This window comes from Trachurus trachurus (genome assembly GCF_905171665.1).
Source record: "Trachurus trachurus genome assembly, chromosome: 20".
In the NCBI taxonomy this organism is placed as follows: Eukaryota; Metazoa; Chordata; class Actinopteri; order Carangiformes; family Carangidae; genus Trachurus; species Trachurus trachurus.
This window is the reverse complement of record NC_139911.1, coordinates 7478844-7611489: the sequence shown is the minus strand read 5'-3', so window position 1 is coordinate 7611489 and position 132646 is coordinate 7478844. Positions and strand designations below refer to the sequence as shown.

General features: G+C 43.0%; 1 protein-coding gene across 1 annotated transcript; it reads left to right on the top strand.

The window, feature by feature from the left end:
• Positions 1-21932: 21932 nt before the first annotated feature.
• mmp16a (matrix metallopeptidase 16a (membrane-inserted)) lies at positions 21933-93354 on the top strand (the record flags this gene model as incomplete). The annotated part of the gene is made up of 10 exons (XM_083995942.1): positions 21933-22453; positions 39010-39158; positions 41140-41262; positions 48001-48305; positions 67955-68116; positions 73144-73361; positions 83010-83148; positions 87714-87864; positions 88689-88804; positions 93020-93354. The coding sequence occupies exons 1-10, from the start codon at positions 22328-22330 to the stop codon at positions 93352-93354; spliced, it is 1824 nt and encodes a 607-aa protein (XP_083852068.1). The 5' UTR covers positions 21933-22327.
• Positions 93355-132646: the final 39292 nt, after the last annotated feature.

The following is a 132646-nucleotide window of genomic DNA, read 5'->3' as shown; positions in this document are numbered from 1 at the left end:
GCCTCTGCCTGATGAACATACGTACTTTTTGGTATTTCAGATTCAGATATGTTTCAAACGTTTTGTGTTTTGTCTTGTCCTCAAATATTTTGTCTTGTAAATAAGGTTGCGCCTCAATATATTTCCGAGTTTAAAGCAGAAGTAAGCGATCCGGTCATTTTGGCTAACTTCTTGTCAGCCGATGGAGTTAGCAGTCCCCGCCCTCGTCATGGATCTATTGGTCCTCGTCCCTACGTCACCACATTCACGCGCATCCCTTGGCTGCACACACAGCCCTTCATGCCGTTCTCTCTCCTCATTGGATAAAGGTTGTAGGATACAAGGAAATAAAATGAAAGTTTTCTCCTCGGCTTACAGCAGAGCAGAGTGACTGACAGACCCGTGTTTCGGACCAAACACTCTATATAAGTGATTGCCGTCGGAAGATATAACTATTTAAGACTCATATATTAACACAAATATTAAATAAAGGTTATAATAATACTGGGCATAGTGAGCTAGCTATAGTAGCTTTTTATAGCCAGGTGTTAATGTTGGTGTTTGACCTGTTGCCTTACAGTTATATGTGTTTTCAAGAAAGTTAACGAAATAAAGTAAAAAGTGTAAAGCAGTTAGATAGTGTTGCTTCAAATCAGCCACACAGACATTCAAACTACACTTCATTTTATCATACCTGCAGTTCAGGTAAGAAATCCAAATTTACATGTTTAGTAAAGCTGCACATGCATGTCGCTTCTACTGCAGCTTCTTGGTTCCTTTGAGTGACTGAATCCTCTCCTTCTTTCCTTCTTCCTTTTTCTTTTTTCTTTTTTTGACTGTGCTTAACAGTTTTCTTCACATATAAACAGCTCCAGTAGCTCAGCCCCCAGACTGTTGACACTATTACAGCGACTGCCCCAGACTGCCTCTCATGCAGCAGCAGCACAGTGTAAACCGTCTCCAGCGAAAGCTTGAAGTGGGTCAGGGGATATTTGGGGACAAGACAGAGCTCGGGGAGAGAAGAAGGGAGGATTCAGAGGGATTTGAAAAGCTGTTTGTTTCATCACCATTTGTTATTGAAGCAGAGGGGATTATGGTGCTGGGCTTGCATTTCTTTATCGCTGTTTTCAGCATCATGGAGCATAGATGCTTAGTATCACAAGGCGAATTAGGCCAAAAGGGCAAAAGCACATAAAGGCCATGGTAAGGCTGTGGAGGCATATTCTCCCCCGAGGCCCAGGGGAAGCCAGGATTTCCCTGTTTTACAGACTGTAGCTGTCATTTTAATAAAAAACACTCTGACTCTGTAAATATTCTCTGCTGCAGCTGCAGTACCTCCTCTGCCCCACTCTCATTTAGATTAACAGCCCCCCATCTATCTAACGTGTTAATGTGTGGTGTGACACTATGACGACCGTGAGCTATAAACGTCTCCTATAGACTAATGTCCCGTCTCAGAGGAGGGCAGGTCAAATGATTAACCAATCAGATGAAGCCTCCATCATGCCTCTGACATGTTAATAAACTCACTGACACTGAAATTACAGGGGATATATTGAATTCACATATATAAAAGCACAAATTTATAACCTGTTAGTCCATACAAATGTGTATGTTTGTATGTATGCTTATGTAGGCTATATTATTGATATATTTAATTTATGTTTAAATGTATACCCCCAGATATCCAGAAGAATGTGAACTTAATATAGATGACTTACATCAGCTCTGATACAGGGACACACGTCATATATCACATTTTTATATGGGTGCAGGGTGGTAAGTGTAGGGGTGGAAATATAGAGACATTTCTCCCCAATATGTATTCTGTTATTCCGGTGTTAAGATGAGGTTTTCAAAGTAAATTAATTACTTATTTCATCTGACTCCATTTAAAAACTTTACCATTAAATACTGGTTAAAAGTTAACTAATTAGAAATATTATAATTTCAAGAATTCAACTCTACTGTTAAGAGATCTGACATCAGTCTTAGTTCAGGGATGGCAGATATAGGTTAACAAACCACTTAGTAACCTGCTTAACATGGAAGAATAGCCCCGATGCCTGGGTTGAAGTATTCAGAGGTTTGAGAGAACGTGATACTCAATTTCGTCTGTCCAACTCAGAGGTTAAGGGTATGAAAAGTGCCCAGTGAAACTTACCATATAACAAAGATCTTTGGGATACAGTATTTAACTATTCCCTATCTTAGTTAGGGATAGCAGATATAAACTTAAACTATTCAGTGACCTTCTTAACATAGAAGAACAGCCCTGGCACCTCGGTTGAGATATTCAGAGGTTATCAACAGATTTTTAACTACTAGAATAAGAACCTCAATAAAGCAATATCAGAAATGAAGTGGTTAACGTTCCAGTTTATTATGATGCACAAAAAGAATAAACTATAGTCAATAATAACAACACTTAAGAAACGGATATTGCAACACACTCGATTTTTTGAGAGGTCTGGTAAGCAGATCAACTCAAACGTGAGGTCCTTGCTCTTTCCCTTAAACATCCAACCAGAACAAAGACACTTCTAAATCACATGTCAAATGGGAATGAGAAACAATTCACATATGGAGACCTTCGATCATCAGGGGGTCTTTTCACATGACAGTGAACTACTTAATCCTTTTTACCATCAAACATGCAACATTTCAAGGCAGAGTCCGGTAGACAGAGATGTTAAGGAGACACTTTAGAGTGATGAGCTACAGTCCCAAAATGATGAGGTTCGAACCTATAGGTGGTTGATTCATTAAGAAAACCAAAAGCAGGCATAATACACAAAGTGATTGCATCCAGCCTGAGGGAAACCTTCCATTGTTTCAGAGATGATGTTTCAGGGTGGGGGTCAGACTGTCTAAGAAAAACAAAAGGAAAGTGTGCAAAGTTTTTGTGTTTGTGCCAAGAACGGAGTTTGTGTTTGATACATGTAGTCTACTGTTACTTAAAGATGTAAACTGAGAGCGTATGATGTTCAAAACAGCTGCTCGGACTGTTCCTGTGAGAGGAATGAAAACACACTCAACTGTAATTGTTCCAAAATTCATTATTTTCACACAGAAACGAGCTTCATCATTATGTTGAAAAACAGGTTCGGGCTGGAAAATACAACAACAACTCGCAACTTAAATATTCAAGTGACTTCACTCACTCACTCTGGGATGTTATGTCACAGATGTGCTGCTGCTGACCTCAGTTTCTGCACACAGGTCAGGCTGTGACACGGCTCAGAGGCCGTTGACACCTCCATCCCTCACATACACTGCTGGAGATGAACACTACACCACATCACACACACACACACACACTGCATGTATGAAAATGCAGGAAAACCCAGCTGAGTAGGCGTGTACTGTCACAAAAACACACAAACACACACACACACACATATACAGGGTCATTCTTGCACTGGCGCTCCTCCACCGACTAAAACACACACACACACACACCCATTGAGCGAGAGGCCAGATGGAGTCACAGCGTGGGCTGTTGGCCTTTTAGACTCGCTGTTTCTTCTCCTTCACCAACCCTTTTTCTTCCCTTCCCGTTTACCCCCCTTTTCCTCTGCATCCTCTCCTCGCTTTCACCTCTTCCTCTCTTTCTCTCCGACCTTTTATTCAGTCTTTTTGTTTTTTAAACATTGTGTGATGACGGTGGTTCGATTGTGTTGAGCACACTGTTCACTTCACAGGCTTCTTCTGGAGTCCGACTCCAATCGAGCAGTGCAAGGTCAGGTGTAGTCACACTGTGAAAATCACAGTTATCTCGGGCCTGTAGTGATCAGAGTGCTACAAGTCAACTATTGGTGCGTTTAACTCTGCTTCACTGGCTTTTAGAGTCAAAACCGTTTCAATAAACTGTTTTTATCCTTTAGTTTGTGAATAGAAATCATCGAACGTGAGCTAGAATGAGGAAGCACACTTTCACTTTGGCTTAATCAAATCAGAAGCAAAAAGAAAAGAGGAAGAAATGCTTAGTCCTCCAGCCCATTGGGTTGTCTGTGCCGTAAATATTGATTACAGGTTAAAGGCAATTAGAATAATAAAGAAAAAGCCCTGCAGCCTCTGCCAAAACCTTCTTGGCTTTGGTGTGCCGTCTTTGCAAAAATAAGGATGGTGGAGGAAGCATGTGAGCAGGCCCTGGCTTTCTGATTTAAAGAGCTGGAGTGTCTTACCGAAATAAGCCCCTTAATACGTCTAACAGAGGATAATGCACATTATCCGCCATTGATCAGCAGCCTGAGCAAGGGAAACCTCTTGCCAATTCCCGAGAGCCGAACTTAAAAGGAAAACTCAAAATTAGACAAGGAAGTGTTTAAGTTAATCAGCCGCCCGAAAAACACTGAAGCTTTAATTAGTAAAAACGAGTGAAGCTGTTTATGGTCTCAGTCGGTCGTCTGTGTGCAGAAGAACCAGTGCCAGATAAAGACAAAGTCCAAGCAAACCAGTGGTTCTGATCTCCTTTTACAGCCCGACTACAACATCCTCCAACAGGCCTTTAAGTTGTCTTTCATTTAACAACAAAGTTTATATTTTACTTTTAACTAACTATTAATGCCTTATTTCTAAATCTTCTAACCACATATTCATCAGACGTCTTTGTGTGTGTGCATGTTCAGATGTCTCATACTGTTTGTATTGAAATAGGCCTAATTGTATTTGCATTTTTTCACATGCAAGCTGGTATAGGATCACTCCGGGAGGCATAGTTAGGGTTTTTTTCTTTTTTAACACAGTGCCAGTGATGATAACAAGTTAAAAAAGATGCAAGGAGACTTTCCATATGATGGTGGAACGGTGACCATGTCCCTGATGGCGTATCATGACATAATCTCTATGGAGGCCTCTCGACGGCAGGCTGCAGATGGCAGACACCCCAGGGTTCAGATTCAAAGCAAAGCATGGCGAGCAGTCCAGCTCTGTTTTATAATGTGCCATACAGCTCAGGGCGAAGTCTGTACCCCCACACACACACACACACGCACACGCACACACACACACACACACACATATACACTCTCCCCACACAGGCTCTGTGTCTAAATGTCATATAAAGTCTGATCAGGGGACAGTCTGAGGTTTCCAGAGGGTCCCAACTCCCATTTCTGCCTCTCAATGCAATCCATTTTCTGGTCAGCCTCCACACATTCCCACAGATCAGAGTGTGATCGACTCCAACATACACACACATACACACACATACACACACACAGTCTCTTTCTTTATCAATACAGCCATTCAATCAGCAGCACAGTGGGAGTGCTCTCTTTGCCATATGCTTCAAAACCCACACTGGCCTGAGCAAGGTCTGCACTAGATGAAACTTGGCTGCATTTGATTTTATTTTTTTAAAAATGGAAACTTCTTCTCTCTCCTCACAGCTGGCTCGGAGAAAAAAAAAAAAAAAAAAAAGTCATTGACCAGATTGAAATCAAGTACTCCCGACCTTGGGTGTAAATAACTGCTGCTTGTCAGTGACTAACACACATCCACCTCCAGTGAGAACCGTCCGACTCTGAGTGACTCTAATGTTATTTTTTCACACTCACACAGACCAAATGCAGCGTATATATACCGCACGACGACCCACTCTATATCCGTAAAGGTCCTTATACAGCCCCGACTCGGCTCTGCTTGTAAAAATAAATCTGTGTCCTGCTTGTCCATTCAGACCCAGCACAGGTAGGAATGTAAACTGGGCAACGGTTTCACCTTAAATAAACAAGGGGACCCCTGTGGCCCCTCCAGATCCCCCCCCTCCATCCCATCCCAACCCGAGATGGACTGATACACGACTGCTCTCAGACTGACAAGGGAGTGTTCAGCCCCGGGTGCACATGCTCCCCCACATGTGCGTATTTGCTTTCGTTAGCCAATGTATGTAAACATGTGCCAGTGTTACATGTGTGTCCTTCAGGTGGTTTACAAAACCTGTTTGTGTGTGTGAGAGCGGAGGAGGGGGAGGGGGTTATATCAGGGGTCATCATCATTAACCACACAGTTTGACATTTTGGGAAATGCACTCATTGGCTGTCTATCTGAGAGTTAACTGAGAGGACTTGTGTGTGCAGCCAAGCTACAGGCGTTAGCTTAGCTTGGTTTAGCGTACAGACTGGAAACAAGCGGAATTAGGCAGCCTTGCATTATTGTCCTTTGGAAATTTATCTCCAAACACCTTTTAAAGATCACTAATTACCACACTGTACATAGTGTATTGATTGCCCGCAGGCTAATCACTTGCTCCAGCTTCATACTTGAAGAGCACGGTACGTTACACAACCTCCCTGCCCCTACACACAACCTGTGCTGCTGCATGTCGGCAGAAATCAATGGAACACAAATGCAGCCTGCTCATGCACTGATTCACAAAGGCCACTCATTTTGTGGATGGGCTATGTTGTAGACTAATAATCTGTTAATTTATTCCGGTATGTGTACATCAAGAAAAAAATATTAACTCACAACATTTCAAACAAATAAATCTTGATTTCTATGTGCAACTAATACAAAAAAATATGTCTAGATGAAAAGGGGGTGAGGCTGTGCAAAGTACCCTATAGGAAAAACCTGGTTTGTAGACACTGGTGGTGGTCTGAAGAAGAGGAAAAGCTGGAGATCTGGTTGTGATGATGATAAACTTGGCACAGCTGGTTATGAAGACCGGAGGTGATGAGAAAGAGGAGGACGTTGTGACCCACCTGGATATGAAGACTGAAGGTGAGAGAGTTGGAGGAGAGTTGCAGCAATAGTACTGAAATGACAGCTCACCGTGGGGGAAAGGAATGGATTATACATTTTGATTGGCTGGTTTAGATTGTAGCGAAACCTAATTGGTTGCCAAACACCTGGAGTGAGCTGATCTGGAGGAGAATGGCTCATACCAAGCTTCGTATAATTGCCAGTTAACAAAATGAACACGATAAACTGATGTAAAATGAATCTTCCTCTCAAATGTAGAAAAACACAACATAGAAAGACACAACTTCTCTGTGTGTGCTCATGAGAAATCATCATGTCCAGCTAATACGTCTAATGCTGCTTTGTCATCAAAGCTACGACAACTTGTTTTGTCACAGTAATCCTGATTAGACACAAATCTTATCATGCAATCCAGTTTCTTACAGTATAAAGACGGTGGGGACGTCTTCATCCATTGCAGTTTTTCCTGTTGTCCTGAGGTTGTTCATTGTTAAGTGCTGGTTCAGGATGTAAAGCCTTATGTGTTTCCGCGATAATGTATCACTGTCATAATCAGTGTCGGGAACAAAATCCTGAATAGCCATGCATGTCCCCAGTTGGGAAAAGGATGAATGTGGGGTCATGTGTGTGTGTGTGTGTATGTGAGGAATGTGTGTATGTGTGTGTGATATAGGATATGGCCGAGAGTGCGGGGAGAAACAGAGGTGGCAGACCCACTTGTCTAAAATTGCTTCCAGCTGAAAGAAAAGAGGAAATACCATTCTGGGAGAGATCCTCTATGTCTGTGTTCAACATCGTTGCCGTTGTTCATGTCTGCAGAGTTTAAGTCGAAACACCTGCTCAAACAGGCCCTGTCAAGCTGAACAGTCAGTTTTCCTGTGGTCATTATTGAAGTTCGTCTTTCATACAGTAAGATTTCAGGGGGGGGAGAGAGAGATGTCATGTAACAGCCTGGGTTAACCCGCCGGAGCCGTTCGCACTCAGCTCAGCTCAGAACGGCACGAATGTTCTCGTGGGCAGTTTGAGGAAAAACCCACAAGGGTTTGTTTGTAATGAACATGTGCTGCAGTCGGAGTGTTAAAAACCTAAAACACCCTTTTCCAAGGCTACTCTGGCTATAGAGACGTGGGCATTCAACACTCTTACATAATCCACAACTGCCAATCCGCTTTCTAACTACTGCTGCTGCTGCTGCTGCTGCTGCACAGAAAAAGGCTTTAATATCCAGCCCCAGCTGCTCCAGTGACTGCATTAATACACAGCAATCACCTCGCGCAGACTATGGAGATTAATCGATGTTAGAAGACTGAGGTGAGGAGAAAAGTTGAATGACTCACAGCTTGTAAAACACACATTTAGTTTACACACACATGTACAGTAGGTTGGTTTACAGTAGTCAGTTTAGTTTTTGCCTTTTGCGTACATGAACCTTCAGAACAACAACTTTATCCACATTTACATTGAAATATCATGTATAATGTTGTTAAACTTTACAGTTATTCATACTTGTAAAATTGTTGAGACCTCAGACTTTGCATACGCTCTGAAGTGAGTTATGAAGTAATATGATAAAGACAACAGATCGTGGGTTTGCAACTAATTTACTTATTTGCACAGGTTTATGTATTCAAGTAGGAGTCAGGGATCAGTGCAGCTACAATATGATGAGATGAACAATGGGTAATGAATTAAAAATATAAAAAAAATAAAAATATATCTAATATATCCTGTATGGATATAACACTGACTGATATTGTCAGGCAAAAGCAAAAAATCAACAGTGATGGAAGAAGCACTATCACAGCAGAAAAATACATGCAACAAAATGTTTTCTTCAAATAATTATGAAGCAAAAAAAGATTCACATACTGCTTTTTGAGAAATGAAAAGGTTTTCCTTTTTTACTAGATGTGTGGAGATCAACACACAGTGAAATGTTTTGTATTTTTTTCTTGGGAGGAAATAAAACAAAAAGTAAAACAAACAGAAAAGAAAAGCTGTGTATAAAAATCCTTGCGCACATGAACATATTGTGTTAATTTACTCAGCTGGGCAGAGATGAATTGAATGGGCCTGATCCAAAATACAAATGCAATTCTGTGGTAAAACATATAGAAAGCAGCCGGAAAACACGTCCCACTGAACAGCTCCATATATGCCAAGAAAGGAAGAAAAAAAACACTGAAGAATTTCCTGAAAAGCGGTTTGTTGCTGATATAATCAAACACACATGTTGTTGCGTACCGCACCGAGCCAGATACCAAGTACAGCTGCACGTCTGTCGCACTAAACTGAAACCATCCGGGACAAATGTTCACTTTTTTCTTTCTTTCACTGATCACCGGACGGACTGTGACGCCTTGCGATCGCTCAGTGGAGGACAGAGTTCGCCCACCCACCTGGTCCGATGTCTGAATCTTCATCTGTGTACAGTGCAAACATGAGCTCATCATCATCACCGGCCATTTGGGCCCAGACGAGAGCACCAGATGGATAAAACAAGGACCTTTAAGTCTGTGCAGGAAGAAGAACATTTTCTTGTCAGTGAGATACGAGGCCGGATGTTTTGACACATCCAACTGCTTCGAACCAAATGTCCATTTATACAACCAGCCTCAGCGATTATAAAATATTCATTTCCCTCAGTGTTAGTCAAAGACAGGCTCAGGGGCAAGGTCAGTCTGATTCTTTACAAGGGCATGGAGGGTGGTTATAATTAACAGAATAATATGATGAATTAATCACAGTGAATGTGTGAAATGGCCTAAAAGCCTAATTTAAAGACTGGTGGTAATGATGTTGTCACAAATGCTAGAAAAAGACAAATGCATTTCATAATGTGATGTTGTCCTGTTTTTCTTTTTGCTGTGAGCTATTTATGAACACATCACTGAATATGTGTTATGTTATTATTACCCCTGTGCAGCCCAAGATTGAGCATCACTGAGATACATGTAGTAGTATAACATACCAACAACATGAAGGCTGTGGTCACTGATGAGCTGCACACAAGACATTTCTCAGTGGCCTAATGGTCACTCTGGCCTTGAACTGTCAATATCACCAGTGGAAAAAAAAAAGCAAGTAAGAATGAGTTGAAGGACCAATCAAATCCACTGATGATGTAATTTATTTACATTCAAGTCGCAACAAACTGAAGGTCAGAGGAAGAGAGGGAGATAAAACGAAAACCTCAATTGCCATGGATTAAGCTAAATACAGCAAAATTAGCACTGTTAACGTTAACGATGCTACAGCATTAAAGCAAACACGGGTATGACTACAGTAATGTAAGAAACACAGTCTGGGAAGACCAGATCAATATTGTTGTTTTTGCCATATACACATCATATCAATTACATCAGTGTTTTGTAATAAACATGTTCCGATTTATGTATTTTGTAATTTGCATAACTTTCCTCTCTAATTAACATAGTGGTTCAATGAACAGCTGGTATTTTTAGAGTTATATAAACAAATTGGGTTAACCTACAGTACATAATCAGAGCTATTGTCCTGGTTTGTCACTGACTAATGTGTGCTAGTTCTTGTAGGACCATCATGCTGCGGAGGAAATAAATGACACATACAGTACAGGTCAAATTAGTCTCTGTTGCCACGTTGCTGCAGATACAGCTCTTGTTGTGTGACTTTTAAATGGACTTCTAGCCCAATAACCTCAGAGTGACTTCCCGCTCGTCTCTGAATAGACGACACGACACTGTGGCCGATCCATCATGTGAAGAATGAGCAGCGTGAGGCAGTGGTATAACCTTGGGTGGCACAATTAACCTGGTGAGTCTGCAGTTATAAGCAGCTGACCTCTTGTTTGGACGTGTGAAACGCTGCTTTCACCAGAAGTAATGTGAATGGGGGGAGGAGAAGGAGGAGGAGGAGGGGGAGGAGAGGGGCTAGTATGGGGTGTGAGATGAGGAGGTGCTGACTGGTCAGTGGAAACCTCATCAGAGGTCTGTCAGACATAAGTCAGAGGCAGGACACGGTTGTTGACAGGAGGACCGCTATACATTCACTGCAGTCAACCCCCCACCCACCATCGACGTATACAGCTTACTTTGCCCTTGACAAACCAGCCACGAGACGCACGGAGGATTGTCAGCAGCCGGTTTTCATGCGGCACATGAGACCTCTCTATGAAAGAAACTCTGAAACTTGTACCATGAGACGATGCACACACACACACAAACACACACACACTGTAGCTGAATTGTAAACCGTCTCCGTTGACCTCCCTCTGAGACACAGAGTGGCATTTCCTACCCGGAGAGTGGCACGCTTGTTGAATCAAATTCTGCTCAATTACGTTCTCCTATAACTGCGCCGTGACCCTGGTGAAAATATACAGTACTGCGGGGCTCATAGGAGTGGAAGAAGATGGGGGACTCATTCTGAAAATTTCCAGCAGAGTGTCTGGGCCTGATAACACCCATAACCCCCCCTAGTGCGTCCTATTTTTCAAGGTTTCCCGGGGTTCGGACATAAAAACACCCTCCCAAGGCAAAGCAATCATACCGGCTTGATTTTTATGCCACAGTCTACTCTGACTCTATAAAATCCATGTGTCCTCTCATAACTGCTACACTGCTACATCGCTATACACAAGCAGCAGTGTATTAAGTTTTTTTTTTTTATTATTGATGATGATTAGGTGTTTTTCTTTTCCACTGGCCAGTCTCATGGCCTCTGCCTGCAGCAAATGACACAAGCAATAGGGGGTTAATGTCTTCTCGTAATGGTGTCTTCCGCCCCTCTGCATATTAAGATTAGGTTTATTATTATTGCTCTCACAGGTGCATTGTCATCGTAAAAGTTTCCCCCCGACGGCTGAGTACTAGGTTTCAGAGAGTTGTGGATGAGAACGAGAACAGTTTGCCTACAGGGAGGATAAAAATAATTGAAGAACAACCTGTTGTTTTATGATGCTCTTTGTAATTCTCTTTGTCCAAACTTGGATGACCCCCAGTTCTCACTAATACAACACCATCCACTGAATGCTTCATAGGAACTGGAGCTGGATAGTAGGCAGAAGTTTGGTGCATTGGATCTTATAATAATAGTCTCTTGGTGATGATCCCGTCAAAGAATTCACTGTACAACTTGTTTTTCGGGTAGTTTCAGAAAATCCACCTCTCAGGAAGAACATGCAACTTTTCCCAAAGGTTAACTTGAAGTGCAGCGATGCTGGATAGGAAGAACTGCAGCGTGAAAACTACTGGACAAATACATCCAATCTATCTTCGACAGTGGGTTTGGAAGTAAAAAGGGTTATTTCCACTGCATGATTAATCTGCCAATCAGTGACTTAAAGGAAATTCAACTCTTGTGTATCCCCCAAAAAACAGATGGTTTAACAATTTGGGGAAACTGACTTATTTGCTTTCTTGCACTTTCTTGAGTGTGTGATGAGAAGATTGATGTCACTCGTTTGGTTTAGCATCGAGTCTGACATATTTATGTTTGGGCCATGGATGAATAGTAACACAACGAGACTTGTTGCTGATCCATCCTCAGAGCCAGGCCAGTTGTTTCCGGTCTTCAATCATGCACTGGTTGTAGTTTCCATATTTACTTTGTTTTCCCTCAACCTCACTGACTACTTCTCCTTCTTCTACTTCTTTAGTAATGTCTTACATTTCCTGGGAATTTATAGGGAACTTCAACCTGATTCACCTGTAAAGTTGTTCGATAAATCTCTGCCAATATTGATGATTATGTTATTGTTTCACTGTTGATTACTGATCCCACATCCCACGGCTGTAATAGAAGACCAGAGACCAATGTTGAAAGTTTTATAATCTTGAATTATTGATATTATTGTTGAAAGTCAAGCTTCTTTCATTTTTCTTACTTTTATAGCCACTACCTTCACATCAAGTTCAAGTACATTAAGTTTTCTGTCCATGCGAGATGCTGTTGGATATACCGACATTGTTTTCTTTCAAGAGGCTCGAAGCAGAATTCAAACCCACACTTTTCATAAAACTAAGTACATGAGTAATAGCTGGGTCTGTGCTTACATCAGAAACATGAAACAAGATTTAAATCTGTTTTTGCTGCAGGGTTGGACTTACGTCTCCACACTTCAACAATCTACCTGATAAGAAATATGTCCACACCTCTGCAGACAACTTTAATATAAGCCCAGCTTGCTCTGTTACCTTGAAGAGTAGGAGCATTTCATTCATATTACATTATTTTTTGGGTAACAGGTCACAGCTAGCTGAAACTTCATGTATAGATATTTCTCCTCCTTTGGGTTGTGTAAGAAAATGTCAATCTCTCTGTCCTCCACTGTCGCTTATGTTTAGGTCAACACCGCATATAGAAGTGAATTGAAGTGAATAGTTTTTATACTGCATTATTGTTCATGTTAAGAGGACTTCTTTCAGTGACCGGTTTTTCTAAGAAGTACATTTTGCAGGGGAAATGTGCGGCGGCAACGTTTTTTTTATCCGCCCAAGAGCTGAGAGAGCTCTGTTCCTCTGAGGCCAGATGTTTGGCCTTGCTTTAGGCTGCATGTTGTGGATTGAGGAGAAGAAGCTGTAGGAGCCTGAGGAGTGCAGCTGATGCCTGTGTGCACAGTGTGAGCGAGGACATGTTTTCCAAAAAATGATCATGTAATACAGTCCAAGCCCTGCACTTCCTCCTCCCTGATGGGAGAATCCCTCCCTGGCCTGCGTTTGCTTTTAATTTCGAACACGCTGGAGCACATTTCATCTCCACAGTCCGCGACCTGCGCCGCAGCCGACGCACGGCTGGAGTTACTGAGCCAGGTGCCGCCCGGTTCAGAGGATAACGTGCATCATCATCATCTGCATGGCTGTCTCCTGCTGCGGGCAAACCACAAGCTTTAACAATAACAAGCTTTTCCCACTGAGCTGCACAGGAGATGCTCTGATTATACTGCATCACTGTGATTAGACCTGTTTACCAAATCACAAATGAATGCAAGAACAGAAGGTCCTGAACTTTATTACGGTTGGAAAAAGAGATGGAAGTGGCACCCCGAGTAGAAAGAAGACTTCATATCGATGTTAATATCCTCACACTAAGATATATACTGTATATATATATATATTTATCCTCACACTCCCAGAATTCATTCCCGCAGATGCAGTCATTCATTCATACTTTACAAATTATTCATATTTTTGCTACAAAGCCACACTTACACACATCTCTGTTACTCAAAAGAAAGTATAAAATAGTTTTGGTGCAGCTCTCATTTGCATATCTATAAGTCCAAAGTTCCTATTAAGAACAAATACACTAGGTCAGACTTTTGTTAATCCTATAATTACAGATATGACATATTTGCATTATGTATCACATCAAAAAGGAATCGGCGGTCAGGTGTAACCTCTGAGTCATAGTGTTCATTGATATTTTTCTCTGACTTTGCCCTGCAGTGGATTTTTCTGCGTGAAGTGGTGCAGAGCCGAAGCTTTCTTCACCTGCAACAGCTCCATCTGGGCCCTCAAATGACGAGTGGGTGGAGAGAGAGAGAGAGAGAGAGAGAGACAGAGAGCAGTGTGCAAAGTGACCAGAGCACCCCCACCCCACTCCAGATCTGTAACAGAGACAGATTGCAGTGGGAGGGACATGTCCCATTTCTGAGTGTGAGTAACACCGAAGCAGATGACAGCGTGATCTCAATCAGAGAAGAGGCTGTCGGGGACGGACAGATAGAGGAAGAGACAAGGGGCCAAAGATTCAAATTTAACACCACACACACACACACACACTAATACACACACTCATACGCATGCACATACACATTTTAAAAACAAACACAAACTTATCTGGTGGGATCTGTCTGTTGTGGTTTATTTGAGGATTACTTTGCTGCTCAGTCCAAAAATAACTTCCAAGTGCAATTTGAATTCTCCTCAATTGATGTACTATATGGAAATATTAGTGATTAGTGTTTTGCACATTTGTTTTCTGGACATATTTGTGCAATCAGTGTCTAAATATGAACAGGAGCCCATCAGTAACGATTTGACCCCCCTTCAGTTTGTCCAAATTAAAGACTTAATGACTTTATACAAACACACTGGCGTCCATTTGGTCTGCGGGGAACAGTATCGCATTGGGATTATGCAACTGGCTACCGACGCAGGAAAAACCATCAAAGACCCAATCAGAGCATCCAGCTCCACGTGGCTGTCCCAACACATGGATGATGATTAGCCACTGATTCCAGCAGCCACAGGTTTCCTGTCATAGCTTTAGATAAAGCTCTGAGAACCCATGTGCTGCATCTCATTACTCATTACTCTGGGTCTGATAGATAATAATGCAGATTTCAATGTGCAGCATTGATAGTGTGATAGTGATAGCGAACCGATGCCAGCAGCTGTTTGGCCTCGGCAGCAGGCCACACTGGATTCATTACAACAGACTGGGAGCAATTGAGCATTGTTACTGTCAAATATCACTGTTTGCTTTTGGAATGGGGATTAATGATGATGATGAACTCAGCAGGCCTCCACCAAGTGAACACACAGCAAAGTAAACACACACTGACAACACAGAGTGCATTGATACGAATGAAATGAGTTCTTGCACAAGAAACCAGAGAGAAAAACATCAGCATGAAAAAAAAAAACCCAACTAAGGATCTTTGTCAAACTGTCACCAACAAACATTAACAGTGATAATCCACAGGGTGTCTATCTTCTGTTTATTGTAGGAAACTATATGACAGTGCAAACTCTGCTTCTCCATTTGCATGCAGACGCTGCGTGTGTGTGTGTGTGTGTTCATCTCCTGGACACCTTCTGCAGCCGCGCCATATTCAATACATAGATAATGTAATATTGGCAAATATCTCCGGGTGTCTGCTTCAGACACGTCTGACCTTTCAGATGAATTCGTCTTATCATGAAAACGCTTTTAATAGATGCCACGGGCAGTTCGTCAGAGAGCCGCTGACCTCCACGACGCAAGTAAAGAATAGAGGTCTGCTCTCCCACCTGTGGTCAACAATCCTCACCAACCTGTCTGGGAGGTACATGATGAAAAAAACTGACAGTATGGTGTGAAATGTACTGTGTTAACACGTGGTTCAGTCTGACACTGTCGCCCGCTGTCATGCTGTTCATCCATCTCCCCTGAAATCTATCAGCAACCCTGGTGAAATCTTTCACCTGCTGAAATGTCATGTTAAAACATTACATCACACACTGAAACCTTGTACATTTATGTCTCATATATATGTGTGTGTGTATAAATGAGATATGATTTCAGATGCAATTGTCGTTATTTTCTCTCATGCAACATGGTGGAAAGAGATGTAATCATGCATAGTGCCTGAAAACTGAAAATCGAGGGGCCTCTGGTGAAATCCATGATCCACCTCCTCCTGAAACACAAAGCTGAAGGGAAACCAACCTGTGCTGAGGGGCGGTGGGCGGTGGGAGGAGGAGGAGGATGCTGCAGGATTGCTTTGGAAACACTTAACAACTGTTTTTCAACTTCTGCAGAGACACTGATGAACAAACAGAGACTATATAACTGAGAACATTAAATTTTGCAAGGCTAATGTCTCTACGATGAAAACCATCAGAGTGTGATGTGAGGTGATTAAATTGTGCAGGTTTCAGCTGACGGTGGTTTTTATGACACTGCAGCAGTTTTTTTATTGAATGAACATGCCATTCCCAAAATATGGAAAGTCTCTAGTATCATTCATGTAGCTTACAAAGCTCTTTTGTTTTAGTCTCAGATTTTAATTGTGTCCTGAAACACACTCTGATTAGACGGCTGTGTGACATTAACACCAACAGCCTGTGTATTTACCTTCTATTTTCCGTTTCCCTGCGGTTCTGTTTTGCATTTATTGTATGAACATGGTGTTCTCTATTGCTCTGTGCTTTATAATGTCTTTTTTAATTCTTTCTGGGCCTTTCTTTTTGCCTGCTCCTTTATTTCAATAGTCTACACTTCAATCAAGCTTTATGAGTTATAAAAATGTCCTCAGTGAGAGCAATAAAGTAGTTTTGAATACAGAGGTGTATGTATTGATATGCTGATGATGCTGTGCTGTTTCAGTCTGGTGAAGTGATAGAGGAGTTTAGATATCTAAATTTCTTTAAACTTTCTTTTCATTAGCCTATACTTTTCAGGTTGTTTCAACAATAAAAAAAGAACAAAACAGAGAATATAAGACAGGTTGACAAGGTTGACATAGGCCATACATTGGTGGAAAAGGAGTGTAGTGTGCATGAGTTACATGTATAGTCCACCCTGTCCCAGTATTTTGTATATTGCGCAGCCTGGCACAGCCCAATTTTTCCGTATATTGTATTTCATCAACAATGGTGATCCGGTCATTCCTTGATGGTAGATTTGCCTCCAGCCATTTCCGTGTAATGGCCTTTTTGCTCGAAGCCAAGTGCACTTTATAAAGATAGTTGTCCTGGACCATAAGTCCATAAGTCCAGGACCATAAGTCCAGAATATATATTTATAGGACTTTTGTTATACTTCACCATTGGAATTTGAGGAGGAGATATTTCCTTCTTTAGTTGATCTACTTCCCCCTTCAAGTGTCTCCCACTGAGGTTATTAACAGCTTCGTTATGGCATCAGTCGGCCTCGTTCCCACAAGCACAATGGTGAAAAAGAAACTGTTGGTCACACCGAGCCGCAGAGGGAGAGAGAGAGTTGGCCAACAGCGCCGATCGACCTACTTCCGATTTTTTTTTTTGTGTTGATGATCAGTTTCAGGTTTTTGGCCAGTGGGCGGCTGCATGGCACAAATGTTTACCCCACACAGGAAGGGTAAAAACATTTTAATGCAGAGACTCTGGATTTCAGAGCTGCTGTAATCACAGCCAATCACAGGGGAAAATCTCTCCAAAGCCCCAAAGCAGTGTGTGCATGTGTGTATATGTGTGTATATATGTGTGTGGGTTCTTCTATTGCTCTGATGTTGAAGTTTACAGTTTATTGTCCTATCAGATCAATCGGGGGGAAGTGCACAACGATTTCTGGGCTTTGCAGCGGCCATCTACAGAATAAAGTCAGTATAATGATGTGTGCTGGTGAATCAATATGTGTTAATCTAACTTGAATCATTTTGATGTTACAGTCAACACTTTTGATTTGGATGATAAGTAGAAACATTTAAAAAGCTTTTTAATGTGATTTCTTGTTCAAAACTGAACGTGTGAGCCAAGTGTAATCAGGTTTTCTCTCCGCACCGTGTAAATCCACATTATTATCAATCTTCTTATTTTGTTCTTTGGCTTAGTTTAACTGTTTGATGCCCTCAGTTCAGGCTGAACTGTCCTGCTGCAGCATGAAGGCCGAATCTCATGCAGACCAAATCATGCACAGATGTAGTAGCAACAAAACAAGTACTTTTTTCAGAATTAAAAAAAAAAATCTATTTCTCCCAGAGGAACTCCATCATATCAAGTTAATGTCCTGTCTTCCACATCATCTCACTGTCCTCTGCAGCCTCTCATTCGTATCTTTCTCTTGTCAACAGACCGATCAAAGCCACAGGTAGTTGTAGTTTTTCCCACACACCTGAATGTTTCTGTCTCGGTCCAGGAAACAGGAACAGGAACCTTGTTGTCTCTATAAAGTGAATCTGGTTTCGTGCTGCTGTGTGAAGCTGCCTGCACCACTGAGCTTATGTAAATATCTGGTCTGTTCTCCGCAATGGCAACGTGTGGGCTGTAATCAGGTTATTTTTATACCGAGCCGACTCATTTCTGCTGTTTATCTGAATGTCTGTGTCCAGCGTTTTTTAAAACGAGCCGGTGCCCAGCTCGGATGGCGCTCCGTGGCAGGGGGCTGGCATCACGGCTGCGGGTCAGCAGAGATCAGCTGCACTGCCTACGCTGCTCGCCGGACACAGGATGTCTCAGAGTGGATGGGAACTAAGCTGCTTTTTCTCTCATAACTTAATAACCAGACGTCTGATGACTAAAATCCTTTATCCAGTTATAAAATACATAGTTAAAAATAACCAAAACATAAAAAATATGTTAAAAATGGGGCTTAAAACTTGATAAAAACCAAATTTCCAAAGTCTCTGCCAGGCAACTGTATGCACATAAGGGCAATGATATCAGTATTGGGTCAATACACATACGTGTGAAAGCTTTAAAGATGCATTTAAAACAGAAATCAGGTCAAGGTCCAAGACAAATTATAACTGAAAAGGCTACATTTGTACTGCGGAGCAATAAATCCTTTTATCTCCAACGTGAGATACATTTACAGTCTGGAGCCTGACGTGAGAGAAGTAAACAAAAAGTCATACTGTTCATGGTTTGGAAGTGTTTCCATGTGAGAGAAAGCCACTCTGTCAGGGTGAAAAACTCCCTGAAATGATTCTGGGTTCAGACCCAAAGTGAAGTGGTCCAACTGTGAAAAAGGCTCTTGTTGGACTGGAGCAGTTACTGGAGTGGATTTTATTTGGCTGCAGCGGGCCACACGATAACACAGCAATCAATCTGAGACCTCGTTGAGAGAGCAGGGTTGTCACTGTGTTTCCAAACCCGACGCTCCCCGAAACCTTCATCTGGACGACGGAGAATGTGAACGTGGTGATCCCGCCCCAACCTCGGGCTGTCGGAGAGACAGACATACCATGATGTGAAATTTCACTCCCACAGAAGTGGAGGAAATGTCTGAGCAGATACAAACATTCGGAGGAAGTCTCTGTTTAAATTAGTGAGCAGTGCTCGGCTGCAGACCGCTGACCTTTCTTCATCATATCGTTTCTTTATTCCTCTGCTCGGAGGGAGAGAGAGAGGCAGAGAGAGGCAGACAGACAGACAGACGGGAGGCTTTGGATCCACGCTGCCAGGAGATCCAGGAGGTCTGACTGGGAGCAGATGCAGCAGTTATGAGACAGTCATGTTTGGAGAGGGGAGGCTTTGAGGATCCTGGCAGAGCTCTGTGGCTGGTGGGAGGACCAGTTGGAAAGGGCCAGAACCTCTCAAAAAAAGGTCATTCAGGATTATCGAGCGAGAGAGGAAATAAGAGGAGGAGAGGAAGAGAGCGCTGGAAAAGCAGAGAGGAAGCCAGGATGAGAAAATGGTTCAGTGGGCCAGCAAAACTTCGAAATGAGCACAATGAGAACAAAGAAAGGAAGTCAAACTTTCACACACTGGCCATATGACTGAAAAGCTGTATCACAGCAGAGTGCACTGACACAGTTTCAGCTGTGTTCACGTTCAGTTCAACCAAAAATGATGCAGATTTCACACAGGAACAGACACATGATGCATTTTAAACAAGATTAAATGAGCCAACGAACTAGCTTAAACATCTGTCTGCAGTGTCATCGTGCAATGTGTTGCTTTTTTACCATAAACTGCAACAGTGATGGGTGGAAATGTTCAAGAATTGATCAGGATTGATTGTGAAAACACAGATAGATCAATCCTCAGGTGATCCATTGGATGTGTGCTTAATGGGGTTTGTAGTGGCTGATGGATTTGTTGGACAGAATATGCTTCATGTTGTCCCTTCCAATGATCCTGTTTGGCTGATCAATAACATCCTCCCTCCTTCACACAGACACACACACACACACACACACACACACACACACACACACACACACACACACACACACACACACACACACACACACACACACACACACACACACACACACACACACACACACACACACACACACACACACACACACACACACACACACCTTAACTTCTCTGTCTCGGTCTCACATTGTTGCTTCAAGAATTAAAGGGATAGTTCAACATTTTGGCAAATTGGCCCATTGCCATAATCTCTATAGTTTTAGGATTAGGTTCGTTACTTTTAATTGAGGTAAATTTATGCAAAACCGCTGATGCACGTTCCCGTCAGGGGCAGTTTTTTAGCAAGCAGTCTCTGTGTTTACCTCTAAAACAACTCAGTCTCGTAACGTTTTGTTATCATCTCATAGCGTGGTGAATGTGCAGGTCACAACTTGTCCACCAGAGCATTTTCTAGTTGTTGGGTTGTCTATTTGAGGAAAACCAAGAAATCCCATTAGCCTCCGTAGCGTAGCTCTGAGCAACTCACGGCTCTGCTCCGCCGTTCTAAAAATAACTTGCACCAACAATTAAAGGTAACTAATATATTCCTAAAACTATAGGGATTATGCCAATGGGCCAATTTGCCAAAAATGTTGAACTATCCCTTTAAGGCAAATAAACCTGACTGAGACTGAAGAATGTAATATAACAGAACCATGTAGTTGTTATTTTAATATTAAAAGTTACAAGTGCATCCTTTAGTGTCGCCTATAGGAACATTTGTGTATTTGTATGTTTCCAGCCAATCATTATGACTTAAGTCAGTCACGAGATACACACAGTGAAGCCAACAGCACCAACATTTATGACACATGAGACAGCATGAGAGTATGCTTCATGTATGTAAAGATGACTGGACCTCTGGGGGATGAGACATCTTCCTGTAAAAGCCTCTGAGACCTTGATCACATCAGGTTGCCGACAGTAACCACAGTGACCGTCAAATGGCATCATCATCATCAACCTCATCATCATCATCATCATCATCATCAGCTATACTGGAAGCCAGGCTGAGTCTCAGCAGGATTACTCAGGGCTCTGGTGGGGGCCTGTCATCGCCCTCTAGTGGAGTAAAGGGTTTCATAAAACAAATACAGTAAATTACACCCACACACACACATACAGTGACACAACAGGCAGTTTTGCACAGGAGGAGAAAAAAAAAGTCAATACATTAAATATAAAAAAAGAAACATCCAATGTGACATAAAACGTATTTTTCAGTTGCATCCTCTCAAAGAGCTGAGTGACAAAGTGATGCTTCAATTAACTTCATTTTTATTCATTGATAAATATATATAATTATGAAAATAGCCCAGGTTAAGCTCTGTCGTTTTTAATTAACCTGAGTCTGCTTTTGAAAATAAAATGTCCACAGTCTACTTTTATTTACCAAGTTTTGACCATAACTTGTTTTTGTTTTTATTATGATGAAGGGAAAACTCTTCTCAGCCGGTTTGTCTGGTTTTACATGATAGACTGGTTTGACAGGATAAACTGGTTAAAAAGGAGGACAGACTGGTTCTCGATGACATACTGGTTTTACCGGACACACTGGTTTTATTGGAGAGAATTTGGAAAAAGGAGGTGGGGTGGGGGCGCTCGGGGCGCACATGCGCACTCGGTGGGAAAAACGATAGAAAACGGGCAGCTATGCCGCGCGCTGCAGAAATCGGGCTGGACGCGTCCGCTTGGAACAACGGCCGGTGCACCGGAGGACTGACCCGGGGTCTGCGGGACCGAGAGGCTGCTGACAGGCGTTAACAGCAGCTCCTTTTTTTTCTTCCTAACCCCGGGGGATAAGCTCCAGAAAACCGCGGAGAGAGCAGCCGACTCCGACTCCGCTCCATCTCCCGCTTCCCCCTCGTCCTCTCTCGCCTGCTTGAGAGACACCGACACAACCAGCGATGTTGCTGCTAAACGTGTAGGATTTATGCCCCGTCGTCCGCGAGAGAACCGACTGTAAATAAACGCGAACACAGAGAGAAAGAGAGAGAGAGAGAGAGAGAGAGAGAGAGACAGAAGGCGACAGCAGCGGGTCCACTATGGTTTTACCGGCGCTCCGCAACAGGAGATGTCTGCACAGCTGCTATGTGGGGACGCTGTGTTTGCAGTTGGTGCTGTGGATTTTATGTGCCGTGAACGGAGAGGAGCAGCCGTTCAGTGTGGAGGTAAGAACCGAGGGGGGAGAGCCGCCGGGGAGTGTGTGTTGACCACCAGAGACCAAGAGGTTTGAGTACCGGAGCCTCGATCCCGGGCCCGTCAGTCATTATTATTATTATCCCCAATGTCCAAATAAACACACATCTCTGACTCGGTGTAGCGTTTAGTGCGTGTTCAACAACAACAACAACAACAACAGCGTCTTTGTGAGATGCTCAGCTCAGTTGCATCCTCTTCTACCACTCCACTGCTGGAGATCATCTGAGCTCCTCTGACCTGTCATGTGTCAAAAACAACAGCTTCACCCCACACAATCATGCACACATTATCTTATTGTTTATGTATTATAATCACACGGTTTTCTTGAAGCACAATTGTCAACAACAACACAAATCTCGTGTTTTTAAGGGAATCTCCACTCCAGAGCATCCAGGATGAATCACTTGTGTTGTTATAATAAAAGCAGCACATGGTCAGAGGGGCCCAAGCAACAATGTAGGCACATGATGTATTCATAAAGATTTCTTATCCCCCTGCTTATTGCTATCAAAAGTGTGTTTTTTCCATTAAACCCAATGGAAAAGAATCCATGTTTATTCTTCTTGCCTTTGGTTCAAGTCTCTGCAGAACTAAAACAAACCTTGTTCCCTTGAGAAAATAGTTTTTTTTTTTAATTTTGTTATCAAGGGCACATCTGACTCTTTTACATAGAGTAGATTAAATCAGTGCTGTTTTGCCAAAGCTGAATGCATATCATGAAGCTGCACCCCACAGCCCCCCCTCGCTTGTCTCTCGCACTTGGCTGCGCACACACAAACACAGACGCCACACAGGGACATCCTGGCATATCTACTGACAGTCGTTCACGTCCTACATCCACGTCTCCACATGATTTGCAAACTTGGCGTGCTGCACTGTTCCCTTTGGAAGGCGAGAGGGGCAGCAGATTTAGTCCAGATGCTACAGGTTAGTCAGTTAAAATGTCTGAGCTCACATGACAGAAAGAGGAAGAGAGTCGGAAGAAAACACGGGGGAAAGTTGTTGTTTTATAGTCTCCTGGTGTGTCTTCGTTTTAAACTGGAACATGTAAGGTGACTGTTTTGTCCCTGAAAATAAGCAAGAGCAGCTTTATTTTTCTCCTCAGAAGCACCAAAATCGATGGCTGTTCAATAAGATCCAGCTTTGTTCTCTGGAGTAAGACACAATGCTCCATGTCAATAAAAGTGTAGCACTTGTATCATCATCACCGTTGTACTTTAAAACATATTGATTATTTCACTTTCCCTTCACTTGCATGTAATTATCCTCCTCCAGCTCCGCCGTCTCCTCTTTCTTCTCCAAGCTTTTCTCTGCTGCTCTCTTGATGTAATTACACTCACAGCGCTCTCGTCGATGCTGTTTCCTATTGTCAGCTTGTTACAGCTGTAGTAAGTCAATCTGAGTCTAAACTCGTTGTCTTTTCAATGAGACCTGCTATTTGCTGAGAACCTGCTATGGACTTAATGGGATGGGATGTTGGTGGCACCCTTCTGCTCAGTCATGTTAAGACACTTGTTAATGCATTTCCCTGCAAGGAAATGCAAGAGTTTTCACATGTGATCACTGTGACCCAGCTGTCTGTCGGGATCGTGTGTGTGTGTGTGCAGGATGTCGAAGCCTCCACATGTCAGTGGTCGTTTCTTTGCAGAAAGTGGCTTTTCACTGTAATGTGAGACTTTTATGACCCCTAATTAAACCATCGTGGTTGTCTTGAGTATACGGGAGGTTGAGGGCAGTTAAAGCTCCTGCAGAGTGTGTGACTAATGTTTACCCCCTGCTGCCCACAACTATTGAGCTCAAAACTTTGGAGGATTGGAGCGTGAAGTTGGCTTTAACTTGTTCTCCCATCGGAGCCAGAAGAGGGAGACTGTGGTGAAAACGAATCGTAGTGTAGTGCACACTGCACCGTATAACGCTGATCAGAGGTGGCTGAGGCAGATCTCAGGTCTGTACCGTCGACACTGTTGCTGCTGTGCATTTGTCCTGCTTCACAGTCCTGTCCAGTCCAGGCTGAGCTGTAGTTACAGAGCATGGTGCAGCCAGCAGGAGGACGACCAACGTCTCTGTATGTCTGCCACGTCGTAAACAGCTGCTGGTCTGGAAAACCTTTGGAGACTGGGCTGATTTCCTTGGAGCTGCTTACTGGACTTAACTGGACTGGAAATAACTGTGTGTATGTGTGTGTTTGTCCCTGTGCACTTACACTGCTGCAGTGAATAAAGGGTGATGAATGATGGAGAGAGAGATGAGTATTTCCTGTAGATTGCAGGTGTGAGGTGGGCGGTCATCATAAAACCTGCCAACTACCTATACTGGTCTTTTAGGAAACTTATCTGGTCCAGTGCATATTGATTTAGCATGAAATGCGAACGATTCATTATGACAGTGAAGTCCTGTTTTAATGCTTTCTCAGCAGCAGGGCCACAGAGTGTAGGTGGACTGTGCAGCTTTGGGGCAGGTTTTTATATAACAGAGTTATTAACAGAGAAGGAATCAGTGTAAAGACAGTTTTTTCTTGTGTGTATTTGACACTGTCAGCTATCAGGGTTTTTACAAACACACAGTGATGACATGGAACGTGAACTCTGAACTCTATAAGGTTTCAGTTCAAGGTAAATAAACATTTGCTGAGGCCAATGCATAGCTGGAACTTGGATTGACTTTACCCTATGTTGATTTACATCAGTCTGTCTCATACTTTGACTCCTGGGTGTCGTTTCTCCAGTAACAGAGCAATAACAACAACAGCAGCAGCAGCAGCAGCAGCACTGTGAAGGCAGAAGAGCCTCTTGTGCATGGCACTGTCTTGGTTACACTCAGTGTTTCACAGAGAGGCATCAGGTGCGGCGCTGCGCTCTGAATCACATTAGGTGTTTGAATCATGCCTCTGCTGTATGCTAACCAGAGACAAAGCACAGACGTAATCTACTGTGAGACAAAGAGAGTGCAGTGTACTCCCATCTGTTCACACATGCACCCTGTTTCAGACATCACCATGTGTTTCTGTCAATAAGGATGTTATTTTAAAATAAATGAAGCAACATGTTGTTTAGATCCAAACTGATGAAATGAAAACGAATCAAATCGTTTGCTTTTTGTTTTTTGCCAAGTTCGCCACAACAAATGACTGGAAACAGTGTCGAATCCTTGATCTGTAGAAGCTGGAAATAAGTGTGACTGTGATAGTTTGATTTGATGTGAGGTTGTGTGAAGCACTTAAACACAGTCGGTGTGTATTACCTGCCTGCAGTAGATTTGGATCTATTGTTTAGAGTTTAGAAAAGCAGCTGTGAGAACTGGCACTGGAGATAAAAGTACTGGATTGTGCACTTGTGCATTTATAGATGAGATAGTGTGGCATCTCCCTGCATGCAGTCATAGTATTGATTACTAAAATGATAATTTAATGATGTATGCTGGCACTGAAGTACCCGGAGGAATATAAATGCTTACACTGTGGTTTTGTTTTCACAACACGGCTTCAGGCAGCAGATCTCAGCTTATCTTACAGCACAAAGAGAGAAGCAGCTGCTCTGGCTCTGCTTTTACCTCAAAACTACATTTCCCAGCAGCTAATTTCTCCTGTATTTTTAAAGCCATATGTTAGTTTGTGTGCAAATGAAACAACGGTGATGTAACCTGTTCATTAGTGAGTGTTGGAGTTGTTGCTATGCTACTTTTTTTTCTTCTTCTTTTGGCTTCAAACTGGAGACACAGCCAGGTTAGCTCTTCCTCTGTTTCCACTCTTCATGCAAAACTAAGCTAATGTGACCTATTCCCTTTTTAATGACTCTGCACAGTTGAGGACAAACCAACAGAGCTCGCTGCATGAACATGAGTTTTCGTGTGTGTATTTATAAATGAGGAACATGCTGTCGTTAATACGCCGGGTTTAAGTTCTGCTTCCACTGTAACTACTGATGCTGCTTCAGCAACGAGCCAAAGCAAACTCGCTCTGCGCTGTTGTCGCTATGTGGAGAATGGTAAGCTTCATTCCTGTCACACCTCAGGTTACCAGTTGGCATGCTCAGCCTCTGAGTGGTGTGTGTGTGTGTGTGTGTGTGTGTGTGTGTGTGTGTGTGGGTGTGTGTGTCATATTTATCACGGGCCAGTGGCTTTGCTGCCCTCAGCTCTGTAGCTGCTGGTATCCACAGTCCTGTAGGTCACCAGACCAAAGTCAGGACTTTCATTTGTGCTGAAATTTAACTGCACCTAATTCAAAACTGTGTTTAATCAATCTGAAAGATCTGATTTGCTATTTTTGGTGATAAGCGCTCGCTGGCATGCTGTTTTCCTGCTGCTTTTCCCAGAAATGGCTTGGCAGTCAAACAGTGTACATGGGTGCTTTGGTGTGTTTTCACTTGAACTTTCTCTTAATGAAGTTTGAATGTTCCTTTCTTTGCCATGCCTTGCTTGTTATCAGCCCTGATATTAACTACTTAACTACTCCACACAATTGTCCAGAATAACCCCAAAGTAATAATGCATCACTTCCTTTGCAGCCCAGTGTTTTTCCCAGCGTTGCCTCCCAGACGTTCTTTCATATTAACATGGGAATATTATTCTTCTATTTTCCAAAAAATGCCACCCTCACCTACAACAAAACAGAATCTGTTGGTGTTTCTGTGCAGCCACAGTTCCTCCTACATATACACTTTGTATGTATGAGCTCACCCACTGTGTCTGAGTGCACGCAGGCGTATTTATGAGTGTGTTTATACTTTTTTTTTTGTGCTTCGGTCTCCTTTCTCACTGAGCAATCATATGGATCGCAAGAATCCAAACACACATTTGCACACACAGCTTTTCTTGACGTCATTTGGCTTTGGTAAGAGAGCAGATTTCTGAGCCACTGGGGTGTCTGTGTCAGTCTGTTCACCCAATCCTAGAGACATACAACAACACCCGCACTGACCTAAATGATTCATAATCTCACAAACACACACACACATACACACCTGAAGCCTCTTGTTTTTGTTCTGAATGCCTCTCTCTGATGTTTCTTTGTCTTCTCACAGCTTACCGAGCTGTTAAATCTTCAGTGTAACTGAAAACTGCAGCATTAGGTGATACCAGCAGAGGATCACATGTGAAGCTGTCAATTAAGCTGTCGACAGAAATATATATGTGTGTGTGTGTTTATTTTTACACGGCTCCTTTTTGTGAGTCATAGCAACTGTTACAATCTATAATTGCAATCTGTCTTCTACAGTGTAATCACATAGCAGCTCATGAATACGTGATCACAGTGCATCCCAAATTGAGACGGACTATAAACCATCAGCTGATGTCAGACGTCAGGATCCTGAGATTTCTTTTGTCGTTCTTCAACATCTCAAGTCATCAAAATGCGCAGGAGAAGCCCCACAGATTCTCCACTGTTTGGAGCAGCGTGCATCATCACGCCGTGACCTTTTTGGCTGACATTTTTGTGACCTTTTGTCCTAATGGGGCCACTGAAACGGTGAACATTGCATGCATAAAGCATTTCTATAGTGTGTGTGCATGTGTATGTGTGTGTGCGTGTGTCTGCAATCATCACGTTGCATCTGGGTCATGAGGTGCAGCTGATGGTTGTGTTGGTGGTGTTGTTGTTAAAAGTGGTGCAGAGTCTCATGCAAATGCAGAATTAACAGCATGAATTTAAAGTCCAGCAGTTTTAAAAGTGTGTGTGCAATGTGTGTGGGTTTTGTGGTTACTGGTGTGGGCAGGAGGGCTGTGGTTGCCTTGACGACCCTGGCACACTCGCCAGTGGTTCAGCGTGTAACCGATGAATAATTCAGGGTGGTCTGACGCCGCAGGCTTTCCCAAGAGGCCGGGATCATGTTCCCACAAGTCACTTGGACCGAGAGCTCCCAGCTGCCGGCTCCCAACTCTGCTACTGGTCAGATAGATCCACTTTAAACCCCCCGACACCTCGCGCCACCTCCCTTTCTGTTTCGTCTTGTAGTAAAAAAATACTGCATGGCCTGGATGAGTTAAAGTTTTCTTGAATAAATGCTCCATAACCACAGCACCCCCTGGAAATTAGATCTACGCTATTCTATTATTCGCTATTCTTGATAAATACCACAGCTGGAAAGATTAAAGTGTGATTTCTTCTTCAACTTGAAGTTTGTACTAATTAGTTGAGCTGTTATTTGTGGTAGAAAAAAGGACTTGGGGCAAGGTCGTCTTCTGCTGATTTTCTGCCCTGGCAGGGGGCTAATTGTATTCACTCAGCCTCCCTGGGTGCAAAGCAGTCACTGATTAGATGAGAAGAATGGAAGCAGCAGGATTTTCAGTGTCCGTGGCCAACGCTGACAGGAACTTGCCCATAGCAAAGGAGTCTGGTGGCATTGTGCAGCCTAGAGGCAAAATCTCTGTTCTGCCAGCGCTTAACCCATGACATTTATTATACCACCAAAATTAGCAGGTGTAAGTGTGTGTTCTTTAATTGGCCCATTGCCATAATCCCTATAGTTTTAGGAGTAGGTTCGTTATCTTTAATTGTCGGTGCAAGCTATTTTTAGAATGGCGGAGCAGAGCCGCAAGCTGCTCAGAGCTAATGGTATATCTTGGTTTCCCTCATCTAATTCATCAAATCCACAATCCAACAACTCCAAAACGCTCTGGTTGACAAGTTGTGACCTGCACATTCACCACGCTATGAGATAATAACAGAACGTCATGAGACAGAGTTGTTTTTGAGGCAAACTAAAACTTTAGGGATTATGGCAATGGGGCAGTTTGCCAAAATGTTGAACTGTCCCTTTAAGCTACTAATAAACCCCACATACTGTACATATGCCCACTCCTTTGGTTGTTGCTCCTGTATAATTGTTGGCGCTTCTGCATGAGAAGGTGACTGTGTTTTTAAAACTTATTCTGAGGTTGCACTCACTCCTTTGTTGTCTTTTTGAAGCAGGGTGCAGGTGCAGGTGGCAGCTCAGTCTACAGTGTCTATGAATGATAGATGCAGGAAATCAGCAAGTCCTAGCAGGTTTTTTGACCACTGGGAAAAGAGGCTGTAGAGTAAACACATCTGTGTAACTGGTGGCGAATGTCCTAGTGTGGCCACATCTGTTGAACTACTGTGAAACATCCTGGAGTTGAAATGAAAATTTGCAGTTTTGGCACGTGGATGAAACTCACTGTCGTCTGCTACCCATAGCCGATGGGTTTATTCTTTTATTCATTCTAAATGTATGTACAGTCCGTATGGATGACCCTGACCCCTCAGTGGGCCCTTTCCCCTCTGGTGTAAGTCACTTGGGTCACTGGTTTCATCAAAGCTCCTTTGACTTTGTCAGCAAAGGCTTTTTTAAAAAAGTTAACCTGCCCTGTCAACCCTCTGTCACCGCATGATCTGCAGGTCTGGTCCCTGTGACCTGACGGGGTTGAACTCCCCATCAGCCCATCAGCCGCCCGCCGCACACCGCCTGCGTGTTGCTATGCCGACAGGGTTTCCTGAGGCACGTCTCATCCATAATAGAGCGATTCCGCCGCCTCGCAGGTTGGCCTTTTGATGGCACTCATTGGCTAATTAGCCCGCCTTCTGCTCATCAGGTGGCAGGCCAGGCTGTCTGGTGGAGAGGTGGTTCGGGGACATGAACGCTGCCACTTCACCTCACTTCAGTGTTTGCGTGAGGCATCTGTCAGAAGACAAGATCTCTGAGTCACTCCAGCGTTCAGGCCTTTCTCGTTCCTCATGCGTAACGTCTAGGGATGACAACCTGGCTGGTTCTTTTATCAGTCATGGAAAGGAAAAAAAAGAAAACAGGAAGAGAAATAAGTGCATCATGGTCCAACAGATGCATGCACACACAAGCAAACACACACATCAAGGTTACAGTGCAGTAAGTTACATCTATGCTCATTACTGTAAGTGCAATAAAACCATTTTGAGTAAAAAGCTAATGAGACTAATTCATCAGAGCACCTGTTCAACAAGCACACATCTGAAGAAAATCAATATTCCCAGCTTCGCCTGCAGCCTCCATCCACTGCTGCTGTGTTTTAGCTGTAATGAGCTTGTTAGGCTAAAAGGAAATTGTTATGACCAAGCTAAAACTATAGCTGACTGTCTGTATTCGGACTGTTTAGCCTAATTAGTCTTGTATATTAAATTCTGGCAGCCCGCCCCCATCTTACCTGGACAACGATGAATCGCCATCAGCAGCAAAATAGACTGTACTTGCTTTATAAATTCACTCAGTCAGGGTTAAAAAGGGTTAATTCAGCTTATGTTCTGAATATCTGAATATATATATATATTTTTTCTTGCACAGTAATAACAAAGAACCGATAGGAAGAGCAGCACAGATAAAATCCTAATGGCATCCATCCATGGAGCTATCTGTTTGCTGATAGCACAGGCTGAATTTACGTTACTTTATCTTCGTTTGCTTCTGGTATTAGTTTGCGTTGGAGACTATTTTGTTCCTGAAAGGTCTTTAATGTAACTGGATAAGAGCCTCATGGGGAAAAAAAGAGGATATTATATTTTCTCTCTCACCTTCTTTTAGAGCAGATGTGAAGAACAACATTTAAAACCAGAAACTGTTTTTATTTTTCCTCAGTGTGACAAAGGTGAAAGACAAGTGCAGAGCTTACAGCTGAGGCATCAGAGGCATGAGAGAGATGATCCACTTCAAAGTGCAGGGAAATCAAGTGTGGAGAACTGAGAAACAGGCTCGGTGTATGTCAGACTTTTTGGTCAGCATGCCGGTGGACTCCTTATCTTTCAAGCTATTCTTGCAGGAAGTTCTTTGTATTTCTATAACGATACATCCACCACCTTGCTCACCAGTTGGCCTTGTTGGGGTGAGCAGTTTTGTTTTGTTTGGTTCATTACTTGGATCATTTGGTGCCACCCGCTGCTCGGCCTGCTCTTTGTTTTCTTTCTGTTGTTGAATTATTGAATTATTTCTTTTAGCTTTAAGTAAACCATTTGTTCTGTGAACAAAAGAAGCTTTTGTAAACAAGATGAAATGGATTTATGTTGCTTACCTCTGCTCCCCTGCTGGGTTGTAACACCACCTGAGAAGTGACTGGTTGTAGCTTCATATTAAAAGAGTATTAGAGTTATATCATATATCTTGTGCAAACAAATACATCCATTATACAGACGGACATGAATTTAATACTGACATACTTAAGTTTTTCTGTCAGAGTCTTTAGGTTCTTTCTAAGTAATTTCACTTTTTGCTGTAAGCCTGTGTGTTTTCAAAGAGCTGAAATGCACCAAAGCACCATTTCCTGCTTTGATCCAAGGAAAAGGACTACAGAGGTGAAAATACTACAAGTGACCTATAATGCAGCACTGTTTGAAGTATAGTTCTCAGCCTGTGTTGTTATCATTGCACAGACATGGAGTCCACATAGCAGCCGTATTGAGCGGCATCATCTTTGCTCACAACGAGCTCCCTCGTTATCCAGTGGAGGAGAGAAAGACAGAGAGAGATATAAAGAGAGAGAGAACTGTCTTATTGAATAAGGAGGCTGTCGAGCTGGAGCCTTTTGCTCCTCTCATCGGCAGGACACCAGGAACCATAGATCAGAAAGAAAGAGTGAATCGATGAAGATGAGAGGAGAGGAGCAGAGAGGGAGGATAAAGACAGAAAACAGAGGAAAGAAAAGAGCTTTGTCCTGACTCAGAGAAAAAAAAAAACATCTTTAGGATTCACTTCTCGGATTAAAAGAAGGTGGGTCACTGTGCTGGAAGCAGGGAAACTCACCTGAGCTGTCAACTGAGTGTCATAATCCAGACAGTGATAGTATCTGCTCAGCATGTGCTCAACTTCCTTCTGAAAAGTTGCACTATAGCACTGATGCTCAACTGTAACATGTAACCACTTCCCAGACATAATCTTTACACTTTGGCATCATGAGTCTCAAAAAGCTTTTGCAGTATTTTCATATTTGAGCCTTGAACTCTTTGAATCCAGTGTTGCAGCCTTGGTGTCTCTGACCGTGGAGTATTCAGATCCTCTGTGTGAGTGACGCACTAATGAAAGACACATATTAGAGGTAGTAATCATTACTATGACTGTATTTTATTCATTTATTTAATGAAATATGCAGCAGTAGTAATAATAATGATGAATGGCCATGACACAAGGCCACGGTGGATATTATAAAGGGCTCTGAAGCAGGTGGAGTAAGTGTGTTCAGGATGTGTTCATATCTCTCTTATCATTTCAACTACAGAAAAAAAAACTGTTGCTGCAGCAGGTGCATGATTCAAGAGTTTTGTTCTTAGCCTCTTTAATATTAATTTACAATAAACCAATCACAGTGCTGTCACCTGTTCCCCATAAAACCCAGGTATGATTGCCTCTTGGTGTATTGCCATAATGATTGCACAGTATTTCACACAGAGTTTGACTCTACTTTCCATGACTTGATCACATATTGTTGTGACCGACCAGTGAGCTCAGTCCTGACATAGCAGCTCTGTGCACTCTGAGGTCTGAACTTCAAGTTGCCTCACTATGTGTTGCAAGACCGTGAAGCTTTGACAGGAAAACAGATTTTTTAAATCTGCACAGAAACTGACAGACGGTCAGTCTGAGGACTGTGAAACTGATATATCATGTTCTCTCCTCCAGCAGATTCACCTCTTAGCCTTTTGTCTTTATTTTGGACAGGATAGGAGAAGAAGCCTCTTCATTACACCACCATAGTTAAGAAACTTAGTGGTCCTAAAACTGACCCCTGTGGAACCTCTCGAGTTATTTCAGAGTGTTTATATAGAAGTGATCCTGGAGTACTGTCAGAGAGATAAGAGGCGAAGCATTTAATTGCCCTTAAGGATATAATCATGTACAATGAGCACGGCTCAGTAATTATCTGTCTGCGATTCTATATCCACCTCTGCGTGAACCAAACTTTGACGTCAGTACCAGGATCAGCAGCCACATCCTGATTAATGATGCGATGCAGAAGAGACTCGGTCGTCGTGTTATGTGTGTGTGCGCGAGCATAAAAAAAAAGTTTCACTGAAATTACTGCCTGCTCTCTTCTCCAACAGTATATCCACTTTTTGTGCTGTCTTGCTGTTTTCCCTGCAGTGCTGTATATAAAAAAGCAGTGTGACAGCTCCACCCTCCATATCCTGCCTCCATCTCTGCTTTTTCGTCTCTTAGGGGGACACTGCGCAGCCCCTCACCGCCGTCCAATATCCTGTTAATATCTGAGTGACGGGAACATCTAACAACAGCCTCTGCTCCCTCTTTCTCTGATGGCTCCTGTTTATATCTGTAGCTCATAATGGCTGCGGTGTCTGGAAGCACAAACACATCACACGGCTTCACTTACTACTCGCTGCCTCCACCTCTTAATAAGGCCACCCCGTCGTCTTTTCTGTGCAGCATCTTATTTCCATAATGGTCTTGTAGCTTGTACTCATACGGGCAAACTGCATTTTAATGTACATCTTCTCCTCACAATACACATCACATTATGCTCCTGTGACAACCTGGCACTTCAATATATGCACAGTAACGTTCAAGCTGTAAATTCAAATTAGGTTGAATCAAATGGAAACTTTCCGTATGTCTGCAACATCTTAAGGCTGCAACTAATGAATATTTTCAATTTCATCCACTGGTTATTTTCTTGATCAATAGTTTGGATGTTATAATTTACCACAGTCAAAGGAGTTTTGTTCAGATGTCCAAAGTAGATGAGATGAGATGAAGCATCACATCCTCGCACCTGAGAAGCAGTGAACCAGTGAATGTTTGTGCTTTAAAAAAAAATGACCTGAACGATGAATCGATTATCAAAATAGCCGAGGTAATTTTCCTTTTCAGTTAATAGTTGTAGAGCAAATCTTTTCCCCGTGGGATGGAGAACAAATGAGTCTACACTCTGCAGTCTCCCTTCGACTTAGTGAATCTTGTGTTGAATTGAAATGTTTCTCTGCTGCTTTAAACACCACAGGGGGAAATAAACGGCCTCATTGCGTTTGGATTTCTGTTTGGCTAAATATGCAGTGCCACGTCTAAACTATACACTTTTTCATCAATATCTTTTTCTCGCTCTTCTTTTTTTTTCCCCCAGCAGGGAAATCACCGGGGTGGTGGTGGTGGTTGTGGTGGTTAGAGGACAGGGCCAAATGTGGTTATAATAAAAAAGCACCAGTGTCAACGAGGGGACATGAGAGAGGACAGATGATTGTAGGACCAGAAAAAGGAGAGTGGTGGACAAAAAGAGAAGATGCTGGAAGACGAAACCAAATGTGTGACACCAGCTGAGTGATTGGGCTTCTATTATGGAGCTGGTAAGGTTGTAAAGCATGGCTCTAAATGAGTTTGAATGTCTAATGTAAATGTTGCTTGACTTATCATCACATTTACAGATTTAGACGTTTAAACCTGAAAGTTTCCACGGATTAGAGGCGAGATTTGAATGTCTGTAATAAAAACTGCTCTAATGTTTGCTGCAGCGTTGCAAAGATTTAATATAGGATTGTGTGCAGGCCTCTCCCAGGCACCACACACACACACACACACACACACACACAAACACACACTTAGGCAGAGATTAACATGCACTCTCTCTGTTTTGTATGCTGGGACTTGTGACACTGTTTTAACAGCGGAGAGATCTGAAACTCGGAGCAGCTCAAAAATAACTCAGTGCAGAGCTGGCAGGGTGTAACCAAAGGTCAGTCAGTCATCAGAGCATTTCAAACCCAAATCACAGTTTGTACTTTCAGAAATTCACTGTCGAGTCGCACACACACACACAGGTTTCATCAGAAAACCAAGGCAGGCAGGCAGGCAGAGGAGACAGAGGAGACGGAGCACCCAGCTGAGAGAGATAAAACATTTAAGATGGTGCAGAAGGGAAAAGGTGGAAGATGACGCCCGAGCCTGCAGGGAGGTGTCAAGAAATGTCAATCATGACGCGTGCGTATAACGTTTTGACATCTGCCACGCTGTGAACGGGAGCTCGGACATGAAGTCATCGCTGCAGAGCGTGAACCTCTGTGCACGTGTCCACCTGCCTGTCATCCTCGGGGGGACAGGTGGGCAGAGCATCAAGGCTTCGACAGCGAACCAGTCAGAGCAGGTTAAACTGCAGAGAGACGGTCTGAGTCATGTACAGGTCCCTCAGCAGCAAAGACTGAGTCTAATACAAATAATCTCAACGATGCTGCTTTAGCTGATGACTTATTATTATTATCACGGCTGGCTGACTACAAGTGAAGGATTTTTACCTTTTTTTTTTTTACTTTCACATCTTCCTTTTGGATTTCATTATTCTAACATTGATTTATTTTGGAAACAGTTTGTTTTATGAGCCTTGTGATTTATTTATACTTTATGAGGCTGTTCCCTTGAAAGAACTGTTTAATTTACTCACCAGAAAAACGGAGCTGGAGACAAAAGCTCTAAAATAACATTCAGTTTGTGGTAGTTGTGCCGAGTTTGTATTCAGATATACATTGTTTTGCTAACTGAAATCTAATTATTCATTTTGATCAAAACTATTGAGGAAGTTGTTTGTTCCCATGGAAAATATTTATTCGACAGACATGATGTCAGTTTTTTGTTGATCTCTTGTTATGAAACTGTGAATTTCTTTACACTGAACTGACTGATATTCACTCAGTGTCCCAATGATACACTGCAGTATCACAATTTTCATCCGTCTATTGGCTATATCATAGGGTTGCTGGAGCCAATCCCATCTGACATATGGACGAACATGTAGAGACAAACAACCGGACACACTCACATTCACACCTATGGGTGATTTAGAGTCACCAATAAACCTAATGCACATGTGTTAAGAGTGGGAGGAGAACCTGGAGAGAACCCACACAGAAAAAAAAGGAAAGGAAGAAAAGCACCAGGGGGTCGAACCCATAACTTTCGGACTACCCACTCCCTGTTCAACTGCATCACCTGTTTTGAATACTTTGTAGTGGCACTAATGTTGTAAAAATTGTGATTTTTTTTTTTTTTTTTCATGATAGGGAACATAAATACTGTCCTATGCATCAAACCGGTCATAAATGGAGAAGTGCACATATATTTTGTAGAAACTTTCCCTTTAACACAAGCAGACAGGACCTCCTCACTGGCATTGCCCATCTAGACTGCACCTGCTCCGTCTCTGCTTTAGCCTCCACTTTCATCCCATAGATGAGCTAACAAGGTTGAACATATGAAATGCCTCAGAGAAAAAATAAACAAACTGAAAAAGAAAAAATATTGAGCTGACCAAAGGTACTCAAAACCACAAAAATACACCTTCGGAGGGATATCAAAAGTTCAAATAAAACTCTGAAAAAGTGTACAACATGGGGCCTTTAACTGATATTTCAGAAATGAATTCCTCAAAAATAAAAAAATAAAAAGCTACCGTGCTGTATTTTATTACTGGCTTCTGTTCAGCCCTCACTTTCTGTTTAACCGCTGCACATTCAGGGACCTGGGCTTCCCTCCACTACCTGTAGACACATCCAGGAGTGAGACTATTATTATTATTAATCTTCTTCCACTTGAATGTTAGCTCAGTCCCGCTCACAAAGGTTGGGATCTCTCCTTCAGCTTCTCTGTGGAGCGGCTGATTGGTGTTTGGCGCTGAACAGTAGGTTCACTCACTGTAACAGAAGATGTAGAATCACATTTGTTGGAGCTGCTGGGTAATAGTTAGCTCTCCATTGTGTTCTCTCCGCTTGTTCTCCCACCATGCATCTCTTCATGTTCAGCGAATTTCCTTCTCAGTGTGCGTGTGCAGTCAGCAGCAGGCCTCCGTCATGACTGAAGCAGCTCGACTCGGGTTTCACAGCACAGAAACACCGAAGCTCCCCGGGTTCATCCGCTCTTTAAGATCGCTTTTTTGTGTCAACACTTCAAACAATGCAGTTTAGCCCTCTGTGGGTTTTAATGGTTGGCTTTGTGTTGCTAAATGCAGCAGTTGGTGAATTGTATTTACCATTTTTATGATGAAGACTGAGAGGATGCAGACAGGCCGGGACGATCCAAATCCTTAAAGCCTCTCTCGTGTGGGAAAGCCCGACCGATCCCTCCTCTGCCTGGTCCAAAGACCTGAGCTGTGATTCCTCCTGGCAGGATTTTATACAGACTCTGAAAGCTCCATTACACTAAAGCCTTTTCCCTGACAAGCACAGTGACATGATAACAGATGACATCCTGCTCTGTGCACTGCTGTACAGATCTGCACTGTTCTTCATACACCACTTTTCCTTACACCGACATCTGCGAAAAAGAAAAAATCCTTTAGGTCTGTTACTTTTTCCTTTACTGTAGCTACATACACACCGATCAGCCATGACATTAAAACAGGCGAGTGCTTTTAATGTTGTGACTGATCTCTGTATGTTTTTGACTGTATGTTGAGTGAAGCTGTGCAGGGAGGGGAATAATTGAAACTGCAAATTACTTTTCAAATCAAATTACTAATGACTCAGAATCAAGGAAACTGATTTACACAACACTAAAAACCAGGCACCTGTTTTAATGTTAATACTGCTCGGTTTCTTCATGACTTTTAAATGGTAAAGTTTTTTTTTATTTTTTTACACATATTACCTTTTTTTCGCTGAGTCTATATTTTCCTCAGGCACAAATACAAAACTGTAAATTCATATCTGGCCACTGCGACCTCACACTCTGGCCCTGTGTGTCCTGAGCTGCTGTGTGTTCAGTGCCTTGCTTTGAGGCACTTTAGAGGCAGGTGTTGAAAGATGAACATTTTCCCATCCACATTTTTACAGCTTGTCCAGTAAATCAAACTGGTGAGTGGTGACTGTGTTTCCGCCTCACAACCGAGTCTATAAAAGAAGAGTTTCTTCAGACGTGACTGAAATATTATATGTTAGCATCTTAGCTTTGCATAACAGAAAGGTTTGACATGTTAATCATTTATTAGCAGGTCAAATGAGATTTTGGATTAATACAAGAGTAAATAAACAGTGATAAGTTGAGGTTTTACTGTTTTGTGCCTCAATGTCTCTTGTGAATCAGCTGTGAAGTGCCTGTTTCCCATTGAAGGTGTTGGTGACTCAGAGTTTGAATCAACATAGAACTCTCCTGCTTCAATCACAGTTCAAAGGATTAATAAATGAAATATCTGCTTCTTTGATTGAAAGTGAAAGCTACAAGCTTGTGGACACATAAACATAAAGGGAGGCGTTAAATAAACAACTCCCAAGGTGCTTTTAGGCAAGAATCATTCAATCATACAAGGGCTCATATATGGTTTTAAACACCTGACACTTTCTCCATGGCAACTGAGGCCCATGGGTGGAGGCCACTGCTTGTGTTTACTTGATCCATAACCCTCAGTGTCATTCAGGACCTTTTAAAGAGAAATTGACCTGAACTCAGACCGAGAATACACTTTAGGCGACTTTATCAGGTGATGTTACATATTTAGAGGTGCAGATGATCTGACTCTTTGCCATGATGTTGAACTTTGAACAACAGATCTGCAGTCGCCTCCTGTGCTCCAGCCAGCGTCTAAAGCCTTTCCTCTCTGTCTGTGTGTTTTGTGTTTGCAGGCCTGGCTCCAGAGGTATGGCTACCTCCCCACTGCAGACCCCAGAATGTCAGTGCTGCGTTCTGCCCGAGTCATGCAGTCCGCTATCGCTGCCATGCAGCGCCGCTATGGCCTCAATGTCACAGGGACTCTGGACAGCAACACTATAGAGTGAGTCACACCTTTTCTTTTTTAAAGATGCCACTGTTTGAGCTTTGTTCACTTTTATAATACGTTTCTGTAGATATAGTCTACTTGCCAACAATGAGTACCCGGAAATGTTGAGTACCCCAAAGTTTTATGTTAGAAATATATAGTATGGGTCCCCAGTATTCAGAAACTGCCGGATGCTAACTTATATATATTTGGCAATTAGCACAATTGACATAATTAGCATAAATTAGCATAATTGCCTATATGGGCAATATTTCAACAAAATTGACTTGGCTGATCTGGGCAATATTGGAGTGGTTTTAGGGGTTATAGATGATGCTGAATCCATTTCTGACATTTTCAAAATTCAAAATGGCTGTCTAAACCGGAAGTGACCAGATTGAAATCCATCAAAATCGGCCCACTGGCAGTTAAAATCTGGTCACTTCCGGTTTAGACAGCCTTTTTGAATTTTGAAAATGTCAGAAATGGATTCAGCATCATCAATAACCCCTAAAACCACTCCAATATTGCCCAGATCAGCCAAGTCAATCTTGTTGAAATATTGCCCATATAGGCAAAATATGCTAATTTATGCTAATTATGTCAATTGTGCTAATTGCCCAATATATATAAGTTAGCATCCGGCAGTTTCTGAATACTGGGGACCCATACTATATATTTCTAACATAAAACTTTGGGGTACTCAACATTTCCGGGTTCACAATGGGGCCCTATGGGCTGGTAAGTAGACTAATACCAAGAAAATAATGTGTGAATTATTCAAATCTGATCCAGTGTGAGTGTTAATTTCCTGTTTAAACATGCATGTTAGCTACTCGTGTGGATAAACTGACAAATTCAAGACTTTCAAACCAATGATTTCTAATGTGATGAATTATTGAGATACCAAAACATTAGCCAAACTGGCTGAGGCCGTTACTTGATGTACTGTTGCTGCTTTTCATGCTTGGTTTCCATCATCTGATAAAGACGACAAGAGGAAATCTGAAAGCACTTAGGCACAGATTCGTCCCTTTAAGAATGGACAACATAGACCGAGAAGCAGAGCTGTTGTTGAAATAGTTATTCATGGAGTTTTATTATCGAGATCTGTGAAAATGGAGATAAAATGTTATCCGAGACTCATTCAGATCCATTTTTAGCTTCCTGAAGGCAGACGCAATGTTACCCTAATGTGGCTTAAGTGGGTAATTTTTAATTTTGTCAATGATTTTAGCCGGAGTACACCTCTGCTGCTGTCAGAACAAAAGGCTGCAAAATGCCAAAAGTATTGATACTCGGTGGAAGAGAAAGCAGAGAAGGGACAAAGTCTGCTCCCTCTTCACTCCAGTAAAGACATAAAACCGCCTGAACATGCAGATTAAACAGTGCATCTCATTACGGGGTGATAAAATCCTGCTGAGACGATGGTGAGATGTTGATGCTTTTATGTCCATAACGGAGCGCAGGCTTCACTCTGCTCAACCCTGAGGCGTTCACCTGCAGATCACTATCACAGTGCTCACTGACATTTGTCCCTGCCGCTGAAATACCATCCCTGCTACAAATAGCACAGAGTTTAAATTGGCCACTGAACTGTAACATGGCGGTGTGGTGGCAAACGGTGTGAAAGCAGGCTAACATCTGTCCAACCACTTGGCCGAACACTGAGCGAGTGTGATGATGATGAGCTAACTGTCTGCCTGTTTGTTTCCCCTCTGCTGCTCCTTGTTGATGCAGCGATAACACGATAAGGTGAGGTGTCTTATGCATACATGAATTCATCAGCGCCCATCAGCATGTTTTGTGTTTTAGTGAATTCACTCGTTATCATCTAAGTGTTTTTGCATTTCATCCATGTTGCACAGAGAGCTTGAAATGACAGAGAAAGTTTCATCGTCACAGTCTGCCTCTGTTCATCGCATCATTAGCTCACACCCCATAGTAATGTACAGTATACTGTATATATACTGATGCTGTCTCCTCTCTCCTGCAGGTGGATGAAGAGGCCCAGATGTGGAGTTCCTGACCAGATAGGGGGTGCGTCCAAATTCAGCGTGAGGAAACGGCGGTACGCCCTCACAGGGCAGAGGTGGCAGCACAAACATATCACATACAGGTGGGTGGATTCAGGTTGATCAAGTTTTTTATGGTCAATTTTCTTTTTTAAGTTAATTTGAGGAGGATTTATTACAGTATTTTATAAAAAATCCTCCACTTACGCTGCCCATTGAGGAAACTCTACGTCCAGTCAAAGAGAAAACTAGAGAGAGAGAGAGGCCTGTACTGTACATGCAAACTTGGCTCCCGGACTTAAGATGTGTTATTGACCTTTTCATTAAGATCCACATTCTTTGCAGAGACAGAAAATAAACATCTGCTGCTTCTGTTCGGGCAGTTCTTGCACTTTTATTTCCCCGCACATTTGTCTTTTTTAAGCTCCTCCCTATTTCTGTCATTAATGTGGCAGCCTATTTGTAACGTTTTATAAACTGCTGAACACAGTCAATACTCGATCACATGTAATGGACCGAAAACTGCTCCTCTTTAACCTTTGACCTTTGACCTACATAAACCATCATGAATAGGGGAAAAGGAGAGTCTGTAAGAACTGTAAAACATGCATGCACTGCACAGGCCTCCTCATCTATTTCATAATTCACAAGCGCATTTTCTGACATGAATCATAATGTATACCGTAGTACAGTACAACATGCTGCAGTTATATAATATTTCTCTGATGATTTAGTGAGCGGCCAGTTGCCCAGTTTCTGTAATATTTTATACCTCCTATACTGTGGCCTGCTTCCAGCTACATGTTCCACAGGATAATCCTCAAGAAGTGGCCCTGGGTTTTTTATTTCTGCTCTGCCTTGAGGATAAATGTATAAGCAGTATTACATGCTGTATATAATCTAGTGGATCAGTGACCCACAGCTGGAGTAGGACTGTATATCACCGATGGCAGCGCCCGCATCCAGGTTTCCTGCCTGTGCGTTTTTCTTTTTAAAATACGACGCCAAGGATCGGGGTGTGGAAGTGGATTTGGTGAGCGCTCAGTTAATCGGTGCCGTCACAGGTTTGAAGGAAAGAGGAAAATGGGCAAGTGTGATGAAGAGAGGAGGATGAGGAAGAGGAGGAGAGAGGAGGATGAGGAAGAGGAGGAGAAGGAAGAGGAGGGGAAGGGTTGAAATGAGGAGTGTTGGAGGAGAAGCAGCTGCTGAGAAAGAGATGAGCTGAGAGGAGGAAACCCCAGCGGAGGGCAGAGGGTGCTCTTTGACAGATTAGGGTTACGTAATGGGATAGGAGTATTCTCACTGTGTGTGTGTGTGTGTGTGTGTGTGTGTGTGTGTGTGTGTGTGTGTATTGTACATGGACGTGTGCCTGGCCTCCAGTTTGCAGTCAGATGTGCCTGCAGCAGCTGCTCCTTTTTTTTCTGTTTTCTTTTTTATCTCTGATCGGTGCAGTGGAGGTAGTTTGAGAATGCTATGGTGGCCCAGAAGGCTCAGTACATTAAAAATTAACAAAACATCACGTACATAGACAAAACACAAACAAATTCAGAAAACTGATCTATACATTTATGGTATATTCATGTATGTCAACCTGTATTAACTGTAAATGTCAACCAATACAGATAAAGAATAAGATAAATCTTAAAAAGTCACTATAGGACTCAGATCCCAGCAGGTTCGTCACTTTTTTAATTTTGATTAGTCGTTCACAGCGTCTGTTGGTAAATTGATGATGTTTTTTTTTTTTTTTTTCACTTTATTACAGTAAATAAAATCCATATCATACATACACACACACATACATACAGAACAGGCAGAGACAGGTTTAAGTTTGTCTCTCTCTCAGACCAACGTTCACAGCATCAAAGTAGAGATAAATAAAACAAAGGTGTTATAGACCCAGAGATGTGCAGTGATCACACCTAACATGCAACTGTGGACGTTCTCTCTTTTGTTTTCTTCCTTTTGGTAATAAAACATCCCATAGGAAACATCCACAATTGTTAACAAACAGGCATACAAATAAACAGACAAGCAAACAAAACAAACAAATAAACAAACAAAAAGAAAGAAAAACAACCACATTGTCCAGATTTTTACCGAGCTATCTCTTCTCTAGTAAACTCCCCTCTGGAAGGGTATAGCCAGGACAGTACGGCGGAAACAACTCGAGTCTCTTTTCTTTCTTCTTTTATTTGTTTCACACACAGTATCCGATGGTTAGCCTGCCTGCTACAGCTAACTTTACACCGTGGGTTAGCTTCTCGACTAGGTTCGACTGTTTCGACTAGTTTTCTTAGCTTGACTAGTTTTCTTAGAGCTCTTGACTAGGTTGTAAACCTAAAATGTAGACACAAACACAAAATGTACTGTAAACATTATACAGATATTCATATTAAATGATTTCTTGTTCACAGTTGCATTGAACATTACTCACCGACAAGGCGTACCGGTCCTGACAATAACTCACAAATGAGGTAGAGAAAAAAAAGGACTGTGCCTTGTGACACACTGCGCATGCTCCTACGCACGCGGTCTGGGAGTGCACTTAACATGTATCACGCATGACAATGAATTAACAGCAACGGCTGCTGGAAAGTTCTACACACATCATTCTAAATCTTGATCACCCCTACCTCACCCACCCCCCACCCCCCCAAGAAAAACACAAAAAAAACAAAAAAAAAAACAACAACAAACAAAGACACAAAACATAATATAGACAACCCACCCCCACCCAAAACCCCTACCCAGAATATAATAGAAAGAAGAAGAAGAGAGAAAAATAGAAAGTAAAAATAAAGCCATCCAACCCTTCCCCTTCCCCTCAGTTCCTTCCCACCTCCATGTGACCCTCCTCTGTTGCAAGAGAAAAAAAGAAAAGAAAAAGGGAAAGACATATGCATCTACAATATGGTCTTAACTAACTCTAGAGCATCTTTCCTGATTTGAATGGCCTTTCCACTAGACTTACTTACTCTGGCCACTGACAGCTCCATAGCTGCATAGATGTTTTTTGAAATATTTTGTCTGTTTGCACCTGTCTTCTAAGTCACAGTGCGTTGACCACTATAGATTTTCCAGCTAATTGCCTGTTGACTTTCTTCATGAACATTGGTTGAAATGTATTTCCCAGAATGCCTTGCACCCTGTGGTTCTAATTATAAAGGACAGAGCTAATTGGTACAGTAATTAAGTACCTGCTCGTCATTAGCTACAGGTTAAAGTCATACGCTTTCTTAACAATCTCCATATAACCAGCTCACACTCGGTTACTGTAGCAACAAACTGTTCCTTTGTTTCCCTTTTAATTACCAATTAGTACCAAAGTGGCCTTTCGTGGAAATATCCTTGTAATTAACAGACGGATACCGAGTTGTAGTTTAGTAAATTATGAGGAAAGTTTCCAGGAATGAGTTGGAAAATATTGGGCTGTAAAATAAAATGTTACCGCCATGTTTATATGATCTCATTATCTCCTCGATGAAACATCACTGATTCAGTATCTTTCGTACTTTTTCAACTTTGACTCAATTAATGTAAAATGCAGATTTCCTCAAAGGAAAACACAGTTAATCATAACGTTAGTCTTTATTTTTGTTTTGTTTTGGTTTGGTTAGTGTTGTGCAGCTGCAGTGAGTCAAAGCTGGATTTGTTGGATATTATAAATTTCAAGTATTTAAATACGACTGCTGACAGTAAATGAGTACATTTCTCTAACTATTCCTTTAAGTTGAAGTTAAAATAAGCAGAACGTGCTGCTTATTTGTATATCTTTCCCCTGCTGGTGGCTCTCTGGGTGAGCCTCAGCTGTAACACTGCAGTGTTGTGGGCTTCAGTTCGCCCCAGACTGGAGCCCTTGTCATGTCCTTACGTCTCCTCTAAAAAACTTCGCTCTTTCTTCTTCAAACTCTTAAGGCCCAAAAAATAATCTTAGAAAAACAACACTGGCATTTGGAAAGTATAACAAATGCACAGTCTCCCCAGGCGTGTGCTAGTTTCCATGTAGCCACATGCAGTACTTGCTGTAGGGAGGCACTAATTAGCTTTGGCGTGCCTACTGTTCTCCCTGCATGCAGGTACTATTATAGCACATGAGTTGCATCCGGAATCATTATCACCTCGCAGCATGGAGTTTAATATTTGATATGGCCTCAGAGCAGGTTGGATGCTTTCCTTTCTCGTCTTCTCCCTGCATGTGTTTTTCTCTCTTTATCCGTCTTACCTTAGAGTGAGTGAGGTTGGCAATAAGAGTCAAATGAAACCATCATTTTATTCCAGGAGGCCGTTCAGACAGGCCATGAGGATGAAGACATGCACTTAATGTGAGGAAAGAGATTCGCACTTGTCTTATATTTAAGCAGGAATGTTTCCTCGTGTTTATCACACTTGTTCTCGCATGTCTCGCTCTCCTCTACATCAGCACTTCAAAAGACAAAAGGACCATTTAGTGTTGTCTCAATCTGGCAGAGACGCTCAACCACCGACCATCGCGCTCACACAAAGCTGCTTCAGTCGATGTTCAGGAGTGTTTCTGTAATTTGAGGGTTTGCCGGTGCTCATCGTGTACTGCTCACACTTCTTGTAGGACACTTGAGGACACACTTTGATTTTCACAGTTTAAAATACTTCAAACCAATCTGATCATTGATGTAAAAAAAGAAAGAAAGAAAGAAAAATAAGTCCCTGTAACGTTATTGTTGCTGCAGTCAGCTGGAGCCTCTGTAGGTCATGACTGCTGATTGATTCACTGCTGTGAAACTGTTGTTCTCTGATAAAGAGTTCAGCTTGGTTGTTAATTACATCATAGGTGCACAGATGTTGGGATTCACCGTAGCTTTGTCTGGAAAAATGAAAAAAAAAAAAAAAGAAGTGATGCAGAGTTCATGCCGGGATCATTTATACTCATTCTGCACCAGTGTAGTGAAGAATTAGCAGATGTTTTAATGTGAAAACAGTGTGATAGTCAAAGCTGCAACATTTTTACATTAAGACCAGAAATAAATGACACATGCATGTGCTATAAATATGAGATGATTAATGAATGACAAGTCGTCACACAGCTCCAGTTTGTTCTGGTGTGAAATTTGTGAACAGACAGACAGGTTGTGTCATTCACTCATTCACTCCATAGGGGACTGTACAGTGAGCTCATCAGTAAAAGGAACAAACACTGCTCTTGTGCCATATGTTGCCTGAGTATTGGTTCATGATGCATTCTGGGATACTACAACAAGTCCACTGTCTGTCCATCCATTTCCCTGTGGTTATCTGGGATCAGGTTGCAGTGGCAGCAGGTTTAGCAGAGGGTTCCCGTCGTCCCTCTCCTCCTCCTCATTGATTTCCAGCTCCTACTGGAGGATCCCAAGGCCTTCTGGGTCTTTTTTCCCAGTTAGATATGACTGGAAGGAGGAGTTTTCCTTACACAGATGTCTAAACTCCTCAATCTCTATTGAGTCCATTTCATCCTCTTGCATCAGTGACCTCATTCTTTAATCAATATTACCCACCTATGGTCAGAGTCATTATTCCACTATATAGGGTAGAATAATACTCACTACACACACATCGCTACAACTCACTATATCATGAATCATACATAAAGTAGCGACACAGCTCCTGTGTGTCACTTATCTGCCTCCCCGCTGCTAACTCTGTTTCTTTATTCACATGCATCTCTTAAGCAATACGAATTTGTATTTCAAAATCATATGCATATGCATGTGCCGTCTCCTTATGAGACCTGTGTGTATCTGCAGGGCTCAGCTGTGCCACAACACCAAACCATTTTTGCTGCGAGTGAAAGTTTTCCCAAAAGTTGTGTGAATGTAATTAAAGCAAGCGCATCTTTAGTCAGCTGTCAGCAAGTCAGCAGCGGAGGAGCAGATAGAGGGAGAGGAGCAGTTTGTGATTTGGTATCAGCAACCAGAACAACTTCAATACAAGACTGCACTTTATTTATATTTCATAGCTTCTCCTCTCACTGATTCACAAATTAATCTGAGCTTCACACGCAGTTAAAATATGCAGGGTTTAAAATGTGCCTTGCTGCGTGCTGCCCAGGAGCAAGACTCAAAGACAAGGTGCTCTGATAATATTTATTCCTGTTATGGAAAATGATGGAGATGCAGTGAAGAACTAAAATGGAAAAAAAGGAGGGAGGGGTGAGTTGAGGAGATTCTTGAATCAACTGGGATCTAAGGGAGAAACGGAAAATCATAAATTGGCCCGGTGCTGCTTTGTACTGTATTTACTGCTCTTATCAACTGAACATCAGCCAAACTCTGCTTCACCCAAGAATGTGACAGAGTGACACTGAGATATTTTTGGAGCAAATACATTTTCCGATTGCCCGGCCCAGAGTGGGGGGGCTCTCGGGGGGAGGGGGGAGGAGGGGGCAGTGGGCTGTTGATAATCCTTAATTAGAAAATAAATTCCAGAGGCAATTTCCTCGCCACACCTGCAGCCAGTCAAAGCCGGCAGGAGAGGAGTCAGCTGTTTCCTCTCACAAATCGCTCCATTTAGCTCTCTGTTGGCGAGCAGGATGAGCGCGCTACAGCAGCATGTGGAGAAGACCGTGATAGTGACAGTTTTTTTTCTTTCTTTTTCTTCTTTTTTTCTGGCAGTGTGATTTTGTAGATTGACATCCAGCAGTTTCCTCCCTCCTCAGCTGTTGTGTTGTTTTCTGTGTCACCGTATCAGGAACTGGAGCTGTTTACTCTTCCTGATTATACAAAAAAAAGAAAGCAAAAGCTTCGCAGACCAATTTACAACAGTTCTCATCCTGTTATTTGTGGTGTGATGATCTGGTTGACCTCGTTGCTCATCTCTTTCCCCCCCAGTATAAAGAACGTGACGCCCAAGGTGGGAGCCGAGGAGACCCACGACGCCATTCGGCGAGCCTTTGACGTTTGGCAGAACGTGACGCCGCTGCGCTTCGAGGCCGTGCCCTACAGCGAGCTGGAGAGGACCAAGAAGGACGTGGACATCACCATCATCTTCGCTTCAGGTTTCCACGGCGACAGCTCGCCCTTTGACGGCGAGGGCGGCTTCCTGGCTCACGCCTACTTCCCAGGGCCGGGAATCGGGGGCGACACGCACTTTGACTCGGACGAGCCGTGGACGCTGGGAAACCCAAACCATGACGGTAAGAACAGAGTAGTGTTGTTGTTGCAGCAAAGTCACCTGGAGTTTATTTGTTACATAAACTGTATCTATATGATGATGCAGAATGTTTACAGTGTTGATATTTGGCATCTAGCCTGAACCAGACATGCATATGTACAATACGAGTCAAAGGTTTGGACAGAGTGAAGGCAAAACAGGCAACAAGTGCTCAGCAGCTCTGGGAACTCCTTCAAGACTGTTGGGAAACCGTTACCTCATGAAGCTGAAGCTGACAGAATCAAAAGTGTTCAAAAAGCTGTCATCAAAGCAAAAGGTGGCTACTTTGAAAAATCTAATATCTATAATATTTTCTGCTTTCTTTACATTTTTTGTTTCCAAACTTTTGACTGGTACTGTACTTTTTTACAAAAAGGATAGATTTGACCTGAGTTTTGGTTGCTATGGTGTGATGCGGAGTGAAAGTGCGTCAGTGGCACATGGGAGGCATAAAAGGGGACACATTATGGAAATGTCACTTTTTGAAGGCTCTTTAACATATATTTGGGTGTTTGTTTTGCCTTCTGGCCCCCAAAATGTGAGAATTGACAAACAAATCTGTAATGTGCAGACTCCCTAGGTTGAAACCACATGGTTTTATGAGCCGATTTCCTCAGTTATCTTTCAGTGATGTAATTCAAATTTGCATAACCCCACCCCTACCTGGTACCAATATAGGGGGCGGGACAAGCAGTGGCTCATTTGCATTTAAAGGGACAGGCACTGAAACCAGCTGTTCTGGACAGGGCTGTTTTGAGAGGATAGGGTTAGGGTTAGGGTTAGTGATTGTTGTGATGTGATTGTGATGTTTGATCCTTGGGGTATTTTGACCACAGCATGTCACAGATATGTCTTTAGGACACCTGAGAACTATTTTGATTTGTGGAAAGGGGGCATAATATGTCTCCTTTAAGGTGCAGTGCTGAGTTGTGGGTTACCCGCGGGGTCACACAGCCTGTGTGAACAGCTGGACTGATTAAAACAGTGTGAGTGTATCTGCTCCATCGGACACACGAGACACAACTGAGAGGCAGCCTGCTGGACACTGGGCTACTGGGGTTTCTGATGGCTTTACTGTGCTGCTGCGGTTTCACGCTGCTCTGTTGTTGAGGTTCAGTCCTTTCTCTCTCACCGAGCAGCTGAACTGCTGTGCGATTATCACATCACCTCTCTCTCTCTCTCTCTGTGCTGCGGCTCGTGCCTGGGCTGAGTGTTTGCCCTCTGAGCTGTGCAGCTTGTCCGGTTGTGTGTAAGCCGTCAGCACGCTCTGTATGTCATCCTGTTGTGCGGGTTGCATGTCGAGCAGATGCGTTGCTGTTTAGTGTCATGGTGAGGGTCAACAGATCTGTGTGTGTGTGTGCATGCATGTTTGTGAGAGAGTGAATCAGCGGCAGCCAGCAGCCAGTCAACTAAGCTCCCAGGTCGACCTTTGACCCCTGTGCAGCTTCACTGTGGTGATGACACGGCTTTGTAAGAGAGTAGATGGAGGACGAGACAGAGGGAAGGATAGAGGATGAATAAAAAGTTTAATTAAGCAAATATAAAATATACTTGATGCGGTTAAAGTTAAATTAAGACATACACAGCTTCCTTGACGGGGACTTTTGTCGCTGCAGGAGAAAAGATCTGTCAGACTGTAAAAGGTGGATGTTTTCAGCGTCCCCTCCGCGAATGGCTCATTAAATCTGCGGGGCCAGTCTGCCCTTTGGTCCACACAGACAGCTCAAAAGGACTCATGAGTCAGAACGACGGCAGAGACGAGGAGACGCTCCTATAAGAAATAAGGGGCACAAATGAGAGGAAGAAAAACGAGTCACTAGCACGACAGAGAGATAACACGGGAGAGGATAAGAGAGAATGGCGGAGTATCTCTAGACAAATATTGGAGGTTCAAGAGCTCACAAGAGAGAGACAGACGGAGAGGGGAAGACTGAGAGAGGAGCACAGCGAGAAAACATTTGAAGAGGAAAGTGGAGAGAGAGAAAGAGGAGAGAGCAGAGGAGATGAGTGGGAGCTGCTGAGCTCTGTGTCGGAAATAGAAGTGAGGAAGTTGCTGTGGAAAACTGAATTTTAAGTAGGAGCAGAAGGGCTTTAGCAGGCTTAGATAATATGTTGTGAACAGCTTTATTTAAGGCTGTTTGATCAAACTGACAAGAATCACTCCCGCAGCTTGGAAACACAACACGTAACAGTAACCTCAGGTAAACTAATGATGCATCGGCTGTGTACACGTGCAGGTGAACACACACACACATACACATACACTGTTGTCATCCTGGCTGTCACACCTTGAAGGACGTTGAAGCAGCTGTCATTGAAGGCTATGATTCAACCCCCTTAACACACACATACACAAACAAACACACAAACACACATGCACACTCTCTCTTCCCCTCCATGCAGTATTAATACAGCCCTGCTGCGGCCCACACCACTGTGAAAACATCCCATAAATGCATGCAGTTCTGTTGCACACTCTCCAGCTGGCTTCCCTGCCAAATCTGAACATGCACGGGGCTGAGTCCTGCCTGCTCGCCGTGGCAGGGGGTGCTCTGCTCTGCTCTTATTCCCGGTGTTTCTTTGAGATAAATTTCTGAAGGCAGATGCAGCCTGATGCTCGCTGTATAGTCAGGACTTTGTGCTGAGATATTGGATATCATGAAGTTTCACAACCCTAAAGCCAAAACCTACTCCAGATATCAGGTGCTCTGTCTTCCTGCCAGACGGTTTTCTGTCTTGGCTCCATCCATAGCAGAACCTCTGAGGCAGTGTTCGGTGTGTGTGTGTAGGTTTTGGAGAGCTACAACTAAAAACGCCTGTAAGATAATAGTGCAGCAAGTATTACTAATGTTACTGCTAATAATTAAAGGTGGTGCTGTGTCAGTGTGCACAGCTGTAACCAGTGAACCACAGGTCTGTTGTGGAGTGATATTGATCCCTCAGACTGCAGTATAGCTGAGTCAGCAATACTGGCCTTTGTTTTACTGGACAGGATTAAATATCAGTATTTAAGTGAATACTGGAAATTCAAATACAGTCTTTTGACCACCATTCAGTGTATATATAACACATAAAACAACAAGAAATGTCTGATAAAGGACATTGGACTACTATAAAAATACTTATACCTTAGTCCAAGTCAAACCACAGCGTATCAGATATCTGTAAAAGCCCTGTAATTTTTTTATATACCAAAATAGATTCTCTGGTTATATTATAAGGATGTCACGATTAAAGATTTTCTTGGTACGATTATTGTCAGAGAAATAATCGCGATTATTACGATCATTATATTCAATGATTTTACAACACAATGAATGTGTCAAATCAAATATAGTCAAAATATAATTCACACTTAAAAATGTTGGGTTAAAAACAACCCAATATGGGTTATTTTTTAACCCAACACTGGGTAACTATAGGACAGAACACATGCTAGGTTATTTTGACCCAACAAGTTGGGTTGGTTTCCTTAAACCAACAGTTGGGTTGTTTATACAACCCAGTTGGGTTGTTCATATAACCCAATTAAGGGTTCACATTGACTACACTGCTGGGTTATTTTAAACCAATCAAGTTGGGTTGCTAACTGAAGCTAGTACTCAACAGTGTGTCACAAACTTGCACTTAACAACTATATTGTGGCAGGCTAGGGTTCTATTTAACATAAACTCAAACAGAGACAAACTTTAGATCTTGTAGCAGCTCATACACCACTTAACTACAGGGAGAATGCTGTTTATTATCCTCAGACCACCAGACAAACTGCACACAAAGGAAGGGAGACCACTAACCAAAAACATAACTTCACTTATGGTGTCAAAGTGCTTATTTACAACAGTAATTGTAAACTGAGTAGACCATTGAATTAGTAAATTAGTGTGTAGAACAGTATCACTAAAGATTGTGTAGCTGTAACATCTGTGGCGATATGTAACAGAAATAACCTAAACTTAGAATCACAAACACACTGTCCCAAAGCATGCTGGGAAACTCCTCCCACCGAACGTCAACCCAACATGTTGGGTAGTCTGAAATGACCCAACACAGTATCATGGAAATTACAACCCAACAGCTAATAACTCAACTGCCAACGACAATAACCCAGCAAATTGGGTTCTTAGATTACCCAACTTGATGAAAACAACCCAATTAAACTAACCAACAGTCTCAACTCAGCTGTTGGGTTGAAAAAATAACCCAACATTTCTTAGAGTGTTGCATTACTAATTATATAAACAAATTATTTAACGTATCTATTAATATAGGACCAATTGTTTATCCTTCAGAGGAAAGATTTTTTTGATCGTTTTTTTTCTTACAAATGAGGCGCTAACATTTAAATTCCTACCAGTTCAGTGTTACGTCAGGTAAATTGACATTAATAACGTAATTGAACCCAGTTACTGTGTATTTACCTATACTCTGGCGTACAAAGCCAGCTGGGTATCCCGCAGGTGATGATTCATATCGTTCATAATGTTGTGTGACTTTGTTTTCGTTTGTGCGTTGCGCTGATCTGCCGACATGGTTCCGACATAATCTTTTTTGGAAAGTGACGGTATTTAGGAACCCTTACGATTAAATAACTGTGGCGTTTAATACATCGTGACATCCCTACTGTATTTTGTGGTTATCCTGTTCCAGACACTGTGATATATTTGCACTGTGAGTTGAGCCTGTGATTCTCAGACCGAGCGGATGAGTCATCCATTAGAGGTGGGGGTGGAGGGTCAGTGACTGGCCACTGTGTATTTAATATAACACCTTTTATATTACCTGGAGATCAGGTTGTAAAGTGTTGGGAAGTTTTCACACCAAAATAGATCTGTACTTGTTCTTGTCTCTCTGCTGTCTGTGAAAAAAATAAGGTCAAAACAACATCGTATTTATTTTGTGTGGACACGTTGCTGCAGGTACCAGCAGTGAGCCAATAAAATCTGGTCCAGGAAATCCACTTGGACTAACAGAGCCATGAGTCTGAAGGTTTTTTTTTTTCAGACACCAACACTCTGCACAGGTCTCAGACATGAGATCAAAAAGGAACCTAAAATAGATTCAAAATACTACACTCTTAAAAAAAAAAAAAGAAGAAAGAAAACAAACAGTTCAAGTTCAGGGGCAAAAAAAAAATGTTGACACAGCACACTTATTATTCTACAGTCTGCTTGGTGCAGTGGGCTGGTGGGGGTGGAGGTGGGGCAGTCGCTCGCTGCTCTTGGAAAGAAGCTGTTCCCGAGTCAGTTTGTGTGAGGATTGTTGTGCAGCTTCTGCAGGACATAGAGAGATAAACAGCCCAGGGTCTGCTGGCTCTGCTTTGATGGTTCCCCTGGTGTAGGCACTGTCTGTATAAAGTGGCTGCATCCTGATCGCTCTCTGTGCTGTGCAGGTCTTTGCAGTTCTCTGTCCTTACAGCTTAGACAGTCCAGATGAGATATTTTCTGGATGTGGACTTCATTGCACTTTGTTAAGCTGCACAGAGACGATGCAGGAGGCCGTGGAGTTTCTAAAAAATGACCAAACCACATCCACTAAAAACACAAAATACTAACTGTTTAGAAGTAGAGACGAGCCATGCGCCACTCCGAACCAGACAACCGCCTCTCCGATGAGTGTCCAGCTGCCAGCAGCCAATCAGGAGAGAGGGTTTTCTGACTGAACTCTGAACAGCAGTGTGCATGCACATTTCTCTGTCTGTGTGGAAATCTGATGTTTTCACTTCACAGACTATGAACAAAGACATTAACTCCAATTAACTAATGTAGGCTGAAACAGCAGCGTAGAGTGGGGCGGCTGCAGCTGAGCCGAGCTCCCACACACACACACACACACACACACACACACACACACACACACACACACACACACACACACACACACACACACTAGTAGAACAGTACATCTGTGTGTGTTTACATGTGTCTGAGTCATGATGGGGCTGTAATAGTGTGTGTACATGTGTTTTACATTCAATTTTAGAAACCTGGACAAGGTTGAAACTTGTTTTAAAGAAGTTGTAAGTGATCTGTCATTCATGCCGTTTCTGTATCCATGGATACCTGAACAACTTTGCCTGATGATGTCATTTTAACGAAGAACTGCCCGCCCTCTATCTTTCATTTTCCATCTTTAAGTGTCCTCTCCCTCCTCTTACACACACACATACACACAAACACACTTATCCTTACCGATAAGCTGGCCGTGCCTGTCATACCTAATCCTCCCTACACTGTTGTCGAGAAGGATCAGTCGTCACGGTGACCGTCGCCAGCACCGCCGCGCCGTAGATGTTATTGTTGTTGTTTTGGAGTGTGCGACGTCACTGATGCACACTGGAGGATTAATCCCTGACTGCATGGAGATAAACACTTGCATACACGTGTTGAAGTGCTCACACATACACTCGCTCTCTCTCCCACACATGCACACACACACATAAAAACAAACACACACACGTGCATTCACACCGTTTTGTCTGCACGTTCGTTCGCTCACACCACCGCTCAGACATCTGAGGACAGAGGATTACTCAGTTACATTCAGTGGGATTTTTTAGCACACGCAGCAGAATGAGGTTCTCATTAGGATTATCTAATGGCACTTTAAGAGAGACTTGGATGTGTGCTACACAGCAGCAGCTTATTTGTGTGTTGATGTTTTTGTCGCGTGCGGGAGAAAGTGTTTGGATGCCTGCAACGTCAAAAACACTTGAAAAAGGCATTACCACGCTAACATCATGAAAGACGTCGCTCATCTGAGGAATCTTCTCAGCAAAATGTTGATGTAAACAAGTAAACCAGTTTCTCAAGCTGTTGCATATTTTGTTTTTTTTTTTTTTTTTTTTTTTTTTTTCGTAAGCGTCTCTCGCCTGCTGGAGCCTCAAGTGCCTCTTGGCTGCTTTGAAATAACTCCTAATCTATTTTGACTTCTCGCCTCAAAGCCTTCATCAAACCAGTAATTTGCCAGTACACATTATCATTGTGGCCAAGCCATGAGGAGGACGAGGATGAGGATCAGAATCCCAGTCGATATAACAGCCTCCATTAGTCTTTTGATGATCTCCAGTTCGATCTCTTCATTTGATCTCGCAGTAGCACAGGTATTGAAGAATTACATGCAAGTAGAGAGTGGAAATAATTATCTGCAGTTTGGTCTTTTCTCTCACTTTCTTTGAGCTGCCTGAGGAAGACAAAGTGGAAATATTAGAAAGATGTTCCCTGATTGACGTGATCTGTCCTTGGATGTAAAAGATCAACTCTCGTTTTTATCTCACCTTACTATGAGGAATCGTGCATTGTGTTGAGGATTGCACATTAGTGGTTGGCGTTATTTTAGTCGGTGGAGAAAACAAAAAAGAGACAGGGAAGGTATGTGAGGGTGTAGGTGATCAGACCAATTTCCTCACTGAGCGTGCAAAACATCCCTGGGAGCAGAAAAACAGAGAGAAAGTGGTCCTGTAGCTCCAGCAGCTGCCCTACATTCCTCGACTGCTCGGCTTAACACACAGATACACGAATAGCTGCGAGGGATAGATAGGTAAACTGTGGATGCAGAGACGGCGCTGCGGGACGGAGGAAAGGATTAAGGAAGAAAAAAAAAGCTGGAGCTGGAGATGATTTATCTCTATGATTTGTCTTTTCATCATCAGATCTCGGCGCACCACCACCACCTCTGAAAAGGAGCACATTAGCGCAAGACGTTCTTTTGTTTGGCAGCTTTTTTTTCTCCATTTCTGCACAACAAGGAAAGGTTGAACGAGCGAACGGTGCTTCATCACAAGGTCGTCTTTGTGGTTTCAGGCCGCTGTGTTTGCTCTTTGTGAAAAATCAAAGTGATGCACGCAGGCGTAGATAAGACAGGTTCCCATTTTGACTTTCAGACACACTGAGGCTGATTAGATTTTACAGGAAAGAAAAAAAAAACATCCACCGCTGCATACCATGACTGTACACAAACACCCTGTCTCACCCGAGGGTGACTTATAAGGCCTGGTATGCCTGCGAGGACCTCCAGCCTCCAGTAGTAACAGTGAAAACTATGTAACATAACACAGCATGCAAGCTAGACCTACACACAGGAAATGAGAGATTCCAGGGCTTATTATTTTTCCTCACCTTTGCCCCGAGAATGAACCAAAGAGGTTAGATAAACACGCCGTCACCAGGAGGAAAAATACGCCAAGAATTTCTGCTTCTAGGGATCGGGGGTTGGATAATGGGGGCGCTGGGAGCTGGGTGGATGAGGCGGGCACTCAATAACGGAGTCATGATTGGCTGAGGGAGGGGATGTCAGGACCGGCTCCGCATTGATCAGCTGATTGACTGATGGTCGTATAGGAGAAAGCTCCGGTCCCCAGTGTCGATCGGCAGAGCAGTTTATCATTGACGTCCAATCTTGTAACTGGACCGTACATTCAAAGCTGCTGTCATTTTGTCCATTTTTACCAGCGGGCAGTGAAAGGAGATCAATCTCCAGCTTCTTAGCAGTGGACAGTGCACACATTGTTACCTGGAGCTGCCATTGTCAACTCAGGGGAGTGGGCGGGGGGGTTGGACCAAAAGAGAAAATAAGAAGAATAGAAAAAGAAAGAAGAAATAATGAGAGAGAGATGTTGGAGCAAGTAGAGTACAAGCGAGGGAAGAGGAAGAGACACTGAGGAGGAGAGGAGCATATGGTGTCCTTGCAGGTTTATTTTTAGGTTACTACTCCTACTGGGTGATGAGGAGGAAGCGCTCGACTCTTTTCCACCCTGTTTCTCTCTTTCTGTTATTCCTCCCTGGTCACTCTGAACCTCTCTTTTGGTAAAAGTTCAGTGGGTTTTAGTTGGCGTGTCGCTTCTTGTGTTTCCAAAACTCTGTGACTGCAGTGTAAAGATGTGAGAATAAGATTTAAAAGAAAAAAATGGCAAAAAAAAAACTGGGGGAAAATGTAACAAATACAGATTTGCAGGTGGAAGTTTATCTTCAAAAAAGTAAAAGAAGCATCCTGGTTTATTTCCTTGATTGACTTGATGATATTTCCTGCTGGCTGTCTTTTCTTTTCTTTTTTTGGTGGCAGGCAGTAACATATTTAAGAGCCCAGATTGAAGAGTCATTTCTTCTTGTTGTCCAGACATTGAAATTACATTGTATATTTTTCCAAATGTTGGAAAGAATGTCTCTGTATGTTGTTTGGGTTTCGGAAGTTGTTCGGTTTGTCTGGAGACTTAGGTCCATCTGTTATGGGCTATGGTCACTCAGTCTGGACACTGTCACAGTCTTTTTTTAGGTTTCTTATCAGGTATTTTGGTATCCGCTGTATGTTATTTCACCCTGTTTGGATTTGTCATTCCTTTCCAGCCAGTGATGTATTTGGTCTAATTTTCTAAGTGACAGTCTTATGCGTCCTGTGGCTGACTCAGGTTTGTGATGTTGACATGGGACACTAAAGGGGGGCTGGTAATATTATTGGGTAGAGTCACTACTTTTCATGGTGCTTCAGATCTTTGTGAAATTGTGAACTTTACCTTCAACCGTAAAAGTGTTTCTACAAAGGTCTGTCTGTAGGGTCACATTTAGATTGTTTCCCCTTGATAAGTGGAGCAATATATTTCTCCAGAGATGCATTCAGACACTTCTGGTACTGAGACCAGATGGGGCTCAAGTATTCTTAGGAAACCATTTGTTGTTTCTCAGTAAGTGGTTTTAATGCGGAAAGCCATTAATTATGGTAAAGTGAAACTAGATGTGAATTTATGGCTCAGCTGAACTTTTCATTTTCTACTGTAGTGTGGTGAGAGCTTTTCTTTTCTGTTTGATTCCCAGCTTTTTGTATAATAACACATTCTTTGAACTTACCTATTTTTAAAAAGAGTTGGTGTCATGAAGTTGACAGTCAGAGTCGGGTGAAAGAGTGAAAGTCCAGTGAATTGTTGAAGCATTTCTTTAAAGATATAGAAGAGTGTCATCTGCATAAAGGAGGATTGACCTGTCTTGTTTTTTCCTCAAGCTCTTGCTCAATGGAGGGAAATGCACAAAAGATCGTCTCTTTGACTTTGCTGCACCGCCTCACTGTATCTCTTAGAGAAAATAAATGGTGAGAATCAAATGTTTTTTTTTTCTTATTGCTGGAGTAGATTTGTATCTTTCACAATATGCAAGAGAATGTGTGAGTCTTGAGGACGTCAAGTGTGGCTACGGCTGATGGTGGAGAGGAAGAATTTATGCAAGGACAAAGCACAAAGCTACACACATGCACATACCTTTTCTTTCTCTGTATTTCTTCAAGGGTACTGGAAGACACTACTGTACCTTGTAGGCAGCTTATCTCAGGGATGCAGCATGACAGCTGACATGACATGATGTAACACCACGATATGGTGCAGCTGAACACAACAGATCCGTGTGTGATACGACACAGTCCCGTCCAGGAACGTGATGATGAATGTACTTGATGCAAGGATAGTCAACATAATACATGAATATATATTTTACTGCACAAAGTCTCAGTGAGATATGATATAATACATACAGCTCAGTCTGTTTAAGCAGCAGGAGCCAGTGTATTGTACGGTTTTGTTTGCCCCAGGCTTTTCCTCTCAGGTAACATACAGGCTGTAAAGCAAAAGATGCACTTGAAAAAAAATGGTGCAACCAGCAAAAACATCTTTATCCCTCTTACGAAGCTAAAGCCAAACGTGCTTGATTGAAAATATCAGTAGCATTAGGACCATTAGGCTGAAAGGACTAACACCCTGTACCTGCAGTGGAAAATCTTAACGGATTGATTTCCAGCACATTAAATTGGTCATGGTACAAATCAAGGGATGAAATTGACTCCGCTGCACTGGCAGGTGGTGATTTGAGTTAGAGTTAAAATCTTGCCAAAGATGCCAGTGACAGCGAGGGGTGAGGTCCATGAATCAACATTGCGTTTATGGCCGGAAGCCACAGAGATTATGGAAAATGTCATCTTAAATTTCTCTTAGCTGTGAAAATAGCACACGTTAGAAAAAGGAGGCTACCACCTGTCTTCATCATCTGTAGTGTAAACTGATGTGTGTGCTCACAGCTCCTTTTAATACTGTGTTTATTGTATGCAAAAATCCATTTGATTGGTTATGTAACCATGTTCTTTTGCTTTCTAACTATGGAAAACCGCGTTGGATTCGAACCACTGCTTTCACACTTTCCCAAAGAACATGAAACGAAGAGAAAGACAGGGGAGAGATTCTCACGCGTTCCTGCCCACCAGGCTGCCACTAGAAATAGACGACTGCCTACTGACAGCAGTATCAACTTCCACGTGGGCGGCAGCACTCTCTTCCGCCCCCACACATGTACACACACACACAGACACACACTCGTGCACATACAATTCATGCACCTGGGGAGGTTTGCCCTCCCACCAGTCGGTCAGATGCTCTCATAACATCGTACCCATAATCCTTAGCAAACAAGAAGTGTAAACAACCCTGCCGTGGGTACATGTCGTTCCGTGAACACACGCATTTTATCACTTGCGACTCCTGTAAAGTGGAATATCTCCCCACTGTGTGTTTAAAGTTGGAGGGAAGCATGTTGGCATGAGTGTTATCGGTTTTTATCGGATCATGTTTGACTCCACTGGGATGCTTCAAGCAGCTCACACAAAAGTGATGCTTCACCCTTTTGTTACTCTTCAGATCATGAAAGGAAAATGTGCTTTTTACAAAAACCAACCTACTGACATCCAGAGCCCCGGCTGGAAACTCTGAAACACACCAGTGACTGTAAATATCTGATTTGTAGTTCTGCATCCTGGACGAAAGTCTCACCTCATAAAGCTTCAGCTGATCCAGTCATAAAGGCAGGATGGGTTCTGGCAACAGTTTATAAAACACTAGACTACACTGGATTTACAGAGGAAAGTTTGCGTCTGCTTGCCTGAAATTTAGCTGCTAAAGCGTTTGAAATAGTGAAACGGGAAATTACGATTGGTTCAAATGCAAAGACTGGAAGTTCAAATGGAAACCTTTTTTTTAAAGATATGTGTAAACAAAAAGACAGGTGTGAAAAGTGGGTGTATATATTTTTATTAAAAATATGTGTGAACGTATAAAGACCTTGTAAGAGCACAGCGAGAGTACCAATATGTAAACAAGGTCGACAGATGAAATAAATACAGTACACAGCAAACAAGAAACACGCTGAGATGCCTTCAGATATTCACATGCTTGTTCGATGTTTCCCCAGAGATCCAGTTCATCCATTGATGTCTTGGTTATTATAGGTTTCCAAAATTCAAATAAATACAAGTAAAACACCTTCTGATTGAAGAATTGTTGAGTTTCCATCATGAAAAGGCAGCGTCCCTCGTAGACCAGGAGATGATTTGAAACAGGTGTCAAAGAACAGAGTGGACGGATCGCTTCATGTGTTTCCAGATGCAGATGCTGCAGAATAATGGGATTATCACCGTGTCTGTTTGTTGTTGTTCAGGGGCAAAAGGTGAAAGATGAATGTGTAGAGGAGAAGTGTGAGGATGAGTGCGGCTGATGAGTGTCAGCTGATTAGTAACCACTGAAAGGATCTGAAGTGTCAGTTGATGCAGTTAAAGCAGCTGAAATTGTACTGAAGTGCTGGCTCTGCTGTTTGAGCCCTGATTTTTTTTAGTTTCTGCAGCGCTGCTATTTCATCAGCCTCCGTGAGCCAAGTGTTTGTAAAAGTTGAGGATGTCTGGCTTTGACTTGTTTGCTGAACTTACCAGAGAATCTTAAACAGGCTGCGAAAGTGACGCACTACAAGGTGCATCTACCCCGACCGCATTTAAAAGAGAAAAAAAAGCTCTGTGGTGTAGTTCCCAAAATCACCCTTTCGCTGTGTCCGCAGCTGCGTCCGTGGTCACAGCTGCAGTGTGTGTGTGTGTGTGTGGGTGTGTGTGTGTGTGTGTGAACTTATGAATGCACGTGCAGTCCACCCACACCTACGCTTCCGAATGCATTATTAATGATTAATGATCGCAATGAAAATGTACACATATCCGCGTCCCGCTCGCAGGTGCTACACAGAGATAAACATGACAAGAATAAAGGATGTCCTTTCCTTGGCAGCGATTTTTCCTCCTTTCTGCCTGTTTGTTTACCTTGAGTCCACAGAAACGGCCAATATTTGGATCCCTGGCACCGTTCCTCACAGAATTTCAGTCTGTAGCAGGCTCTGTAAATAAATTATTACTTCAGTGTACATATGTTGTTCCCATCAGCTGCGGCTTTGTTCTCTGACAAGCTTGTGAGAATTTAGTGTAATAGATCCAACAGCACAAGTGTTGCTCAACCAGTGTCAACAGCCCGAAGCGAGGGCAGAGAGAGGAGGGATGGAAATATAAATGAGGGAGGAGAGCGAGTGCAACAGCAGAGAGGAGAAGATGAAGAACCTCAGTGGGGCAGTGCATGGTACCGACTCCAGACCTGCAGGGTGAGGGTTTGATTAACGCAGGTCATATCCATGCTAACAGTGATGTAATGGAGGTTCCCACTGGTCATTATAGTATTTTTCATCACCAGTCAGTTTTGGGGTGTCATGCAGTCACGCTCAATAACAAATCTCTACCTCTCGATCCCTTTAGGCGGTAATGATGTTGCCTAGTCTGGGCAAAGGGACAGACAGCTACTACATCAGGCACTGGACAGAGATCGGACGGGAACTAAATGTGATTTGGACGGCAGTGCAAGAGAAGTAAAAGTCCATGGGAGACCAGTTCAGAGTGGCGCCGCCGTCTTCTAGTGGATTCATTGTTTAGGTTTAACGTTTCTTATGTAAAGGAAGCATGAATCTACCTTTGGATGGCGTTACGTGTAGGGCTGTCCCAATCATGAAATTTTAGTTGACAATTAATTGGCATTCAAATGATTGAGATTAATGATTTCATTGTCTTTTTCTGATCATTTTATGCCACTTTAGCCTAAACATTGTTTAATAAAAGAGCCATTGGCATTAAACACTGGAACATATAGATACAATTACATATGTTTTCCCTTTTAGGCTTTGCAACTAAATCCATGATGCTTATGTCAATCGCATATAAATATGAGAAATTAAGCACCTCGAGGTAAACAGTTTTTGGCGCTAATTCTCCACTCATGTGCCATTAAACCATAGCAGAAAAAGAAGAAGAAGACGGGGGCGTAGCGTGATGATGTCATTAAAAGAGGACCATTCAAACCTCAAACGGTGGAAAACGACGAGGAAATAGTGATGAAAATATGACATTTCTGTTAGTTTCACCCAGCTGTTTTTATGAATGGAAACCATTATAACTATTCAGTAAAATAATTGCTCTCAGCTCAAATTGTTGTGACGATCATGTAATAACTGTGACAGGCCTACTGTAGCTACGTGCAAACTGTGTTTTATCATTACGAAGATGAAGACGAAGTGAAGTAAATAAGCCTGGACAGGACTGGAGGTTGTGGTGAACAAACTGAACAACAACACTCCCTCCATTGTTGTGTTTGCTTGGTGTTGGTCCTGTAAACTGAATCGGTGAAGTGCACCAAACGGTTCGCTGCGTGCGTGAGGGTGTGTTTGGGAGCAGACGGACTGTGAAAGGCAAGTGGGCAGAATGCAGCCATTGTACTTTGGCTGCTTTCTTCACAATGGTCACTCTGTCGCTCTGGTTTGACAGCCAGCAGAGATCCGTGTGCCCGGGGCCCTCTGAGCCAGGCACTGAACCACTGGGCCCCGATCCAACACAACACTCCTGCACAGCCAGAGCTCTCATTGACTCACACACTCTCTCTCTCTCTCTCTATCTGTGTGCGCCGCTTCTCTGGACTGTGTTTGTCACTTCACAAACTGAATCTCCAGCCTCCTCCAGGGTCAAGGTCGGGCTGATTTTCGACGACACGCTGGCTCGGAGAAACAACATCCATTGTCAGCGCCGTGAATTTCTCTCCTCTGCTTGTGGATAGCAGCTCATTTCCTTTTGTTTTTCCTGTTCCTGCACTGTTTTGCTCCCAGTGTCAGGGACTGCAGATTACAGCACTATAGTCCTATCTTTCTTTGCATTTACAGCTCAAAACAATACCATTTATCAGTTACAGACAATATATTTACTGTTTTGACTTCATGCATGTAGATTAGAGGAATGATTCACAGCAAAAGAAAAGACACGGATTGGCTCAACCAATGTAGAATGAATAGTAGAACTGATAATAGATGTAAAAATGTAAATAACATATTGCCCAGTCTCTGTGTTAATGAATTACACACAACTATATCAGAAATTAACAAAAAATGATAATAAACAGAGTGATACAAAATGGCTGCTGGTCTTAACAAGAGGAACAGACCTCATGCCATGTGGAGTATAGATAGAGAGAGAGAGATAATGTCTTTTGTTAAGACCAGGAGGCCACAGGCTGCCAGATACGTACAGTACATGAAAGATCCAGTCCTGGGATGCGCTGCGTGTCTGTTTGAAGTTCGTAGCACCAAACATCAGTAGCATTTACCAAATCGATGCATCTAAATTGACAGGTTAAACTGTTCTGGGTTTAGCTGTGCTGTGCAAGGTTAGATTAAGACCAGTCAATGTTATCCAGGTCCCTTTTATCTGTGTGTACTGTATGTGTGTGTGTGTGTGTGTGCTACTGCAGGCTTCCTGATACAGCAGCATATGTCTTTCTGGCTGTGTAGGTTCTGAATCTGAGGAGTTTGTCCTCACAAAGTCGGTGAAGGTGAAGCTGAAGGTGAAGGATTGTGGGGGATGGAGTTGAAACATTCCTCTCTTGTCCGTAGAAGAAAGGTACATTTGAATTCACCGAGACGCAACAGTGATTTCAGACCAAACCTCGAAAATTACTTTGTAATTAACGCCTTTTTTTTTTTTCTCTCTTCTCCATTCACTGTCCTGAAAAGTGTCGTGTCAGCCAATCGAGGAGTTTAGGGAGCTGGAACAATGGGAAACATTTGAGGTCCGCCGGGACAAAGAGAGCGCTTATGTTTGCTTACACTCAGATGCAAAACAGAGGCGATGAGATAACAGCAGCTGTGTTTTCCTGAAGAAAGGCTGTAGGAGTCAGAAATAGTTCATCTCTGCTGCGCGTCCTCCTTTACAATAGGACCGCTGTAATAGCTTTTGTTTGTGGGCTTGATATAGTGTTAATGTCACAGGGGATGTTGAGATTTCAAAAGCCTCGTGCTGCGGAGAGAAAAAAAACAGAATGATCCCTGTCTTGTGCCGCCGAGGGAAAACTCGCAAAGGGTTTGACGGATTGCGGAGGCAACAAGTGGACGGACGGCCTGCTGGTCAGCCAGGCCTGCAGCTGACGGCTTGGACTGAGTGAACCATGGGCGCTTAGTTAAAGACTAAGGAGGCAGAGAGGGTTACAGGCCCCTGGAGGCCCGTGCTGACAACCTGAGCTATTACTGCAATTGAACAGCCGTGTCCAGGGTCCTGTATCTGATTTGTGGGCCAGTGTGTGTTTATCTCTGTGTGTGTGTGTGTGTGTTTATGGCTGAACCCCTGTATTCCCATGTCACGTGCGCCTCCAGCCAGTAGACAACAGACTTTCAGCAGCAGCAGCGGTGGTGGTGGCATGTGCAGGGAGCCGGTAAATTATGGAGAAAGAGCATGAGGGTAGAGGTTTCTGGTTTCTAATCACAACCCCTGTTTACTTTACTGCAACCCCTGTGGGGGGAAAGACAGAGAGAGGTACATCTGATCATAAATCTCCAGTGACTCTCCTCCTCCACCTTCTCCACTCCATCTTCCCTCTCTTGTTTCTTGCCTTTTCGGCTACACTATCTCATTAGCTGCAACCTTGACCTATCCTGAGGAGAGTGTCGGCAAGGCTGCTGCTGCTGCTGCCGCCGCCGCGGGCTGCCACTGTGATCACCGCCCACTTAACATGGAGGGGAAAAAAACAAAAAACTTTTCAATAATGTAACAGTGCTGGGATTACGTCCTTTGTTACTTTGGTTGTAAATTTTGTGCTCTAAATAGATGATAAAATAAAATACTGCCTAAAACAATGAATAGCAGATCAGGATGATGAATAACCACATGGTGAAGTATTTCAAAATCAAATTCTCACATGAGGCCTGTTAAGTTTTTGGATGCTCTTCATCTCTTGGCGCTTCTTCCTCCTCTTCTTCTTATTCTTCTTCTATTTTCAACTTTTCTTCTCTGTGTATTTGAGGCTGATGCAGTCTTACCGACTGGAGGGTTATGTTACAAATGCCAAGGTCAAAGGTTGCAGTCGTGTAATTCATCATCTCCATCTTTTGTGAGTGCGAGTACATTGGAACATGTTACAAGATAACAAATAGTCCTGAGTCTTATCGTTTTCCTCGCCTCAGTTTTTCCGCTGCTCTTTATCATCCTGTACTGTTTTTTTTTCCACTTTTCCCTCTCGCAGCTATCGCTCCAAACGCCCTTTCTCCTCACTTCACCTCACCTTTTCTTATCTCTGTATTTACCTGCACGTTTGATTCTCTGTCTCCCACTCATCTTTCCCTCCCTCTCATAACTTTCCATCGTGCCTTCATCTCTCGTCTTTCCTCCTCCTGTACGCTCTTCCCTCGCTTTACCTCTTTGTCTCTTTCATCCTTCGCTGTCTGCCTCGTTTCCCTCCCCCTCTCCTTCCAATCTTCACCATCTCCCGTGTGCTCCTCCGTGTATACCTTCCAGCTGATAATTAGCCAGACAGTGCACACCGCCTCAGCTTTGTTTGTGGCCCAGGGGCCGAGAGGACGTCCCCGTCTGCCACGGCGACCGAAGCAAAGTGACAACGCCGACCTCAAATGGCCCCTGGAGGTAGAAAGGCTGACTCAAGAATTGAAGGATGGAAAAAGACAGGGACAGTTCTTCCTTTAACTCACAGAGCTGATGTGACCAGAGCATCTGCACCAGGACCTGGTTCAGCTGCAAAGACCTGGAGACCACAACTAGACAGAAAAAATATGTACAGTACACTGAAAATTACATTTGCACATTAAATGCATGGTCACGTCCGTAAACTAGTTATTGCAGCACACACTGATGTGCCGATGTCACAGGAAACGGCCTGAAGAAGTGTTGAGTGTGACCTCGTTTTCTTCCACAAGTGGTTCCTAAATCACCGCGCTGCTCCGCTCTCCTCTTTATCTCCTTTTCTTCTCCCTGCCTCTCTTTATTTGCTATAAACTCTATCTCCAGACACTTGTTCAATATTACAAGCTTGCATAAATTCTGCCTCAAGTTTCTGTGTTTCTCCCAACTTTTTTACAAGCCGTCTATTTTCATTGGAAGAATTCAGCTGAAACGTGAAGCTTTTTCCACAAAACCCTTGTTATTAATGCAATCTGTCTGTCTATGTTTTTACAACCGTGCAGCGGAGGACTTTACATCAACCCCGTAAAGACTCATTGACATTTATACAGTCAAATATCCTTCACAAGGTCCCAATTAGGCCATTTCTCAGTGGTAGCCCGGTCGGTAAATTCTAAAGTCGTACTGTACCTGCTAAGAGGGGATCTGAATCACCGTCTGTATCTGCTGATGCGTTATTCATGTGACAGATTTGCAGCAGATAAGTGCCTCCCTTTAGTAGGAATCGCAATGAATAAGTGATGCTCTTTTTCATTCCTGTCGGGTCTCTCACTGTGATAAGAACAACAGGGAGACGTAAAACTGTGAGAGAGATGGTCGGGAGGGACCTTGAAAACTTTGACATAGAGAAATTTAGATCCACCGTGACCAGTGCAATTCCAAACCCCTATTGAGAAATAGTTGCTTATTTGTAATGGCAAAACAAATCAAGAATCACTGTTTGTCATCGCTTTTTGTTTATGACAGTGTGTGACCAGTTCTCCCGCTGTGACATTTTGAGGCATGGCAGCGGAGGTCTCGTTGGAATTAGGTTAACGGCTTCCCACAGACGGCCAGTGTGCCATTATAAACACCACGAGACCCAGCGGTCTAAGCCTCATTGTTGCTCATGTGTTTCTCAGAAATGATGATGAGCTTCTCTATGGGTCAGATTCATCGTCTTGGAGGAAGATCAGAGCGGAGTTAGAAGAGGAGTGGTTTCTGTTGTTGTTGTTTTGGTCACCGGTGACGTAAGTTGAGGATCTTGAATGGGTGCCTTTAAATCCCAGATATCTCGGGCTAATACAGCTGGGCTGGGGTGGAGCTATGGGCTGTTGTTGGCTGAGTCAAAAGGTCAACACACAGAGAGCAGGGTTTTGTACACAGTATACTGTATAAGCTTGTGTTTTTGTTTCTGGAGAAGACGTCCCATCGGGGGCTGAGGCTTTCTCCATAATCCACTCATTGGGTGCATAAGTCGTGGATTATCCCTGCTCATACATGCATTCACATATGATTGGATGCATACTGTACATTGAGTCTTTTGTTGTCTCAACATGAGCTCAAGCTGAACCTTTTTCCCAGAAAAGCAAAGATGTTTATTTAAATCACCCAGACTTTGGCTTTTATTTTGAAGGAGCCACGGTGGCACTGCCAACCGGAGCAGGTGCAACCTGTCAGGGGGCGAGGTGACAGAACATAACCTCACCCTCGAACGCTTGTGAGTGACATAAAATGCTGCAAACAAATTTCCTGTCGAGCCCAGCACTGACAGACCCGCTCTCTCTCTCTCTTTTTTTTTTCTCTCCGTCTTGTTTCTAGGTAACGATTTGTTCCTGGTGGCGGTCCACGAGCTCGGCCACGCTCTGGGTCTCGAACACTCCAACGATCCCACGGCCATCATGGCTCCGTTCTACCAGTACATGGACACTGACAACTTTAAGCTGCCCATGGACGACCTGCTGGGCATCCAGAAGATTTATGGTACGGCTTCCCGGCTTCAATAACATGCACATAAAAATAAATCTAGTTAAGGTCTTTTCTCTGAGTTATCTGCATTCATCTAACCTGCATGAATCATCTTACCATGATGCCACAGCTTATGAAACATTTCACTCTAATCAGTCGTAGACATGCGACTGTCTGGATTGAGATGTTTGCATGCTTTATGAAGCTGGAGCATTTAGCGCTGTCACAACATAACAGTCCACATCTATGTGGACTGTTATGTTGTGACGGCGCTGGTCAGCTGGCGATCTGCAGGAGCTGGTTAGGTAACTGCTAACATGCTAACGCTTCTCAGCCACTCCCTTTGTATTAGGGCGTCCCAATTTTTTTACTGCAAAACATGTGATTTCAGTGATGACAGAAAATGATTTGTGAGTGTTTGAAGTGGTTTTCAAAGCGGGGGCAGGGGACAACAGGGTGTCCTCAGCAAATTGAAAGGAAATTATGGAAAAATTCGATTTAAAATAAAATAAATGTACTAAATTATTGAAGCGCCGACTGTACTGAAGTGACTTTGCCTTATGAAAGGCTGGTGGTTAGATGTCATAACTGGTTTATGGCCTCTACCCCCCAACATTAAGAGTCAGATTTAAGATCACACAGACCAGAGGTTCCTCATCAGAGCACAAACACTTTCCTCATTGACAGACGCTAATTTCAGCGCTTTGTCTTCTCATAAATGATACAGCTCTGGGCCTGAGTCTGACACTAGTGTGAAATTCGGTTTGACAGGAACAGATTCACAGACCAGGCCTCGTTTTTTTATTCTTTCTTCCTTCCTTTCTTTTTTACACCCCCATAGTTGAGTTAGTAGTTTGGGATTACAGACAATAGACTCGTGCTGTTTGATGTATTGTTCCACTGTGGTTTGGTTTGTTGTGAAGGGACCAATCATTTTTATATTTATCATTTTAATTTCTGTCCGTCCTCCTGACCGCAGTTTACAAGGAGATAGACAAGTAAGGAAACAACTCGGTGCTAAGTGGCAGTGTTGTCCCTTATTGCTGTAAACCAGCTGAACTCTGTTGGCCTGTCACATGAATGGCTGCACACGCACACACACACATACACATACACACCCGCGCAAGAACCTGCCATATGCTTACATGGTCAGGGCACGTCCCTCTGGGAGTGACAGACCTGGGCAAACGATCAAATCTCTCTTCATCCCTCTTTGTGTTTTCCTCCTCCCAGAGTTGAAGGGCAGGGCGAGAGATGGCAGCGAAGTGTTAACCACAGTCACATTTCAGCTTTTGTGTTTTATAGTTCAAAGACTCAGATTCAGGGCTATAGTTAACTCCGCCTAAAGTTTTTTTTATTTTATTTTTTTAATGTCTTCAAGCCTGTAGCTCCAGCTTTTCAATCAAAGAGGCAGATACTTTGCACTGTAGTCGTTAAGCCTTTGGACTGATGAATGAAGCAGGAGAGTTTCATGTTGATCCACACTCAGTGACTCACAAACTGTGTGTGTCAATGGGAAAAATGAATGGGATTGTTACCGCAGGAACCAGGAGAGCCTGAAATAGCTCCTCACACTTCAAGCTCTGTTAGCTGCCTTCTCTTCCTCGTGGCAACACACGTGATGGATGTGGAGGCTAAACGGAGACGAAGATGGGAGCCGCGCGGTTCAGATGGATTAGGAGGTGGGAAAAGGCGAGATCAGAATGGGGGGAAAAGGTGTGAAAAGGTGTTTCTGTAAAGGTAGAGAAGGGAGTGAAGAGCGAGAGTGGTGTAGGAGACGCTGAATTTGAGGGTCAAGTGTGAGGAATTGTGGGAAAAAGGATGGCACACTTCTTGACATGTAGCTGTGCTGTTTTTGTTTTAACCTCAGTACAGTAAAAAAAAAGTTTAAAAAAAAAACGGCTTAATAAATGTTTCAGCGGTTCCACATGATAAAGACAAAGTGTCTACAGATATATAAAAGTGGACAAATAGTATGTAAGTTATTTTTATATCATTTCCTCTTTTCTTTTAATTTCCAAAGCTTTGAACTTAATGACTTCCCACCCTTTTGAAAAGATCCCACTTCCTGTTTACATAAGCAACAAAAACACATTACTGTGCATGATTATGTCGGAGCAGAGTGAAAACCAGCGTGAAGCCGTTCACATCAAACAGTCATTACTGCACTGAAGCTCACCCCGAGCCTTCAAATGCACCAAAGGTCAGGCAGTTAATGAGAATAAGTCGTCTGGCTTTCACACGGCATAAAAAGCATCGAGGAGAAAACAAACATTTTGGTGGAGGATGGTGACATCTTGGTTTTGAAATCTGGGAGGTCTGCAGGAAACAGACTGAAACAAGACTATAGGTCAAAATTAGTATATGGCTCGACGTTGGGTCAATAACATACTGAAAACAACTAACATCTTTGTGTCTTATTTGCATTTAGCCTCAAATAAGTTTGAGCTCTTTATCTGTTTGCTCATCTCCTCTCTGGGCTCACACACACAGTATTGTAATACAGCTGAATTCACTACAAAGCTGCTCTCATTTATATGTTTTTTGGGGGAAAATAACACAACCCATTAAGACTAGATGTAAACTGCCAAAGCCATTTCCAAGCTGCTGCTTAAATCCTGTTTTTGTCACTTTGACTTCATCTGACAATATCAACGTAGAGCAAAATGAAAGGAAAAGACGGTGCTGTGATTTCAGCTATAATGTAAAGTAAATCACTCACTGAGAAAGTTACAAGCGACTGAAGACGTGTCTTTTTCTGCCTCTGTCTCTCTGAAATTCGCTGTAGAGAGGAGACACAGCAAGACGGATGACTATTGTTCAGGCATTTGCATGATTTGTTGCAAGCTTGTGTGTTTGTGTCTGAAAGCTTACCTGATAAATCAAGATTCCCAATAGTTTCTTTTCTAGTATAGTTATCATTAGATTATTATCTTCTATACAGGCTCTCCCATTCAAACACAATTATTTCACATTTAAACACACTTATAATTTTATTTGGACTCTTTTTGTTATACATTGGCACTTGTATTGCTTGCTGTTTTGTTGTTGTTAAATTATTTTTGAATTTTTGCATATTTTTTGGGGAGGTGTTTTTTACAGGATAGGGTTTTTAACCTCTCCCGCACTTACTATTCTTGTTTGATTTCTATTTTTGTAATTTCCCTTATTTTTTATGGTGCAAATAAATAAACTAGACTAAATTAAACTAAACTTTTTGATGCAGAAACTCAAGTCACATGGGTTTTGGCTGACCAGTGGTTGGATCTATGATCTCAGTTAGGGAGAACCGACATATCCCATCATGCAACTCTATAGTATGACTTCCATCCACTTATCCATGCAGGGTCACAGAGGCCAGAAGCCAGTACATGCAATCACAATGACTTAACAAGGAATAATTTTGTAAATGTACAGTTTTAAATCTTCACTGTGTTTTTAGTTTTTCCTGCCGAGTTGCAGGTTTAAGCTTAAGCATGTTTTGCTCCAGATGGATCTTAAACCAACTCCAAAGAACAAAACAATCCAGATGTATGTGTGTCACAACATCAGCATTATAATCTGGGTACATGTACAGTATAGACCGTGGTTCACACTGAGCTGCTCCACTGACTCACACGAAGATCTCCATCTTCCTCAGAGAAACATTAGACGGAACAACCCCAAACCGCGTCTAATGGGCTTTACCATATTGTTGTTTATGTCTCTGTACATACACGTGTGCATGTTTATCTACATGTCCAGCTGACTGTGAGTCTTACATAACTGCCGAGTGCTTTACTGCACTAATCCAGGATGAATTTCAGGGGATTTAACTCACTCTGGTGTAGACCCTCTGACCACTGCTGTGGTTAGGTGGGTGGGAGGTCAGTCGGTTGATGAACTAGTTTGATGGTTTATCTTTTTATTTATTGGTCAACTCCTCTGTCACTTTAATGACGAGTGACTTTAAATAACTCATCAAATCCCCCTTTGGTGTTTCCAGTAGGTTTCTAGGGTGTTAATTAAACATGGCGCCGTTTACTCATTGATATGTTTCATGACTGACAGGGTGGAGTAAGGCGGGGAGGGGGGCGGAGGTTGTCGCTTGTCACATTTGCATCTTTCATATTGCAGTCACCCCGTCCTGCATCTGTTGGCCCCGATCAACACATGGCAACTCGCATCCTGGTTTTCACGGTTACACAGTGTGTTCGTCATGTGTCATCATGTGCTCAATTATTCACATGTACAACCCACACACTCGCCCAGCCTCTCTCTCTGTCTCCCCCCGCTCTGGCCCTCCTGTCATGTCATTCATAAATGATAAATAACACCAATCATTTTATTTTTATCTCGACAGAATATACATTTTTTATTTCTACTCCATTTTTTCCCCTGTTTGATTCATCTAATTATACTTTGCTGAGCTGCATCTCTTGGCAGAGTCAGACGCTGCTTATTGCTTGGCCTCGTCTTGTTTTTCTATCTTCTCCTTCGTCTCACACATCTTTTTTTTCTCCTTTTCCTACAACTCTTTGTTGCCAAATCCCTTCCTTTTCTTTTTCTTTTTTTTTTTTTTTACTTCTTCCTTCACCACACTGGTTCCAGCTCCAGGTGAAACAGCTAAACTTGGCTTCGGCTGCTTGGCTGCTATTTTACAGTTTACATTGTATCGACAGCTTTGCCCCATATGATGTTGCATCATTTTGAAGAAATAGTTGCATTCTGGGTAATACACCTGTTAGCTTTTAATCTGGATTTTCTGTGGTGTAATCCTGTCGGGATACAGACAGAAAATATAGCATTTTGTTTTTTAATAACAACTGTTCTAAAGCTAAAGCATGCAGAGTGCAATGTATTGCAAGCCTGGTGAATAGATGCAGTGGTTCTGCAGTAAATAAAGACCAAACTGAGTAACCAGCTGCTGAGCGCTCAGGCTTGTGCACATTTATTTCACTCGCTTTGATCTGCATTTGTTGCTGTGTTGACATTTATTTCTGGAAGTTTGTATGAGTCTGTATCGCAACCAGTGAGATGTTTTTCTCTTTTCCTTCCTCCAGGGCCTCCTGATAAGATTCCCCAGCCCACTAAGCCTTTGCCGACAGCGCCCCCTCCTCGCTCCCACCCTCCCTCGGATCCCCGCAAGCCAGACAGGCAGACGCGACCTCCGAGGCTGCCCCCGGGGGACAGACCGTCCCATCCCAACGCTAAACCCAACATCTGCGACGGAGGCTTCAACACCTTGGCCATACTGAGGAGAGAGATGTTCGTCTTCAAGGTGAGAGCAGAGGCTGTGATTCAGGAAAAAAAAAAACCCGGGGGGCATTTTCTTGGATGTCTTTAAAGCCAGTCGGTCTTTAAAACCCTTCAGAACAACATGAAACCTGGTTGGATGAGTAGTTTCATAACGTATTCCAAACCAGTGAGATATACCTGAGGAGATTTCTGGCTACAGAGTTTAACTTAATTGACAAAATTAATCCAATAAAAGAACATCTCCTCCCTTGGTTCAGTCCAGCGCAAATGGCCTGTTGGTTTGGAAACCCCCCTGTGGCGGCTGCGAGTGATAGCTGTCGAATGGGTGTATGGATTTCTTCAGAGCTTGGAGGATTACCTAAATACTGTATACAGAGGGTGGGAGCTTTTCTGCTAATCTGCTTCATGTTTTGGTGCAGGACGTGCACGGTGTGGAAAAAACAGATTACTTGGATGTAATGTGAATGATTTTGGTTGCGTTTCTTTTTGAAGTTTTTGTGCACCTTAGTAGAAAAAGTTGCCTGGAACATTTTGGCACGGAGGCCTGTCGCTCGTAGGAATATGGTGGACTCTGCTCTATTAGACTAAAAGTAGCAGCTGTGTATTTTATTGCATAATTAAAGAAGTTATTATGTCTAAAAGGAGCTTGTTCCAGGTTACTTGAGGCTGATGTAGACAGAATTTAGACAAACTGGATATTTTATTAAGGAGGAATGCCACACCGTGTGTGCACAGTGCAAGCACAGTTTCCCCCTCTCTCCCGACGCTCTCGGCCTGGTTTTCATTCCTCACAGAGCAAAAGCACACATGTCCCTTAATGCATCTTTATCCTTGGTCTGAGCTTGTGAGCACAAGACCTTGGCAACATGCAGTAAGGAACAGAGAAAAACCTTGGGGCAACACAAAGCTGTCCTGTGTTCTCCACAGAAAGAGCGCCTCTGATGCCTTATGTGAGTGTGACTGTATTTTTGTGGGGGATATAAATAGATAGTGTTCATTGGTTAAATAAGAGGCTTGTGGAGCCGAGGGAAAAACCCTTTTTGTCGACTGTGCCCCCTCCCCACCACCACCACCTCTCAGCCCACTGTGTTTTTTAGACTTTAAAACAAAACTGAAACCTGGCCTGGACCCAGAGCTGCTACCTGTGGAGGTATTTAACTAAAATTAGACCCAGTTCACATTGTGTTGGAAATAATATCTGCACGTTATGATGGTCTAAATACACAACATGCTGCAGCAGGAGCTCCTGTCCCCTCTTCTTTGGTCCCAGGGCAGCAGTCTGCTGTGATGGACTGATGAGCGTCATGAGATTTCTGCAGAGCTCAGAGGTAGCGATGAGACAAAAAGGACATTCAGCCATCAGCAAACCTTTTTAAGAGTTCAGGAAGTGGAGGAGACCGGGACAGTCGGGCTCAACAACGGATCTATTGTATTAGTTTTGACATTAAACGTGCACGTCTCCGTGCGCCAGCGAATTGTCTTGGCACCGCTTTTCTTTTTTTTTAAAACAATGATTTTTTTTTTGGTAGGGTGAGCAATGCCAGTCCCTCAACATCAGTTTGATGTTGTTTACCTCTAACCTGCTTTATTGATTGAAATCAAATCATGGCTCCCAAGGCCAAAAACCACCAGATAACTCTCCCTTTGAAAGGTTTTATTCTGAAGGAATTGTTTTGGTTTGTAATTCAGGCAAGTTTCCCAAAATCTGATCACTCCACTGACATTAGAGGGGAATGAAAAAGAGCCTCCGATTAAGCGTCTCTCTGATTCGGAGCCAGGAAAATGAGTTTTTTTCTGTCGTTGTTTCTCATCCAATGTGACCGAATCGCCTCGTTTTTGTGACACAATGATGAGCCTGAGACTTCTAAACCAACAAATAATAAAATATCTTACTAACTATATGAAAGCCTCCGAGTGGCCAACTTGTAAATACTCTGCGGCGCTCATGTGGATCTCACTCTTGGCTCCGTCCTTTTCAAGGCTTTGATGAATGTTTCGCCTCCATTGGCTTCACATTTTTTTCCTAAGGTGTAGATGGAAGGAGCAGAGGGATGATTTGTTACCGAACACGTGTAAGCGAGGTTGTAAATCCAGCGAGTTCACATCATTAGGACCACCAGTAACATTAGGACTTGTGCTGATTCGCTCCGCCTTCGGTTCCCTAATCCGCGCCTCAGCCGGTGAATCAAGTGCGGTCGGCGAAGTGAAATCAATAAGGCATCACAGGTTTGACTTGGATTCCCTCGCTTGGTGTGTTTTCACGGGAGGAGCAGGTGGTCCTAATATTTCTTGACTCGCAGCGAGAGCCGAGCCAGATTCCTCCAGGAAGTCTGAGGTATCGTGTTGATGCTCCGCTCTCTCCTGGTGGACGAAGCCGGGCCGACTGTATAAGACAGCTGATCTGGAATCATAATTAGTGATGTTTGTGTTACTGCTGAGCTTGATTTATTCCCTCTGGTCACGCCAAAGGTCTGCTACGTGTGATTGTGAGGCCCCCCGTTTAAATTGACGGCTGACAGTATGATTTACAGCGCGCGCTTCTTCTTGTTTCAGTCTGATTTGAGTTTTTGTCTCTTGTTACTGTCATTCATGAGGCCGGTTTCTCCTCTCGCTTGATGGTCGGATTGATTGTCCGCCTGGTTACTTCGTGCTGTAGGTCCATTTGGCCTGCCCCAGCTTGGCTTTACTCACCATCCTCACTTGATTGTTTTGGAAGAGTCGAGCCCAGTCGGTGCCAAGTCATTATAGCAGACATCTCAGCGGTCTCTCCAGCCCTCGAGGTCCACAGGTGGTCCGGCAAATGTGAAGGCGGGGAAGCTTTGGAGTAAAAGCAAAATGCACCGAGGCCGGGTTTTGTTGGACCTGTCAGAGGTTTGTTTGGCTCGGTGACATGGTCCGGTACAGGACCCAAAGATTTAGATCCACAACTTCAAGATTTTCAAAAGGGGGGGAAAAAATGAAGAATATCTATCATGGTCAGACCCAGACGTATGTTTACAGCAGCCCGACATTTCCTCCTCATCTACTGGTTTATTTGCAACATTAAAGATGCCAATATGTTCCAGTAAGAAAATCCTTCCTGTGCCAGACTCTCATAGCCTTCTCTTAATTGGAGTTAATGACATTAATGATGTGCACCAGGACAACCGCTGAGTCCTCATGTCTCTGACAACAGCCAGAGATCTTCTGTTGCAGTTCATCAGGCGACTGCTGGGAAAACTCTTCCATATGTAGTTAACGCAGCCCTGAAGGTGCTTTTTTTTTTTTTTTACTGCATATTACAGCAGGATATAAAAGGTCATCGTGATCAGTGTCAGTTAATACTAACAAGTACTGTAATCACTCAATCTCATCATTCACATCCATTAGTTTGGGGCTCACACAAGAGACTCATTAATAATAAGAAGAATAAAATCTGTGGCAGATGATGTTTTTCCTGTGGTTCCTGCGTTTCCCTCTGTAATCAGACTCTGGCTTTTTGTTGGTGACATCATCAAAGTTGTCGTATTAAACCCCGCCCAACCAGATCCCCTTTAACTCCAGTGATGAAACCAGTATAAAGGAGGTGAAAGGTCACTGCAGTGAAGGAGCGACGCTGCTCCTCTGGGTAAAATTATTGAAACTACTTTGACTGTTTTAAGTAGAAGACATCAGATGTTAGAGGATCCACTTATTTTAAATTGCAGGGCCACCTGCAAATGTAATATTATGTATATATATCCGATTTCCATATATGACGTATGGGCACAAATGAAATAAAAACACATGAAAATAATACATGGATATTAGACTTTTAAACAATTTGACAGATATCTAGCTTGCCCATAAAGAAATGTTTGTTTATGTAGGCCCGTGTTTGCTTCACATCTTTAATATATACATGGATATAAAATCTGACAACAGTTCACCAGAATTAACCTATACTGTTTAATGTTGTTAACATACAGTATATGGTTGCAACATCTCATACTGTATTAAAAAAAAAACCTATATGTTTTTAACATTCAACTTGTTTTTTGTGTACTGTATGTTATCAGCTTAAACCTTCATAATGTTAATAATATGACATCTCTGATATATACTGTATAATATAAGTGATATAACATTTCTGCGTGGTCACACATGTCACAGACATGAACCTTGGACTGAGTATTGTTCCCACCAACGCTGAGGCTTGTTAATCTACAAAGGCAGGCGAGGAGTCACGCTTGTTAAGGTGGTAGTTTTATAGTAGGTCGTTTTTCTCTCCAGTGAGGTGACGGAGGGTCAGTGAAGGTTCACAGACGACTCTGTTCAGCCGTGTAGATCCAGTGGCACCAGTAAATGTCCCAGTAAAACTGCACAGTTACCACTTTTATGATTGAAGTCACTCTAGGTTCAACTTTCTGTGAACCCAGGAACCATATGTTTCCTCCCTGGTGCTGGATACACAGTCACACTGCATATGCATGTGTATGTAAACAAGTTACCAAGAAGCTACTCCTTTCCCATCATGCTTTGAGTGCAGTAACATGTGGATGTGGAGTGTCAGACATGAGCCGTCGGTTTGTTATGGCATGTTTTCAAGTCTGAATTTGAGTTTCCTCTCCAACAGTCCTAACAGTCAACTCACTGAGAGACACTTCCTTCCATGATATGGACAGATTTAGAGCAAGGGACTCTGGGACGCCCGAGGGTCCCTCGCCGTTCCGGATCGACTACTTGGTGTCGGAGCATCGCTTTGATTTCAACAACCCTTAATGAGAACACAGTGGTCAAGGGAGCGGTGAGCTGTCCGTCCTCCTCAGTGTCTCTGTGCCTGTGACGGAGAGGACAGTGTCTGGGAGCACGTGTAGTGCCACCAGTTTAAGGCTTTTTTAAAAATAAAAAATAAAAAGGTGCAGTTTAGATAAAACAGCTCTTCAATGTCCCACACTGACAGACAGACAGAAAGAAAGGAAGAAACAAAGAGAGGATGACTGATGTCAGAGGAAAAGATCAGCACTCTCATGTCTGAAGCTGCAGCCAGGAGGTGATTATCACAGAGTCTGGGTCTGTCCAAAGGAAACTTCAGCCACCAGACAGCAGGAGCACCGTTTGATTTTACTAACCAGCATGTTCCATGTACTTTTATATAATCTGTGCACAAACCAAAAGAGCTGTTTTAGTCTCATGTTTTCTGAGGTATTGATCCTCTTATCTAACTCTCAGAGAGACTTTCCCTTAATGTCAAACTGTTGCTTTAGACATGAGCATCTGTTTTCCTCCGAGCCGGAGAAGCTTTTGTGCTTCACCTTCTGTGCCGGACGGACGCAGTTATTTTATGGTCTCCAGTCTCCGAATTGCAAATGATAAATCAGTTTTTAGTTGTTTAGTTCTTTTAGTATTCATTTGATCGTGGTTGGTTTTTGGTTGTTTGGAGACATTTCATCCATCTGTGGTGGAGGTTTGAAGCGCAGGAGCATTGTTTTAGGTTGTTTTGTTATTAGCTGGGAAAGTGTATTGAGATATAAAAATATCACTTAAGCTGTGCGACTGCTTTATCATGTTTGCCGTCACAATAACAGAAGTCAACAGCTCTCTGTAGTCAATCATACATGTTTTTCCTCCCCCGCCCCGCTGGGACTCTGGAGCTCCTTCAAAGATGGCAGCAGCAGCGGCGGCGGCGGCGGGAGGCGACACAGTAACACAGGCTGAGATGAAAGTCTTGGGTGTGGCAGTATTTCAGCTTTAGTGGAAAACATGGAGGAAGACTTGCTGACAAGATGAAGACTGTGTGTGACGATAACTTTCCCAGCTAACGCACCCAACATGAGCTCTCATCTCCAACACTGCCAAAACCTGACAAAGGAGAAGGAGCAAAGACGCTGCTGCTAAAAGACTTACTACTCCATAAACCAGTGTGTGAGCTAAATAAATATCTGAAGCAACTGGGAAAGTTTCACTGCAGATGAGCCACGGCTGTTTTCCGTGTAGCTGAAACACCCAAGAAAACACTTCTCTGGTGTCATCACAGTAAATCTCTGTCTGCAGAGACACTGAAGGTGTTGTTGGAGGCTCGGAGGCAGATAGAAGAGACAGGTGGACGTCCCACAGTCCTCAGAGCTGTATCAGTGACCACGTCCTGCACGCTGTCCGCCGGCTAGTGTTGCACTGGTCCTTTAAACTGGAATAGGAGCTGCACAGGTGATATCGCACATCACTGCTGTGGTGAAGTGAGCTGACGGTTCACATGTTCAATGGCTCGGTGCCTTTGCTGAACCTCAAGGGATCAGTTTGCATATAAAATACTGCAGACTGCAGTTTGTTTACATTTGATTAGTTAGAATTTCTGTAACTGAATTTTACCTTTTTATTTAATTTTGTATTATTAGAAAATGTCACCGTTATTAGAAATATTACTTGCGTTTTGCTGCATGTATTGTTCCGGCTGCATATTAGATCAAAGCAGTGGCAGAACGGGGATAAAGATGAATTAAGCACATGTTTTCTGCAGTGGTGCATTATTGTATTCTGATTGAATTGAATTGTGAAGCTCATATCACATCATGGAAACGTGCACATCTGATTGAGCCGCCTGCATGTGGCCGTGCTCGTATCTGTTGGACTGGAACATTAAGCCACATGGATGAACCGTAAAGCTGCCACATTAGAATGAGCGCTAACGGAAAGAGAGAGAGCTGCAGGTTGAAAAGTTGAGCCGCTGTTTATTACCGCCGTGGCCGCGTTTCAAGGTCGTTGCGCGTTATTTACAACCAGAACGGTTTACGTTCACGTTTCCAGTCTATGTGGCAGCCTTCAGTGTGCAATGTGCAGAAAAAAAACACACACACACACAAGTACACAACTGTGCGTGCACACTCTCCAACTAAAACACAAACGCATCATCTGCAGTCGGTTGCCTCAGTGGAAAAGGGGACAGCGTTCAACACTGATCTCAGGCTTCAGGCTCTGAATTATTTACACCTGTGTTCTGCTCTCAGTCACGCCGAGTGTGTACGTCACGTTAACTGAGCGAGAGGTCGGCAGCACAGCCATCCTCACACCACTGTGTGTCATATTATCACCTCTCTCTCACACACACACACACACAGGCTGATCTGAATCCTGCTGATGACGAGGTTTTAGGTTTAACTTCTGTTTTCACAATGAAAACACCAAAAATCACCTCCTTGTCACTGCAGTGCTTCCTGTAGTATCTAGTGTCATTAATATCATTAGCACCTTTTTAATTGCAAAATGATGAATGAAGCAGATGTCAGGTTAATTATCCCTGGTTGATTCTTCTTTATTTCTTCAAGATTCATGTAAAACCTACTATAAGGCTATTGTGAACACATGTATTGAATCTGATGGTCAAAATAGATAATACAGAAACAGTTGAGTGAGGTAAATCTAATCATACTCCTCCAACAAGAAAATAAATAAACAAAATACAAAGAGCATGAATAAGTTAACACCTACTACATAAAATATCAAACAGGATCCAAATAACTGGGAAAAAAAAGTTGGGTGTTTGATACTGGAAAAAAAAATACTGTACAGGAGAAGAAAAATATACATACAAATGATGGATGCAGAGGTGTTGTGGACCTTATCCATCTCTCTAAAACAGATTCTTCCACTCTTCAGAGCTGCTCTTAAAGGTTACCCCTGGTGATTCACTTGATAGATGCACTTTCACCCAAAAATCCCTTTTCACTCCTCAGTCGGCTCTTTGTTGGCATTTTGAAGTGGGATTTGCAGAAACTGATGAAGCTACTAAATACGAGTCCCCAGCTCTGTTAGAGCCCGAATCATCCGTCTTTTATTTAACGTGTGATTGTACGAACTCACTGACCCGTGCAAACAAATAATTGGCACTAAAATATCTCTTGTACGTAGGAGCCAGACCCCCAGGCTGAACATGTTCTCTCTCTTATTGTGGTTGTATTTTCAGTCATTTGATTGACTGAACAACAGCTGTCATAGGTTTATTGCCCTTTATGTTTGTATAATGGGTTTTTTTCCCAATAATCTTTCAAAGTAGCACCTGAAATTAATGTTCTCATCTCTGGGTCCATGTCCAAGTATGTAAATATTACTAAAAAAATAAAAAGGCTACTACATATCAACCCAGCAGCACTTTTCCACTGCAGTGACGTGTTGTACAGTCTTAAATCTAAAGCTCACAACAGCTCGGCCGTTTGCGGGGAAGTTTCTGCACTTTATGTCCTGCTTCACCAGCTTCCTCCAGACAACAACTTATTGGTAGAGACAGTTCGTTGGTGCCGTCCACATTCCTGCAGAGGCGGTATGGTAATTCAGCCTTACTGCTCTGAATGCATTATCATACACCACAGGACTGTATGCATGACAAACCCCGCAATGCCCAGTCCTCACAGAGATTAGAAAACATGATCGAGTTGAGGTTCATTTGCAGCCTCTGCTCAGAACAAACCTGTCGTGATTATATTAGAGGTTCCTGCAGTTGGTGAAGTGGCGGCGGGCTCGTGAAGTTAAAAAGTCTGTTCAGCTGAGCTTTATTTTCAGAGTGGGAGTGGGACGGTTGAGGCTGGAGAAAGAACATTTTCCCTTTTTATGAAGTCAAAAGGATTCAAATGGGTCAGATTTCACAGTTTGATCTGTTTTCAATTATTGGGCCGGGCTGTGCGCTGGAGAAAATGCTGAACAGTTGAAATCTATGGCGGCGAGTATACTAGGTATGGAGGGAGCGGGGAAGGGAGAGGAGGAATTGGAATGAGAGACGAGGGGGAAATGAAGAGAAAGAGGAGGAAGAGTCCAGGGAGAGGGGGAGAGTCCCAGAGAAACAATTGGATTAGACATAGAGAGAGGAGGAGAGCGGTGCAGAGTGTTAGATAAATGGCCTGTTTATTTAGCTTTCACTGTGAATGAGGCAGGGCGTGATGATGTGTTGTCTCTCTCTCTGGCCCTGCGTCCCTTGCCACGAGGTCAGGCTTTTTTGGCCCCGGCGCTCCGTGCGTTCACGAGGCGCAATTGTCCGTTCATTGCCAAAGGGTGGGTCATCTCATGGAGTCCTAATGGCTTTCACAGCTGGGTCTCCCCCCGGCTCGCTCTCTCCCTTTCCCTCTCTTTGTCATCAAGTTTCATCCAACATCAAAAAGACACACCTTCCACTTGGCCGCGCTCACGTTTCCCCACCTCCCCTCCACCCCCAGAAAGGAAATCAGAGACTCTTTGGCTTCTCATAAAGCTCCTGGCCGCCACTTTTCCCAGCATATATGTTCTTGTAAGAGCTGCGGGCGTATAGCGAACGGCCCGGCCCGGCCGCTCGGGCTTTTCCAGGCAACCTGAGAAAGTACACAGGCTATGGATCTTATGAAGGCAACGCGGCTGTCGGAGCAGCAGCTCGAGCTGATTGTCGCTGGCAGGTTTTTTTGTTGTGGGAGCCGCAAAGCAAAAGTTGGCCTGAATTCACCGGTATCAGATGTTATAATCCACCGCCTGCTCCGCTACAATATGCAGAGTTCATTATATATTTCTCCTGCTTCGGGGCAGCGTGTGTTGTTTGGTGTCAAGGAGCTTGGAATTAATTAAAGCTCTAAAAATAAGAAACATTTACACAAACTCTCCTACTGTGTACATGTCTCATCCACTGGGAAAACCTGAGAGAACATATTATAAAGGTAGATTTCTAGTTTCCTCATAGTGTCCCCTTCTTCTCTTCTAGGACCACTGGTTCTGGCGGGTGAGAGATAACTCGGTCATGCCGGGATACCCCATGCTCATCAGCGTCTTCTGGAGGGGCCTGCCGCCCAAGATCGACGCCGTCTACGAGAACAGCGAGGGCAAATTTGTCTTCTTCAAAGGTAAAAGGTTTCACCCTCAACCAATCGTCTTCATCCTGCAGAGTTTGAACCTCTAACCAAAACGTGCACCGTCCTGCTTTACATTACATCGGCGTCTCGTGCCATCTGTCCTGAGTAATATACAGCCACAGGAATTCCTCAATATGTTCAGCATGCATGCCTTTTTTAGCATTCTGCACACATTTTCCATACGTCCGCCTGTAGGAAGGAACAGACAGGGGTGGGGGGTTTATCTTTAATAACTGTATATTATCACGCTCACTGAAAGAACTGCATTGATTTTATCTGTGTGTGTGAGTCCAGTGTAAATCTGTGGAAGATTAAAGTAATGTTTTGCTCACTTGGTCGGAAAATCCGCCATAATCCACCAATTCTGACATTTAATAACGCTAGTGTTAACATCAGTGCCGCCGCTGCTAGTGGTGGTGGTGGTAATATGTTTCGGTTTAAGCCTCGAACTGCTGCTGAACATAATGAGCGTTTGGAGATGACGGTCACGACAGCATCCAAAGAGCTTCACCACTTGTTGTCAGTGTTTTGATGATCCCTGATTCTGATTTCTCTACCTTTCTGAAATGGTTTTCTGTACATATTCAAAATTAGACAAAGTTGGCCCCAGAAAACACAAGAGATTTTAAGCTAATTATGTCTAAAGCCACTTGAAAGAAGCAGCACACAAACACTAGCAGCATTGTAAACTTGCATTCGCATACACTCCGGAGAGGAAAAGTCAAAGTTAAGCATGAGAGAGAGAGAGGGTGTTGATGGAAGGAGACGTAGGTAAGCAATGAAAGTCTGCTGGGATAAAACCTACAAATCTTCACTCAAAGCCATTTCTATTTTCGACAAACAATTCCTGGAAATGCAGACGACTGGTCCCGTGTGCGCCTCAAGCTCTGGAAGTCTGAGCTTCTCCACCCTGCTCCCTTCCCAGGCTGGGATGGCACTCAGATTTAGAAAAATCCTGCCTGCCATTCTTCATCTGAACATGCACAGCTGATTTCCCAGAAGGCCTTATTTCTGCCTCACCCCATTTTGAATAAAAAAAAATTAAGGAGCAAGTTAAGTCAGAAAACAATCTGCAGCAGCACTTGAGGTCCTGGTCCAAGCAGCCGTTTTGAATAACAGCTCCTGGGGCTGATGAATTTGGCCTTAAATGAAGGCAAAGATGGACTCGGCTTTACAGTCTAGTTTGCACTGAAGTTATAGCGGAGCCGCTGATTAGCTTAGCGCTGCGCAGCCATCACAGAGCGGGTCAGGGAGCACACACTGCGAGCATATACATTAGAAAATAGATCCAACATGTGCCGTTCATCCCTACAGCAGCCTGGTGCCAATATTCACTCAGCGTTTCCCTGTTTCCATTCGCCTCTGAATGATCCTGCATATGCAAGTACAGCTCATCAACCTGTTGTCAGCTAATCAGACTGAACGTCTCTGCACAATCACCATTCACAGCTCGGTGACAGCATGCAGCCAGATTACAAGATGTGCATGTAGAAATGTCAGCGCTTGATTGGTGCTTTTTGTGTCAGGGGACAGACAGAGCCGCTCACTTCATTTACCTCATGCGGGCATGTCTGACGGAACTGACTAATGAATATGTGTAGGAGACGGAATGAAGGTCTGGTTTAAGGTAATTTAGAAACGCTACAGTGCCGTCCTGCTTATGTCGTCTGTCCTCTGTGGGCTTTTTGTTTACACATTTGTCAAGCTTTCCATTTTTTGCCTCGACACATTCTGGGTCGACAGCAGCAGCAGCGGATTTAACACTTAAAATACTCCACAATAGCTCCTTGATTTTGCACAGAAGGTGGAGAAATGCAGGTCTCTGCTTTCCAGACGAGGACGACGACTGACGCTATAGCAGATTTTATCAGGGTAGCATTCGATTCCAAGGCTCAGGAGGGGATTTATTATCTAAGACACTTTTATATGTTTTTAATCAGCACCGATGACATTTGTATGAAATATAGTATGTTCATGTTTACATTGACATGAGTCAGAACCTTTATTTCACAGTTAAGAGGCAGATGTGGCTACAGTACAGTAGTTTACTGTGAGTACAGTCATGTTAGACCCTACGCAGTTTTCTAACGTCAGAAGGATCCAACTGAAGGAGCAAGAAAACGATGACACAAAGTGAATCTGTTGCGGCTACAGCTCGGAATAATGTCACATTGATGTTGAATTGAAGTTTCTGCAGCGCCACTGAGGTGAAGGCCGCGTGCACGTTGATGCTAACGCTGCATATCCCAAGCAAAAAGCTCTGACCAGCTGATGGTCCACATTAGAAACAGCACATCAGCACATTCACAGTGTTAAACAGGTGTTTTCTAACACACTCTCTGACCTGTAACTCAACATAACTGTAGTTAACAAATGACACGCTTCTTGCCTTTGGAAATAGAACAAGTTTATCACTGTAGGTAGTGAACTAGTTCCCAGGCTGGAGCTCATCACACTGTTACACTTCTATTTGTGGTTTGGTACAGACTTTAAAAAGAACCTCTTGAGTGAGTGATTGTGGCTGTTTTAGTGTGTGCAGAAAGAGTACGTTGATGAATCATATGGTTTGTTTTATTACTCCACATGCACATCATCTGTCTGTACAGTGTGTAAATGTGTGCATACTGTATGTGTGTGTGGCCTGAGAATAGAGGAGGAGGAGGGGGGTATCTTTTTGGAACAAATCTCCATCCCATACAACAGTCTTTATACACTCTTCATGGATTAGTCATTACACTGCAGCAGATGCTGGAGCTGCCGCTACATCAAAGCAGCCCTCCCAGCTCTGAAGATGAAGCCAGACTTTTATACAGGAGGGGTGGAGTGGAGGGTTGGGGGGTGGAGGGGTTCTGCAAGTCAACTCTAGTTTAATAAGAAAGAGAAAACAGAAAGGAGAATCCTATTTTATGTTGGATAGAGAGAAAGAGCAGTGCTTCCAGTAATCTCCGCTCAGGATTCTTTCTTTTTCTTTTTCTTTTTCTTTCTGTGTGAATTAAGCTGAACTCTTTCTGGGGATGGGAAACTCTTTTAATCAGGGTGTGGTGTGTATGTGTGTTTGTGCATGTGTGTGTGTGTGTGTCAGGGCTACAGGAACCATGACCCAGAATGAGTAGAGCATTGTCAGAGAAAGAGGTGAAATGACAGGAATTTCCTGGGGAGACCACTGCAGGTCCTCCCCTCCCCTGATTTACATTAAACCAACACCCTCTCTGACTGTTCCTCCACCCTGCTGCCCCTCACTGGAAACACTTGGCTAGGGATACGTTATTTCACACCCATTATTCCTGTTTGTTAAAGACATAGTTGCAGGTCACAGTGCAGGAGTTCCCGTGCACAGTCTGGAGTTAAGTTTGTATGAATTTCTCAGACAGCTCAGTCAGTTCGTCCTCTGATGTGCTGAAATCTCTGTTTTCTCTGGAAGAAAGTTGTTTATGCTCACAAATATCGATCAAATATGTTCAGAAAAACAAGTTTTATGTTGTCAGTGCTGCGGTTTATCTGTCGTTCAAACATTAAACATGCTTCATTAAAAAGGCTGATTACATACACACGGCTTAATGTTGTGTATTTATCTCCCGTCTACAAAAGGCTCCAGCCTCCTGCCCTCAGCCTCTTCATCTTCTGCTCTGCTTAGTTTTAATATTTATGAGTTTAGACAGATTTATTTGTGTCAGACATTAATGAAAGACTGTGTATAAACCTTTTTCTACTTGACACGTATAATCATCTTCATAGTTTTTCTGTAAAATATAGAAAAAATTACAGCTTTAGGCTTCGGTCCAATGATTAATCAAATAAAAGGAACAAAAAAAAAACATCTGTGACGTGAGTCAGCAGAGTGACAAGACAAAATATTCGATAACCTTTGTTTTTCCTCTTTCTCCGACTTCGTCATCCCACCTCATTCTTGTCGTTTTTCCTCGCGACGCTTCCCTCCCCCGCTTCCTCCCAGTCCGCCCGCACCCCAACCAGTGACGAAGACGAGCGCTTCCTGGGGTCGCGCGGTGTCAGAAACGTGCTGCGTAACCTAATCGCTGCACAGGAAGCGAGGGAGAGAGGTTTACTGAGAAAAGAAGGTGGAGCAGGGGAGCGAAGAAACAAACAAAGAAAACTCACAAAATCGAATAATATTAAAGAAATGACATGATCTCGAATATTTCCTCACAAACTTTCCTCAGCTTCCTGCAGCAAGAAAACTTAAAAAAGATATTTTAATGTGAATGTTTAGTCACCACATGGGTTGCTGCTGCTTTTTATAATCTCAGCTGAACATCTACCGGTTCAGTGTGGCAGCAGTGAACAGTTCAGTACCTCTGAGCAAGGGCAAGGAGAACTTGTCACCGCATCTGTGTCCTATCTATTTTAAAAGAGCGAAGCATCAACATCAAATGCTGTAATACAAGGCAACAGGTTATTGCCTGCCATTTGTTACAAGGCTCGTGTCTGTCCTTGCTAAATCTGCCCTTCTCCTGCGCGTATCTCCTGGAGGGTAATCCCTGTCGTTACTCGTCCTCCTTCTAATTTATTTCCCTCGTCTTTTTTCTTCTCATGTGCAGGAAAACAGTTCTGGGTGTTTAAGGACACGGTGATGCAGCCTGGATATCCCAAGGACATCACCCAGTTCGGCCACGGCATGCCGGCCCAGTGCATCGAGACCGCCGTGTGGTGGGAGGACGTGGCCAAGACCTATTTCTTTAAAGGGGACAGGTGGGTGCAAAGAGCTCGAGACACCTTTAAAAAAACCATTAAAAAAACTGCCCTGCATCTAATTGAACTTTATGTAAACCCACCAACACTGACTTCACAGTAGCACCGTTTAATCTGTGCCATGTGTTTTTTGTTTTTTTATTGTTCTTATACTTGAAGCTGAGGATGTTTTGTTGTTTTTGTTGTTAACAAATCCCATGAAAAGACTAAACCCACTAAAAAGTCCTGTGATATATCTTATTCCTCGGAGCCGCAGAGCTCTATTGTTTCCAAAAACAATTAAAACACATCATCGAGCCTCGCTGTTGCTCTGGGTGACATGTTCTTTCATTACCATGAACAACACACTGTAGTTTATTTTGACTCAGACCCACACATTGTCCTGTTTTTAGAGATTTACGTCTCCGGACTCGGAGCCGAGAGCCGCAATCAGACATGAGGAAACGCTAAGAGACGGACTGACTCACTGTTGTTTTGTTGTTTTGTTGTTTTTTTTTTCTTGCAGGAAATGTCGACAATATAAAAAATACATCACCAGACATGTCACATTTTGGTTAAACCGTGAACTCAGCCCTGATTTTTATTCTGGGTGTTTTGACAATAGCGGCTTGAAAACATAAAACCCACTTCAGCGCCTCTGTTTTGCCACAGTTTTCATTCAGTTTAATTCAGATCCACTCGTCCATGGGAAGCTCTTAATCTGCCATGCCGTATTGAGACGTTAGATATGAACACAAACAACCATCTGTTATCATTTTCAACCTATCATAAACATACAGAACCTGCTTTTGTCTTCCCGCGGCTCATCATTTGTTCCTGTTTAGGTACTGGCGCTACAACGAGGATGTGAGAACCATGGACCCCGGCTATCCTAAGCCCATCTCAGTGTGGAGAGGTGTGCCTGACTCGCCACAGGGGGCCTTCGTCGACAAAGCCAATGGTACGGTTTGTCCTGCCCGATACTCTGCTTTGGCAACAACAGCGCGGTTCATGAGCCAGGCAGCATTGATTTCAGCTGGTCACTGGCACACGCTGCGGGGAAGTAAACCAGGGTGGCATCGATTGAAATTTGCCCCAGTTACCACACTGAGTCTTAGTGGGTGGCACACTTCCATACATGCAGCAGCAGCACCGGGGGAAACACATTGATTCAGAGTGTTTGTGTTACTTGAAATGAAAAATGAAAAGAGGTCAGTTTATCTAAAAAAAAAAAAAAAAAAGCCTCTTTTTCAATTGTTTCACAATCAAACTGTTCCACAATCCTGCTCAGTGAGCCATGAGACCCAGTTGGAGCAAGTCTGTGGAAAGCAGAAAGGACAGGACCACCGCTGGGCGCCCATTCCGGTTTAAGCCAGTTGGGCCTCGCCGAGGGTGGGGAGGCGGGTTTTTTACACCTCGCAAAGCGCTCGCCCATTGGTCGCTTAGATAACGCGAAGGGGAGAGCAGCTTTTCCCATTGGATGGCTCCTACCAGGTGGGCCCGGACCTGGTCTTGGCAGCTCCCGGGTTGGAAAAAGCAGGACAGGTGGTGCCGAACGCTCGGGCCATCTGTGTCCCGGCTCCGCCGCCAGATCCATGCCCGGGCGTGTCTGCCGGTGAGGCCAGGTGGAGCGGGCATCAATCAGAGCATGAAGGGTGGATTGATATCCAAAGGGGACGAGGAGGAGGAGTGTGTATGTGTCTGTGTGTGCGTCGCATGTATTTCCACTCTGGCCTGCGTTTGTTTGGCTGTTTGCAGAGACACTGTGTCAAGCGGCACGCTCATAACGCTGACCCAGATAAGCAGACATAATTGAGTATACTGAGGCTGATGACCGTGTGTGTGTGTGTGTGTGTGTGTGTGTGTGTGGGAACGTGTTTCAGAGCGAGGGCCCCAGGGCAATGTTGACCTGGCTCTAACCCACAATAGCTCAGCCTGTCTCACCTCTCACCCCTCCACCACAGGACTTCACTGTACAGTCACTGTGTGTGTGTGTCTGTGTTGCTACATCTGGCTCTGTGCTGTCTCCATATAACCACAATTTCACTTCATTTGTGTTAAATGTTGGAGAAAAGTGTGGAAGAAGCCGCTGCCAGCACGGAGCCACAAGAATCCCCCATTTTCTTCTGCTAATCACAAAACTCAGCCGAGCTCCGATCGAAAGTTTCAAGGGCGTTGTGCGTCGAGAGAGGTTTGTGTTTCATGGCCGACACAACCACAAGTTGCTCTGGATGTTAACCGTCCAGGTTGTGAGTAAGGAGCCATGAGATTTGATTGGAGACCTGCAGAGTCGTTTTAATGTTTGCTTTCAATATTAAGACTCTGTGCCGTCAGTGTGGAGCCAGAACTGGGAGGCTGTTAGCTTAGCCTAGCATAAACACAGGAGGAAACAGCTGATCTAGCTCCCTCCAGAGTGCAAAACTTACTCTGACAGTAAATCTAACACTTGCTTCTTAACATCTACTGTCAGATCTGTTTAATCTGCTCTGCTCAAAAAAGTTTTTTGAGCAAGTAAAGTGCAGTACTAAGCAAAACAGTGTGAACAACACAGTGTCTTAAACTTTAAAGTTATTCAAGGACGTTTTAACAGCTCTTGAAATACATACTGTATGTGCAATTTCCAAATTGTTAAAGGGACAACGAGGAGTTTCTATTCGGTTATAAAAAAGTCTCACGTTAATGTGGATGAATCTCCGCTACCCGCACTTGTTAATGGGCCCATTTTCGATAAATATATCGATCTGTCTCTATCGTTATTTTGTTATTATTAGTGGTGGCGGAAATGCTGGTCGAGCCGACCAGCGTTTCCTTCGTGGCGAGTTATGAGAATAACGCCGCAGAATCGCCGTTTATGGTGGGAACTACGACGGTAACTGAACCTCTTTGAACCTCTGACTTTAATTATTGATGAATGAAAACATGAGTCTGTCTTGCGCCGGTCGTAAGAAATGTACGGTGTGCGCGGAGGCTCATAAATGTAGTGTGAAAACGCTTCGCTTTTCCAAAACTCCTCGTTGTCCCTTTAAATGACTTTAAAGATCTCGTGATGTGATTTCTTTCTGATTATACATTAGTTGCAAAATGTCATTCGCACAGGAACACACGCTGCTGGACCAATAACTCAACAACTACAGTACAGACCAAAAAAACAAAACAAGAATTTACAGCCAAGATCTGTCAGAGCTACTCAAAACAAATCACTTGTATGAGATAAGTGTTTCAGATGAACGCTGCAGTCCTCCTCAGAGTACTCTGTGACCCCTGTCGTTTCTCTTCTGTGCTGTTTGATCACTTCCCCCTCCCACCCAGATGAATCCTCCTCGCCTCTGAAACATCTCCTCCTTAAGTGATTTAAGAAGCTCTGGCCTTGTTCCCTCTCAGCTGTCTCACCGCCTGACGTGAAGTTTAGAGTGTTTCCCTCCCTCAGAGGACGACCAGAGCGCGCATGAATAATAAATCGCAGGAGACAAGGTGTAAACGGGGCCAATGAGGAAGAGCTGGGAGAGCCTGAGAAATCAGCCTGAGTTTTACACACTGTTCGTGTGCGGTTCCCCGGCAAGCATTGCAGGGACAGGCGGCGATGTTTAATGTCAACACTTCGGCACAGGAAGACAGACTTTGACATTTTATTTAACCAGCTTTAATCATCTATTAATTAGAAAACACGTTTTCATCACTTGTATTGTTTTGTCTTAAATCCCTGCCACAGCCAGAAGACATTCAGTCAATTATCACATGACTAATACAGCATCGCATTCTCATTTTCAAAGTTTTTGGCATTTTTCGCTTGAAAAAAAAAACAACAAAAAAACAATTGAAATGATTATTTGATAAAAAATAGTAATTATATTTCCATTTATCAGCACCTCTAGTGTGAAGAGAAGTGGTTTTGCTTCTGTCACCACCACTGTCATTGTGCTCTCCTCACAATCAAAGACAGAAGCTCAAGTGCTATTGAAATGATCCTCAGTCAGTTTTCCCTCTCGAGGCGCCGCATCAAAAAACTAAAGAGCGTCTCACTGCGTAATGTATTAATTTGTGTGGCATTGGGAGAATTGGCCACACATTCCTGTGTAAAAAAAAAAAAAACGGACTCTTGTGATTTGAAGAGCAAAGCACCACAGCAGCTTGTGTTTCTCAATGACATTTGTTTGTGCTGTTATGTGTTGTGGAGCTGTGTGGGGTTTTTTTGGCTCCTGTGAGTTTCCCCTTATTACGACCAGATATAATTAGTCCTGAGGGGACGGTCCCACAGACACCGTTTGTGGAGCGCTTCGAGGTGACCCCGTTTATTTTCCTGTGAAGATGAAAAGGGGGGGAGAAAGTTTGTTCAATATTTCAATTAGAAAGAGAATGAGTTTGAAGTGAGCTGAACTACACCCTGCTTGGCAGACATGTGAACAACCTCCAACACTTGACAAACTGCCTGCCAGGAAAAGTCAATCAACCCATTTCGCTTTGTTGTTGTGAGGTGTTTATCGGGAATTATTGGACAATTTTTTGGCTCATTTGTCTCATTAGTGCTAGAAAATGACCCAGAAAGGCTCCAGACCTGAGATCAGTCCTGAAACACACAGGTATAAATCTAAGCCGCTGGTATTTTAATGAGCTATTTCCTCGATTTCACGTTTAAGTGCTGTATGTGTATTTTCTATTGTTACTTTACAAATAACATTTGCCAGAGAAAGATGTTACATATTTAGATTTAACTACCAAACTGTATACAATTAAATCTCTTGTCATACATTTGCTGAAGGACACACTTACACCTAGTGACCTCCCATTGTTTTATCCAGTTTATTTTAAAAACACAGTGATAGTTTATTGTCCAGTGACAGTTTATAATGAACCAGTTTATTAAGTTGCTGATTTATTTCTATCATTCAGCAGCTCCAGGTTGTGTTAGTTCATTGTGACATCAGTAAGAAAACACATACAAAGACAGGAATGTGCTAAAAATTCAGAAAACAACTTCATCAATTTGACAACACATGCTCTGCAAAAACTCACAACACCTGCAAATACACTAACGCCGAGCACATGCATTATCAGACAGATTGATGAAGTTGTTGTTGAAGTTGCAGAGCATTGATCACTCAGGGCCACCGTACAGTAGTTCCAGGTGAAACAGAGCACACACTCATCCTCACACACTCTTCCTCTCTGTGTGTTTCAGGTTTCACCTACTTCTACAAGGGGAAGGAGTACTGGAAGTTCAACAACCAGTTCCTGCGAGTGGAGCCGGGCTACCCGCGCTCCATCCTCAAGGACTTCATGGGCTGCGAGCTGACGCCCATCGACCCCGCGCGCCCGCCGACCGACGACGGCAACACGGACGTGGTGATCGAGCTGGACAACGAGGCCAACACGGTGAAGGCGGTGGCCATCGTCATCCCCTGCGTGCTGGCGCTGTGCCTGCTGGTGCTGGTCTACACCGTGGTGCAGTTCAAGAGGAAGGGAACGCCGCGCCACATACTGTACTGTAAACGCTCCATGCAGGAGTGGGTCTGAGACGTCGCACACACACACACACACAGACAGACAGACGACAGGGTGGGAGGAGGAGAGACTGGTGAAAACAGGATGACGCCCCCCCCACCTCCCCCACACACACACACTTTGAAACACAGAGGAGGACAAGTGGACTTTGGACATCTTTAGTACAACACACAGCCACGCCTCCTCTGTTTGGGGTGATCTGACCTGCAGAAACAGCCTGTCTGTCGGCAGCCCTCGGACCTACAGCTGACTCTTACTGTACAACCCCCCACCCCCCGGCCTTTTTAACAAACGGGGGCAGAGAGGACAGTTTGAGGGGGGATATTTGCCTGAAATGACCTTCAGTCCCAGTCAAAGAGGGAAAAAAAAAGAAAGGAAAAAAAGAAACAGGAAGGTCGGCATCACTTTGTATCTCAGACACTTGACTTCTTGTCCCCTTCCTCTTTTTTCTTTCTCTGCCCGACTGCTCTTAATCCGAGTGAGGACTTTCAGGGGGACGCGCTCTCTTCCCACAGGGCACACTGCATTTCATCCGTCATATCAGGTTGTTGAGTAAACAACGCTTTTCTATTCTCTGATCTCGGTGCCCCTCGTCCACTTCATTCTGCAGTCAAAAGATAAAAGTCTCAGATAAACCACTTAATTACATAAACAGTCCTCAGTCCTGTTTCTTTTCTTTTTTTCTCCTTTTTTATGTTTTTTTTATGTCTAATTTTTTAAAAATCTTATTCTTTTAGAGAAAGAAGGTCCTCACCGTTCCCTTTAACACGCTCCTGAGGAAGAGACCAAACGAAACCAAATAAAATCTATTTCTCTCCAAAGAGGATCACATTTTATTTTCTTTCCTTTTGTTCTCATTTCAGTTCATCCTTCCTTCCTTCCCTTCTCTGGATCCTTGCAGCGATTAAGAGTCGGGGAGCTCTGACTGTTGTGGCAGTCTGTTCGAGACAGGGGCCAAATTATTCTGCAATATTTTAACTCGCCTTAATTATAGATCATACTACTTGTGCTTGGTTTTGCTGTTTTCTCTGTTTTGTTTTGTTTTTTCTTATTTGTTTTATTTTATTTTATTTTTTTGTATACCGCTGTTTTTTTTGTTTGTTTGTTTGTTTTTTGTTTGTTTGTTTGTAATAGAAGCTAATTGAGTGCTTCTTGTGATTGGTATTTCTGGATTTTATTACATTACCCAGAGTTCTCAGCACTGGCTTGCTGAGCGGTTCTGGACAGAAGTGGGGTCAGCCTGTATTCAGACTAATGTGATGTATCGTAACAAGATGTCGGAAGGTTTCTGGAGTAAAGCCACTATTTTTGTGTGTTAAGATTTTTTTTGTTACTTTTAATATTTCCATATGACACAGGCTCATTAAGGACTTAACAGTCTTGTTATTGGATTTGCTGATGTGTTTTTATTTTTTAACGTCCTTGGCCCATGTTCCCCCTTAGTTTGAAGATGTGTGCATCCAGAGAGCTCACTCTGTATGTGAATGGACAGACCTGTTTTTTTTTAAGAAAAAAAAAAAAAAGAAATCCTGTTGACTGCCTTGTTTGAGAGAGCTCACAGTTCCCAGAATGCTCTTGTCTCCTGACTGAGGACCCACAAAGTGAGACACCAAGTCAACATCAGTGCCTGTGTCAACGTGCATGCAAGCATTTACTGTACAAGCGGTTCTGCTCAACGTGGCTTTGGATCCCCTCAAAAGCTGAGGAGGAAGTTTTTCTCTTGAAAACCTTTTCGTTTATTTTTGTACATTTTAAATGTAAAAAAAACAAACCCCCGACCCTCCTCCAGGTACAATTAACGCTAACAAGATTTAAAAAGAAAGAAAGAAAGAAAAAAAAAAAGATCCAGGTGGTACATCTTTGGGAGATGTGATGGTTGATTGATTGGCAAATGAAATTGGCCTCCAACACCGACCAATCATGAACAAACATGTCGTGTCCTCATTGTCCTGGCGAGCCGTCTTTGAATGTGCGTCTGTTTTCATGATCAAATGCTGGTTTTTCTTTCTTTCCTGTTTTCTGGTTAAAACAAATTGGACATCTCACAGTGACTTCTTTGTGTAAGACTTTGGGACAACGGAGAAACATGACCTGACAGAATGAATAAATTGATCAATATATGATTAACAGCTGTCGTCCAACTCATCTGTTCATCCGTGAAATTCACACAGAGCGCGTCGTTGATGTTTGCATGTGTGAACTGCTGTGTGTTTGCAGCTCCGTGGTTCTTTTAAACACATTCAGGTAGAGCAGGCGATCCAACAGTACTGTCATCTCAGTGGTGCAGTGGTTAATACTGTCATTCTGCCTCCCCCCCTCACGACCCTGCACACCTAAGTAGTGTAGACCAGTGGTTCTCAAACTTTTTTACATCAATGACCCCTAAACTGACACAAATTAGACCATGGACCCCCATTGGACAAAATTTTGAAACAAAAACCAGAAATACACAAATATTTGTCCTGAGACTGAATAATGTTACTTTTTTTTTAGACAATGTAGGTTAAAATTACTGCCAGTGGCATGAATTTTTTGAAAAATGTGGTGAAATTTCTGAGAAAAAAATGTGGTGAAATTTTGAGAAAAAGTCTGGGACCCCCTTGAAGCCTCTCAAGGACCCCTGGAGGTCCCTGGACCCCACTTTGAGAACCACTGGTGTAGACAATGGATGGATGGATAACAATTATGACATACGCATATGTATTCACTCAGGATCTGTTACATGACAAAAACAAAAACATGGTTGTCTGCATCTGCCAATCAAAATCCAAAATGCATGTACACAATTGAGAGACATCTCTACCAGCTGCATCTCTAAATCTGTCTGGTTAGTTTTTAGAAGAAAAAGTCTGTTAGTTGAGATCATTCAGTCTCAGGACAGACAGGTATAGGTGTGTTGAGGTGTGATCATCAGATCTGAGCCAAGACAAGGTAAAATGCTCGTTTGTGAAGTTTAGAGTTGCTGTAAATTAAGACATCAGCTCAAACCACGTTGAACTCTGAACCCCAGAGATTAAACCAGTCAGTGGTGGGAAGAGAGAGCTCAGCCCTCTTCTCAGTACTGTGTGCTGCTGTATTTTTGATTCATGACTGTGGCGTGATAAAAAAAGAAAAGATCAACGGCTCAGATGTACGAGTCCAGCGTCGCACCGCTGCCTTTCATTCCATCTACGGCCTGTGATGTTTATGCAAGCTTTGCTGGGACACATTTGACAACAAAGACAGAGAGAGTGAGGTCAAGCCAGTTGACTGACTGTGGTCACTGAGTTTGTGTGTGTGTGTGTGTTGCAGTTGTGCTGTGTAATACACTCTTATTTTAGGAATAACACTTCATTGGTTCTCATCACAGGACTGTTTGTTGGTGGAGCTGCCTCACTGCTTTTACACAAAGGCGGTATATGCTCAGCTATGTTTAGCCCGGTGCTTCCTCCCCAGGCTTTTTTACTTATTGTCTCCTCTCCCTCCATCTCTGTAAATAAAGACCGCCAGTGTGTGGGATTGTCTTCTCACTCACACCTCCCAGGGTTGTGTGTACTGTATGTAACAGTCCCCTAGCAGTGATACAAGCCGTTTAGTGTTCAAATGTCAGCACTCTTCCTTCAGTGTGTGTGTGTGCAGGGCAGAGCACATGGAGCAGAGCGCAGTGTGGGTGTTAAAGAAAACAAGTAATAAGTTGGTCCACAAACCCCACAAAGCTTGGCCTGCCACGGTCTATCTGTGTCTCACTCCGTCTGGTTTATAATAAGTAAATCTCCTTCTGCTTCTTGACCCTGTGCATGCTCAGTGTGTGTGTGTGTGTGTGTGTGTGAGCATGTCAACATCACAACTGGAGCCTGGACAAGCCCCTGTGGGCCCTGCAGCCTCCTCTGTGCCTGCCAGGCTGAAACACTGCTGCTAAACTGACCTACACACTGGCCACAGGTGCTATTTTCATCCCTCCTCCTCCTCCCCTTCCTCTTCTTTCTTCCTCTTCTTCCTCCTTCCTCTTCCCCGACGTCATTGGCTCAAAAAACATGAGTAATTACTATGTGAACCAAAGCAGTACATTTTCATTGAACCCCAGTCCAGTATACCGTGCGCTGCCTAATCGCAGCTCTTCGGTTAAAGACCACGTACGTTTCCCAGTGTTGGTTATTAGAGCGGCACAGTGAAGCAGCGCAAAGGAGCTTGTTGAAGGTCGGCAGGGGTCAAGCTGCCGACTTGACCCGGATTAAAAAAAAGGTTAGAAAACATAAGACCACGCTCAACAGAGATGAATGGTTGTTTACTTGTGCTGTGTTTTGCAGCAGGAGGCCAATGGATCAATCACACTGCACCTTCAGCACTGCCTGCTATTTTCTGTTCTGCGTTCATGGAGTTCGAGGATGTACAGTAGCTATACACTGGATGTGCGTCATCTCTCCCTCTCAGCTCAGGTTAGCTAAACTCCTCCTGGAGCTGAAGTGCATAAGTAGGCACAGAAGGTCTGTGAAGCTGTGCATTTTCCACATGTTGCCTCTGTGTGAGTGCAGGCTGTAAACACATGAGAAAAAGTATAAGCAGTGAGTTTATCTTCACCAGCTCAAGCTGCAGTCATCTAATGAGTGTATTCCTACAGTAATCAGGAGTTAGTCCCTCTTCACCACTTGAACACCCACTGTGTTTGATTTATACTTGATCAAAGTTCAGGCTAACGTTAGCAGAAGTTAACGCTCCAGCAACCACAGCTACGTAGTAGACTCGTGCTCTGAGATTACAGTTGGCAGCCCTACTGGAAGTCTGATGAAGATGTTTTCCATGCATCCGATCCTTGTCTTGTTCATGCTCATGTTCATGCATGGTCCTCCTGACCCATCACTGCTCCCTGCAGCGATACATCAGCTCACTCCGTGCTGACATGACCAAGAAACACAGGGTTTGAATGCACAGATGTTTAAAAATGAAACAGCTGAAACACTGTCTGTTTCCCAGTTTTTTGCACTCCCAGTTTGATCATATATCTTCCTGAAACGTCATTCCTCCCACATTCATTCAGGGATCCTCCACTGTTCCCTCAATGAGCCAACAGAGTCGTGCAATGATTTGATTTTTTTCTTCTTTTTTTTAAGTGATAGAATAGTTTCTGTCAGCGTGTGGATTGTGACAGATGAAAGCCATCTCCCAGTCTCCCTCAAATTCATTCAGAAGCAGACGTTCTGCAGCCTACTGTAAAATCCACCTCTGTAAGGACAGGAGGATTAAGAAACACTAAAAAGTTTCTAACACGACGGCACCATGCAGAATGAAATTGAATGGGTGAATCAATGACACCTCTCCTCGGCAATACAGCAGGCTCCACATCTACAAAGACGTCCCCCATTTCTGTGTCTGCTGGCTTTGAACGAGCCGCTCGGACCAGACAGTCTCGTAATCTGTTTCCAATTTCTATCATTTCCATCACTGGTTCCAAATGGTTTTTCGACCGCAGTACACCTTCTTGCTGAAAACTGCTTAGGATAACACCTCCATGCATATGAAAACACAACCCAGGGCACACACAGGGTACTTTCCAGATCCTCAAATGAGACACATTATAGCTTTGTTTAAATTATTTCTGCACTGCTGTTACAGTATTACACTCTTTGTTTTAATAATTGCTGACATTTTTCTGTATGTTTAAGCTTAAAATTGTGCTATAGAGAAAGGTAAAAAATCTTGTACTACAGTATACTCCTCAATGAAGGGACAAAATCTGTTGTGTGCAATATTCAATGGAGTCATGGAGCTGGGCTGACTCATGTTGCCACCCTCACACATCCATTGTACAAGCCCCCGTGGGCCTATTCCTTCTCTTCTCCTGCACAGGTCACAAGTTCATGTTTCGAAGGGGTCATGGAGAGAAAACCACCCCCGGGAGGTTCCCAGTTTTCTGCTGTATTTCAAACCACGCTCTCAGGAGAAGGGCATCACAAACACACACACCCATCCACACACACACACACACACAATGTGACCCTGACCGCCTCTGAAACTGAGCTCAAAGTTAAGGTCAACAAAAGATGCTTTACTTTCTTGTTGCTGTGCGAAGAAAATCTCCAAAATGTCAAGTTTACAGCCGCCCAGGAAAATCAGCTTTGACCTTATGTTGACCTTAAACACAATATATTCAGTTTTTCTGAAGGAGCTTCACCTAACTTAAAAAGTCTGAAGATTCTCTCAGCCCACACAAAAATATGTGTAATCTGTGAAACTTCAAGCATATTTCTATACAGTATATCTCTGCATAGTTAAACCGTTGGGTATGTTGTTCTAATAACTTATCTCCATAGGAAGGGAGTTGTTATTCAGGCTGACGTCAAACCAACACTCAGTGCTTTCAGATAGCATCTCTGTGTACCAGGCTGCAGTCCCAGATGACTTGTCGCCCGTGCCTTTACCCTCCACTGTCCTCTGGCTCTCATTAGTGAAGCAAACACATTATCCACACGGACTTCCATATAGACAGGAGGTAGGAGGAGATGGAGAGCGGGAAGTAATGATCCGCAGTGTCCAGGTGAAATGAGCTCCATTAATCATGCCATTGATTGGTCAGCTGCAGAAGCCCCTGCAGAAGTGTGGGGACTGCACTGATTTTGGTTAACTATAAATGATATGTTTTGACTGTGGAGGAATGGTCTTTGTGGAAACGACTCTTTTCTCGATCTGTTTGTGTTTTTTGGTCTGCGGAGGAGCGGTCGATTACCTGTCGCCTTGTAGATGAAGAAGAACTGGGCTTGAAAACTTCTTCCATCCAGCAGCGCTCATTCAAAGAAACAAAACCTCCCAAAAAAGCCATTTGGCTCAAAACTTTTAAATCTCACTCTCTCCACATCACCACCTTAGCTCCCTCTTCTTTTCCCCTACTCCCTTCCCCCGGTGGACTTTCTGCAGTGCCAAGATATCATATCATGAACTTTTCCATTTTTTATTGGCCTGAGTCCAGAGGGGGAGTGAGAAGGCTCTTTCTCTGATTGATATCCACCTTTCAGAAAGATGTATGAGATTTTGAAAATGAGAGGCCAGAGAGACCATTACTATGCATCATCTGTCAAAGTATTAAACAGATCTGCAAACATGGGAGAAGATGTTGTTATTTTCTGTGAGAGACTGAAGGAGAACAGTCAAACAAAATCTGAGATCGCATTAAAAATGTGCGGTAAATACAATAAAACAGCAGTGTTGTCATTTCACACCAATATCTGAATTGTTTTCTTGTGCAGTTGTGTCTGGTTGTTGCCTCAGTGCCAACGACAAAGTGGAGCACATTAAAGAAATAACTCACTCTGAGTGATTACTTTCATTTCAAAATTAAGAAATTGAACTTGGACTTCAAACAGCTTTCATCTGAAACTGTATTAGCATTTCACCCGCCCGGCTGGCTGACGTGGCAACGCTGAACATGAAGCCATGAAACCTGAAGTGCACCTGCAGAAAGAGATTTCCCCTCACAGTGGAAATCAGAGGTCTAAATTTATCATTTAAGTTTGTTGGAAACAAAGAGCAGGATTTTCTTTGGGCTTTCCATCAAACACCAAACCTCCCTCCTCCTCCTCTCTCCTGTTTCCCCAGCGATGACTGATAAGATAACTGCGTGTCCTTTGGTCAGTGTGATAGAGCTCTCTGCATTGATTCGCTGAATGTCTGCCAACTGTTCTGAAATGCATTTACTTCATTTTTAATGATTTCTGGCTCTTTTCTTTACACAGTGATCACACGTTTTGAAAAAATACAAGACTGAGGAACAAGAGGGAAAGAAAAGCCGCTGAGACTCAGTAGTGTGTGAATGAGAGGAGACAAAATCTCTCCAAAAGTTTTCCATTTGTGTTGGACAATAAGACATTAAAACAAAATTTACTTTTCCAGAAACTGGTTGGATTTGTCACACAAAAACACTCCCTGGAATATTTTGGTGATTTTATTTAAACTTTTCTTCTTCTTTTTTCAGATATGATACATAATTTCAGGATGCAGGTGTAACAAAAGTGCTTCTTCTTATTACCATATGATGCTTGTCATTAACTGAAAAGCACATAAAGTGTGCATTATTTCTGTGACTTTCAGCGTGTTGTGAGATTTTATATGAATGAGCTACATCCCCAAAAACAAACCTGTTGTGCCTCTAATTCAGACGGCAGATTCAGCTGGATGCAATCAATCCTGACGAGTGAACAGCTGTGTTCAATTAAACTCATGCTATTTCAATAGAGACGGTTACTGAAGCGTCACTAGAAGCGTCAGCCCTCGTTTGTAGCTTTCTTCATGTGGAGACCAGCAAGTCTGTACCTGTGTGAGCCCACTGAGCAAAGCCACATAAGGTAAACTTGATATATTTATATTGAGCAATTCGATTCTGACCATACTTAACAGTGTATGTGTCTCAACTTGTCCTTGTTGTTCCCGACATAAAAGCATCGTGGCCCACATGTGAAACATCTAGGGGTGGTCGAGCGGTTAGAGCACATCCCATGTTGGCATAACCCGAAGCAGTGATCGCTTGTTTGAGATCTTTATCTGTATCATTCCCCCAGTCCCTCTTCACTGTCCTATTAAATTAAGGAATATAATGCCCAACAAAATGTCATGATGTTTCTACAACCAAGTCCATTCGACTAACCGTGATCTGGATGATTGACAGCCTTGACAGACATCTTTATGACGATTTTGGGATAACATCCTCAGAGTAAATTTGTAAGGAGCAAGCAGCAAAATCAATTCTAAAACTATCAGATAAAGAATGAGAGGCACAAACACTTAGATACTCGAGCATTAGAAATCATCTGTATTATGTGCAGTACATGGTGAAAAACAGACCCTCGAATAGATGCTTGTGGAATCTGACAAAAGACAGGAGCAAGAGAGGAGAAGGCAAAATATGAGTCAATCCAGAGTCGCATCACTGATGCCAACACAACAGTTTTCTCAGACGGCTGATTAAGACACTGAGGTCCACTTTGTCAGAGGCTGAGCTGAGGTCAAGGAGGATTAAAATGGAGTAAGTATACAGTCTGCATCAGCTGCAAGTAATAAGTCATCTGTGACCTTGACCAGAGCCGCCTCAGTGCTGAACAGAGAATAAAAACCAGATTGACATCTTTTTAAAAATGTGTGTGTGTTTTTAACTACTGAATAGAAAAGGCAGCAGAGCTGGATCTACACTGACCTACAACATAGAGTGTTTCATTAAGGGTTAAACAGGGGCACATTGGATGATGGAAAGCAGGCGGTGAACGCTAAAATATCAGGACTGAACATCTTAATTTCTGCTTTTAAAAACCAAGTGGGAAGCATTAGTCAGCAGATGAAAATATTAGCATGATTGCATGTTTCAGACAGGGTCAGCGAGGGCTTGTTTCTGGTTTTTGTCTTCCTCCTTCCTTGGTCTCCTCAGTACATTAGATGCAACTCCCGTTTAGTCAACAGGAAACCATAGGAGGATTTTGCTAAATGTCTGTGTTTTGACCTTTACAGTCGTGGTGGATGCATGAGCGTGAGAACAAAATATAGAAATATAAGTTTATTGTTTTTTCCACAGCTTCCTTTGACAGTGATAAAGTTTTATCAGCAGGAGACACGGGATACAATCTCTTCATGTTGAACACGACCATTTCTGAGGACCTCAGCAACAAATCTGCTAAATCAACACAGTCCAGACGTGCTCCATTTTTCTCTCTCTTTGGTGATTATTTTCAGTGAGTGGAAACCCAGGCTCAGGAAGTGTTGCACATTTCAAACAGTCCAGAGAGGCTGGCTGCACAGCAACCCGCCTTATTTGCTTTCCCTCCCTTTGTCTCGAGCCTTGATGTGAGAAGGGGGGGAAATGCGAGGGGCCCCCGCTCTAGGACTTTATTTTAGTGCTGCAGCCATGATGGACCCCTGTTAGTGTCTACAGACAAGTTTTCTTTCCTGCGCTCAGCAGAATTTTTACTCAAATCTCAGGCAATTACGATAAGATCTGTGGGATTTCATTAGCCTCAGTCAAACACGTCGTTAATATCAAACAAAAACATGTTATTCTCATACGCAGACTTCCACAGGGACTAGGCCTCTCAGGGACACATAAAGAGGAGGACGTGGGGGTTAAAATAGGATGACAGCCGGCTGTATGAGACAAATGACTGTGGGAAAGACAGGGAGCTCCATAAAGCAGTCAACCTGATGTAAGGGCTCTTTACAGAGGAACTGTGGGCTGTGGCCTTGTAAAGCAAAGTGCATGTTATGTATGTTGTGTTGCATGATCACAAAGGAACTGACGAAAGGCGATGAAGGGAATAACCACAGGGTGTTCCACCTCCAGGACGAATGGTCAGTGGCCTGAATATCCTGAAATATGATTGTTTGAGTGCATGTGTGTGTGTGTGTATCTGTCTAAATGTCTGTGCTTTCAGGGTGACACATGGCGCATCACACACAAAGACAAACACACACACACACAGCATGTTACTGTACATGTATGGTTCATAAATCAGGTCACCTCACAGACTCACAGCAGTTCACATGTAATATCTACAGTTACATAAACAACCACGATGTCTAAGATAAGATGCCATTTATAATTTATCCTCTTAAAGCATAGGCTGTGTTTTTAGACCTCATTTGCATACATTTACATATGTAAATATAACAAGCTTACTGTAAAACCAAAATGCATTTATAAGACATCCTATAGCCTATCTAAATGTGTTTTTTTTTGTTGGCATGTGATTAAAACCCAACCTAAACGAGGCTACATCTAAAACATGGTCATTACGTTATATTTCTCCTGTAAACTGGTGGATTCATTCATTGTTGATCAGTTTTTATTATAGGGCAGCTCATCCTACTTTGTTTTATATTGAAATCTTTTTTTTTATATATTGAAGTCCAGACCCTGCTAGAACATCCAGGTAGGCTACAATCTTTACCTGGGAGGCGCCATTTTGTAGCGGGAAAGGTAACAAAGGTAACCACACCCGCATGCGCAGATGGAGCAGGAAAAGAAACAGAGGCAGAGAGAGGTGGTTTGCTTTGAATTTTCACGTGGATATCCAAAAACTGGAATAGTACTCCCCTTTTTTTTCAACCTGTGGAGTATAATGGATGTATGGGCGGAGAGTTTGAGTCTTCAGCTTCAAAAAGGTAAGATAACATTGCTGCTGTGCTGGTTCTGCTGGTTGGCTAGCTGCTGCTGGTCGATGGTGATGATATGTATCGTTTGTGCTTCCTGTGTTGATGAGAAACGCAAAATGAACGCGACATTTTACTTCTAGATGCTTAAACCGAGCTAACGAGGTCAGCTTGGAGCCTCATGCAAAAGTTTTTGCTCTGTTATTTGGTAGTATGGTACACAAACGTGTGTGCGTCACAGGAGACAACCTGATGGTTTACAAATATTGAATTATGATTAGGAACAAGCATAATGCTGGTGCACGCTTTACACCACATGACTCTAATCATGGTGTGTTAGAGGCTCTTATGAATACACATAAGTGTCAACCTCTGAATGATAATTTCTATATGAATCATGCATTGTCTTATATTTATGATAGGCTAGATGCTGGCATTTGTGGATTGATTTAAAATGTTAACCGTGTGACAAACAAGAAATGGCAGACAAATTAAAAGCATAGCAGTTGGACAGAAAGACCTGCTAATAGACCTAAATCACAGAGAAAGAAACAGTGACGTGATCATTTTACCTCACATATTCATAATTACTTTAAGTTATTTGGACAGGTGGGTGCAGATGTGCATGGACTCTTTTAGAGGTTGATGTGTATCATGTGAGTGAGCCTAATGAAATGCACCACCTGCTGTAGTTTAGCTCTGGATGAAATGCTGAGAGAATATGAGAGAAAGTAACAAGCAGCATGAGCTCTAGTGGCTCTGGTGAACTTTTATCTGATCAAAACGGCCTATTCTGACTGTACTGACAGAAATGAGCCCTTCATTCAGTATTTCAGAATGAATAATGGAAGCTTCATTATTAATGGCTCACCGGCTGCCGTGATGAATCTGACAGTGCACCACAGATGGCCCTTTGTAGGGAAACATTAAAGTATCCGAGAACAGCCATTCACCCGGCCTCTACTGTAGGCCGGCTGCAGCTCTCTGTTGTCACCTGTACAGCAGGACAGAGACACGACTGTTTGCAGTGTGGAGCGGAGCTGTGGAGAGTGTGTATTTATAGTAAGCAGCTGTGTTAGTGGTGAGTAGCTGTGGCTCCCTGACAGAGTTACTTAGCAAACCCCTGTGGGCGCAGACTATCTATCCCTTTTACAGGGAAGTCATTATAAGAAGTGGATTATACACGACAGCAGAATCTCATTTCCAAACCTCTCAGGAACGCAGGCTGAAACGTTTGGATTAAAATACTTGGGTAGAGCTTATCCCAAATATAAAACATAAATTTGCACTCAATCTGAAATGCTCTGTAGAGTTTAATTTTTTAAATCTGAGGCTTCGTGTTTATCAATAAGTAAGATGTATTTCTCAGTGGACACACTCGGCTGTGTGTGGATTCAGCCTGGACTCCGAGCCAAAGCCTCGGCCCTGACTTCTTGTTTGATTACTGAGAGTATCTCAGCTTCTGATATGATTTAATCTCTCCTCTAATCCCACAGCACACAGACACTTTGACCTCCCAAATGTGACGAGACAATTATCCAGCCGTCTAATTTCCTCAAGGCATCACTGATGTCAGGACAGTGGATTAGACAGTATACAAAATCTAATCTGAATGTGTTAAGATTACATTTATTTTAGTGTAAGCATAGTGATTTGGCAAAGCACCAGGTTTTTTATGATAATGTAAATCCACTTTAATCAGCTGAACCTTGTGGTTAATAACTTTAACGTCAAAATGTCAGTTATCCAACGAACCAAACATCTTTAGCACGGGGTCATTTTCTGAAGTGATCCACTGTGAGAGGTTTTATAAAAGAGTCATGGCATGAAAAGAAAAAGGCGGCTTCTCTAGCCTGTGCTGTACTGAAACCCAAACAGCAGTGTGTGTGTGTGTGTGTGTGTGTGTGTGTGTGTGAATGGGTGAATGCGGCTTGTAGTGTAAAGCGCTTTGAGTGGACCAATACAACTAGAAAAGCCCTGTATAAATATAGCGCAGCCCATTTTCCATCTACAATACCAATCAATACACTACCACAGCACAACTGGGACACAACCAGGGCTGTAAACTAACAAATAGTTTCACTATTGATTGATCTGATGATTAGATGTTTTTTTTTTTCATGAATGGATCAACAGTTTGGCTTCAGGAAACTGTGTTTTTCTTTATTTGCTGACATTTTAGAAAGCAAAGGTGAGAGCAAATGTCAAATCCCTTGTTTCGTCAGACCAACAGTGGAGAGACTAAGATGCTCAGAATTACAACGATAGAAATACAGAACATTTCATATTTAACACTAGAGCATATAATCTTTGTAATGTGAAAATGGCACTGCCCATGAATGATTCAGTGCCGTTATAGGGTTGCTGGAGGTGTTTCAGATATTTATTTCTAAGTTCAGGTCCCTGACAGATGGAAAAAGCAGGTGTTGTCTTGTTGGTTGGGCTCTGGGAGCTTATATAGGTGCAAATGCCCCCATGAAGAAAGACAAAGAATGACTTATACACGGAGTAAGGACAGTACGATGACAAATGCATTTCATGTCTATGTTAAAACTAAGATTATGATCATCACTAAGAAAGCATGAATCATCTTCCATCATAGCATTTTCAGTATTCAGTCAACATAAGCAGGGGGACAGCTGTTTATGGTTTTGCAGTTTTCTCCCTCTGTCTTTTGTTGACCGTCCTTGAAGTGTTCTGTCTTTCCATCTCCTCCGCTCCTACCCAACACGTATATGACACCTACACACTCCATAAACAGCAAGCACTTCAATGACAGTTAGTGTATGTGTGTGTGAGAGACTGAGGGTATGTAAAGTTGAGATTGTGAATAATCATTAGCCTTGTGTTTCGTATTCAGGAGCTAACTTATTCATTGCGCTGGCAAGTTGTCCGTGTGTTTTCATATTGATAATAGGAATTACTGCAGGTATTACGAATACCAACCACACGTTTCCAGTACCGAGTTGTTCAGATTCTTTTGCACGTATAGATAAACTGGTTATTTTCCCATAAATCTGCTGTTTTTCGGCAGTTTATAAAGAAACATAAAACAGGAAGTTGCCCCCAGGTCCTGACCCAAGTTGTGACCTACCTGCACTGTAAACTATAAATTATTACAAATTATTAGGGTACATTTGGACAGAATGTGTCTAGATAACTAACTTAATTGTACCGTATTGTATGGTATTGTGTTATGCTAGCTATTACTGCAGCTATGTTTCAGGTTTGTCATTTTCGGAGGTGATGCACCTGATTATTAACCGATGATTATGATGAAAGAACACCTCCAGTATATTTTCTTTGACCCAATCACTCCATGTGTTATTGCTACAACGCTGCTGAACAGTGTGATAAAGATAGTTACCTTTCATCTGAATCAGGTCGTTCGTACACACTGGAGTGCTCACTTAAGCTCAGCGCTGTCACAAAAAGTGCCCGTCAGTGGGAGAGGCTAATTAAAAACGATACTAATTCTAACACTGACTACGGATCATATCTGTGGCGATCTGTGCATTGCGTCAAAAGCAATTAAAAGGAAACTGGATGAGCTAAGTTGGCTTTTGTTCCCCAGTCAGTTTAATTAGTATGATGAATAGTGTAAGAACCAGGATCTAAATACCATTCAGCACAGAACTCATAAGACGAGTCTGAGAAAAACGCTTTGTCCTTTATTTCCAACTCTGCAAACGGCCCATAACCCCCCCTCCCCACTACAGTAAAGGAAACAGATTGTTTCATTGAGCAGCTAATGAAGATACAGTCAACATATAACCATCTGTAATTATTAGATCTCATCTGTAGAACTGTTGTGTTGAGCGTGTTCACTCTCCCTGAGGTCTGAATAATTCAGACTCGCCGATTCCTGAGGTTCTGTGGTCACTCCGGACCTGAAGTGGATTCATAATGAGTCACTCTGTTGCATCATGACTTTTATAACTACCTTTCTGGTACAATGGGCATGAATGCAGAACACATCAGTGTGCATTTCAGCGAGAGAGAGAGAGAGGAGGAGGAGGAGGAGTAGGAGGAGGAGGACGTCTCATTTACTCATTTCTCTGGAAATATTGATCGGACCCGACCGTTGGAGTGGTTTCCACGTTATACAAATTGTTCTGTAATGGGCCCAGTTCTGAGGAATCCTCTGCTCATGTTTCAGTGATTCCCCTCAGTAATATCTGTAGAATGTAAACAAGGTGTTTCCCATGATCTGTGTGTTGAAACTGCATGAGTTCCTGTGAGTGCCAAAGATATTGACATTATCATGTTGTTTCTATTCAGGAAATTAAGAGAGACAGCACATTACATCAATGTTTTCTTTAACGTTTTGAGTATTGTTATTATATATGCACACCATGTCAATATTTGTATCAAACATCTCTACATTTATTGCTTCAGACAAGGGCTGGGCTACATGATATCAAATCAAAACAACATTATGATTACGGTACTTACATTTTTGCTCTCCTTAAAGCTGGCATATCTTATCTTTGGGATTTAAAAAAAGAAAGAACTTATAGATGAAGTATTTTTGGTCAAAGTCAAAGTTCACATAACTTGAACTGAAAATGTCTTATGAAAAAGGTTACATTGCAGTTTTAAAGTTAAAAAAAAAGCAGGTTTCCTATAATAATATGAATTTTAATACCGTATTTCCTCAAAAAATAGCCGGTATTCAATTAATTCATGGATATCAGTCATGTGACGTTTTTGTTGTGAGCGCCATCTTGAGGACCTACCAGGGACCTATAATTAATTTGAGACATAATGTTGATTAAAATACGACTGTAATCGATTTATAAATTGCATCATTTAGCACATCTGCACATCTGTCATAAACAAGAGATTACGGTTTACAGAGCACAGTCTGGGCCGGAGATGGACCGCAGCGCACGCCGTGGAAATGCTCTGATTGACTTGAATGGGAGCGAAGCTCTAAAAAACGGAGGGATTTAGAAATAAAGGCCTCCCTCAAATAAAAGCCTGCCTCCAATAAAGGCCAGGTATGATGAACTGCTCAGTTTTCTTAGTGTTTGCCCCTCCATGTTGCAGACAGGAAGGGGCGGAGTCACATGATTTCAGAAGAGGTAAATTAGGAACATTATTAAGAGGATTTTTTTTAATAAGAAATCTCAGACAGAAGGGCAAGATTACATCGGTCAGAGGTTCTGAACGTTGGCTTTGATTAATTTTCAATTAATTACCCAGCCCTGTTACTTCAGACAATTTCCACTCTCATTAGTTAAAAAGGCAGATACACAGCGCGGTGATGGAGAGGCTGAAATGAATGAAGGCAGATGGGGGGTAATCATTTAATAGCAGGACAGATGCTGATGCTCCTTCATACGAACATCCCCCAGGTCCCTTTAAAGGGAGAGTGCAGAGGAAAACATATGAACACACAACACTGTCCTAAACAGAGTCATGTAGGACATCCGCACTGACAAATGAGTCAGAAATTATCTTTGGATTTACTCCCCCGCCCCTCCCTCACATGATAAATGATGCATGGTGATATCCAGCCGGCCACTCAGACAAATGGAATACATGTCCTCTGTGTGTTTGTGTGTGTGTCTGTGTGTTCATCTCTAATCATCACACATACACAAACACATACACATGCAGAGCTGGAGAAGATAGATGATGCAGACTTCCTCCTTTTTTTTCTTTCTTTTTCCCAACACTCTCGCACGCATACAGTGATGGATAGATGGCGTTCTCTGGCCGGCCCAGCCCATTAGAGCGCCGTGCTATCCTCCCTCCTCTCCACGGTCCACCAAACCTCACCCAGGGGGTCAACAACAATCTAAATTTCAATTAAAGTGGAAAATGCTGCTGATAGAGACCGAATGAATGTTGACGCCTCTTCGTCTGAGGGGTCCAGGTTTCAGCAGCTGCTTGGGAGAAAAAAAAAGCATTTGGGGCAATTATTTCATTATCTCAAATCCGCTCACAGCGGGCCGGGGTTGCAGCTCGGCCGAGATTAGCCGGAACCACAATTATTGTTACAATTAGAAAGCAGACAGCACCAGCAGAAGTGTTTGGCCCCGGGAAAAACTGAATGTCAACTTAAGACTGTTATTAGAAAGCTGAAGGTGAAGAGGAGAATGCAGAGAGGGACAGAGCCGGTTTGGGAGAGGGTTTTCTTTTTTTTTTTTTTTTTTTAATTGTCTCTTTTTCCTCGTCGTTCACAGGCTATGGCATGCAATTTGTGCTTCACTGCAAAGCCTGAAGTCTGAGGGAGGATTTAATGAGTTGAAGAAAAAGAAGGAAAAGTGTAGCATCTCCTCTAAAACAGCTTCACATGAACTACATTTGGAAAAAAAAGTGAACCGCATTAAATAAACTTTGCCTGTTTCGGTCATGTGTGGGTGACTGATCCGAGTGCAGATTCAACTGACTGACAAAAGAAAGAATGACAGAATAATTTCCAGTGTGTTGCCCGGGGGACAGCAGGTGAACTCTGGCCCGCTGAACGTTTCCCTTTAGAAAAAAATAAATAAAAAAATAAACTCACACCATCAAGCTTGTCCTCGACGACTGTTTGGAGAAGAATAAGAAGAGACAGCTTTGAAGCCTGGAGCGAGAGGTGCACCCTGTACCTATGTAAACCTAATTAGCATTTGTATTACAAATCCAGTCCAGCTGCATCCTACTTACATCATGCCTCTCCAATTACTGCTAACAAAATCAGAGCACACTCAGTCCTGCAGATCTGACAGTGGTCCCATTTTATGAGGCCTCGCTGTTCTGTATGAAAGGTATCAACTGGGAATGGCAGGGAAATTGTTGCATTCAAGACCAACTGCTTGATATGTAAAAAACACAGGCGGGGCGGCCTTGTGCCGTTTGTTTCAGCGGAAACAACAAAAGCTTCCATGATGAAGGGTGAGAGTAGAGAAGAAAAAGAACAAGATATGATGATGGAGGGATAGAGGAAGGAGATAGGAGATTAGAGTGATAATAGCAATTAGTGTGATTAATGAACAAGCACTGCTCTTACCTGCGCTGTACAGTAACAGTTCTGTGGTCGCTTCCTATTGGCCGTTTCCTTCATTAACAGCCACTTCAACAGCTGCACAGATACTTTTAAAGTCCTTAATCAATGATCTGACACAAGAAGACAAAAGCAGCTTGACTTTTGTAGCCAGTGAGCGTTGATTTTGCAGCTGTTATCTGGATTTTATCAGCTAGAGCTAATCTTAGCTCCATGAACTCGCTGAAACGTCTCCCTCCTACTGACTTTTTAGTGTTTCCACCTGACTTCTTTTATGATGCAGATTTTTTTTAAAGCTAGAACACCCATGACGATCATTTTTAACCACTTTGAAACTTACTTCTTACCTATTTTGGACATGCATAGTTCATGCTATTCTGTTCCTTGTCTTCTATCGCCTTGGGGGCAGCTACAGCACATGGACATTGATGCTCTTTCGAAAGTGGAAACTGTCAGATTCTTTCCCTGGGAGGATGGAAGCACTTCATGATTCAAAATTCATGCAGAGAATGCAGAAAAATAGGTGGCCTCTTTTTTATTACAGACTGTGTGAATCCGCATATTCTGTTCACGGCTGACGCACCAGGTCGGCTCCACTGTCCTGTCCACAGTGCTGAGCCAAATGGAGCGCTCATCCTGGCCTTTTGTGGTGCTGCTGGCGCAACATTGAAAATGAGGTCATGGGGTTCCCCAGTGGTTCACCCTGAAGAATGCATGCATACCCATGAAGGCTCGGCCCTTTCTGAAGTGCCTTGATCTGAGAGCCCCCCCCCCCCCCCCTCTCTCCTGCCTAACGTTTGTGTCTTTTACCGCTGCTAAAGCCAAAAAATATATAATTTTTCTCAAATTTCTCCTGAAGATGTGTAATGAAATGTTTCATAATCAAATAAGACATGCCTGTGTTCAATTGCAAGTTTAGTTTTGAAAGCTGAGTAAATATTCAGTTGTGTGTGTGTGGGTTCATGATCCAATATGGAAACGGTTTCGACAAATCAAAACAAAGGACAGAATTGATCGACTAATTGCACAGTACTGGATGCATGATGATAAAACAGATATGTCCATTAGAGCGGCAGCAGGTCTCAGAGGAGAGGTTCCCTGTTCTCTATATATATCAATCACTAACATCTGTTTGTTGTTGTTCTTGAGCTATAATTATCCAGACATCATCAGCAGCAGCAGCAGCTCGCAATTACATTGTCTTTATGGTTCATAATATTGAAACTTGTCATGAAAACATCTCAACAAGTGAAACACACACACACTGTACTCTTTAATAAATGTGAATTAGTTCTACTTAGCAGCACAGCTAAGATGCTGTTAGCGGGGACTAGCATCAACCAGAGAGTTTCAAGCGAGGGGATAATAATTGAAGATCTGAAGAGGTCGTCCTCCCCTCTAATTGACTCCAGCTTAGAAGTGGGCCCCAGCCGACACTTTCCCAGTCAGCTCATATCAACAGTTGGTTTTAATGTAGTGGTGAGGTGGCAGACGTGGCGTTCGGCGACGGCAGCGTAACTAGTTTTTGATTTGTTTCACAGCAGGGAAGGAAATGGGATGAGATCTCCAGCAACGGTGTTTGTGTTTCTTTCTCTGTGTGTGTGTGTGTGTGTTTCCAGCTCCAGGAACACATAATGGTAATCATAGTCATAACATTAGCATCTAGGCGTGATAATGTTTGGAGCAGCAGTGTTAGCAAGAGCTAATGGGAACATAATGACAGTGCGTGTGATTGCTGGGAGGTGGCATTGGTTTGGTGTCAGAGGAAGGAAGAAGAAGCTGAGCGGAGCAGAGACACCGCTGTGTGTTAGACAATCAAACTCTGATGCCCTGTAACCTGTGTTCAGTTATCCTTCGTTTATCCTTCTCGAAACAGCAGTGTTTCTCCCGGTGGCCTCCGTTTTCTGAGACGTCGAGGATCATTAGATTATTGTAGCACAGCAACACTTCTTGTTCTGCACATGCTCTATACTGTATATAAAGGGGTCATTCATTGTGGAAATCCAATGCAGTCATTTTTTCAGTGGAGGCTTGTAAATAAAAATAACATAGATATATCTATGAATAGATAAAATGAAGAACCAAAACTGCAGTGTTTTACAGTGCAGTAATGAGTCAACCACCATAGACTTTAATGTTAAGATAAAACATGAAGCAGAAATTAAACATGATTGATTTTGTTCTCAGTAGCTAATTTCCTTCCTCATAACAACTGTGCAGATGTGATTCACCTTAACTTTAATCAAGCACTGCATAATTGACAGCGTGTGACTTTGGGTGATGGGTGGGGGAGTATACCTGCTACAGACTAATGGCAGAGAGATAGTGATAGACGATCCGTGAGTCACTTTCTCCTTCCTTTTCCTTTTCTATCTTAAGCACATCATCATCATCTCACATCGCTGAGACGTCGTGCTGCGTCGCTCCGCTGCTGGAAATCAGCGGAGTTAATCAGGCTCAGTGGAGGTGGATGCAGCAGGTCGACGGGTGAGCGGCTCCTGACTGGGAAGCTTTCAGGCTGAGTCGACTCCCAGTGGAAGAGCTCGTTATTAGACTTAGACAGAAATTAGTGGTCCTCCTTGATGAAAGGAGACGGACTATTAAGCAAATGGCAAAAACCAGAAATGATGAGCCTTGTGATGTAAATTTACAAGAGGACAAAACTAAATCAAGGTGAAAGGTAACTGTTTTTCAAGGTGTTTGGTGTTTCATTGTGTTTCAGTCCATTGTGCTATTTGTTAGTTGATGTTTAGCCTGGAAAAGTAGAAGTTCTTTACCAATTTTGGATGATTTTGTTGAGGTCATGTGCCGGTTTCCTTTGTCCACCATGAGCATCGCCGCCTCTCCGACTGTTGACAGACCCGAGGTCGGCATCAGATGAGCTGTGAAGTAGGCTGCGGGCTGACCAACATGTGTTGAGTGAACCATGTGCCATGTCAGTGATCCCCATGTCGATGATGAGTCACCCTTTTGTTGATTAACTACCGAGATGGCAGCCTGGCTGGGGTCATTCCTATGTTCCCACAGCCCTATGTTCCCACAGCCCTATGTTCCCACATTTCTAACTTTTGTTGTCACTGAAAATTAGGCCCTATGTTCCCACAGCCCTTTGGTCCCACCATTGGTTGGGTTTAGGCAATGAAGAAAAGAGTTGGTTAAGTTTAGTAAAAAGACCCGGTAGAGGCTAGACAGGCCAGATAGATAGAGTCCAGATAGGTAGAGAGAGTCCAGTGGGAACATAGGGCCTAATTTTGAGGAAAACCTTAGAACTGTGGGAACATAGGGCCGTGGGAACATAGGGCTGTGGGAACATAGGGCTGTGGGAACATAGGCACGCTCCCCCTGCCTGGCTCCCTATAGTGCCTTACTCGCTAATTATTTATAAGTTCCAGCAATATGGATCTGGAGTGCTAATGAGATGGCACCCGCTGCTCCGGCCCCCCTCCTCCCCTACGCAGCGGTATCGGCTTAGTGAAAGTTTTAAAAGCGTGCCACTGGCTGACACGTGCCATGGACTCAGCTGCCAATGAGGCTCCAGCCATTGATTCAGAGCGGCTGTGAAATTGACTCCCTTTTTTTTTTTTTTTTTTCAGTGTGTCATACATTTTCTCCGGGGTAACGATAGGTGTCTGAGCCGGCTCGTGACTCTTTATCACTAATAGCCAGCAGTTTGTTCATAGGACTGCACACGCCGCTCGGTATACACCAAAATTACCTTTTCTTTTCTAATCTCTCCCCACCATTAAACCCCTCCACCACCATGGCTCCTTTCAGAAACCCTTCCTCCACTTTTCCTCTCACCCTCTCCCTGCCTCCCTCTTTCTCTTCCGAATGGTGCCATCAGTCCTTATTGAGGCCATTGCCCAGGCTCATCACGCAAAGTGCCGCTGGCTGCAGCTGAATGCATCTCTATGGGCTAACGGTGAGAGCCAGGGGACAGGGCCGGAGGATACATCTGCCATGACACTAATGCACTGACTCAGCGCTCAGTGCTCAACACTGTGGCCTGGACAGTTCCCTCAGGGCCGTGGACACACATACAAACATGTATGCGCACACAGGAAATCAAGCCTACAGACAGGAGAGTGTGTGTCTGCATAAACAAGCACAATGGAGTTGTTTGGATAGGTGCGTGGAGGTTCTTAAACACGAAGGAATATATACACTTAAACACAAATATACAGAAAGAGACAGGCATGCATTGGGACGCCCCAGGTCCCTCCACTGTCTACTCTTATGTTCACATAGAAATCCAGACCACAGCCCATTTTCCAGCGAGCATCTGGAATACAAACACGCCATCGACCCTCTGGCCACCCGCTCTCTGCCAAGATAAAATTTGCTTCCTTCCAACAGCGTTTTGGGTTTGCTTCTCTTTCCCCGAGCTTTATCTCCCTCACATCATCGTAAATTGCCTCCCTTTGTGAGATGTACAGAGTGATTCTTAGAAACACGCACACACACACACTTGGGGGATTTTGCGGGGATACTGGGAGTGCTGCAGCTGTCGTCCTAACAATGATAAATGGCAAAGAGACGAGTTAAGATGTGGGGTTTTGTCTCTGTTTGCGTCTGCATCAGTTGTCCCCCTGAGCAGAACGGTGATAATGCCTTTAATGGCTCAATCTCCATCAACTTCATGAGTGAAACATGAACAAGCCTGTGTGCCAGGACGCGCACGCAGACAATTACTACCTCATCCATATGTCGAAGCTCTGTCTTCCACCTCCTCCTCCTCCTCCCTCCTCCTCTTCACTCCGCGTTGGGCCTGGCTCCTCTGCTGCTCCTTCTGTTCAGGAAACATAAGAAAAAAACAGACTTTTTTCCCAAATTGCAAAGGTAATCTATCACTGTGAGTGATGAGCTGTCAATCACATCACAACTTGACATTTAAAGTGGACTATAAACTTTATTGACCAGATGGGATTCAATCCCAGTCGTATCTGTTAGTTACAAGTATCATCGCTCATCTAGTAACATAAACGCTGCTATTACCATTAATAGCTAACGTTTAGATAGCATTGAGTCAACCCCACTTTTTATTCCCACCAGATTACAACACGGTCTCACCACAGGTCTTGGCTTCAGTCTCAGCCAATCAAGATCTCCATCACAAAATCAACTCTCACCCCAACTGAGGTCATGAGAAACCTGGGTGTTTGATGCCCAACTATCCTTCTCTGACCCTGACGCATCCGTCTCCCACTTTCCACTCTTTCTGCAAATTGGACTATGAGAAAAATCAGTCCTTCCGTGACTCATTGTGCCACCCAACTCTTGGTTCACGCTCTGGTTATCCCTCGCCTCGAGTAGAGTAACTTCATTGTGGCAGAGCACTTGTCTGCACAATGAAACCTTTCCTCAGAAACAGAAAACGGCATTGTGAACAAAGGGTAAAGGTGACCAGACACGCATGCAAGAGACAAAAAAAAACAAACAAAAAGAAAAATCAGGCATGAAGAAAGATATGAATCATAATCAGGACTTTTAGAATAAAATCAGAGCTGTCGGAGCCTCGTGTTTCAGAAGTGTCCACAATGCAATGACACATCTCGTCTTTGAGCAATGAGCTGAAAAGCAACGGCTGCCAAAATTGAAGTCGCTACTCCTCGTCTTCAGGTCGTATCTTCTCGGCCTGTATCCAACCACTCACACTCAAGCATACAGGCTTGTTTGCTCATTATATTCATCCATAAGAACATTGTTGGGCACACACATCCCTATACCTTCATTAGCATTAGTGCCATACATAAACAAAACATTTACTACAGGTTAATTTAGGGTGAAGCTATGTAAACTGCACTGAATAATTGTGAGGAAATTACATAGTAGCTTCTGATTCATTCAAACTTTGTTGGTTTAAAAAAATAAACAGCTCTACTCAGTAGTAGATGAATGTAGGTTTCTTTTTTTCATTTATACTGTATATTACTTTTTTGCAGTGCAGTAGACGTGGAGAGAACAAGAAAGCGTGGAGGAGGAGATAGTCCCAGTTGACCTCTCACATGAAGCCAAAGAGACAGAAAAACTCATCTGTGTTTATGTGCTTGGCAGCAGGCAGACCCTGTGTACACACAGCCATGGAGGCCTAATAATATTTTCCAAAGGAGATGAATCTGTTTTTCTTTTTGTGGTTGCTCAGATGGACCTCAGACCTTTTCTTTTCTGTCGAACTAATGGAACAGATGGGATGTGTGTTGTTAACGCTGGCTCCCGGTAGCAGGTTTGAACCATGTTCCTACTTTCAGGGAAGTGATAGTGTTTGGCTCCAGGAGTGACGGGGGCATAGGTGTAAGGGCAACCGGATACAGGATTTAAATGCCGTCATTGTACTGAACAGAGTGTGTCACCCAAAGATGACACACCGCTGATGGGAAACTGTAAAACATTTGGAAGGAAGACATAAAAGTCCTCGATTCAGGCTGTATGGATGTTGATGATTAGATCTGTTTTTTGGGCGACTCTGTGCCTGCTTTTGACTGTTTTGCTGTTCAGTCTCAATTTGTCACCAACTGCGCTCCAAAGGATTTCCTTTCAATGACTATACAAACATCAGCATTTATTTAGGGCACACGCTGTTGGGTGAATCGCAGCGTTGCTCAGCGGTGGCCCCTATTTGTTGTTTAGACTGATGAAACTGCTCCTTCTGCAGTTTTAATGAAGACAAAATATCTGAGAGATGATATGTATTATGCAGATTGTTGTCCCCGTATAGGAAGAGTCACTTTTTAAAAGTTATCCCAGTATCGAGTTAAATTCAAAGTGTCTCCGCAAATCAGATTATTTGGCACTTACGCTCCATAAATAGGCTTTCAACCTTTAAAGGGAGGCGTTATATTGGATTTTGTCCAACTATTACAATTATGAGTACATAATTTCCTCGGTTGCCACAGAGTAAGTGACCTCACCGGAGTCAGACATGTGAAATGATTTCAGTGAGTCAATATTGTCTGACAAGAAAAGTTACTGCTCAGAATGAGGTAGGCAGATTTACTGCATAAACACCAGCGCCCTGTCATTACAGAGCCATGAACAGGATGAGATCGTTTTGCCCACGGGCATTCAGCCCATAATGCATTGGCTGCAGAGGCCTGGTTACCTTTACCCGGCCCTGTAATGAGTCAGTGGTTGCTGGCTGGTGGGGAACAGGGGAACTCGCAGGAACGTGATTGAAAGTCAATGGAATAGAATGAGTCCTATTGATCTCTGTCGCAGATACACAGTGGGAGAGCAGACGCAGGCTGCCAAATGACCCCTTTAAACTATAATGTATAAAGCCCCAGTTACTGAATCACCCATCCAAATACAAGTCAGTTTGCCAAACTGTCCTGCAAATCAAATTACAAGTGCCTGACAGCTACGTTCAATGTAAAGATGGCAGAGTTTGAAAGCCAGAAAAAGAGCTTCACATTCATCGTGCGGAGAGCAATCATCAAAAAGGGTGATGGCTTATACTCTCAGAAGGACCGTAAACAAAAAAGTATGGTTTGGTTATTATTTCATTTCTCTGAGCAACAAATTTCTATTTGGCCTCTTGTCTTGGTTCAGTAGTTTTAGTTTAGAGGAGCTTGATTTAAGGAGTTTGCTGCTGTAAAAACCCTCAAAACGGTGAAAGTGAGCCAAGTTTACTTACAAACATTATTTTCTTCATCGCAGTTGTTTCTGCTCTTAGGCTGCCCAGCTGCTATTAAGCTACATTAAACTGAGATGATAGAGTGGAGGTGGCTTTAATCTTATAGCAGCGAAGAAGCACATCGTTCATATGGACATATTCCACACAATCAATGTATTTTATTGTATTTCTTAAGATCTGCAAGAGGAAACTCGGGGTCATAAGTGAAATTATAATCCATCTGTCTGTGTTTGATGCTACATGGTCACTTTACATGTTTCTGAATTTGTTTTCAGCCTATAGGCGGATGAACTCGTCTTGAATTATGCTAAACACTTTCATTTTATTGCCTCTTATACAGAAAGAAAGGAGACACACACACCTTTCTCTCTGAAATTCAAGCCCAGATACAGTTCTCTTCTGTCTTCTTATTGGACTAAGGAGAGTTTAAAATGAAAATTGATTCTGAATCAAATTGAAACCTGAAGAATCAGAGAAGAATTGAATCGGTGGCCCGGGAACGATTCCCACTCCAGTCAAACATCTGTCCATGTTAATCAACGTAACCGGGACTGAGAGGGTGTGGTTTGATCAGATTTGATCACCAGTGACTGATAAGAAGCAAACAACCTACCAACTGTCATCAAAAGTTTGATACATTTTGATCGATGCACAACACTGTCTGAGCCCTGTCCCTGTAAAACGACATCTATTGGAGCTTCATGTGGGATCTTGTTAGACATAGTCAGAACAGGACCCTCAGGACCCTTTTGCTCTTGTGAAAATACGAAGGGCCTTCAAAATGAAAACAAAGTCAGCGAGAGAGCGAAGCCTGAAAAAAAAAAAAAAGCCAGTAAATGAAAAACAGTAAGAAGTCTGCTCTAAAAGCTTCGGCTGAGAAGGAAAGCTGCCTGAACAGGATTATAATAGCAGCGTAGAAACAGGTGGCTGCGGGAGCTCTCATGCAGAGATGTGGTAGCTGTTTGTCAGAGCCTCCCAGGCTGTCTGGCCTGCCTGTAGGTCATGGTTGGCTGTCTTCAATGACACATCTGTCTCTCTCTGGAAGCCTGGCCCCGGCAGTCCCAAGAGCTGGGTCCGGTTACCTGAGGGGCCTCTGAGCCCATATCAAAGCAGAGAAAAGGGGGCCACGTTTCAGACGTCCAAGTGGAGGAGAGAGGAGCTGCTGAGAGACTGTTTTTGCTTCTCTTTTCTTTGGATACATCTGGATAGTTAGAGGAAGTGCTCTTTCCATGGATCCATTTATTCAGCTTTTGTCACTCATGGCAGAGAAAATGAGAGGGGGGGGGGTTATTCTGTTGAGATGCAGCTGGCTGAACAAGAAGATTTTAAGTGACCTTCATCAGTATAATGGCTGAAATGATCAGGTGTTGACAGGCCTGTCATCAATAAGCCATGATGTGGTGACATGGGGACAGCTTAGGAGGAGACGGTGTAGGATGAACTTCATTTGATGCAGATTCTGCTTTGACAATTATGGTAATATCACTGGGTGCGAGAAGTGGATTATTTCTGTGCTCGGTGGCTTGCATTCATTTTGTAATTTCATGACATCATTTTATTGTTAGTGCTGAATGGATTGAAGCTGACGCGCCAGCTCCATCTGGGAAGGCTTCACTGGAAACTGGGAAGCAGACACTTTCAAAAAGACACTTGGCAAGTTCTTGGTCGGACCATCTGTCTGTCATGTGACTTAGTAGGAGGGCGCCAAAGGCAACAAGCTGCACTCTTGACGAGCTTTGAAAGCTAGGTAGCATGCTCCTTGTTGACTCTTAGGACAATCCCTTGCCCTGGTTAGAGTCGCCATATTTACAGTCGCTTCTAATTTTCTCTCTGAGTGATAATTTTAGTGGACAGTCAATGGCCTCTCTGAGACAAACGCACCCCTTTGTTATGCCTCCATGCCTCCAGAAACCATTATTCATTTATACACATTCACACCGACATGGTGGTAAGCTACGTCTGTAGCCACAGACTGACGGAAACGTGGCTGCCAATGTGTGCCATACGGCCCCTCCAGTCACCACATGACCATTCATACCAGCCTGTAAACGCTTTACCGCCTTCCCAACCCGGAGTGTGGATATCACCATGGAGAGAGGACTTCAAGCTTTAGTGACAATGGGTCAAGTGGATAGCAGTGATGTTTTTCTCCTTTATTAATGTTTGGAAAAAAGTTACTACGGTATTTCGTCCTCCGTCCACACAAATTTTATGTTGTCCGCCAGTTTGTTGTCTTGTGAGTGAGCCGGAAGCAGTTGGGGTGAAAGTGTACTACGTCACACTTAATTCGAACATAACTGTCTCATCCCTTTCGAATCAACCAAAACCCGGCTCTAGTAGCGAGCGTATTTTAGTTTGTACGAATCAGGGGATTTTAGTTCGAATTATGGCGTTTCCATCATAATTTTCCGATGCAATACTTCTAGATGTGACTTCTAAACAGGCTGATGGAAACATGGCTAGTGACTTGGACAGAGTGAGATTCGAACCGCCAACCCTCTGATTATTGGACGACCCACTCTACCTCCTGAGCCACTGCCGCCCCAGAGAGTGCACAATGTACAGCAACAATCATTTTGGTAATTATTAAGCACTATGAAAAACAGAAGGGGAGATTGTGACCATATTTCCTGTAACTTGATTCGTAAGTGAAGACATTCTAGTTTTCTTTCATGAACTTTTGCTGCAGGAGCTGGTTTCGCTGCAAGGCACCTTCTCAGATGTTTTTTCGTGGAGGGGAAGTATCATTCATTTCCTCACCAGCATAATCTCAAATGTCTCAGCGACTTAAAAAAGCAGCTTTGTGACTGCAGGTCATCTTCTCTAAATTTGAGGCTATCACCAGCTGAATGTGGGGCCAGCTGTGAGCTTATACTTTGAGGATGAAGACATCCCAAGGGCAAAACAAACTCTCTCCCTGCAGCCACAACACACCTCAGCAGATGGATCATTTAGCGGGAAAGCAAAACACTCCTCCGTTCCTCATTTAGCTTTTGCCTCTATCGCTCCTATCTCCTCTATGGCTTCCCTCATCCACATACTCCTCCTCATTTTCTCTGATTCAGGCTCCATCAGGCTTTTCTCTCTGCCTCTTTTTCCTCCTCGTCCATCCTTCCTTCTCCCTTATCTCCATCTGTTTGGATCGTCACAGGTTGGTCATCAGAACATACTCATACAGCCAGATGTCTTACATTACAAAAACGCATTTTTGGAAGAATTGGTTTTCGAGGCAGCCATGCGCGACAGTCAAACATCGCCGGGCGCTTTGTATCATCGCCACCAGAATACCAGCTGCCGCGCATTTAATAGCTCATTCGGTCTGGAGATGCACCTCAATCCTCAAAGCTGTCAGGGACAGCTTTCCATCTTGACATGATGGAGGTGGGCAGAATGAATCAGCACATACACAGACAACATAAGCTATGACCAAATGATACTAACAGGAGGTCCATTAATCTCCAAGACGTCGCAGACAGTGATAAAGTCTGTTTGCTCGCTCTTGGAATGGATTTTTATCAACGTTGAGGTTCCAGTGTTTCCACATGATGACTTGCTTTTCCCAACAAATAATCATTTTTCATAATGCAGATTTAAATAGTGTGTTTTTTTCCCTTAATTTTCCTTGCCAAGGAGCTAACAAGTGACCTCAGTTTCAATATAAACATGGCATCTGATGCCCTGCAGTCGTGCAGAGCGAGGGCCTTGCCTTTTTGGATAGATTTCCTCCTTTCTGCCTCCCTGCTGAAACAGGAGCACTTTCTTTCAGGATGGAGGCATCCTGCAAACATCGGTGTAATGTCGTGGAACAAACTCCTTCTAGGCTCAGAGTAGCAGCCCCATTTTGTCTGCTCAATCTACCAGTCAAAGGCTGACAACGAGATTTATGAGTGAAATAAAGGCAGCCATCGTCTCCGGGTAAACAACGCAAGTCAGAGGAAGAGGGATATACCTTTTTTTTTTATTTCATTCTTTTTCAGAGGGACAAAAGAGAGAGTACAAAAGCAACTGGCGAGAATTGAAAGCGTTTTCCCGTTGTTGCGTCCAAAAGGCGTCCTAAAATATCAGAGCTGCCTTTGAGGAGGTGCTGAGTGATGCAGCAAAGGCTGGAAAGAACAGTTGGCAATAAAGTGTGAAGTGTAAGAGAGAACTATTTAATAGCGTGCTATTCAGACTGATAGGACAGCATATAAAAAGGAACATTCATTTCCCTGCCAGGAGCCATCCCTGGGACTTTTATTCCTCACCAGATGTGAAGCGAGTTTCATCCAGAGCGGAGGCAGTGTATGTGCACAGTTGGACGCAGGGCAGTTCTGCACCACGGGACAGAAGGGACTGTTGTACGGAGGAAATATGAAGAAGTAAAAGGAGGGGGCTCTGAAACCCCTCTGTGGATCGGGAACAGGTGGCTCATGTTTTCCTTCGCCTTCCTCCCCACCCCGCCCCGATCAACGCTGGGATTTTCTTTACTTTGTAACAAACTAACAGTGAGTTATATCCTGTTTCAATTCCCCTATCCCCCCCAGTCATTATTCACCTAATTACCGTCAACCAATTCGCCATATCCTGTGCTCTTCTCAGTGTCTAACTAAGCATCACATCAGTGCAAAGTCCTCGCCGACCAAGGAAAATTCTGCAAAACCCACGCTCTGTGTTTGAATGGCTCTTCTGAGGCTGTTAAAAATCAAAGGAAACATTAGCTGAATTAGCATTTCCACGAACCATATATTTTGTATTATTGGTGAAATGGCCTGGGAAATCACTCAGAGCAGAGCTGTGCTGATTGGTGGATGGAATCAGCGCCAATTACAGGATAAACCCAGAATGGGTGTAGCTGAAATTCACTGGTTGGAGTAGCAGCGAGGGGTGGGGCTCACAAATCTTGAAGCTCAATGACAGGTTGTCAGACAGCCACCCCCCTGGAGGGTTTTGAAACTGATCAGAGCCAGAGATCTGGACCTGCAATTAAACTTTCCAACTTTCAAGTTCCTCTTTCTCTATCCCATCAGTGATGTGCCACAAAGAAAAACATTAGAGGAAGAGGAAGGAAGGCCATGGAAGAACAAGACCTACCTATCACCGCGGGGGCTTTGGTCTCAAGATAGCCTCGGGCTAAAATTGGCAGAAACAGGAAAAACTCCTCAAAAAGAGAGATGTGTCAGCCACAACTTTCAGATTAAAACCAGACTGAGGGAAGTTGGAGGAGGTCCAGAGTCACTGAGCTCTACTTTCACTCAGGCAGCTGCTCACCTTAGTGCTTTAAAACACATCAATAATGAATAATAAAAACCAAAATGTCTTTTCTTAAGACCTCGGTGTGTCCCACGCTTAATTAAGTGTAAATTCAATAGTCACAGAGTTGCAGCAAATAATTAAATTAGTTAAATGGAGCCTGTAGAGAAATCTAACATCACAGTATGATGATCTGTGACACAACATATCCCAAATATGTCTCGGTATAACATAGCGATTGATTTGTTTGCAGAAAATGTGCAACAAATTAGGATGAGGTAATGGCAACCCAAACCAACAGGGTTTCCCTTCCCTCTGCTCAGGGCTTCTCAAAATTCATCAGTGTCTTTTTGAGTTTATCAGATTTTTTTTGTTGTTGTTTGAATCATAAAACATATACAAACAGTGAGTCTTTTAGCGGTCGAGTAAAGACAAATGATGAAACATCTGAACAGCACTAACAGCAGCAGAGCCCACCCACCGGCATGGGAAAACAAAGCAGAACCAAATCAATCCTGAAATAAATAAGTAAATTAATGCAGAACAAGTAAACAAATGAAAGTTTAAAAAAAAAAACACAAAGTGTTTTTGCTAATGAAAAAGGAGGAAGCAGGAACAAACACAAACTGTGGTAATTGGCCATCAACAAACCTCAGGTTCTGGACTTGTTTCAGGAATATTCACGTCTGGACACAATCGTTCTCTAAATGTTTAATCCAGTTTTGCAGTTTTGGACGTGGGTGAGAATGACGTACTGTACCGGTGAATCTGACTTCCTCTGACTGTGAAAACTGCATCAGACCTCACAGAGACCTTCACAGTGATGCAAAGGAAATGGCATTTCTTGGGGAGATTAGCTTCTGCAGCAACTGCTCCAACTCCTGATGTGAGTGGAGATGAGCTGAGATGGATTTCAAACACCTCTAAGAGTTTCAAATACACCTCCCTATTACTCTCAGAGTGGAGGAAAGTCCAAAAAAAAAAAAACTGAGGATAAGGAACCCTGTTTGAATTTTACAGGGTCAGGGTACATCCTGAGATATATCTTTACCAAGTTTAGCGAAGGCAATGGAGAATTTAAACTGCAGAGGATCATGTCCTGCACAGATGGATGAGGAGATAAAGGAAAACTCATTTAGGAGATAAGACACTCTGTGGAAGAAAAAAAAAAAAACGCCCCCTAAAGTAAATATGAGAGAGGCTGAGAGAGTCGTGCAAGAGTCAGGAACAAGCTTCAGAACATCACAACCCTCACGTGGAACTGAAGGAGTCACCAAGAATCACCAGGGATCGTCCTCTAACATCCGCTCCACTGCCATAACACTGCTTGTTGATATTCAAACAGGCGCTCAGACTTACCAACAGGAGACATGTAGAGGGGAGTGGTTAGGACTTTCACATCATACATGAACGACCTGCACAACCAGAAGAAAGGCAGCTGAAGAGAGCAGCGTGTGCCTTATTCTGTTGCAGCTTGATTTGCATGTCGGTCTAACTGAACCTGACTGGTTGGAGGATCAAACACGAATTCTTTCTAATTTCATAACAGCGGTTGAGTCGCTCTCGCCCGTGGGAGAGCAGAAATGGGTCAGGGATATTATTTGGATGCCTGGCCCATTATTTGATGAAGTGCTTAAAGTTTCCCTGCGGTCTAAGTTAAGATTCTCTAATATGATTTCCCTTCTGGTTAATTACATGCTGAATAATTTGTAGCTAGTCCACCACTCTCAATATCACATCTGAAGCACAGACTGATGGAGAGAAGTAAGTGTGTGTGAGTTTGTGTGTGTGTGTGTGTCTGGGTTGAAACACAAGTGGGGGAGGAATAAAGAATTAAAGAGAAAAGAGAAAAGGATCGGTCTTGGCGACAGAGAAGTGCAGAGGGTGACAGGGTAACTGATGTCATGTCAGAGCAGCAGGCTAAAAGGGGCCATAAAAATGGGCCATTCACTAGACTGCAGACGGTAATAAGACAAGATAATGCATAGCTTTCTAATAAAACCTTTATGAGAGTGAATCTGTGCCGGAGCTGCTGGTGTGCAGATCAGTCAGTCCGCCGCTGAAACCCAAACCGTCTGTAGGAGCCGTTTGTTTTTTTCACCGAAAAAACTTCAAAAACCAGAGACACTAAAAAACATCAAACGTCAGATTGATTCACTCTGTATCTTCTCCTTGGTGCTTGTTTTTTTTTTTTACTCGGGCTCTTACTTGGTGAAAGTTGTAAGTCGCAGTTTATGTTGTATTTGTTTTTCACTGTGATAGCGCCCTGTGGCTGGCTGATGTTGTATCCTGTTGTTTGAACGCAGCGTCAGCAGAAAGGAGGAGAAAACAGCTGTTATTGTGTTATGTTGTTGTTCATTTGGCCTTCAGAGGTGTTAGCTCTCGTGCTAATAGTAACAGCAGATAGGAGCGAATAAATCACAGCTTCCTCAGGGGGATTTATCTGGTTAATGGATCCGACCTGACCTTTATTAACCTTTAATTTATACAAAGTGTTGAAGTTATAGGGCTGCACATTACTGTGAGCTTTGACAGTTGTCAGTTTATCTGGATCCATTAAGGACTGACCTGAGCTAACAGTGGGGATATGCACCCCTGCTTTGTTCAGTGGCTTTGTTCAGCATTCAGAAGTTGTCACTTTTCTTGAAGCATTTTTTTTCTCCTTTTAAAATTATGCCCAATAACTGCAGTATTATTATATCTCATATCAGCTTGAGTTTAATTATGCAAATGTCATATTTTTAAAGTTCCTCTCCAGACATGTTTTAAGTAAAAAATACATCATATCATATTTAACATAGTTTTCCCCAAATCTGTCTGGAAGCAGCTCCTTGAGAAATCTTTAATAAGAAGAAGAACCAGAACAGTAAGAGTTATTTCATTCATCTTGTTTGTTAGCTTTTAAAGGGATAGTTCAACATTTTGGCAAATTGGCCCATTGCCATAATCCCTATAGTTTTAGGAGTACGGACCTTTAATTGTCAGTGCAAGATATTTTTAGAATGGCGGAACAGAGCCGCGAGCTGCTCACTTTCCTTCATCAAACTCATCAAATACGCAATCCAACAACTCCAAAACACTCTTGTGGACAAGTTGTGACCTGTATTCACCAGCTGTGCTAATGCAACTCTCGTTTTTGTGGCTGGTGTTAGTCTGTTGTGACCCAAATCTACAACATATCAGAGCTGTGTTACCATTGTTAAAATGCCTTATTTGTCCATGTAGCTTGGTAGCTTGTCACTGGCAATTCCTGACAGTGTTAGCGGTTGTTCTAAAGCAAACTCTTGCCCTCTTAACTGGCTTCAGCCCTGATAACTTAAAGTTGACGGGACTAGTTCTTCAGGATGTAACATATGAAATAGTCGTCCAAATCCAGTTTTATGAGTGTGTCCAAGGTCATAGCATTGACTGTATGTATCATCATGCAGACAATGCTCTTGTTAAAAACGTAATTTTCCCTTGAGGGGATGAGTGGTTATTATAGATGATTCTATATGATCACACCTTCTGTGTAGAAATGATCAGTGGTTGTCTAGGCTGAACCAGAGAACCCACTGTTAAATAGCCTACTCTTTACCCAAAGGAAAAATATATACAGCGGTTAAAGATGATGCTGCTGCCGCTACACAACAAATGTGTTTGTTTGTTTTTGCCAGTGAATGACTAACTTGACTCATCAGTCAGAGAGGAGCAGCTGGGAGAGGTTTGGGTGGAGGGTGGGTGGGGTGGGGTGGGGGTCTCTGGAGGCCAGCCGAGCTGTGTGAGGCGGCTCCACCGTCGTCCCTATGGGTGTTTTTGACGCGGTCGCTGACACAGTGTAATTTGTTTCCTTTCTGTTGTTTCATTTTGTCATCCATCTAATCGAGTCGCTGCGCCCGTGTGTTTTCTTCCCCGCGCCGACATGTAATTGGTTTGCGAGGTGGCTTTTTGTCTATGACAGTTGTGCAGCATATGGTGGAGATTAATGGAAACTGTCCTAAAATTCCCCTTTTTAAAAAAAAAAAAAAAGTGTTGCTGTGTGGTGGCATTAAATGGGTGTCTGGTTCAAAGAATTGAATGAGACAGAATAAAACTGTGGCTTTTTCATTTGTATTTCTGTGCTCCTCTGCGGCTGCTGTAGGATCTGGTCCCTCATGCCTCTGGAATAAGAACCACCCATCAGTGTTTTCCCTGCGTGTCAGTTTAGCACGCTGGGCCTGAAAAACTCACAACTTATAAACATCATAAATCACAAACTAAACATCATTGCTGTGAAAAAGTATGACACAGTGCTACATAACACGTAGACATGTTGACGCTCGTTAGCTTACTGTTTACATTTAGCACGAATAGTTAACATGTCACCTTATCAACCAGACAAATCTGCATTCGTTTTCATATCTGCAAATAACACTAACCATGTTTATATCCACTTTTCAATCGATAAAAATATTAATGTGAATAATAGGCTACCGGTTCAAGTGCGTTTCCATCTCAGACCTAAATCGAACAAAAAGCTGTGTGTAATGACATTGTGTGCTGTTTTGCGATCATATTGGTGTATCAAATCGTTTTCTTGCAGTTTAAGGTGTTTCAATTCATTTTTGTACTAAATCGCAAAATAGAAAGACGTCATCCATCTTTCATCTTTAACCAAACGCCTGCATCTTTCTTTGTTTACTCCTGCTGTCTTGTTAAACAGCTGGAATACGTAGCAGAATTGACATTAAAACATGATCGCAACTCACATTTATCCGGCAAATAACTGTTTCCAACAGCATTTGTCGTATGAACTTTTATAGATCAAGAAAAAATCCAATGATATCGACCGTATTAATTTTTTATCAATATTGATAATGCATTTTTAATTCGATATTGCTTAATGCGAATAAAAACGTGTGGATGGTAACAGATTTTTTAAAGCTCTTATCAACAGATAATGATGTTGTGTCAATAACATTGTGCATTCCTGGTTTATAATGAATATACTTACATCACATTATGTTATTTATACTGAAACCATGGCAGCAAGTAGCACAGTAACAGGTGTTTTATGAGACAAAATTGTTGCAGAAAGCATCTTAAGCTCTTGAGCATACATTAAGAACAGCAGGAACAAAGTGGATTGCAATTTTAGAGCATTGTTGGAGATCTGAGTAGTATTTATGACTGTAAGGTTTTAAAATAAAGAGTTTACCCTCCTGCTAGCGTCCCCTTTCTCTGAATAAGCACTGTAACAGCCAGAGCAGGGTCAGATAGGGTTCAGATCTCACCCTGTCACCAACGGTTGCACCTGTAATACTTCATTAATGTATTCACCAAACAGCATTTCCTTTCATCCCTCGGGTAGAGCTATATGAGCTTAGGATCTCGTGTCGAAGTCAAAGTTCAGTTTGAGCGACAAGACGGTTTATTAACACAGTTCACCCTCCTCCTCTGTGTGCGTGCGCGCCTCAGAGCATCTCATGTCGTTACCTGTCACGCAGATTGGTGGTTAGGTGACAGATAGATGAGCTGAGCGGTGGGTGAGTGGGTGGGAGGGAGGGGGGGCAGCAGAGGTAGATAAGACCACACGGAGAACCGGGAGGCTGAAAGTCTGAGGGTGAGGTGATGAGAGAGGGAGACGGAGGTCCAGCGGAAGAAAGTGACAGAGCCTCAGGAAGACGGGCCGACCATTGAGAAAATGAGGAGGAATGTCATGCTCCTGAGCGGCGGCGTGGAGGAGGAGAGAGCTGCAGGAGGCGAGCTCCGAGTGACAGGGGGAGGATGAGAGAGAGAGAAAGAGATGCAGGGGCAAAGAAATGAAAGAGAGGATGAGGACCAGAACACAGGAAAGCTACTGAAGGTCAATACGTCTTAGCAGGATTTCCCTTTCATCTCCTTACATGTTTTTTTTTTGGTTTTTTTTGTAACGTGCACGTCTTCCAGCTTCCTCCCAGCCGCATGCAGCAGATTCGGTGTAACGTTGCCGTAAAAGTAAACTTGGTGGTTTAATGTTCGCAGCCAGCAGGAACCCAGAGGAGCTTGAAGCTAACCCACGCAGCTGCAGCTCTGCTCTTAAAGCCGCTTGACGGATAATTGAGGGTGGCACTCGGTCTTAGTCACTCTCTAATTGGCATCAATTCTGGTGAATGAATGTGCAAGCGAAATTAAACTTTTCCTCTGGCCTGGACGTGCAACACATGAGGAGAACAGTTCAAAACCGAGTCATCGACGTTAGTAATTTTACTAATTACTCACAATTCTGCTGAACGACCCTCTCGTCGAGCGTCCTGGTGAAATCTACTGTATGCATTTCTTGTGAAGCTTTTTTTTGGTTAATGGATTCTTAGCTTCACTGCTGGATTTCATTACTCTGATCACGGTGGATTCATGCATGAAGGCAGGATTAACTTTCAGCACAATACTGTATGCGAAATAACTGTTAATACTGAACATCACAGATTAGAAAACTGTAGCAATTGAAGTGTCTGATGAATGTTCTCATAGTATTTAAACAATAATAAATAAACCACAGAAACCGATTTGTTTGTGACAAAAATAATGTTAGAAAGGGGAAAAGGGGAAGTGGTGTACGGCTGAAATTATAGCCTTGCTCTGGTAATGGCTACATCACCACACTGCCCACTGTATAACTAATCCCGTCCTAATAGGCCGGATGACGACAGCATCCACCTAAAGCCAAAGAGAGGGTCTCATACAGAGAGCTAATATGAGCCCTAGCAGTGGGAGCGGGGCCTCACACAATGCTGCGGGTCATTTAATACACCGTATATGTAAAATTTCCAAAAGCTCACAATGGAATTCATTCATTACTTCATTTTATTTTTTGCTTTTAAAAACCCATCATGATCAAAATGTGGCTGCTTTTTTTGGTATTCACAAAAAGGAGCCATGTTAATGTAGGGATTTAACCTTTGATGAATAATGACTAATGAGGCCCGGCGGCGGCAGAAACCAGCAGCTATATAACGCTCCCTCAGACGCGCTCACAGTGGTGCTGCCCCAGATGAACCAGCCTTTAATATTCCTTCAGCAAAGTTTGCCTCCTTTGTTTACCATCCCAAAAGCAACAGTGTGGAAGGGGAGAAAAAACAGCAGTCAGACAGTGAAGCATGTTGTCTGCCTTCCTCTCAACACACACACACACACACACACACACACACACACACACATACATACATACATACATACAGATTCTCATCACCCTTGGAAACCCATCAGATAGCACCCACAGTGGTTATTAACCTCTGCCACAAACCGTAGACCGGCACGCTGGCAGCCGGTCTAAAGAGCCCGTGTGTCCTTGATGAGGTTTTTAAGGTCCCGGGTTTTCTGTACAGAGGAAAACACGACTACATCATACTGTAGTGCAACAGTCTGTAATTAATCGTGTTTCACTGTGTCTCTTTTCCCCATTTGCATCTCCAGCTATCCTTCCTGTGAATATTGCCTTTTACGTACTATTGTCCCTGCAGCAGTGATTAGTCATGGATAAAACAAACACAGCAGACAAAGGAAATTAAATTGAAAAACAATCTTTAATTGTTTACCAAGTAACCTCAGGAGACAGCACATTTGATCATTCAAAATGATGTCTATTGTATTCTATTATTCTAATATACAATATAATATAATACATATACAATACATTATTATATTCAGAATAGGTTTCTGCGCTGGTATTGCATTATTCATGAGCTCCTTTTGTTACATGTGATGAGTCTGACTCTTCTGTATCGGTCTGATAATGTCTAAAGACATGTTAAATAGCTGTGTAATAATGTTAGTCTGTGGGGATTTGTTGGCGCTCGGAAAGTTCAAATGAAAACCTTATTTTTCCACTACTTTATTTTTTCTTCCACTAGACTTCGATGTGTGTGTTGGAGCTTTTTATGTTACTGTTTATATTGCTGTTTAAATGTCTACTCCTCACCAAGCTAAAAGCTGTTTTGGGCAAATTAATCTGTGGTACCTCAGGCCAAACCCCAAATTCATTAACTTGTGCCTTCGCTCAAAAAGCCCAAAAGCAGAAAGGCAGTGAAGCATCTGACTTCTGTCTGGAGGAAGCCACCGCACCAAATGTCTATATTTGTTGGTTTGGACGACGAGGGCGGATTGTGTTTGTTACCATATGGTTTTATTTTCCAGTGGAGCCAATGGCCCGAAGGCTGAACCACTTTCTCTGTTGTTATTATTAGTTTCTAGAGTCTAGAGTCTGCTCTTAGTTTTGAATTTGGGCTTAACAGAGTCAACACATTTCACTTGAACCTTTCACCATCTCTGTGTGTTCGCTGGTGAGTTAGTTTTCCATTGAGAGGTGTAAATCAGTCAAGTGCTTTTGCAGCTTTATGGATTCAGAAGCT